We start from the raw sequence: 144179 nt of genomic DNA, 5'->3' as shown, positions 1-144179 counted from the left end.
CCGATCCTCCATTTTGAGCTAATTTATCGCCATGCCACATAAATGTGTTTTTGGTGGGTGCAGCAACATGACAGAAGGTGGATTTATGTTGCATTTATGGCCCACGAATGTTCAAACTGAAAAGATTTAGACACGTTTTGTGAGAAATTCACAGGCACTTTGGGCGCCTAATGAAGTGGTCTCTCCTCTGCTCTGCACATTTTACTGAAACCTCTGATCTGTTGAGGAGCGTTGGTTATAAGCCCATATTGAAAGAGGGTGCAATATCAACAATTAAAGGAAAATAAAACTATAAGAAAAGGGAAAGTAAGTTCAGTTGCACCAATTCTTCTGGAGTGAGAGTTGAGGGTTGTTGCTAAAACCCGGGATGGAATGGGACATATTATCGCTCGGGCAGTTACCTACTTGCAGTTCTTGCTAAAACCTGTGATGTCCCGTCCAAGGTTTTAGTAATTGCCTGAGCTGAGCAGTAATGGCGGAGTACTCCATATGGAGAAAATGGAGAATGAGTAGACCAGCCATCTGATTTCTCCACTGGATGTGCTTGCCTCAGCAGCAACATCTCGCTCTTACATGGAAGAAGTGAATGAACGGAGAACTGAACGAACAACTGAAAGTCAGATTGTTTCAAAACAATCGGCCATGAGATTGGCCTTCAAGAAACGAGAACACAGACTGTTAAGCTGTGACTCTCATTTGGATACAAAAACAACAACACTCATTGTTTACATGCATTTAGATTAATATATGTAACTTGTATTGTGTATTTAAGTTACTGGTATAAGATTATTTAATTTGCTTCAGAATATGATTGTCTCAGTTCATCTGATTATTTAATTAGCCTTTTACATTTTATCAGTGAAAATGCATGCATGTACATGTATGTTGCATAAGTTATAAAACATATCCTGTTTTAATGAGAGTCAACCTTGGTTCCAAAGGTTGTTATTGCTGGGGTGGTTGTGAGGTTTTGACATCCCTCTCAGCCTACAAAATGCCCCAGTGGCATAGCACAATATATAGCCTCTGACAACCTAATGTCCAGATCCTGGCCTAAACGTGGCGGAACTGTTTAATACTAACAAGAGAAGGGGTGAAAGGCGGGTTACTGGCACCTTAAAACCAGTCTCTGCGATTTGTCAAGCTTGCTTCCTGCGCTGTACTTAAATCCCTTTTGTCATCACTTTGACCTTTTTTTTTTAGCTGGCCTTCATCTAATACCCCCTAGTTGATGGCAGACTTTGGAACACAGTCCCCTGGATACTGCTTTGGAACACAGTCCCCTGGTTGGCATTAGGAAGGGCACCCAGCTGTAAAAATGTACCTCGATTTTATTATGGCAGTCTGTTGTGATGAGAGTGTAAACGGGACCCCCTACGGGGGTGTCGTTAATGGTAAGGTGGGTGTCAGGCATGGGCACCGTCAGTCTGTGACCACGCCAGTGTTTACGCATTGCGACAGTGAATATAGGAACAATGAGAGGCAGAGCAGGTGAAGCTGTAGAGACAATCTCACACAGAAGGATTGACCTCTGTTGCTTACAGGAAACAAGGTGGAGAGGTGCGACTGCACCAAGGGCGCAGATAGCACAGGGGACGGGGGGGACATGTCCCCCCAGATTTATAGTGACCCCCATCTGTCCCCCCCACCCACCGTCCCTACGTAAGGCGCCACACATAGGTAGAAAAAGTGAGGATTAATGTTCCATTAGTTAGACTAACTTACACTGCAGCACAAAGTTGAAATGGCAGCAGCAGCAGCCTCGTCAGTGATCAATCCACATTTTCCCCTTCTTGAATCGGTGTAGGCTGGAGCAGATCCTTGCAAAAAACGCCCGCCCACGGACTCCGAGCCTCACATGGGAGGGACATGGCAGTTTCCGCGAGGAGACTGGTGATTGGTGAAAGCGGCCGGATATTTTCTTTGATTGACAGCTCGTTTCAACTATAGACAGGCAGCGGTACAGTGTTGCCAGATTGGGGGGTTTCCCGCTCAATTGAGCGGTTTTAAGTGCATATTGGCGGGTTTTGAACATATTTTGGGCTGGATAACGTCAGCAGTATCTGGCAACATCAGTTCAGTCCCATGCGGATTCGCAAGTGCTGTGGTGTATTGTAAAGGCCAATTTATGCTGACAACCCAGTCCTCGCAGACGGTGTCGCAGACAGTGTCTGCGTAGCCCCCCCACCTTCGCAGACGCTCTGCGTGCACCTCCCAAAAATTGTGACCACCGCAGAAGCCTCGCAGACAGCGCCGCACACAAGAGGGCTCTGATTGGTCCACTCTACCCGCTGTACACGCACTTCCGCTTCCCTACTTTCCCGGTTTTTGTTTTCACGACTGGCATTTTTAAAAACACGAGCGAAGATGGAGCAGCATGAAGAGCGGTTGATTGAGGAAGTACGTACATCTATACGACTCCAGTTCTAGTCATTATAAAAAAAAAAGTTCTAGTCATTATAAGTAACCGGAGGATAAACACTCCACTAACCACACCCACCAACTACTCCTAGCGACTTTGCCCCCCCCTTGCGTTGTGCCAGTGAATAACATCGCGCACGCCTATTCCCCCGCTCAACAATAAATTACAACTGTCTGCGAAAAGCTATCTGCGAAAGCCTTGTCGCAAGAGCATGCAGAGGCCTTAAGAGATCAGCTTACATTTTGATTTTATTTATTACATACGGTTTCTACCAGCTTTTTTAGCTTGTATATATTTTCATTGTAAATAAAGTGTAAATATAGTGTTGTCAAGTTTGCTATCTTAGTTCCAGAAATGTCGTTTATTTGAGTGACTGAACTTGAACTTGAGGGGGCTAGTCAGCTAGCAAGAAAGCTGTGCACGGATGCCAAGCATTGCTGATTTAATTTTGGCGAAGCCATTTGCCAGTCTTCCTTTCGAGGAAAAAATTAAAATTAAAGAGCAGGGTAGACCAACGCCTCAAATTGACTTGGTGAAAAAGGTAGGGAATAATACTCGTTCCTTTCAGCTCTCCTGGTACGAGAAAGTGAATTGGCTAACAGCAAGTGACCCACATCAACAACAGTAAATAGGCTACTTTAGTAATATGTCATGGATGGACCAAAAATATAGAATCTATTTAAAATGTTTATGCTGAGTATATTATATTGGAATATATATTTTTCTGGATATGAATTAAACACAGCTACAATTTGGAAAACATTTTTAAACAAAAACACAGCCGAGAACATTTCACACTACAGACCTGGATTAAAAGTGAAGGGTTATCAAAATTGTCAATAAAAAATTTCTCAGTCAAAATAAGTAAAATATAGGGAAAGTGTCATTGAATGAAATGTGTGGCACCCAGCCCTATTGCTGAGGTTCCTGACAAAGAGCTGCTTTCAATAATAATCAATTTTTAAACAACATGCCACAATTTTAAAATATAAAATGTTAAAATATACCCCCCCCCCCCAACACCACCATCATGTATATTGGACAGTAGGCTAATGGGCCAAAAGAACCTGTTATTTCACAGTTTGTGATGCTGCCAACAATCAGCCAGATCAGAAGCAAGAGTATGGGCAAAATTGATGTTTTTTCTTTTAAAATCTGGAAATATCATAACCAACCAGCCTCCCCTGTTTGAAAGACTACCAGCCGCCACTGACTGTATGGTGATCAGAGCAACACTGCTGTGTCCAAAAAGTTTTTTTCAGCATTCGCTGAGGATTGACCGTCTCTGTCCAAAAACTCTTGAATGAGTACACTTCCACAATAATTGCAGCAATACTCACAACAATTTTCAAATCTAAAACCCAAAACATATAAAAACAATGCATAAACCAAAATTGCTGCCGACGCTCCACACGCACCTGGTGCCATCTTGTCGTCAACAAAGGATTTCAAGGTTAGGATGTTGGGATTTTCACACACAAAAAAAGCCATGAGATAATCCTGTCGAAACTATGACCTAAAAGCAAACGGCCATTCTTTGAAGAGGAAGGCTCTCTGGTTGGTCACATCTTGGTCACAGCTGGGAGCAATTGGCCAAATCTTGGTACTAGACTGCAACATGAGTGTCTGCCCTAACCAAGATGTCAGGGAGCATTGCTCGACAACCAGTACCATAATTCTCCACTTTAAATGTAACAATGTAATATGTTGTATGCTCTGTAATTTGTATGTTCCTGTATTTTATGTATTACATAAAATGCAATATTTGTAACAATAATTGTAATACTTTGTCACAGTAGGCGGCATGGTGGTGTAGTGGTTAGTGCTGTTGCCTCACAGCAAGGAGGTCCAGGTTCGAGCCCCGTGGCCAGCGAAGGCCTTTCTGTGCGGCGTTTGCATGTTCTCCCCGTGTCCACGTGGGTTTCCTCCGGGTGCTCCGGTTTCCCCCACAGTCCAAAGACATGCAGGTTAGGTTAACTGGTGACTCTAAATTGACCGTAGGTGTGAATGTGAGTGTGAATGGTTGTCTGTGTCTATGTGTCAGCCCTGTGATGACCTGGCGACTTGTCCAGGGTGTACCCCGCCTTTCACCCGTAGTCAGCTGGGATAGGCTCCAGCTTGCCTGCGACCCTGTAGAACAGGATAAAGCAGCTAGAGATAATGAGATGAGATGATAACAAATCTCATGCATTTCAACAGAACAGCCCTGCACACCAGGGACTGACTGACAGATTTCGTGCCAGCCATAACAAACCGCACTAAACAAGCAAACACACCAGGGCCTGTTTTAACCAAACCAAACAGGGTAATCCATATTAAAGCATCCTAATCATCACTGAACAAGTTGTCAAACACAAGGCAAAAGCGATGTCCGATGCTGTAGTATGCTTTGGCCCCATCCCAATGTGGTGCGGCGATGTAGCTTACAGCAGGTTATGGTTGCTGAACTGCTGGTTGTCCAAGTGGTGCTCTGAAAACAATGTGGACTTTATAGATAATTTTGAGGGCATTTTTGGCCTGTTAGGGTGGGACGGTATCTATCCCACTTGGGAAGGTGCTGTTCTCATTTCTTGCAGTATAGCTCATCATCTCACAACAGGCCTAGTTAACTTCTGACAATCCAGAGCCAAGGCCAGGGAGCAGACAAACAGGTTAAACCAACTGTCTGCTAGCTGAACAGAGTCGTCACTCAGGGTCCACTACAATGAGACTGTGTCTGTTCCCTGAACTATTAAAAAAAAATAGAAACACTCAGAGTTTGTTCTAGTAACCTAATCAATATAAAATTAGATCGTACTGACTGTACAGCCACTGCCAGCACCTTTGATTTCAAGGTAGGGATATTAAATATTAGCTCTCTTACATCTAAAGCACTAATGGTTAATGAACTTACCGTATTACTGATCAGGAGTTTAATGTACTGTGTTTAACAGAAACATGGATTAAGCCAAATGAATATATAGCATTAAATGAAGTTAGTCCTCCTGGATACAGTTATATACACCAGCCTCCTCAAACTGGCAGAGGAGGAGGAGGCGTCATGGTTATAATGATTATCTAGGCATAACACAAAAATCTGGCAATAAATTTAATACATTTGAAGTTCTTCCTATGAATATAATGTATGTAGTCTCAAAAAATAAGTCCACCCTGTCAATTCTGTTATTTATTATTTACAGGCCCCTGGGGCCATATTCTGAGTTTCTTTCTAAATTTGTGGATTTTATCTCAAACCTGGTCATTTCCTTAGACAAATGTTTTGTTGTTGGAGATTTTAATATTCACTTTGATAACCCAGAAGACCCTTTGAAAACAGCATTCGTGTCCATTTAAGATTCAGTAGGGGTTAATCAGAATGTCATAGGACCTACCCACAATGGTGGTCACACTCCTGATCTAATACTAACATTCGGGTTAAATATAGAAAATATAGTCATACTTCCACAGTCTGAAGTTATATTAGATCATTATCTCATCTTATTCAAAATATGTCTGAACAATAATATATGCACCTCACCATGCTACTGTATTAAACATAAATAATCTCCCAGAGTTACCAACTTTGACTGGATCACTGTCAGCCCCCACAAAACTTGATCAGGCAACTGAATGCTTAGAGTAATGTTCTGCTATACTTTAGATAATGTAGCTCCACTTAAAAGGAAAATTATTAGAAAAAATTAGTGCCCTGGTGCTAATTACACTTGCACTTTAAAACAGACCACTTGAAAATTGGAACGTAAATGACATCAAACAAAATTAGTACCATTCAAATTAGCTTAGAAGGAGTAGCATTCAAATTTCTCCTGAAGTATAGAAAAGCTCTTAGTGCTGCTAGACTAACATATTTCTCCACCCTAATAGAGAATAACAAAAATAATCCTAGATTCCCATTTAATACTGTAGCAAAATTAACCAGGAAAAAGACCACTATAGACACATGCACACCTGCAATATGTAGTAGCAATAACTTCATGAAATTTTTCAAATGACAACATTGAAAATGTCTGACAAAAAATTCAAACTACTAATTCAAGGCCAGACAATTTAAGTGACAATTTAAGGAATCCTGTAGTTAACAATATAACTGTATCAGATCAGCAATTAGAATGTTTTACTCTCCTTAGAGAAATTGAACTAATTCCATTAATCTCCACATCAAAATCCTCAACTTGTATACTAGATCCCTTACCTACACGACTTCAAACAGATAATACCAGAAGTAATTGAACTGCTTCTAAAAACAATAAATTATTCCCTTAGAATTGTCTATGTACCCAAATCCTTTAAACTAGCAGTTATCAAACTGACTGATTAAAAAACCTGACCTCGACCCCTGTCAGCTGTCCAATTATCAGCAAATATCAAACCTCCCCTTTATCTCCAAGATCCTCAAAAAAAGCTGTGGCACAGCAGTTATGCTCATATGTATATGTGAATAACATCCATGAAATGTATCAGTCAGGATTTAGACCTCATCATAGCACAGAGACAGCACTGGTTAAAGTAGTAAATGACCTACTGTTGGCATCTGATCAGGGCTGTCTCACTGCTTGTATAGCTTGATCTTAGTGCAGCCTTTGACACCACTGATCATTCCATTCTCCTGGATAGACTAGAAAATGTTCTGGGAGTTAAGGGAACGGCCCTCTCCTGGCTCAGGTCTTATTTAACTGATCACTTTCAGGTTGTTGATGTAAATGGTGATATTTCCAGACATACAGAGGTAAAGTTTGGTGTTCCACAAGGTTCTGTCTTAGGCCCACTGCAGTTTTCTTTATATATGTTACCTCTGGGTGATACTATCCATAAGCAAGGTGTGAGTTTCCACTATTCTGCTGATGACACACAGTTGTATGTTTCTGCAAAACCAGATGAGACATACCAGCTTAATCGAACTGAGGAATGTGTAAAGGACATTCAACACTGGATGTTTATTAACTTCCTTCTGCTTAATTCTGACGAGACAGAAGTTCTTGTACTAGGACCACATGCAGCTAGAAGTAGGTTTTCTGATCATCACAGTAACTCTGGATGGCCTTTCTGTTTCTTCATGTGCAACAGTAAAAGACCTATGTGATCACTGACTCCAGTCTATCATTTGAAACTCATATCGATAACATTACCCAGATAGCTTTCCTTCATCTCAGAAATATTGCTAAGATAAGAAATATAATGTCACTACATGATGCAGAAAAACTAGTTCATGTTTTTGTTGGATTATTGTACTGTAATGCCTTACTGTCTGGACGCTCCAATAAATGCATAAACAAGCTCCAGTTTGTTCAAAATGCAGCAGCAAGAGTCCTTACTAGAACTAGAAAATATGACCACATCACCCCTGTCTTATCCACACTGCATTGGTTGCCAATCAAATTCCGTATTGTTTATAAAATACTACTATTGACCTTTAAAGAACTGAATGGTCTTGCACCACAGTACCTGAGAGAACTTCTGGTCCTTTATAACCCACTATGCCTACTGAGATCAAAAGGTGCAGGCTATCTGCTGATACCTCATGTAGTGAAGGCTACATCAGGGAGCAGAGCCTTTTCTTCCAAAGCCCCACAGTTATGGAACAGCCTTCCAAGTAGGTGTTCGGGACTCAGACCCAGTCCCAGTGTTTAAGTCTAGGCTGAAAACATATCTGTTTAGTCAAGACTAAATCATCAGTCTATCTAAATCATTTTATTAGGTAAAGGAGTACATCTGGAGGGTCCTCAGACATAGAGTGTTTTGGTAAACTGGGATGTATGGATGCTGTCAGTCCCCCACTCACTCACTCACTCAAAGTTTGTTGACAGTGTAATGGCTGCTGCTTTATGTCCCGGGGCGCCCTCATACCTGTGTTACCTTCTGGCTCTCCCCTTTTAGTTATGCTGTCATAGTTTTGCCAGAGTCCCTGCTTGCATTCAGCACAAAATATATACTGTTCTTACACATCAGGTGACATTGGGCATACCTAACAACCTGTTTTGCACTCAAGTTTCTATCAATGAACAGTTTATAACTTCAACAAAACAGACTTCATATTAAAACTATAATGATTTTCCTGGTTTCACAGTTACACTTTGTGACTATATAGGGCACTGTTATAGAAGCAAATTATTTATACTATCTGTTATCACCCAAATGAGGATGGGTTTGCTTTTGAGTCTGGTTCCTCTCGAGGTTTCTTCCTCATGTCGCCTGAGGGAATTTTTCCTTCCCACCATTGCCACAGGCTTGCTCATTCGGGATAGACTAGGGATAAAATTAGCTCATGTTCAAAGTCATTAAATTTCTGTAAAGCTGCTTTGTGACAATGTCTATTGGGTCATTCCATGCCAAATCAACAAATATCTGACAAATTTATGCTCAACCATCTCAGATTTCAATGAAATTTGGAGGGCTCCGAGATACTGTTAAAAGAAGTTAATCCCCAAAATTTGAGCTTCCTAACTCCAAAGGTTTCAGAGATACAGGCATTTGAATTTTTCGATTTTTTTGCATTTTGCTCAAAACATACATATTTCAAAGTGTAATATAATCTTTATTATGCAAGATAGAAACCTAAAATTTTGCACAGAGAGACTCAATGTCTTGTACTACAAGGTTCAACTTAGAATTTCAATGGTCATTGTATATTAGATGGTGATTTTAATAAGGAAATTAAAAAGACAAATTTGCATTTTTTGCATTTTTAATTCATTCTGGAAGCTTGCCTGTGGCAGTAATGCTTAAACTAAGAATGCTATTCAAATCTACACAGAAATATCTATCAATTTTAGTTTTACCAACTCCCCACTATTCCTAGTTTGTCTGTAATAGGGTTTTGAAATTCGCCGATTTCTAAAACATGCCATTTTCAGTAGCATGGATTCCAATGTAGGATGGCAGTTAGGAACTTGTACATTTTTTTCAGTAATCTCCTAGACCCATATTTTATATTTCCAAGTTTTTGTTCTGTGTCTCTCAAGTATTTCTGAGCTACAGGTGTTTAAAAAATCCATTTTTTTCCAAATTGAATTTTTGATATTATTTCCATTTTATTGATGATTAAGGACTGATAAATACAACTAAATGATTTGTAAAGATAAGGAAACATTTTACTTGTGTTCATGTCACAGAAATATGGTTTTAAAAATATTATCATTTTGAAATAAGCTAAATAATATATGAACATTTCACATTTTTCAGTAAATATATATAGAAAAACTAAAGAAGTCAGTCATTTTTCATATAAATCACTTAACTTACAATTTCTGTTGTATGTTAGTTTATGGCAGTCAGAATCTTTCTTTAGTCCAATTCCTATAGAACAGGGAGGAAGTTCAGTCATTTCTAGATGTCTAAGAGCAAACTCATTTATACTGATCTCAAATTGAAAGCAACTACAATTAAATTCCCTAGTCAACTATTCAAAATATCCTATCCTTGCAAAGAAACACATTCAGTTAATAACATTGGTAAATTTTCTCAGTGTTCTGTATTACAATGTATTTAATATAATCCAAGCAATATAATGTTATCTGAACAAGTATGCAGTTTACAGACTCTAAAACTATAAGATATGAGCCACCTGTTCTGGTATCAAAGGTCACCTATTGTGCTGTGTTGATATTGATAAGGCTGGCTGTTGACTGGTACACAATAGCTGGTCATTGATTACTAATGTTACACAGTCTTAGATTAAAATCAATTTACAAATAATTAATACTGAGCATTAATTGAAATTTTATTTAAAATTGAGGAAGAAACATGTCTCCTAACCTACTTGAGCCTTACTGAAGCATTTATTAACCCTCAAATATCAGTTATATGAAAATATATCAAAAATTCGAATTTGGTGAAAATGGATTTTTTAAACCCCTGTAGTTTAAAAATACTTGAGAGACACAGAACAAAAAATTGGAAATATAAAATATGGGTCTTGGGGATTACTGAAAAAAAATTACAAGTTCCTAACTGCTATCCCACATTGGATTTCTTGCTACTGAAAATGGCATGTTTTAGAAATCGGCGAATTTCAAAACCCTGTTACAGACAAACTAGGAATAGTGGAGACTTGGTAAAACTGAAATTGGTAGATATTTCTGTGTAGATTTGAATAGCATTCTTAGTTTAAGCACTACTGTCACAGGCAAGCTTCCAGAATGAGTTAAATATGCAAAAAAATGCAAATTTGTGTTTTTAATTTCCTTGTTAAAATCACCATCTAATATACAATGACCATTGAAATTCTAAGTTGAAGCTTGTAGTACAAGACATTGAGTCTCTCTGTGCAAAATTTTAGGTTTCTTTCTTGCATAATAAAGATTATATTGCACTTTGAAATATGTATGTTTTGAGCAAAAAACAAAAAAATTGAAAAATTAAAATGCCTGTATCTCTGAAACTATTGGTGATAGGAAGCTCAAGTTTTGGGGATTAACTTCTTTTAATAGTATCTCTGAGCCCTCCAAATTTCATTGAAATCTGAGATGGTCGAGTATAACCTCTTGTTGATTTGGCATGGAATGACCCTATTGTGAAAAGTGCTATAAAAATAAACTTGACTTTAGATGTGTTTTTGTTTACTATTTAATCATGGTCATATTGGAAACTAATGCATATGTTTTTGCTTTATTTATCAGGAAGTTCCAGCAATCTTTACAAGGACGATGATGTAGATTGGGCTCCTTCACTGAACTAGATCAATAAGATAATCAAAACAATCCACATATGCACAAAAGCAGAGCTCACAAGTTAACAGCACAAAACTGCTGACCCGGCAATGCAGTTACAATGAGCCATGATAACTTCTCCATCCTGTTTCATCAATACCCAGATCTTTAAAAGTGTTTCTGTGGATCTCTGTAATGTTTCTGTAGATCTTTGACTTACCTGGAAGGGGAGAGTAGGGAGGATCGAGAATCAAGTGGCTGCGGTTTGTTTACACCCAATACTAAAACTTGTAGTCATCTAGCAATCATCACAAAGATGCCTACAAAAAGCCCCAAAATTCCTACTTTCCTGGACATAAATGATCCAGAATTTATCTTGTAGTGTCTTGATCTCCAGATCTTTAACTCAGCCACATATAAAGAGTTGTACACCTCCATGCTCTTCCAGGTTTTCATCTGTTTGTCCATGTAGAATGATGTCTGCAGCACCAGGTAGTTGAGATGTCGGGGAATTCAATGGATGGATAATTTTCCAACTCAGGAAAAAATCCTTCTTTACTAATGTGAAAGGATCTATCCCATCACAAAGAGCAACTTTCTTCAGTATATTGAATGTGCATTGGCCTCTAAACTGTGAAAATAGTCTGAGATGGTTTCACTAGCTCTTTACATAACGGCAGCCAAATTGGTTTGCCAGACCATCACTTCATTCACCATAAGTAAGCAAGGCAAAAGTCACGTGACTGAATGACACAACATCTTTTGACTGAGTATTTTCAACACTAGGGGGCATTTTACTCAAGCTGTTGCAATAATTCTCGGAGTCTATGGACTTTGACACTGCATTTACACTGGGGAATTTACTGTGTGTATACTAAAATATATTGTATATACTCATTGAATTTACCCTGAAGTTACCCCAGGGTAACTTCTAAGCAACTGAAGACCTCTCTCACATTAGCCAATGTTCATGAGTCCACCATCAGGAGAACACTGAACAACAATGGTGTGCATGGCAGGGTTGCAAGGAGAAAGCCACTGCTCTCCAAAAAGAACATTGCTGATCATCTGCAGTTTGCTAAAGATCACGTGGACAAGCCAGAAGGCTATTGAAAAAATGTTTTGTGGATGGATGAGACTAAAATAGAACTTTTTGGTTTAAATTAGAAGTGTTTTGTTTGGAGAAAGGAAAACACTGCATTCCAGCATAAGAACCTTATCCCATCTGTGAAACATGGTGGTGGTAGTATCATGGTTTGGGCCTGTTTTGCTGCATCTGGGCCAGGATGGCTTGCCATCATTTGATGGAACAATGAATTCTGAATTATACCAGCGAACTCTAAAGGAAAATGTCAAGACATCTGTCCATGAACTGAATCTTAAGAGATGGTGGGTCATGCAGCAAGACAATGACCCTAAGCACACAAGTCATTCTGCCAAAGAATGGTGAAAGAAGAATAAAGTTAATGTTTTGGAATTGCCAAGTCAAAGTCCTGACTTTAATCCAATCGAAATGTTGTGGAAGGACCTGAAGTGAGCAGTTCATGTGAGGAAACCCACCAACATCCCAGATTTGAAGCTGTTTTTACAGAGGAATGGGCTAAAATTCCTCCAAGCCGGTGTGCAGGACTGATCAACAGTTACCGGAAGTGTTTAGTTGCAGTTATTGCTGCACAAGGGGGTCACAACCAGATACTGAAAGCAAAGGTTCACATACTTTTGCCACTCACAGATATGTAATACTGGATCATTTTCCTCAATAAATAACCAAGTATAATATTTTTCTCTCATTTCTTTAACTGGGTTCTCTTTATCTACTTTTAGGACTTGTGTGAGAATCTGATGATGTTTTAGGTCATATTTATGCAGAAATATAGAAAATTCTAAAGGGTTCACAAACTTTCAAGCACCACTAAGTATCTTGGGGTCTTGTTCATGAGTGAGGGTGGGGGGGTAGCGGGAGTTGGACAGACAGATCGGGGCAGCATCAGCAGTGATGCGGACACTAAACTGGTCTGTTGTGGTAAAGAAAGAGCTGAGCCAAAAGGCAAAGCTCTCAATTTACTGGTCCATCTATATTCCCACCCTCACCTCACCTCACCTCACCATGGTCATGAGCTATGGGTAGTGACCGAAAGAACGAGATCGCGGATACAAGCAGTCGAAATGAGTTTTCTCTGCAGGGTGTCTGGGCTCTCCCTTAGAGATAGGGTGAGAAGCTCAGTCATTCAAGAGAGACTCAAAGTAGAACTGCTGCTCCTCCACATTGAAAGGAGTCAGTTGAGGTGGTTCGGGCACCTTATTAGGATGCCCCCTGGACACCTCCCATGGGAGGCTCTCTGGGAATGCCCCACCAGGAGGAGACCCCAGGGCAGACCCATGACACACTGGAGAGATTACATCTCTTGGCTGGCCTGGGAACGCCTTAGTATTCCCCTGGAAGAGCTGGTGGAGGTGACTGGGGAGAGGGAAGTCTGGGCAGCTCTGCTTAGGCTGCTACCCCCATGACCCAGACCCAGATAAGTGGCAGAAGATGGATGGATGGATGATTACCCTCCCCCTCCCTAATCCTAACTCATCCAATCCCTCAACCTAATCTACACACCCAACTTCCAACCCTATCCCTGACTCCTCCACAACCTGACTCCTCCTTCCCTAATTCCTTATCGTAACCATTCCAATCACCTAATCCTAAACCCAAACCTCTTCCACTTCTAATCCATAATCCTAACCTCTCCCATTCCCAATCCCTAACCCTCCACAACCTTCCCAATCCCTTACCCTAACCTTTCCAAATGGTTTATGCCTAACCCTACCTTCTCCCACTTCCAATCCTTAACCTCTCCTACTCCCAGACCCTAACCCCAACCATCCACCATCCCCACCCCTTACCCTAACCTTTCCAAACCCCTAATCCTAACATCTCCCACTCCCAATCCCACATACCCTCTACCACTTAACCCATCCCCACCCCAAACCAGGGCTTGCATTATCCCCCACCCATAACCCTAACCCAATCCCCTCTCTTTTATCACTTAGGAAGCATGTATCTCATGAGAGAATCTTTAGCTTAACAGGTTAAAAGGTAGCCCATCCACTAGAAGGTTGTGGGTTTGATGTCAGGCCTTCACCTCACCAGGACCTCTCTTTCCACCCCCAAACTCCAATAGGCCTGTGCATAGGAGAGTAGTTCCACTATCCCTACCCTATATTAACTCTATATCTAACCCCAAAATTAATCCTCACCCTGAACCCTAACCCATAAAACCTTAACCCATCACCTCAGCACCTAACCTTCATCATTTCTCCCTTCCCTACCTACAATCTTAAAACAAGCCTTACCCTTACCCCTAATTTTAAACCCCAAGAAAAGCCCAAATGCAACATGGGGATGACTGCCTGGCATTGGTGGAATGTCAAGGAGAGGTCCTAGGAAGGACAGTGCACAACATAACCTCCATGAAACTTTACCTTAAGCCCTTAACCCTAAACAAAAACACTGAGACTATGTTGGAGTCATGGACACTACTTGGAAGGCTGATTCATAAATGTGGGGTTTTGTAAGTGAAAGCTCTGCCCCTGATGTAGCCTTTACTATTTGAGATGTCAAAAAAATAGTCTATGTCTATTGATTTTAATAGGCATGGCAGGTATTCACTCCGGTACTGTGGCTCGAGACCATTCAGTGCTTTAAAGATAAGTAGTAGTATTTTATAAATCAATACAAAATTTGATTGGGAGTCAATGCAGTGTGGACAAGTCAGGAGTGATGTGGTCATATCTTCTAGTTCTTGTAAGGACTCTTGCTGCTACATTTTGAACTAACTGGAGCATGTTTATGCACCTACTGGAACATCCAGACAGTAAGGTATTACAATAATCCAACCTAGAGGTAATAAAAGCATGAATTAGTTTTTCTGCATCATGTAGTTACAATATCTCGTATGTTTGCAATATTTCTGAGCTGAAAGAAGGCTATCCAAGTAATATCTACATGAGCTTCAAATGAAAGACTGGAGCCAATAATCACATCAAAGTCTTTTACTGCTACCCATGAAGAAACAGAAAGGCCATCTCCCCATTACTATTTAATCAGAAGACTTAATTCTAGCTGCATAGTACAAGTACTAATACTAGCAATGTCTTATCAGAATTAAGTAGAAGGAAGTTAATACATTTTTACTTTTGAATTATTAGTTAATTAGGTAACAATTAACTAATTAAACAATTAGTTTAAATTGCCCCTAGGGGACAAATAAAGTGTTTTGAATTTGAATAAGTATCCAGTGTTTAATGTCCTTTACACATTGCTCAATTTTATTAAGCTGGTGTCTTTCATCTGGCTTTGCTGAAACATACAGCTGTGTCCCCCAGCATAACAGTGGAAAGTAATACGATGCTTACAAATAATATTACCCAGAGGTAGCATTTTTTTTGGGGGGGGGGGGAAGAGAAGAGAAAAAACAGTGGGCCAAAGACAGCACCTTGTGGAACACCAAACTTTACTTTACAATAATCCAACCTAGAGGTAACAAAAGTATGAACTAATTTTTCTGCATGATGTAGGTACAGTATTTCTTATGTTTGCAATATTTCTGAGCTGAAAGCTATCCAAGTAATATCTACAAATGAACGACTTGAGCCAATAATCATATCAAAAGTATTTTACTGCTGCCCATGAAGAAACAGAAAACTTTATTTTATACAGAAGTCACCATTTACATATACAAACCGACAATGATCAGTTAAATAAGACCTGAACCAGCAGAGGATAAATAATAGCCTATACCTATTGATAGCATATACCTATTGGTATAGGCATGGCAGGTACTCAGGTACTGTGGCTCAAGAACATCCAGTGCTTTAAAGGTCAATAGTATTTTATAATCAATGTATAAAATTTGATTGGGTGTCAATGCAATGTGGATAAGACAGGAGTGATGTGGTCATATCTTCTAGTTCTAGTAAGGAATCTTGCTGCTGCATTTTGAACTAACTAGAGCATGTTTATGCATCTACTGGAACATCCAGACAGTAAGGCATTACAATAATCCAACCTAGATGTAAAAAAAGTATGAACTAATTTTTCTGCATCATGTAGGTACAGTATTTATGTTTGCAATATTTCTGAGCTGAAAGCTATCCAAGTAATATCTACAAATGAAAGACTTGAGCCAATAATCATATCAAAGTCTTTTACTGCTGCCCATGAAGAAACAGAAAAGCTACCTAGAGTTATTATTTACAACCCCGATTCCAAAAAAGTTGGGACAAAGTACAAATTGTAAATAAAAACGGAATGCAATGATGTGGAAGTTTCAAAATTCCATATTTTATTCAGAATAGAACATAGATGACATATCAAATGTTTAAACTGAGAAAATGTATCATTTAAAGAGAAAAATTAGGTGATTTTAAATTTCATGACAACACATCTCAAAAAAGTTGGGATAAGGCCATGTTTACCACTGTGAGACATCCCCTTTTCTCTTTACAACAGTCTGTAAACGTCTGGGGACTGAGGAGACGAGTTGCTCAAGTTTAGGGATAGGAATGTTAACCCATTCTTGTCTAATGTAGGATTCTAGTTGCTCAACTCTCTTAGGTCTTTTTTGTCGTATCTTCCATTTTATGATGCGCCAAATGTTTTCTATGGGTGAAAGATCTGTACTGCAGGCTGGCCAGTTTAGTACCCGGACCCTTCTTCTACGCAGCCATGATGCTGTAATTGATGCAGTATGTGGTTTGGCATTGTCATGTTGGAAAATTCAAGGTCTTCCCTGAAAGAGACGTCGTCTGGATGGGAGCATACAGTATGTTGCTCTAGAACCTGGATATACCTTTCAGCATTGATGGTGTCTTTCTAGATGTGTAAGCTGCCCATGCCACACGCACTAATGCAACCCCATACCATCACAGATGCAGGCTTCTGAACTGAGTGCTGATAACAACTTGGGTCGTCCTTCTCCTCTTTAGTCCGAATGACACGGCATCCCTGATTTCCATAAAGAACTTCAAATTTTGATTTGTCTGACCGCAGAACAGTTTTCCACTTTGCCACAGTCCATTTTAAATAAGCCTTAGCCCAGAGAAAATGTCTGCACTTCTGGATCATGTTTAGATACGGCTTCTTCTTTGAACTATAGAGTTTTAGCTGGCAACGGCGGATGGCACGGTGAATTGTGTTCACAGATAATGTTCTCTGGAAATATTCCTGAGTCCATTTTGTGATTTCCAATACAGAAGCATGCCTGTATGTGATGCAGTGCCGTCTAAGGGCCCAAAGATCACGGGCACTTAGTATGGTTTTCCAGCCTTGACCCTTACGCACAGAGATTCTTCCAGATTCTCTGAATCTTTTGATGATATTATGCACTGTAGATGATGATATGTTCAAACTCTTTGCAATTTTACACTGTCGAACTCCTTTCTGATATTGCTCCACTATTTGTCGGTGCAGAATTAGGGGGATTGGTGATCCTCTTCCCATCTTTACTTCTGAGAACCGCTGCCACTCCAAGATGCTCTTTTTATACCCAGTCATGTTAATGACCTATTGCCAGTTGACCTAATGAGTTGCAATTTGGTCCTCCAGTTGTTCCTTTTTTGTACCTTTAACTTTTCCAGCCTTTTATTGCCCCTGTCCCAACTTTTTTGAGATGTGTTGCTGTCATGAAATTTCAAATGAGCCAATATTTGGCATGAAATTTCAAAATGTCTCACTTTTGACATTTGATATGTTGTCTATGTTCTATTGTGAATACAATATCTGTTTTTGAGATTTGTAAGTTATTGCATTCCGTTTTTATTTACAATTTGTACTTTGTCCCAACTTTTTTGGAATCGGGGTTGTAAATCAGAAGACTTACTTCTCGCTGCATGTGGTCCTAGTAATGTCTTATCAGAATTAAGTAGGGTGAAGTTAATAAGCATCCAGTGTCTAATGTCCTTTACACATTCTTCAATTTTATTAAGTTGGTGTCTTTCATCTGGCTTTGCTGAAACATACAACTGTGTCCCCAGCATAACAGTGGAAAGTAATACAATGCTTACAAATAATATTAACCAGAGGTAGCATATTTTAAGAAAAAAAGGAGTGGGCCAAAGACAGAACCTTGTGGAACACCAAACTTTACTTTAGCATGCATACAGAAGTCACCATTTACACATACAAACTGTTAATGGTCAGTTAAATAAGACCTGAGACAGCAGAGGACTATTCCTTAATGTCTTAATGGACATTTTCTAGTCCATTAAGGAGAATAGTATGATCAGTGGTGTCAAAAGCTGCACTAAGGTCAAGCAGCATGAGCAAGGAGACACAACCCTGATCAGGAGCTAGTATTTGGTCATTTATTATTTTAACCAGTGCTGTTGCTGTGCTGTGATGAGGTCTAAATCCTGATTGATACATTTTATGGATGTTACTCCCATGTCAAAATGAGCATAATCTGTTATGCCACAGTATTTTTCTAGGATCTTGGAGGTAAAAGAAAGGTTTGATATTGGCCTGTAATGAGCCAGCTGAAAAGGGTTGAGGTTAGGTTCTTTAATCAAGGGTCTGACAACTGCTAGGTTAAAGGATTTAGGTACATAGTCACTGCTAAAAGAATAATTGTTTTTAAGAGGGGTTTGATTGCTTCTGGTGTTATCTCATCTCATTCTCTCTAGCCGCTTTATCCTTCTACAGGGTCGCAGGCAAGCTGGAGCCTATCTCAGCTGACTACGGGCAAAAGGCGGGGTACACCCTGGACAAGTCGCCAGGTCATCACAGGGCTGCTTCTGGTGTTATTGTGAAGGAAATTTAGTGAATGAACATTTCTATTCTCTGTGTTTCTGTGTGTTGAGCTCAAGTGGCATAGTGTACTGAGAAAAGTTGTTTTCCCACAAGCTGTAATCGCCTTTCTGGGTCCTTCGCTGGTGATAAGCAGGCTGCCATGCTTATGTTTCATGTTATGGTATGCCTAACCATGCATCTGCTGCGCATCTCAGAGCACACCAGGTGCATGCCCTAACAAAGAACCAATGTTTAGCCTCATTAGCAAGCCTCGAGCCAATCACATGCAGACGCGAGCAATAAGCGAATGCCTTTAGAGTATAATAGATAACAGCCAACTAGACACAACTCAGAGTGCGCACTCTCAGCATCACCTGAGGTGGTGTCATCGTCATCTTTCCTTTTCCTGTTTTATATCTCCATTTTATAAGCTCTACTATAATAAATAACTGAAAAGACAACTGCTAAGCGTTCTGAAGTGTTTATTAGAAGTTTCTATTACAATTTGGCGTCCCTGGGTGGGCCTTACGTGTCTGATCCTCGGACGATGGGACACTCACAAGGCCATGGTGTGGAGCTGAGAACTTGGACGAGAGACCAGACCGTCAGGGCTCACCGAATCAGTAAGTGATAACTTTGCATTCTTGTGTAAAGAAATTAGTGGAAACAGTATTTAATCCTGATATAAGAGACAGACAGGAATTTGGAAGACTGCTAAGTTGTGGTACCATCAATATGTTTGCAGAAACGGATAAAACACAATTTTGAGACAATAAACTGCGAGAAGTTTGTTAGGTTGTGTAAGAGAATTATCCGCCTAAGTGACGACTGAGTAACGGCTCACCTACTTGAGAGTGTGAAGTAAGGGGGCATGTTTTGACGGATTCACGCTCAGTGATTCATAACTGGGAAAGAATTGAATCTTGCTCCCTTGGTTCTGTGTGAACAACTGGCCTGTCGTAGGAACGGGATAGAGAGGTTCGATCACGATGTTGCCAAGACACACCGGTGTGCACACAAAATATTGATGAATTAACAGAGTACTGTCCTCCTCCAAATTCTGAAACAGAGAAATACAGTAGATCTTGTACACATGTGTGAGTTGTCTTTGAGGTTGTTGTGCTAAATGATACCTACTTTTTGCTGAAGGTAAATGTCAGATAAATTGTTTATGAATAAGAACATACCTAAAGGATTATTGTGTCACATTTTTGGATATAGTCCAACCTATTCTTCTTGTGACCCTAGTATAAAACTCAGCCATTGTTGTCATAACCTATAACAGGGTACAATGGGGAACAGAAAAGGCAAGTTAGGGAAAGAAAAGAAAAAGCAAGTAAGCCTGAGGCTACATGTGCTATAATAAGAATTGGTTGTTCCTATGACAGCCCAAACATCCAGTTTATGAAAACCTCGTATGACGAGGATTGTTTGGCACAGTTTGACATATGGGTAAAGGACTTAGGATTCCCTGAGAAGGGCAGTTTTAGTCCCAGGCAGATAGAACAGTTAGAAGAAAAGTTGAAATGGAAGGGAAAAGAAGAGTCTGCAGACAATGTTAAGTTCTTAGGGGATTGGAGGGCGCTTTCTGCATGGAAAGAAGAAACACTTAAGAGAGAGTACAAAAGAGAGAAATGACAGGCAGGGCTCTCACCCTCTTCTCAGTGTTTGAAATTTCAGATGGACCCTGACCTGGAGTCTGCCCCACTAGCCCGACACACACTGCCTCCTCAGCAAGGTGGAGCATCACTCCCACAAGCGCCTCACCCACAGAAAGGGGGAGAAGTTGAGACAAAGCAAAAAACTGAGCCTCTGGAATCTCTCCCAGCCTACCAGCTGCCTCCAGCATCGGCACCTCCCCTCGCTTCTCCGTTACACATGAGATCCGGTCTTGCATATGGTGACAGAAAAGACACCCTCCTGGATCTGACCACATGCTCACGCCAGTAGGTCCACAAGGCCATAACCTAAGGTCTGAAGTCCTTCATCTTCCATTGGTGCAAGTGGCTGGACCTGACAGCATGCTTCTAGTCCACAGACCCTGGACGACAGCTGATATCAAGGAAATCATGGCTTCTCTTCCCAATGTGAGAGAGATAGGAGGGAAGAGGTTTGGTAATGAGCTGTTGATATTTTGCAGAGAATTCTGGCCAACCACCCATGAACTCTGCCGCCTACTCATGACCAAGATGGGTATAGATTGGAGCAAGGTTTCCAGAGAGTGGCCAGAAGCCGACCAGCAGATGGCCATAGTGAGTATAGAAATACCCTCAGTGCTCTCTGTGCTCGTCTGGTTGAAGCTTTTCCCTTGAACATAGACATGACTAAGATCAGTATGTGTAAGCAAGAAGATGGTGAAGTGGTGTCAGTGTTTCTCGCTCGTCTCACTGCCGCGCACAAGAAACACAGTGGCCTGACCAGGCCCGTGACCCTGGCTGCAGTGGAGGGCACTCCTGAGCCTCACCAAGATCGAGCAGTATGCTGTGGATGCAGAAAGGCTGCTGAAAGAAAAGGAGAAGACAAAATCAACAAAAAGAGACCAAGACCTACACGCCACCACTCTCACTCTTCTCCAGACTGCTCAGCCTGGACCTAGAGGAAGAGGTCAAGGTAGGGGCCGAGGCAGGATGACCTGGGGTGACCTGTCGTGGATAAAAGGCGTAACCTGCTACCACTGCAATCAGGAGGGACACATTGCTCGAGATTGTCTCCACAGTAGCAGCCAGAGACCCCATGAGGAGTGCAGCAAAGCAGACTGACAGGTGGACTCTGGGAACAGGCCCTGCACAGAGAACAGGGGAGGTAACACACACACACACACCTGATGATACACATAGACAGGAGCATTCACATAACGTTAAACACATTAGTTGCAGCACCTGCATGCAACAGCAAGACTACACAGAAACGCCCGATACACTAGTCCAGATAGATACACCTGAAGTTGCATTAAGTTTGTTAAAATACACAACTACTCCCTTCTCTAAACCTCCTTGTATGCCCCTCACTGTATGTGGGCATGTGTTGACTTTTTTGGTAGATTCTGGAGCGGAACACTCAGTCATACAACATGGGGTACTTCCAGTAGACCCACTGCTCAGCTCAAATTCTATTCAGACGATGGGCATCTCAGGACGACCTGTAATCGAAACTTTCTCAGTCAACCTCCCGTGTAAAAGTGAGGGAGGAATAGTTATGTCCCACTCATTCCTCATCTCACATAAATGTCCAGTAAATTTGTTAGCATGCGATTTAATGTGCAAATTAGGAGTAAATTTCACGTCCACTCCAGATGGACTAACTATTGAAGTAAGTGAAATGTGCGGTGTGCAGTATGGTCTTAGAAGCCCCCTGTATGTGTATGTCTGGCAGCTCTGCTCAGATCAACTCACACAAACTCCCAAACACCTTGTACAACTCGCACACTTGAACACCTCATCAGTTGACAAAGATTATATGAAAGAGGAAGATTTGCATTGCACAGCACATGTTTACCAAGGGCAAGATGTAGAGTTTGAAAAGACTTGGTTTGCAGACCCCCACGCACGTGAAAGATTGACCCTCAAAATTACATATTGGTCTAAACATTATTGCGCTACGCAGGTTCATCTTACTCGTCTGAACAGCTGCATCAGTGTTCACTGCAGTGTTCTCAAACATGTTATGCGCAGCCTCGCGTCAGAGGACTTTGAGGTCGGCTGCTACCAGCATGATTTCTTTGACATTGTTAATTCCATACTCTATGTCTCATTAGCAAAGCCACGAGCCGCCCATTGGAAAGATGTGGGGAAATGGGTCAAGAAGTGCACAGCTAATGGCAATGAATGGTCCCAAACAGAGGACCCTAGTGTGTTGTTTTGCCAAAAGCTTGGGGTCTATAAACAAAGTCATGCTATGTGTGTGCATGTTGAGCGCAGCATAATATTAGTCACTGATGAGCAGGGTCCTAGGGACCCCGGCCATAGTGGCCTGTTTGTCTCTATTTCCACAGCCATAACTCCAGCAGAGGTGCATCCCAAATTGGTGGGAGTTCCAAATTCCGTCTGGGAGAAGGGTAAACATGATGTAGGCCATCATGCTGAACTAGTGGTGATCACCCCCAAATCAGATTTCAGGCCTAGACAGACCCAGTACACACTCAAACCAGAAGCAATCACAGGTATAAGACCGGTCTTTGATTCATTGCTGAAGGCAGGTGTAATTGTCCCTTGCCAGGACTCTCCAGTGTACACTCCTATTTTCCCAGTTAAGAAGGCAAGAAAACCGTCCCAGCCTGATGAGTGGAGGTTTGTCGAAGATCTGCAAGTAGTCAATGCTGCGGTTGTTCCGCATGCACCTGACGTCCCTAAAGAGCGCTCTGCAGACCACACCCACTCTGGAATTGCCTGACCCCAATAAACCATTTGTTCAAACTGTAGATGAAAAAAAGGTTTCATGACCTCTGTTTTTTGCAGAAACACGGGGATAGATTAAGACCTGTAGCCTATTTCTCCAGCAAATTGGACCCAGTGGCCGCTGGACTTCCTGTTTTCCTGCGTGCAGTTGCTGCAGCTGAAAAGGCAGTAACTGCTTCCAGAACTATTGATTAGATTAGATTAGATAAAACTTTATTGATCCCTTTGGGTGGGTTCCCTCAGGGAAATTAAGATTCCAGCAGCATCATTACAGATAAACAGAGAAAAGAAATAGAGAAAACTTCTAGATAAATTACAATAAATTAAGTCTTTACATATACAAATATATAAAAAGAATAAGATATGGGGAAGAGAGGAGGGGGGAGGGGGAAAGAGGGAGAAGAAAAAAAAGGTGGGGAGAAGGGGGTCGGCGGTAGGAGAGATATTGCACTTTATATTGCACATTGTCCGGTATTGCTTATTGTTAGGCTAGGCTACTGCTCCTTCCCATCCTCTGTCCTCCTGTTGCCCCTCCTCCCCCCCAGAGAGGAGTTGTACAGTCTGGTGGTGTGAGGGACAAAGGAGTTTTTGAGTCTGTTCAAAAACTCCTTTGTCCCTCACGCCATATTGTGGGGTATTCTAACCTCACCCTTTTGGTCCCACATGCTGTCTCCCTGCTTCTGTTGGAGAAAAGACGTCACATTTGTCAACACAGAGATGGTTAAAGTATAACACTGTCATACTTGATATGCCTAACATCATTGTGAAACGTTGTACTGTTCTGAATCCTGCCTCTCTTCTCCCTACAGAGGATGATGGAGAACCACATGACTGTGTCGCTCTCACTAATGATTTTTGTTCCCCCAGGGCAGACTTAAAGAGTGACCCTTTTTATTAAATCCAGACATGGTCCTCTATGTGGATGGTTCAGCCTCCAGAGACCCAGAGACAGGAAAGAACAAAGAAGGTTTTGCCGTAGTCTCAGATCACGAGGTCCTCAAGGCATCGTGTCTGCCCTCAAACCAGTCAGCACAGGCCACAGAGCTCTGTGCCCTTATTGAGGCATGCAAATTGGCTGCAGGGCAATCTGTCAATATTTTTATGGACAGCAGATACACATATGGCGTTGTGCATGATTTTGGCACCATTTGGAAACAGAAATTTTCTCGCTAGCACAGGATCTCCCATTGCACATCATAAACTGGTCTCTGAGTTGTTGGATGCTATTCTACTCCCTAGAGCCATTGCTGTGTGTAAGCGTGCTGCCCATACTAACAATACTGATCTTGTGTCTCAAGGAAATACCAGGGCGGACGCAGCAGCTAAGTGTGCAGCCTCAGCTTCCAGTTCACCCTCTAACCTTGCATTTCCTCAGGTTTCCACCCCCTGTTTACAATGAGCAGACCTTCAGAGCACTGCCACCCAGGATGAGAGATGAGTATGGAAACTGGCCAGCTGTATCTTTGCAAACTCGGTCTGGGTTTGTCCCTCAGGCTGTCCCTGTCTACCAAAACACATGTTTCCTTTCTATGCAAAATTGGCACATGGGCTCACCCATGTGTCAAAAGGGGGGATGGTAGCAGAAGTAACAAAGAGATGGTTCACAAAGGGGTTTTCAAATTATGCTGCGAAATTTTGCAAGCAATGCTTGATATGTGCACAATATAATGCAGGTCAAGATATCAAACTAACTCAAGCAGCACACCCAATACAAGACAAACCATTTGATCATCTCCAAATGGACTTCATTGAACTGACACCAAGTGAGGGAAAAAGGTACTGCCTGGTAATGGTTGACATGTTTTCAAAATGGGTTGAAGTATTCCCCACAGCTAAACAAGACTCAGAGGCAGTAGTCAAAGCACTCCTGAGAGACATAATTTCTAGGTGGGGTATACCTAGCAAAATCTCAATTGACAGTGGAACGCCCTTTGTTAATGCAGCCCTAAAGAAAATAGGAGCATTCCTAGGGATAGACCTGAAACAACATTGTGCCTACCATCCTGCCAGTGCGGGAGCAGTGGATAGAGAAAATGGGACCCTTAAAAATAAACTAAGCAAAGCTTGTGCAGAAACAGGGCTAGAATAGACAAAGGTCCTCCTTGTAGTATTCACACAAATGAGGATGCAAACTAGGCCTAAACATGGATTAAGCCCATTTGAAATTCTGTTTGGACGAGTACCCAACACAGAGACAGGGCCAGCCCAAGGAACACTGCTGGACACCACACTGTGTGATGATGCAATGTTGAATTACTGTGCAACACTGTTCTCTGCTTTGAAATCTATCCACAAACAGGTGAAAGGAGCACTTCCCAAGCCTGCTGAGGGACCTCTGCATGATCTACAACCAGGGGATTGGATAGTGGTGAAGGAATTCCGACGAACCAAGTGGAACAAGCCACGGTGGAATGGCCCATTCCAGGTCCTGCTCACGACCCCAACGGCAGTGAAGGTCACAGGCAGAGTGACGTGGATCCACGCCTAGCCACTGCAGGAGGGTTCCGGAACTGACTGAGGATCCGGGCGCTGACTAAAGCGCGCGAGGAAGAAAGGCATCATTGCATGGAACAGTGCGAGTATCACATCAATCACGCACGCACCCTCAATAGGGAAGAGTATTTCAGTGTCTAGCCGATAGATAAGTCTTAGGGTTTCGAGTTTCCTCCAAGTCCCGGTGAGGTGGGACAAGGGATGATAGGGCGTGCCCGCCCTCTGAGCACCAATACACGTCAAGAAGGGCGAGGGTTAACTCGCAGACATAGTTAACATAAGATGAAGGGGGTAAATCATTATAAGCTAGGTCCCAGTCGCGGGCCTCAGCATCCTGATCCTGCTGGGACTCACAGGAGGATTCGTGTGCTGGTCGATACAGGGAACCCAGGCTGACACAGAGTCAAAGACACTTGGTGGCATTGGTTCAGTGGATGGAAGACTCTGATTCCATCCACCATACCGGTCCTGGGCTTAGTGATTGTGATGCTATGTTTGCTCCCTGATTTTTGTCCATGTTGTATGTCTGTTTCAGAGGCAGCTGACAAATATTGGTTACCAGATGGTGAAAATAGACCCAGACGACTTGCCTGACTGGCCTCCAAACCCACACGAAGACTATAACCCACTGTTTGATGATGTCAGCACAGCTGATATGAAATTAGCCCTAGCTTAAAACACTCTTATTTGTGGTTGTTTTCTGTTCTATTGTTTCCTGATCTATGTATATACAGTGGTGCTTGAAAGTTTGTGAACCCTTTAGAATTTTCTATATTTCTGCATAAATATGACCTAAAACATCATCGGATTTTCACACAAGTCCTAAAAGTAGAGAAAGAGAACCCAGTTAAACAAATGAGACAGAAATATTATACTTGCTCATTTATTTATTGAAGAAAATGATCCAATATTACATATCTGTGAGTGGCAAAAGTATGTGAACCTTTGCTTTCAGTATCTTGTGTGACCCCCTTGTGCAGCGATAACTGCAACTAAACGTTTCTGGTAACTGTTGATCAGTCCTGCACACCGGCTTGGAGGAATTTTAGCCCATTCCTCCATACAGAACAGCTTCAACTCTGGGATGTTGGTGGGTTTCCTCACATGAACTGCTCACTTCAGGTCCTTCCACAACATTTTGATTGGATTAAAGTCAGGACTTTGACTTGGCCATTCCAAAACATTAACTTTATTCTTCTTTAACCATTCTTTGGTAGAATGACTTGTGTGCTTAGGGCCGTTGTCTTGCTACATGGCCCACCTTCTCTTGAGATTCAGTTCATGGACAGATGTCCTGACATTTTCCTTTAGAATTCACTGGTATAATTCAGAATTCATTGTTCCATCAATGATGGCAAGCCGTCCTGGCCCAGATGCAGCAAAACAGGCCCAAACCATGATACTACCACCACCATGTTTCACAGATGGGATAAGGTTCTTATGCTGGAATGCAGTGTTTTCCTTTCTCCAAACATAACGCTTCTCATTTAAATCAAAAATTCTATTTTGGTCTCATCCGTCCAAGAAACATTTGTCCAATAGCCTTCTGGCTTGACCACATGATCTTTAGCAGACTGTAGACAAGCAGAAATGTTCTTTTTGGAGAGCAGTGGCTTTCTCCTTGCAGCCCTGCCATGCACACCATTGTTGTTCAGTGTTTTCCTGATGGTGGACTCATAAACATTAACATTAGCTAATGTGAGAGAGGCCTTCAGTTGCTTAGAAGTTACCCTGGGGTCCTTTGTGACCTCGCCGACTATTACACGCCTTGCTCTTGGAGTGATCTTTGTTGGTCGCCCACTCCTGGGGAGGGTAACAATGGTCTTGAGTTTCCTCCATTTGTACACAGTCTGTCTGTCTGTGGATTGGTGGAGTCCAAACTCTTTAGAGATGGTTTTGTAATGTTTTCCAGCCTGATGAGCATCAGCAACACTTTGTCTGAGGTCCTCAGAAATCTCTTTTGTTCGTGCCATGATACACTTCCACAAACATGTGTTGTGAAGATCAGACTTTGATAGATCCTTGTTCTTTAAATAAAACAGGGTGCCCACTCACACCTGATTGTCATCCCATTGATTGAAAACACCTGACTCTAATTTCACCTTCAAATTAACTGCTAATCCTAGAGGTTCACATACTTTTGCCACTCACAGATATGTAATATTGGATCATTTTCCTCAATAAATAAATGACCAAGTATAATATTTTTGTCTCATTTGTTTAACTGGGTTCTCTTTATCTACCTTTAGGACTTGTGTGAAAATCCGATGATGTTTTAGGTAATATTTATGCAGAAATATAGAAAATTCTAAAGGGTTCACAAACTTTCAAGCACCACTGTAGCTTGCTAGCATTAACTTAAGACGTCTATGTCTTACAAAACAACCTTAGCATTATCCCTGTACACAGGGCCGCTGACAGCTTTGGCTGGGCCCGGGACAAAATACTCTGAATGGGCCCCCCACCCCCCCGGGCCAACCCACACACACACCCACCTCTATTATCCCAGTCTCTACTCACGCCAACCCTTAAAGGAACAGTCCACCGTACTTCCATAATGAAATATGCTCTTATCTGAATTGAGACGAGCTGCTCCGTACCTCTCCGAGCTTTGCGCGACCTCCCAGTCAGTCAGATGCGCTGTTACTCCTGTTAGCAATGTAGCTAGGCTCAGCATGGCCAATGGTATTTTTTGGGGCTGTAGTTAGATGCGACCAAACTCTTCCGCGTTTTTCCTGTTTACATAGGTTTATATGACCAGTGACATGAAACAAGTTCAGTTACACAAATTGAAACGTAGCGATTTTCTATGCTATGGAAAGTCCGCACTATAATGATAGGCGTACTAACACCTTCTGCGCGCTTCGACAGCGCATTGATACGGAGCTCAGTATCAATGCGCTGTCGAAGCACGCAGAAGGTGTTAGTACGCCTATCATTATAGTGCGGACTTTCCATAGCATAGAAAATCGCTACGTTTCAATTTGTGTAACTGAACTTGTTTCATGTCACTGGTCATATAAACCTATGTAAACAGGAAAAACGCGGAAGAGTTTGGTCGCATCTAATTACAGCCCCCAAAAATACCATTGGCCATGCTGAGCCTAGCTACATTGCTAACAGGAGTGACAGCGCGTCTGACTGACTGGGAGGTCACGCAAAGCTCGGAGAGGTACGGAGCAGCTCGTCTCATTTCAGATAAGAGCATATTTCATTATGGAAGTACGGTGGACTGTTCCTTTAAATGACAGGTATTCAAAAACCATTCAACCGGTCAACAACCATTTCATTTTAGCATTTCAACATTTTTACAGTTTTAACATTTCCTTAGTCTGCAACTATTCAGGTGCGAAATGCAATGTGCCGGACTTTTGTTGTGCGTGCGTGCGTACTGTCCAGTGTGAAAAGCAGAGAGGAACACACCGCTCGAGAAACGGCGGGATATGATTGCGGGCTAATGTGAATATTCTTAGCTTCAATCAGATATATGAAACACAATGTTATTAAGCCGTTGTTTTTATGAAATGATTCAATGCCCTGTGCGTTTGATATGGTGTTGAGTGTGAGTTGCTCTCCCCTCGTTTGTAACATGAATTGCGTGCCGCGCGTGCCTTGGTTGGGGTTACTTTACGGGGCTGGAAAAAGTTGGCTGTGTCTTACCCAGTGATGGGAATAACGGCGTTACTTTTTTTAGTAACGAGTAATCTAACTAATTACTTTTCACATCGTTATAACGCCATTCCTGTTACTTACAATAAAATACTATGCATTACTTTATTAAAGCTGTTCTCATCTGGCATGCTGCTCGTTCAGCCTTTCTTTACTCTGCTTTCGTGTGGGGCGGGGAGACACGAGACAACGGCACAGTAAGTCAGAGTAGATTTGGACAACATACGTAGGTAGGCTCCGCCTACTGCACTACTGTGCACACTTTCAATCGGAAGAGACAGCGATGGCGAGCGGTCAGCCCAGCACAGCGTTTTCACATTGGAAATACAGCCATTACTTTTCATTACTTGAAATAAAAGGCAAGAGTGTTTACGTGCAATGCACATTATGTCGAGGAACAAAGCGTTTGTCCTCGTCAGTGGCCAGTAATTAGTAACATAATTTTAATAACTGGGTGATTCTCTTTTTGCGGCAACATTTCAGGTTTGTAAAGTTGGGGAAAAAAATACTAGTGGAATATATTTTTTCATATTGTTTTTCAATATTGACATGTTTAACTATAAGAAATGCATAAAGGTCAAGCTCAGGGATGAATATAGTAATAATTACAGGTAGTTTTATTAAATGTTGTTGCTGAAAGTGTTCCACCCTGTTAGGGACATTAACCTATAAATTGCATATAGTTCAATATAGTAATATTGATGAATAAGAACATTTTCATAGTAATAATTTGTCCTTTTTGATCCCATAATAGGATTTAGTTTTAATCTATAAAAAGTTATTTGATAATAAAACAGTATATGGGTGTATCCTATATGAAATGACTTTTTTGAACATCCCTTTTACTGATATCACTGAACAAATTGTCATCTCTTCAAACCTACATATATAGGTGCATTTAATATTCCTAACCTTCCAATGTAGCACAAACATATTAACAAGATTTAGTGATTATGTCAAAATATTTAAAAAAAAACATTTAACTTAACAGGGTGGAATGGAACATAACGGTGGAATAGACCATAACAGGGTGGAAGCAGTGTTTCAGTATTTAAAATCATACAACAACACCTATTTCACACAATACTTATTTTTTATTTAGTTATGTAATCCTTAAAAGATGTGAATAAAAGTTTGAGGAACAAACATTTAAAAGTTATCAATGAAAAACACAAATCATCACATATTTCATTTCATCTGCGGTATGGCATGCGGTATGCCATCTCTTTCGGTATTTCTCCTTTTTTGACTTTTCTTTGACTTTAAGCTTTTCAATTTCTCTTTCCAGCCTTTTTTTATTGCAACTTCTCTGCCGGTTCCCCAACTTTCTTTGCCTAAAACAGAAAAATAAAAGACACAATTAATATGCAATTGTATGTCAAGAAAGAGGAGAAGTTCCCTTGACTTTTAGCAAAGAAATATACTATACTAAACTATTCCTTGGAAGGCTGTAATAACCGTAATACTTAAGTATTAAATTAGTATACTCTCTAGTACAGTGCATGGTCTGAAGTATACTTGATATAGGCTACTTAAGTGTACTTAATACTTAGGCCTAAGTATACTACTATTTGCTAAGGGGAACAATATCCTTATACAAAAATTCAAACCTGGAATGTTCAGGTGAAGCATGAGTATTAGTTGGGGGTGAGGTGTCTGTTGCAGTATCAGGAGTAGGATCACCGGTGGTATCGGGTGGTATTGCTGCTCTGGCTTTCTCCCTGGCTTTTGCCTCTCTCTTTCTCTCCCTCCACTTTTTTCTCTGAGCCCGCTTCTCTCTCTCTGTCATATCTGATATTCCTTTCTTTCTTCCTGATGCCTTGTCTTGCTTCCACTTCTCTCTTTCTTTCTGCAGGTACATTGCTCTTCTCTCTGGGTCAGCATCTCGCTTGGCCCTGTATCACCGTTGCATCTCAGCTGCACTCAGTGGTGGTGCCATTTCCTAACCAATACATGAATTTCAATTTTCTATTGTATTAGTCTGTATGAAACCATATTAAATATAAACACTATTTTAGCACAGGAACAGGCCTGCACGCATACACACAGGGGTATACTATGGCACAAAAATAATGTTGGTCATCTTGAAAGCATTGGCTTCCAAAATGCAATCAGTTTATGCCTAAATAAGAGTGTTCGCAAACAAAACCTTAAAGGTGCACTGTGTAATATTTTTAGTAGATTATTTCTGAAATTCATGCTGCCCCATTAACAAATGTTACATTTTTCATGAATAGTTACAACCACCATCAAATTGTAAATTCATTATGACTGGGTACTCTGGCCACAATGTTACACAGTGCATCTTTAATTTAAAATAATACTATAATAATAACATTATTTAATATATGTAATATGCATATAATATACTTATACTTTAATATAATATATTACATTTTACAACAGATGTAATTATAAAAAAATAGCAATAAAAGTTATAAATATATAAAAACAAAACAATAAAAACAATATAATACTAATATAATAATACTAATAATAATAATAAGTATTATTATTATTATTAACAACAACAACAACAATAGAATCAATGTCGATAACAATAACAATAGTAATAATGACAATAATAATATAATTTAAATATTTCCACCCTGGAAGATTCCCATTCCCCCCTGTTAGGCTCATAGTTCTAACAGGGGGGAACCCGACAGGGTGGAAAATTTTTTGCTAATCTCATGCTAGCTCCTTAATAGATTAAAAATTAGCTATCTGACCTTCAGTAGATTAACACTACTTTAATAACTAAATTGAATATTAAAAAAAAAAATGAATTAACATTCCACTTAAGTTGGCTTAACAGGGGGGAACTTTAAGCTTGACCCATAAGGGAGTAACATGTTTAAGATAAAAAATAGTGAGGAGAGAGTCTTAGTAGAAGCTTACCTCAGTTTCCACAGTCTGAAAATGCCTCCAAAATGATGTCACTTCCTGTAAATGGCTTGTATGGAATTGTAGTTTTGTATTACATCGCAATGACACTCATTCTAACAGGGGGGAAAATTACTACTGAGACATGTAAAGTAGGATTAAAATAGTATATAAGAAATAGAACTTTACCATATTAAATTACATGATTTAATAAAACTTAGTTTGGTCTATTCAACTGTGAAAGAGTTTTTTATATAAATATATTTTTTTATGTCATTCTACTAGATGATGTTGATTACCTGGCACTGTGGGACACAGTAAAATTAAGTGCGTGTGATACCAAAAAGGTGTGTAAAATATGAAATATTTTAAATGCATTTGAATTGCATATAATGTTTGGCAAACACTTGACACATCATTGATTTACCTTATTTTTTAATATTTGGCACAGTTTGGGCAAAAATCAGGGCAAGTAAAACATGCGGACATGAAATGTTGCCCCAAAAAGAGAATCACCCAACTACAAAAATATATTACATTTGATAGATGTCTTATCTCACACTGTCCTACAAAAATATTAATATAGTGTAGATAACATTACTAATTGGTTCTGTTAAGTGTCCATTTCAGTCATTAAACACATTTAACATTCACTTTTATTATGATTACACTAATTGAATTAGATTTTTTTTGAGGGGGAACAAAATGTAACAAAATAATTACTTTCCCTGGTAATTAGTTACTTTTATGACAAAGTAACTCCGTTACTAACTCAGTTACTTTTTGGGAAAAGTAACTAGTAACTATAACTAATTACTTTTTGAAAGTAACGTGCCCAACACTGGTCTTACCTGGCTCAACTGCCCCACTGCCTTTGCTAGTACCTGCTGCATCATCCCAATCTTTTTTAAAATATTTATGCAGTGAGACCCTAAGTCTCTTGGTTTCTTCCTCTCTTTTTCTCTTTTCTTTTCTGTGCTCCTGACTTGTGCATGTTGGCAAATGGCACGCACGCTGATTGTCGAAGCGCTATGATCGAACGATGTCGTTTTTTTTCCCCTTAATCAAAGAGTCAGACCAAACCATTTTTGCATTAGGGGTGGTAGGGGGTTCTTGACGCCTTTTTCAAAGACAATAAAGGCAAAAGATCTAGAAATCATTTATTGAATGCAAATATAGCACATTTCTCCCCCAAATCAACACATTTTGAAATGAAATAAAATAATCGCAACTTCTTGAGAGCCCAGTTCTCTCCCCCCCCCCCATTCCTGGGCCCGGGACAACATACCCGTTTGTCCCCCCCTGTCGGCGGGCCTGCCTGTACACTCAATGACGTGTTAAGTTGAATCTCTCCAGGAACTCTTACCACTGAAATTGTGTACATTTCTTTCCTTTCGCAATTATTATTCTGTAGGATAAAAAGGGGGAAATGAAATGTGAAGGAAATTTAGTGAATGAACATTCCTATTCTCTGTGTTTGTGTGTTGAGCTCAAGTGGCATAGTATACTGAGAAAAGTTGTTTTCCCACAAGCTGTAATCGCCTTTCTGTGTCCTTGGCTGGTGATAAGCAGGCTGCCTTGCTTATGTTTCATGTTACATTATGCCTAACCACGCATCCGCTGCGCATCTCAGAGCACACCAGGTGCATGCCCTAACAAAGAACCAATGTTTAGCTTCATTAGCAAGCCTCGAGCCAATCACGTGCAGACGCGAGCAGTGAGCGAATGCCTTTAGAGTATAATAGATAACAACCACTAAGACGAGTGTGCACTCTCGGCATCACCTGAGGTGGTGTCATTGTCTTCTTTCCTTTTCCTGTTTTATAAGATCTACTATAATAAATAACTGAAAAGACAACTGCTAAGCATTAGGGTGCATCAGTTGCCCCCTAAAAATGAAAAGTTCCTCCGATCATGATGCATTTTTGCTTTTATGTTCCTTTTGGTAAGAAAACACACTGGGTGAAATATTTTGACAAAATTCAAAAATTTAATGGTGGCACCAGGAGCTCAAAGTTATGGAAAAAGCTGCTATTTTATGGTTTTTATGACAAAATTTTGATCACTTTTCATGAAACATTATGGCACCTTAGAGAATATACCAAATATCTTAGATACACATTTTTAGTACATATTCTAAATATATTATCAAGCACAGTTTGAGTTTTAGCTGTTCATTGATCTCTGGGTCACAAGAAATCAATAAATGGAGTCCAACATTGTGATTTAAACCTTACACAAAAACATAAAATAAGCATTTTTTGGCAAAAAAAAAAAAAAAAGAACCTCATGGTGCCACCATTAGACTTTTGAATATGGTCAAAAAATTTTACAGGATGTCTTTATTGGTGAAAAGGAACACCCAAACAAAAATGCATCAGATTTTATGAAAGTGAGGGCAACTGATGCACCCTACTAAGCATTCTGAAGTGTTGATTAGAAGTTTCTGTTCCAATTATGTGATTGAAGAATCATACAGACAAGTATACAAGTTGAAGATTTTGATGAGGAAATAAGTGAAATTAGTTCGGTCACTCTAAAGGGTGTAAAACAAAAATCATTGCTCTGATGTAGTTCTATTGTTCTCTACAGGGATACTTATCAAATTGCCTAGTTTCAAATTAATAGTTTGATATTTTTGCCTGATGTTTTCAATTTTTCCACTGAAAAAAATTAAGTCGCTATTACGTACATATTGAAGGCATGCATGTTTTGTTGTGGCAACTCTCTAACTCTCCAAGCAAAAAATAATTAAAAGTCCAAGAGGTTGCAGAAAGGTTTAGACTTTTATTATATCAAATAATAAAAGCTGTCTTTGGTCTGCAGAGTGAACAGAGTCAAAATTACAAAGCTCTCATTTTTTACTGTCTCAAAGAAAAAACACAGGTGTATACAAATAATTTCATTGGTTAACATGTCCCGTTATACCACTTCAAGATTTTCTATTTGGCAATACACCTCACACCTCTCATATTTTGCATCAACTGAGCCAAATTTTCCAGTATAAATGGTCCATTCAGAAAGAATCAAACCACACGATAAGAGGTGGTATACAGCATTCAGCATGTACAATACATGATTCAAAATGGCTGGGGTCAAATCAAGTTAAAGACTAATACAGGCCACAGGTGGAAACTAGCGCAACACTCATGTCCTTGGCCAGTCTCCCACACTATAAGATTACACTTTTTGAATAGGCCTGTGATTTAACAGAAAACAACCTTCAGTATAAACTCTCTCAATGTCTTTGCTGTATTTTAGCGGAGCTCCCGCACGGGCCTTAATGGTAAACCCATCGAGTCGATTTTTTGTGGTTTGTCCATGTACGTGTACCACCACTCATACACACCGCCTAGTGGCTATTGTTAGTAATTACAAGTCATACACACCGCCTAGTGGTCAGTGTTAGTACAACCCCAATTCCAAAAAAGTTGGGACAAAGTACAAATTGTAAATAAAAACAGAATGCAATAATTTACAAATCTCAAAAACTGATATTGTATTCACAATAGAACATAGACAACATATCAAATGTTGGAAGTGAGACATTTTGAAATTTCATGCCAAATATTGGCTCATTTGAAATTTCATGACAGCAACAAATCTCAAAAAAGTTGGGACAGGGGCAATAAGAGGCTGGAAAAGTTAAAAGTACAAAAAAGGAACAGCTGGAGGACCAAATTGCAACTCATTAGGTCAATTGACAATAAGTCATTTACATGACTGGGTATAAAAAGAGCATCTTGGAGTGGCAGCGGCTCTCAGAAGTAAAGATGGGAAGAGGATCACCAATCCCCCTAATTCTGTGCTGAAAATAGTGGAGCAATATCAGAAAGGAGTTCGACAGTGTAAAATTGCAAAGAGTTAGAACATATCATCATCTACAGTGCATAATATCATCAAAAGATTCAGAGAATCTGGAAGAATCTCTGTGCGTAAGGGTCAAGGCCGGAAAACCATACTGGGTGCCCATGATCTTCGGGCCCTTAGACGGCACTGCATCACATACAGGCATGCTTCTGTATTGGAAATCACAAAATGGGCTCAGGAATATTTCCAGAGAATATTATCTGTGAACACAATTCACCGTGCCATCCGCCCTTGCCAGCTAAAACTCTATAATTCAAAGAAGAAGCCGTATCTAAACATGATCCAGAAGTGCAGACGTCTTCTCTGGGCCAAGGCTCATTTAAAATGGACTGTGGCAAAGTGGAAAACTCTTCTGTGGTCAGACGAATCAAAATTTGAAGTTCTTTATGGAAACCAGGGATGCCGTGTCATTCGGACTAAAGAGGAGAAGGACAACCCAAGTTGTTATCAGCGCTCAGTTCAGAAGCCTGCGTCTCTGATGGTATGGGGTTGCATTAGTGCATGTGGCATGGGCAGCTTACACACATGGAAAGACACCATCAATGCTGAAAGGTATATCCAGGTTCTAGAGCAACATATGCTCCCATCCAGACGACGTCTCTTTCAGGGAAGACCTTGCATTTTCCAACATAATGCCAAACCACATACTGCATCAATTACAGCATTATGGCTGCGTAGAAGAAGGGTCCAGGTACTGAACTGGCCAGCCTGCAGTCCAGATCTTTCACCCATAGAAAACATTTGGCGCATCATAAAATGGAAGATATGACAAAAAAGACCTAAGACAGTTGAGCAACTAGAATCCTACATTAGACAAGAATGGGTTAACATTCCTATCCCTAAACTTGAGCAACTTGTCTCCTCAGTCCCCAGACGTTTACAGACTGCTGTAAAGAGAAAAGGGGATGTCTCACAGTGGTAAACACAGCCTTGTCCCAACTTTTTTGAGATGTGTTGTTGTCATGAAATTTAAAAATCACCTAATTTTTCTTTTTAAATGATACATTTTCTCAGTTTAAACATTTGATATGTCATCTATGTTCTGAATAAAATATGGAATTTTGAAACTTCCACATCATTGCATTCCGTTTTTATTTACAATTTGTACTTTGTCCCAACTTTTTTGGAATCGGGGTTGTAATTACCAGTCATACACCCCCCCCAGTGGCCAGTGCTAGTCAGTAAAGAAATAAAACAAAAGAGACTGGCTATGATATAAGAAAATACTACAACCCAGAAACCGATGGGAGTTCCGCTTTTAGGCAGTGCCTAAATCTATATATTACTGTAATTATGATAATTCATAAACCAATTTATTACTTTTAAGAGAATTAACTTCATTTATTCTTTACTGAAAATTAACACACACAGCTTTGAATTAATATTTAATCAGCATAAAAAGAAATCTGTACGTGTGGTTATATGAATCAGAGTACATTTGTGATTACTTAAGGTGTGTGTATGGTCGTGATTACATATGTGCATATAAAATCAATTTCTGTGGTGGTCTTATTTCTAGTTCATTTTGCTTTAGCAAAATCTTAAATTTTTATGTAATACTTTAGTATTACATAAAAATTTAAGATTATTTTTGTTATCTTCTATTAGGGTGGAGAGAGTTGTTGATCTAGCAGCATTAAAAGCTTGTCTTTGTAGTTCCAGAGGCTCTCCTTCCATGCTAAATGGAATACTATCAATTTTGTGTTTTAAGGTGCATGTGTGATTGTTATACCAGGGTGCTAGGTTTTATTTTATTTTCTCCTGAATTATTTTCTTTTAAATGGAGCTACATTATCTAAAGTAAAGCAGAACGTTGACTGTAAGCATTCAGTTGGCTGATCAAGTTCTGTGGGGTCTAACGGGGACCCAATCAAATTGATAACTCTGGGAGACTACTGGGTCATTCCATGCCAAATCAACAAATATCTGACAAATTTATGCTCGACAATCTCAGATTTCAATTAAATTTGGAGGGCTCAGAGATACTATTAAAAGAAGTTAATCCCCAAAATTTGAGCTTTCTATCTCCAATGGTTTCAGAGATACAAGTAGGGATGTCCCGATCAGGTTTTTTTGCCCTCCGATCCGATACCGATCATTTGATTTTGAGTATCTGCCGATACCGAGTCCCGATCCGATACTTCTTATAATCCATAAAAAATAATAAAGACGAGGAAAGAAACGGATCCAGGATGTTCCTCATTTTTTTTAATTTAACACCTTATTTTAACATCCAACAACTCCGTTAGCAAACAGAGCACTTACGTGAGGTAGTTTGAACAATAAATAACAAATTAAAAACATAACCTTAAAATACCTGGCAGGAATGTAAACAAATAAAAATAATAATAATAAAACTGCCACAGTGCCAGTAATTTGCTTTTAAGAATGCATCTCACAGTGGTATACAGTAATTTCAATTAAGGAAATTAACGTTTTTCTTGATGAAAACAAGCATTTCTACCCTTTCAGGTTTGAGCCTGTTTTTGTCATCCAACACGTTTGCAACAGCACTAAAAACTCGCTGTATTGTGTCGGGTGTTTGTTTTTCAGGTGCCGTATCAGGTTTGTTGTATTAAATGCGGCCCTTTCCTGTCCACCCCTTGATATTCCAACTTTACATATTTCACAGTTTGCTATGGCAATGTTGTCATCAACTTTGAAATACTGCCACACCGCAGACATGCTTTGCTTTCCGCTTCGAACTGCTTCCGTGTTCAACTTCGCCGGCAACAGGCAGCCAATAACCAATAGCGTCTCCGCTACAAAGTGATGTCATGCCGCACGCGTTGATGTTGCTGTGTTGAGACAAGAGGTCTGGTCTCACTCTGTGCCAACGCATAGCTATTGATGTGTTAAAAATGAGATTATATAGATATATATCCGATCCCTGATCGGGAGGTAATGCCCGATTCCGATCGAGTCTGAAACCACGTGATCGGGCCCGATTTCCGATCACGTGATCGGATCGGGACATCCCTACTCTCTCAGTAACTTACAATTTCTGTTGTATGTTAGTTTATGGCAGTCAGAATCTTTCTTTAGTCCAATTCCTATAGAACAGGGAGGAAGTTCAGCCATTTATAGATGTCTAAGAACAAACTCATTTATACTGATCTCAAATTGAAAGCAACTACAATTAAATTCCCTAGTCAACTATTCAAAATATCCTATCCTTGCAAAGAAACACATTCAGTTAATAACATTGGTAAATTTTCTCAGTGTTCTGTATTACAATGTATTTAATATAATCCAAGCAATATAATGTTATCTGAACAAGTATGCAGTTTACAGACTCTAAAACTATAAGATATGAGCCACCTGTTCTGGTATCAAAGGTCACCTATTGTGCTGTGTTGATATTGATAAGGTTGGCTGTTGACTGGTACACAATAGCTGGTCATTGATTGCCATGTTACACAGTCTATATCAGTTATATGAAAATATATCAAAAATTCAAATTTGGTGAAAATGGATTTTTTAAACCCCTGTAGTTTAGAAATACTTGAGAGAGACAGAACAAAAATTTGGAAATATAAAATATGGGTCTTGGGGATTACTGAAAAAAAAATGTACAAGTTCCTAACTGCTATCCCACATTGGATTTCTTGCTACTGAAAATGGCATGTTTTAGAAATCGGTGAATTTCAAAACCCTATTACAGACAAACTAGGAATAGTGGAGACTTGGTAAAACTGAAATTGGTAGATATTTCTGTGTGGATTTGAAAAACATTCTTAGTTTAAGCATTACTGCCACAGGCAAGCTTCCAGAATGAGTTAAAAATGCAAATTTGTCTTTTTAATTTCCTTGTTAAAATCACCATCTAATATACAATGACCATTGAAATTCTAAGTTGAATCTTGTAGTACAAGACATTGAGTCTCTCTGTGCAAAATTTTAGGTTTCTATCTTGCATAATAAAGATTATTTTGCACTTTGAAATATGTATGTTTTGAGCAAAAAACAAAAAAAATCGAAAAATTCAAATGCCCGTATCTCTGAAACTATTGGTGATAGGAAGCTCAAGTTTTGGGGATTAACGTCTTTTAATAGCATCTCTGAGCCCTCCAAATTTCATTGAAATCTGAGATGGTCGAGCATAACCTCTTGTAGATTTGGCATCACCCTACTGATAAAACTTTATGCAGTAGTTGACGTGAATGCACTTTTGATGCGATGGCATGCAAGGTGCATATATTAAGACATTTCAAAAGAGATGAGGTAATGGTCTGAGGGAGCTTCAGACTGTACAAGTGTGACTATATTTTCTATATTTAATACAAATGCAAGTATTAGATCAAGAATGTGACGATTAGGAATCATACAAAAACCTCAAAAAAAAAAAATAGGGTTAGATTCTGTGACCCTCTCATTAACCCATACTGAATCTAGAATGGACAGGAATGCTGTTCTCAGTCTCTTCCAGGTGATCAAAACAAATAACGTCTCTAACAATGTTGTCTCAATAAACAACCAGGTTTGAGATGAAATTCGCAAATTCAGAAAGAACTTCAGAATATAGACCACGGGTCAGGAAATAATAATTAGCTGAATTGACCAGGTAGAATTATTTTTTTTGGCTTCATATATTAGGATAAAGAACTTCAAACATACTGAATTTTTGTTCAGGTTTTTGTACGATTCCTAGATTATCATTATAAATAACTGATGGCTTCTCCTCTACCAGTGAGACAAGGTGGATGCATATAGCTGGAAGAGCTTCATTTCAAATGGTCCATACTCATTTGGTTTGATCCACAGTTCTGTTATAGTACATTAAACTCCTGATCAGTACAAATTCCATTAACAATTAGTCTCATGCTGCAGTATTACATTGATAATAGTGGTGCAGTTTGTCACTTGTATGGTGGTAATTAATGACTACTTAAGATCAAAAGAAATAGTCTTGTTTTAAAATATCACTATAAGGTTACACATTTTAAAACAGTCATATAACATGAACAATAAAGTTCAAAGTACAGGTCATTTTCAGCCAAAACTGTAATAATAACCATATTTAATTTGACAAATTTAAAATCATGCAATGTCTACAAGTTGGTGCACTTGTAGGTTTTAAATGTAACTGAATAAGTAAACATCTTTCCAGACTGATCAGTGATGCAGCTTCTCTCCTGAGTGAAGGCGCTGGTGTTGTTGGAAAGAACACCGATGAGTAAAACTCTTCCCACACTGTGAGCAGTGATACGGCTTCTCTCCTGTGTGAATGCGCTGGTGTTGTTGGAGATCACTCTGCTGAGTAAAACTCTTCCCACACTGTGAGCAGTGATATGGCTTCTCTCCTGTGTGAATGCGCTGGTGTAGTCGGAGAGCACTCTGCTGCGTAAAACTCTTCCCACACTGTGAGCAGTGATACGGCTTCTCTCCTGTGTGAATGCGCTGGTGTTGTTGGAGATCACTCTGCTGAGTAAAACTCTTCCCACACTGTGAGCAGTGATACGGCTTCTCTCCTGTGTGAATGCGCAGGTGTAGCCGGAGAGCACTCTGCTGAGTAAAACTCTTCCCACACTGTGAACAGTGATACGGCTTCTCTCCTGTGTGAATGCGCTGGTGTTGTTGGAGATCACTCTGACGAGTAAAACTCTTCCCACACTGTGAGCAGTGATACGGCTTCTCTCCTGTGTGAATGCGCTGGTGTAGTCGGAGAGCACTCTGCTGAGTAAAACTCTTCCCACACTGTGAGCAGTGATATGGCTTCTCTCCTGTGTGAATGTGCTGGTGGTGCTGGAGATGACTCTGCTGAGTAAAACTCTTCCCACACTGTGAGCAGTGATACGGCTTCTCTCCTGTGTGAATGCGCTGGTGTAGTCGGAGATTACTCTGATGAGTAAAACTCTTTCCACACTGTGCGCAGTGATACGGCTTCTCTCCTGTGTGAATGCGCTGGTGTCGTTGGAGATAACTCTGCCGAGTAAAACTCTTCCCACACTGTGAGCAGTGATACGGCTTCACTCCTGTGTGAATGCGTTGGTGTCGTTGGAGATCACTCTGCTGAGTAAAACTCTTTCCACACTGTGAGCAGTGATACGGCTTCACTCCTGTGTGAATGCGTTGGTGTCGTTGGAGATCACTCTGCTGAGTAAAACTCTTTCCACACTGTGAGCAGTGATACGGCTTCTCTCCTGTGTGAATGCGCTGGTGGATTTGGAGACGACTCTGATGAGTAAAACTCTTCCCACACTGTGAGCAGTGATGTAGCTTCTCTCCTGTGTGACTGCACTGGTGTGTCTTGAGTGCATTCTGATGACCAAAACTCTTTCCACAGTCTGAGCAGTGGTGAATTTCCTTCTGTATATCATTATGAGAAGTGTCAAAACTGAGAGCATCAGATGATGTTGGCTGACTACTGGAGCATTTGGAGGGGATCTGAAGCTCATATTTAATCTCTCCTGATTCCTGCAGTCTCACATACTCTTCATAGTGGCATCTCTGGATGTGTTTGTCAAGGTAAATTTGAGATGCATAGTAACGAGGACATGTAGAGCAGGAAAAGATCTGCAGCAAAGTCTTCTTTACTTCTGGAGAAGTGAAAGGACAAAAATCAGAAATTGAACATGAAATGCAACAAGATTATAAAATCTAACACTAACCCAATGTAAGGGAGCATTTTTACTGAACCTCAAACATTCAAGATTCTACATGAATCAAGACTGAAACAAAAAAGTTTGAGGACTAACATATAGCAGTCTCTAACTAGGAGTACTGGTACTGTAGATTCAATAAAGGTACTAGAACAGCAGCTATGCACAGCATTGGCCATAGCCCCGTGGGTCTGAGCGACCAAGGGGGAGTTGTTGGTTTCTGTTTGATCTAATGTCAAGTCTAGTTAATGGCAAGCCTTGCCTTATTTACAGCTCGTCCAGGATTGTGAAGGAAACTCAGCCCTTGCATTCAAAGATCCAAAAATGGGCCTTATTTATCATGCTGGATATGAATAGATTTATTTGCAAATGGTTTCTAGTAGCATTTACACAAGAAAGTCTGTATTTTTCATATGGATTAGGTTGTCAAGTTTAAAACACATTAATTTCAATAACACACAAATTTAATGAAATTAGAAATTGTGGGATTTTGTGAAATCCAGTTGATTCATATTAATGTAACTGATGAAAGAAAGAAAGCCAACATCCAGAAATTAAGACATTAGTCATTTAATTAAATAAAAATGTAGGCGTATAAAAAAGGGACAGACTACAACGATTCAGATGGCATTCAAGTAGTTCTGCAGTAGTATAGGAATTTCCTTACTGCAGTATTTGAAGAATGCCACGGTGTGGTTTGTAGTAATAAAGCAACCAAACTTCCACCTGTTTAATTATTCATTCATCTGATGCTATTTGTCCCTTAACATGTTGAAGTTCTTCAGCTACAAGAGTTTGAGGAGCTAAAAATAAACATAATTAAAACATTATTTCTCCATGGCATGACTCTTGTGGAATCACTGAATTCCATAAAAATACTAAAAATGTTATTGCTTGTTAAACTGCTTGATAATATAAGCATCACATATACTCCTGAAATAAAGCAAATGTGTTCCAATTGATTTGTATAATGGTTGATGGGTTTGACCGACATGTGCATTAGCCAATTAACAACTTCGCTTGGTTCAGGCATGCTGCATGTGTGTTCAACTAACTTCTCTTCAGCCAGCTGGTTGGATTGCACTGAATATATTTGTGGCAGCAGGGGCATGGCCAGGGAAGGTGAGTGGCAAAGTCAATGCACCTGTTGTCAATTAAATGTTGTGTGCGTATTTGTTGCAGTGACGGTGGAGGTCAGAAAAGGATCCCTCCTTTTCTTACATCAGCATGATGGAAGAGCGCGAAGAGAAGGGAGCTCTCCCGACCAGAACAAGTGTGTGTTCGTGTATGAGCAATGAGCAAGTGAGCGAATTAAGCTGAAAAGCAAGGTAAATAGTAAAAATAAAGTAGTGCGTGTGAACATCAGCTCCCGCCTGCCATGCTTCTGTACTCCACCCACATCAGGGACATACTATAGTGGTGCCGAAAGCCAGGAGTATGGAAGGGAATCACCACATGCAGTCCTCCCCATTTAAGGATCTCATCCATGCCCTTGTTACCACCCAGCAGAACCAGCATCAAGTGCTGACCGCCTTCCGGAAGGAACAAGAGCAATGCTTTGAATCCTTGATGCTGGCCCAGCAGGAAGATCGCCAGGCGTTCTGCTCGTCTTGGCGGGGGCCTGGATTGCCACCGTGGCAGACCCTCCCCACCTCACGAAGATGGGCTCACATGATGATCCACAGGCCTTCATCGCTCTCTTCGAGCAAGCTGCCGAAGCATGGAGGTGGCCAATCAAGCGGCATGCCTACTTCCACTACTGACCGGCAAGGTGCAGCTCGCCGTGCAGCAGCTCCCCGCCAACAGTTGGCTCATATATGTGGACCTGAAGTGAGCCATCCTGCAGTGTGTCAGCCACGCCCCGGAACATCGTCAGTGCTTCTGGACGCTGACATTGGAGAAGGTCGGCCAGCCATTTGCATTTGGCCAACAGCTCCAGGACGCCTCCTGGCAGTGGCAGAGGGCAAACAACTGTGACGCTGAGGGGATCATCGACCTGGTGACACTGGAGCACTTCACTGCGGGTCTTCTGGAAGGAACGGCGGAGTGGGTCCACTGTCATCGCCCAGTGTTACTGGGTCAAGCCATTGAGTTGGCAGAGGACCATCTGGCAGCGGTTCCAGCAGCAGGCCTTTTCTCTTTTTCTCTCTCCTTCCCCCCTCCCTCCTCTTCCCATCCCCACCCCATTACCCCACTGCGGAGATGGGGGGCGACTCCCCTCCAGCCGGCCCACCGCACCCATGGTGTCTCCCGTGTTCTTCTTCCAAGTCTGTCTCTTCTCCACCCCAGGTGAGTGATGCCCATAACACCGGTACAGAGGGAAAGTCTGGGCTGGTATGCTGGCGCTGCGGGGAGCTGGGACATCTCCAGAGTCAGTGCTCCACAATGGAGGTGGGAGTTGTGATCTGGATCCCCTACGCGCCAGAGACCGCCCCCTATCGGGCCGGAGCGTATCGTATACCGGGAAGTGTCCAAGGGGATACCATCAGACCTCAATCCACCAAAGCCTGGTGCAAGGTGAGGCATTGGGGACAGCACAAGCAGTGAAGGTTGTGTATGCACATGGGGATGTTCATAATTATCCTCTAGTGCCGATCCATATTCTATTTCAGGGACAAAAGCATAAAGATGGCAGTTAATCCTCGTCTCATCCACCCTCTGATTTTGGGGACTGATTGGCCGGGATTCAGAAATTTAATAGAACACATAATAAGGGTGGGTCCTGCGTCCTACGTCATGGGGGGATCCCGGTGTGGCATTGACTGGGGAAGCTGCCACAGAGCTGTCTACATCAGTGTGATGCAAAGAGTAAGGAGCAGCTAGGCCCTCCTCCCTCTCTTGGGGATTCCCTTGAGGATTTCCTATTAGAGCAGTCGCGAGACAAGAATTTGCGTCATGCGTTTGACCAAGTGAAAGTAATGGATGGTCAAACTCTCTAGCCAAATATGACACCCTCCTTCCTGTATTTCACTATTAAAGGTGGGGTACGAGATTTTGGAATAACGGTTCCCGCAAGCCATATTTTGAAAAGAAACAAGCCCGCCCTCGCCATGCTCCCACCCCCCGCCTCTCGTTAAGTTAGAGTGTAGAGAGCTTGGAAAAATAGCTCAAACTTTCTCATTTAAACTGTGTTTTCAGCCCCAATTTTCACTCCACACACAATTTTCTCAAAAGTAGTAGCCACACTTGTCCTGATTTACACAATGTGTCTACCTACACGATAGGACTTGCAGTTTTTGAATGAGAAGCCTGAAAGTGAGGAGAGAACAGGCGCTCAGCCCCATAGACTGCCATTATAAACTTGGCAGAAAAGTCACTCGTTTTTAACTCGCTCTAGTGACCTCATTTTTTATACTACAGACAAAAAAATTACATCAGTATGTTCAGGGGAGCCTTGTGGCACTCACTGTGAAAGAATTTTGTGAATATCTCCTTCTGTTTTCGTGTAAATCCCCGTTGTTTGGAGGGACCTTTTTCTATGCATTTCTGTCTCTCCCTGCTCAGCGCGCGGGTTGGGGGAGGGGCTGCTTGCTCTCTCTCACACACACACATGGGACGGGCTGCTCACGGGCTTCAGTCTGATTGACGTGTCAGTATCCAATCATTTTGAGGTGGTACCTTGATAGGATTGGATGGCGTTTTTCCTTTATTTTACACTGTAGACTGGATTAAAATATTTCATTTTTGGGTCAAACCTTCTATTGTACTGCTTGCAACATGGGTGTGAGGAGCTTTTCAAGCAATATGGTAAAAAATACTCCTGAAAAAAATCTCATACCCCACCTTTAAAGGGATAGTTCGGGATTTTTGACATGAATCTGTATGGCATCCCCATCGATAGTGTCGTGCAAACACACTGACCTTACCCCTGACAGCATCCTGAGAGTCCAGTTCTTGTCCAGTTTTGGTCCAGACGAAAGTAGTCCGGCAAGTTTGTTGGGGTCACGAAAGTAAAACGTTTTTCGTCTCAAAACAGTATGTGTTCAAAAGAGTGATATATTTGCATCACAAAACCGTTGTCAAATAAAAAGTCAGACCTCGAAATCGCTTGGTGCTATTTTCTCTCCCTTCTCATCACTGCGCGCTGCCGGCTTCATCCAGCTGCGGCTCCAGCTTCAAGGATAAGCTGGAGCCGCATAAGTAGGAGTCCCGGCGGGTGGTTTGTATTCGATTCGTTTATATCCCGACCTTGTCAGCTGTCAGATTTATGTTCATGGACCCGGTAAGCTGGTAAATAATATTTTTTTCTTTACCAAATTCTAACAGAAAACGAGAGCGCCCGAAAGGGAAAACTGAGCCGAGCCGCCTCACGGCTGTAATGCAAATTGCTTTCCTCCTCAGTATACAAGTGCGCTTCCATGGCAGGGAAAAAGAAACTACCACTGCTGCCTATGTAGTGCCCTATTTATACAAATAGGAGTCATTCAGGATTCAGCCATGACACGGAGCAAAAACATGGCTGAATCCTGAATCTCATTTTCTGTTAGAATTTGGTAAAGAAAAAAATAAATAAATATTATTTACCAGCTTACCGGGTCCATGAACATAAATCTGACAGCTGACAAGGTCAGGATATAAACGAATCGAATACAAACCACCCGCCGGGACTCCTACTTATGCGGCTCCAGCTTATCCTTGAAGCTGGAGCCGCAGCTGGATGAAGCCGGCAGCGCGCAGTGATAAGAAGGGAGAGAAAATAGCACCAAGCGATATCGAGGTCTGACTTTTTATTTGACAATGGTTTTGTGATGCAAATATATCACTCTTTTGAACACATACTGTTTTGAGACGAAAACCGTTTTACTTTCATGACCCCAACAAACTTGCCGGACTATTTTCGTCTGGACCAAAACTGGACAAGAACTGGACTCACAGGATGATGTCAGGGGTAAGGTCAGTGTGTTTGCACGACACTATCGATGGGGATGCCATACAGATTCATGTCAAAAATCCCGAACTATCCCTTTAAGAACAGGCTGTATCAAGTGACGCAGGACACTCAAACTGGTGAACAGATAACACCAGTTGTTAATCCCTAAGAGCCATAGGGAACTTGTGTTCCCTGTGGCTCACTTTAATCCCATGGCTGGACACCAAGGACAGGATATAAAACTACCCCAGATAATAGGGTGCATCAGTTGCCCCCTAAAAATGAAAAGTTCCTCCGATCATGATGCATTTTTGTTTTGTTCCTTTTGGTAAGAAAACACACTGGGTGAAATATTTTGACAAAATTCAAAAGTTTAATGGTGGCACCAGGAGCTCAAAGTTATGAAAAAGCTGCTATTTTATGACTTTTATGACAAAATTTCGATCACTTTTCATGGAACATTATGGCACCTTATAGAGTATACCAAATATCTTAGATACACATTTTTAGTACATATTCTAAATATATTATCAAGCACAGTTTGAGTTTTAGCTGTTCACTGAATCATTGTTCAACTACTTTTAAACAATACAAATGTATTATGTATCACATTAATGCTTCTCAATCCCTTGCAAAGGTTCTTAACATGATCTCTGGGTCACAAGAAATCAATAAATGGAGTCCAACATTGTGATTCAAACCTTACGCGAAAACATAAAATAATCGTTTTTTGGCAAAAAATGAACCTCATGGTGCCACCATTAAACTTTTGAATATGGTCAAAAAATTTTACAGGATGTCTTTATTGGTGAAAAGGAACACCCAAACAAAAATGCATCAGATTTTATGAAAGTGAGGGCAACTGATGCACCCTACCGAATAATGGTGCATTCTATTGGCCAGAAGTTTGCGGGGACGTTCGTTGGTGGTGTGCGGCATGCCACGAATGCCAATTAGTAAATCTCACGGCCACTCCAAAAGTGCCTTTGTGCCTGCTCCCTCTAATCAAGACCCCATTTGAGAGAATTGGTATGGATCTCGTCAGGCCATTAGATCAGTCAGTACAAGTATATTGCTTTATTTTAGTTCTGGTGGACTATGCAACACGATATCCAGAAGCAGGCCATGCTCCGCACTGTGTGCAGAGGCATGCAGTGTTGTGGAAGCACTCTTCCGTGTTCTCTCCCAGGTCAGGATTCCCAAAGAAATCCTGACAGACCAAGGCACTATGTTTATGTCACACACACTTCGTGAGCTGTAGGGAATTAAATCTATCCACACCAGTGTCCATCACCCACAAACAGATGATTTAGTAGGGTTTGGAAGTTTGTAAGCAAAGATGCATGTAATTGGGATAAATGGCTCCAGCCCCTGTTATTTGCAGTAACGAGAAGTCTCACAAGCCTCCATGGGGTTTTCACCATTTGAATTATTATATGGGTGAAAGCCATGCAGCATTTTGGACGTGCTGCAGGAAAATTGGGAGGAGGGACCTTCAACCAGCAAGAATGAAATTCAGTACGTTCTCGACCTGCATGCAAAGCTCCACACCCTCACATATTTAACCCAGGAACCTTAAGGAGTTCACTCCGGGAAACAAAGTACTCGTGTTATTGCCCACTTCAAGCTCCAAATTAGTTGGCAAATGGCAAGGGCCCTTCGAGATCACACGGCAAATCGGGGACATTGACTATGAGGTGAAGCGAATGGATCGGGGCAGGGCTCTTCAAATATACCATTTCAACCACTTAAAACATTGGAATGAGGGGGTCCCTGTGGCGTTGGTACTTCCAGAGAAGCTGGGATCGGAGGTAAAAACAACCAAACCAACAACCCAAACCACTCTGGTCCCTTGTGGAGACCACCTCTCACCGGCCCAACTCGCAGAGGTTGCCAAGTTGCAAAGAGTTATCCGACGTGTTCTTGCCCCTTCCCGGCCGCACCCACCTCATAGAACACCACATTGAGATGTCCCCAGGAGTGGTGGTGCATAGCCACCCTTACCCGAACACAGAAAAAGGTGGTTTGGGATGAACTCAAGGCCATGCTCAACATAGGCATAATCAAGGAGTCACACAATGACTGGAGCAGCCCGGTGGGCCTGGTACCCAAGACCGATAGGTTGGTCCGGTTCTGTGTAGACTACAGAAAAGTCAACACGGTGTCTAAATTCGACACATACCCAATGCCTCGCATTGATAAGTTGCTCAATCGGTTAGGTGCTGCTCGCTTTTATTCGACACTGGATTTAACAAAAAGGATACTGGCAGATCCCCTTGACTCTTCGATACAGAGAGAAAACAGCTTTTTCCACACTATTTGGATTACACCAGTTTGTCATGCTTTCTTTTGGGTTATTTGGGGCTCCTGCTACGTTCCAGTGGCTCATGGACAAGATCCTCCATCCCCATGCCACGTATGCAGCAATGTACCTTGATGACATCATGATACGTATACAGCAATGATTGGCAGCAGCACCTTGAACACTTTAGGGCCGTCCTAGACTTGCTGAGACGTGCGGGGCTCAGAGCTAACCTGAAAACGTGTGCAATTGGGCGAGTGGAAGTATGGTATCTGGGTTTCCACTTGAGGTCATGGGCAGGTGCATCCCCAAATTGACAAAACTGCAGCGATTGCAGCCTGCCCAAGACTGAAAAGGGAGTGAGGCCGTTTCTGGGGCTGGCTGGCTATCATCATAGGTTCATACCTAATTATTCGGACATCACCAGCCTGCTGACTGATCTCACTAAAAAGGGAGCACCAGATCTGGTCCAGTGGACGGAACAGTGCCGACAGGCTTTCAACCAAGGTAAAAGCTGCACTGTGTGGGGGGCCACTTTTACACTCCCTTGACTTCTCGCTCCCTTTTATTTTGCAGACAGACGCATTGGACAGAGGGCTGGGGGCTGTTTTGTCCCAGGAGGTGGAGGGTGAGGAACATCCCGTGCTGTACATCATGAACCACACCAATGCGCGGATCACCTGTTGGTATCTCGCCCTCTAGCCTTTTAAATTCGAGGTAGTCCACAGGCGCAGATGGTGGTGGCGGAATTCATCACATAACCTGTCGGGGGTTATGTGACAGTGGGGGCGTGGCCTAGTGTCAGTTTGCGAATGGAGGGTGGGGCCAGGGAAGGTGAGTGGCAAAGTCAATGCACCTGTTGTCAATTAATGTTGTGTGTGTTTGTTACAGTGACAGTGGAGGTTAGAAAAGGAGGGAGAGTGAAGAGAAGGGCGCTTTCCCAACCAGAACACGTGTGTCTGTGTGTGAGCAGCGAGTGAGTGAATGAAGCTGAAAAGCAACAAAAATACTAAAAATAAAGTGTGTGAGAACATCAGCTCCTCCCTGCCATGCTTCTGGTACTCCACCCACATCAGGGACATATTACAGTATTATAATGTGTCTCCCCCCCCCCCCCCTTTCTGTAATATGGGGAGGTCTGACAGCATTATCCGATATTGTGTGTTTCCTGTGACAGGGCCTTTTTCCCCCCTTGATTTCTCCCCAGTCTTCTCCCTAATTTAGCCATGGTCAATTCCCACCCATCAGACTGCTCTCCAGTATCACATAACAGCTACCAACCAGGGAGGGCCATCACGTGCTTCCTCTGAGATAAGTAATACCAGTTGACCAGCTGACCGCATATTTTACTCATACAATGTCAGGGGGGAGAAAGCACACTTGGAGGAAAACCTAATCCACTCAATTTCTATTAATATGTGCTCTCACACACACACCCACCCCCATGACTGGCTAGTATAACTGACAGGGCAGGGAAGAGACAGCATACCATCTCTACCTCCCTGAGAGCCCAGACAATTTTGCTCTCTTGAGCTCCCAACCACAGATGACTGTGGCATCATCAGGATTTGAAAGTGGCAATATCTGGATTATGGGGAGGATGATGGGGGCAACAGTTTTCTGCTGTACCACTTGGGATCCACAGGCCACGCATTTTACGCTACTTCTGGTTAAATTGTGCCTGATGAATAAAACTGCAGCAGTATTTTGTGGTTTACTATATAGTCAGTTTCGCAATAGCAGGATATTGCAGTGGGGTGACTTTACCCTCTCTGGTTGGTTACTGTCATATGATAGAGAAAACCTACCTGGTTGGTGGAACATGCCAAAATGAGTCCTCTGGGGGAGTGCTCTGGTTACTGCAGATTGCATTGTACAACAGCTTTCATTCCAGAAACACTGTTAGGTTCAGAAATGTCACAAAATAATGCAGAAAATAACCTCTATAACCTCTTAGACAAAAGTAACACCTTGCTGTCTGGTTGTTCCTGTAGGCGCAGGACTGAGTTCTTTGGTGTACTCCTCTTCATACCACACCAAGAGCTCCTGTCCTGGGTTAATGGGTCGACAGCAACGATACAGAATTCCCCCTCGATACCGAAATGCCACAAGATTCTGTTCTTCTTCAATACGGGCACAATTCACATACCTAAAAGAGTGAGGCAACATTCCAGAAAAGGTAAAAATCAGATCAGAGACTTGGAGAAAGCATGACAGAGATATCAGTTACAGCAAGAAGATAAAGTTCTTCCAACAAATGAGGAACTGTAAAATCAAAATCACTAAAATGGCCCAAGAGCTGGTTTATTTCTCACCTCATCCAATTCACATGCATCTCTCTTTTGGCATCAATGTATTCTTCATACTGCGTGCTCCTGCATACCTGGAGAAAAATACCACATTTATATTTTCTTTACTAAAATCAATCTATGCCTTTAAATGAGGTATACAGAAACAAGAAAGATGGCTCATGCCAATATTATTAAGCCTCATGAAGGCTGAATTAAAAGGTTCTTGACTGTATCTTAAAGGGATAGTTCGGGATTTTTGACATGAATCCATATGGTATCCCCGTCAGCAGTGTCGTGCATCCACACTGACTTACCCCCGACAGTGTTCTGTGAGCCTAGATATTGTACAGTGTTGGTCAGTGCACAAGTAGTTCCGGCAGGTTTCCTGGGGTCTGCAAAGTAACACGTTTTTCTTCTCAAAACAGCTCGTGTTCGAATGAGTGATTTATTAGCATAACAAAACCCTTGTAGTCCAAAAAGTCACACCTTGTAATTGCTTGGGGCTACTTTCTCTCAATAGCGATCAGTGCGCGCTGTCACTGTTAACAGTTGTGTGCGAGCTAGCCAACAACTTTCATTAGTTGTTCGACAGTGTTTAGCAGCGAGCTCAGACCAGACGCAAACGAGCTAGTTAGAGAGCTAGAAGGAGAAGTTCATCAGCTTCTACAGAAATATTCTTTATTTGAAAAAAGAAAGAAAGAAATGGTGCGCACTTGTGATTATCCTGGCTGTACCAACAAAGATGAGAGTGGGTCTCCTCACACATTCCATCGATTCCCTGTGACGGACGTAGCACTGAGGCAACTTTGGCTACTTTCTCTGGGCTTCCATGTGGACACCAACCTAACCAAGATGAAAAAACTTCGTGTTTGCAGTGTGCACTTCACCGAGGACGACTACCTTTCTCCAGGACAGAGAATGAGAAGGGTTTTGAAGAGCTCTGCTGTCCCTGCACCCCAGGTAAACAAAATTGTACCAAATATTTTCTATAGCATGCGTGCATAGCCTTCTGGTGATGCACCGTGGGCTACGCAAGTGCAACATACAGTAGATTCATCTATCGGTGTCTCATCACCAGTGAAGTTTATAATACATAATATGTACACTGTTTATTACAATCGTCAGAAGCTATGTGGACTGTGGATGGTTTCTAGGTTTCTATGAGAAGTCCATGACTCTAGTCACGGCGTTGGCTAGCATAATGAAGACAAACTAAGCTAGCAGCTACCCTTCTCAGATTCTAGACCGAGGGATGACGGCAGCACCCAGCATATGTTTTATTTTGCGTCTTCCCGAAATAATAATATAATCCTTTGGAAGATTACTCATAGTGCTCCGGTTATCGGTGGGTCAGTTTCTCTTGACTCTGCTGCCGTCCTCGGCTGTAAGGAGATATCCTCCATAGGCTAGAATATGTAAGCTGTATACAAGTTTCTAAGTTATGATGGTCAGTGACCGTGTAATTTTGAAATCAGTCAAAAAATGAAATGAAAAGTCGAAGCTTACGCTTCATGAAATATTCTGACTTTAGCCTAGGTATTGCCTGCTAACAGAGAATGTTTCTTAGTGGACTAGTTGTAAACATATCTGTCAGTCATTAGTGATTATTATTATTGTGGAAACTAAATAATTGCTGATGTTACTGTTATTATGTGTTTATAACATGAATGACATTCTTGTAATCCACAATGCACAAATTGATATTGTTTTTTTGAAAGGTTTGCACTCCTGCTGCAATGGCTGAATCAGCACAGTCTGCAGAAGTCGTCGAAGTCCCAGAAGAAGAGGAGCAATACAGTCTAAGGGAGCAAGCATTCGCTGGACTCCCTCAGTCAACCCCTGTAAAGTCCAGATTTGGCCATGATCAATTGAAGATGGTTCTCACCAGTCCAGCAGAAACAAATGTAAGAACAAAGCCATCTACCTCTGGCACATACCTAGCTTTACCTCCCACCTGGAGAACATCACAGGTAAGCATTTTTTTTTAAATATACATGTCTGATTAAAAAGCTAACATATTCACATAGTCAAAGTATTGTGTGACCATGAGGCTCAATGCACACCATACATGAGATCCACAAAAATGCAGTCAGTCACCCAATGTAGGCCCATACTGCACTTTGTACTTTGACATCACTGTATTCTTTTTTGTTATTCATAGACAGCAGACACGAGCTCAGCGGTTGCATCTGAGCCACTTGATGCAAGCATGGCTTCCACAGATGGACCTTGTGACAATGACGACAGCACATTTCTGCCATTGAGTAGTGAATGTACATCCACAAGAACATCTTTCTCAGTCTTGGACAGTGGAGGAGCAGAAAGGAGAGGTGACTGGTCGGAGAGGAAGTGGATAATCAACGAGTCAGCCCTGATGGAACTGTTTGTAACTTGTCACACATGTGGTGTATTCATTATTGAAAAGAAAATCACCACCCGTGGATCCAAGATCAAAATAGAATGGACATGTCTCAATAACCATACAGGAGTGTGGCAGTCCTGTCCTGATGTCCGTGGAATACCCGAGAACAACCTGGTGTCCTCAGCAGCCATTATATTAACTGGAACAACACAGAATGAAATTGCAGAATGGGCTGATGTTCTAAATTTACAGCTGCCAAAAAAGACGTCTTACTATTCACTGCAATCAACCTACATGATACCTGTTATTCACAAAGCCTACACAGACATGCAGGACAAAATTTTAGCTGAACTGAAGGACGCAGCAGGTGCTGGTGGACACACTGATATCTGTGGTGATGCAAGGTTGATATTACCATTATGGATCATACAGTATATGTGCTCAAATGTCCTCTTACATTACATTACAATTCAAATGAAATCATGTTGTCGACACCCCACAAGTAACTTCCTGTTTGTCATCTACAGATCTGACTCCCCCAGTTACAGTGCCAAGTATACATGCTACAGTTTTATGGATGATGCAACAAAGAAAGTGGTAATGTCAGATCTAATTCAGGTAAAATATAAATAGTATTGCCAATAAGTTGAGTCCCATTTTATTTACATATTCTTTATGTAGGTCTCCCTGTATGTCTTTTCTGTCTTTCCTGTTACTGTAAACAATGTAGGTTTCGGAGGCTACCAGTTCACCGGCAATGGAGCCTGTTGGTTTCCGGAGGGGTCTAGATCGTCTGCTGGACTCTGGTGTCAGTGTTGATGTTGTTACAACTGACCGGGCTCCATCGATACGGAAGATCATGAGGGAATCCTATCCTGAGCTCAGACATCAATTTGACCCATGGCATGTTGCAAAAGGTGGGATTATTTACGCATTAGGTCTTATAGACAGATGTGTCAAAAGTAAATGTAAAAGTAAAAAAAAAGGAACACAGTTTCCTTCCAGCGCAGGTAACTTATCTGAGTAAAAAGTAGACCAGTGTACTTGTCCTACAGTCAGCTGATTCTGCACTGGTTGCATTGAATTGGTATTGGGCCCTTGTTAGGTTTTTAGTGTTTTTCAGTAAGAACAGTCTGTAAGTACAGCTAAGTAATATCATGTGCTACTATTGTAATTACACCATAAAAGTTCTTTTACTTTTGACACCTCTGCTTATATAGAACTGAAATACGTGAAGATGTTGCAGAAGAGTGTATTGTAATGGTGTGACACTTTGCAAAATTATTCATCAGGGCTTGCTTTTTCATTTTCATCTTTTATGCATTATTTAGGTGTGAAGAAGAAGGCAACTGCATTGGCGAGGAAGAAAGAAAACCGGGACCTGCAGCCATGGATCAAGTCTGTGGGCAATCACTTCTGGTGGTCATGCAGCACTTGTGGAGGCGATGAGAAGGTGATAGACATGTAAACTTTTGGCTATGCATAACACATCGAAAGCACACTCTTATATCTTGTCACTCTTAGGAGTACCCAGCAAACATTTTAGATGTATTCAGAATCAGTGTTGATTTCTAACTGGACATGCTGGTATCACAGAAGCATAATTGACTTGGAGTTGCATTGTGTTGATTTCGTGAACGCTTCATTTTTTGGAAGAGTGAATATTCAGAATGTGTTTCCATGGTTGCTATTATTTCTTGAAACTGGGTTGGTTTTTCATTTTCATTACACAAACGCATGTCCAAATGTGTATACTTTGTGGTATACATTTTCTTTGACACATTTGCTAAGCAATGTCTACTTCTCCTCAAATAGGAGCTGAGACACCGGTGGATGTCTATCCTGCATCATGTATGTGGGATTCATCGCTGGGAAGAAGATGGGCAGGAGTACACATGTCGCCACGAAAATATCAGCCAGGAGCAACAACGACGAAAGAAATGGCTTACGAAGGGATATGCTGCCTGGAACGCTTTGAGAACTGTTGTACTAGACAAGAACCTCTTGAGGGACCTTAGTCAAATGACTTTGTTCAAACATACAGGTCAGTTTGGATAGACTTATGGGCAGAAGGTTGATCACTTGTTTGCCTACATTTTTCCCTACACAACTCTAAGGGAATCATGAGTAATTTAGTGCTACATCTTTACTGGGACAAAGCAGCAGTTTTGTGAATCTAACTAAGTACTTTTTCCTGCAAATGATAGAAAATATTGATCATAATAAAAGTGATAATATGAGGCTCTTCTGTAGATGAATAAAGCTGAAAATGTGGTTTTTTGTGTCTTTTAGGGGACCTCGAAGTGTTACATAGCTCAATGCTGAAGTACGCAGAGAAGAGGCGCCACTTCACATATGTTTCCATGCAGGCAAGGCTCCAACTCCGCATCATTGACCACAACGTTGGACGTCAGCATGACCGTACTCAATCTGGTAAGTGTGCAAACAGATGCACACACACACACAGCTCCTAAAAGTGATAAAAACATCATTTTGAAAACAGTATATATATATATATATATATATATATATATATATATATATATATATATATATATATATAAATAATTGTTTTTCTTCTGAAATGTTACATTTTCAGATAAATGAATTTCATCTTTGTTTGCCTTTATATTTTAGAGTTAGCTATTTGTAATCTCATCATTGCTCTGTCACAGCCTCACAGGCCACACAAATCACCATATTCAGTTTCATATGTAATGGTCATACACCATCCTATCTTGTGTTCCTTCCTCATTCCCAGGACAAGAGAGATACAATGCCATTCACTCAAGGCAGTCAAATCGGTGGGTTGCAAGAAAGCTGTATGAGCCAACAACACAGGAGTTCTGGAAAGACTTGGTGGAGCAGGTCATCCAACGACGGCTTGACACGAATGTGAAGCTCGGAGACCCAGCTTTCCACATCCATCCTCCAGTCACCATACCAGCCAACATTGCCCCAACACCAAAGCCAAACAAGGCTGACTTGGTTTCAGAACATACATCACGTTTTCCCAAGAAACCTGCTGCTGAGAAACATGATTGAGACTGGATATATAGTGTCATAGAAATTTTTTTTATTGACTAATTATATGGATTGTTTTGTAAGACACTTTCAAAAAGTAGAAATTTGAAAAAAAAGTGAAAAAGTAGAAATTTACAGTAAAGGTTTTGTACTTTTAAAATCTAAAACAATTGCATGGCATCATTTGACTCTTTGAACCCTACATATTGTCCATTTGGTGATGGATATGTTTTTCTTATTAGCGCCACCACACAAGAGGGAAGAGCTCTCCTGTTGCCTGGACCAAGCTTCTCTCCTTTCAGGGCCCATTCCATTATAATGCGATAGGCGACCAGCCTGTACTGTCTGAAATAGAAACACAAAATAAGTTTGTGTACATTTGATATATCAAGTATCTCTATTTGAAAGTACCTTGAGTAAACTGCATAGCTGTGATTATATTGGTATATAAATACATTTTGATTCATTGACAGCACAACAGTTTGTCAGGAAATTCTATATTTATGCACCAGCATTTCAGGCTATTGTAGAATTTGAATGCTAATAGATTTTTATTCATCTCTGTTTATTCAGAGAAAATGTCACTTGTAAGTACACTTTGGGCCATAGGGACATAACCCTCAGGCCTCCCTTGAAATAATATGCATTAGGTAGGCCTAAGCGCTTTAGGATTGAAGGACATTCATGAGCAGAGTGGTATAGAGACAAGGTGATGCTCAGGATAAAAGCTTTGCTTCAAACATGAAATTGCAACATAAATGACTTGGGGATACACAATAATAATAAAGATATGCGTCACCAATAAAATGTTATGGTATGTATATGATTATCATTAGATTCATTCAATGATTCGTGTTTTGACTGTAGGTTGCAGTAACCTACTGCAGGGCTCAGACTAATAAAATATTACGCCATACAATATAATTGAGCACTTGTACAGTAGGGTAATAACACTCACTCTGCAGACAACTGGCCATCGGGTCCAGCTGGTCTGGGGCGCTTCTTCCAGTTGATTTTCGGGATGTGGAAAAATGTCTCCAGGACACCCGCAGTCAGGAGCGCAGGTAAATCCTTATTGTTGGGGATGCAGACAGATGCTGACGCGTCGGCCTCCTCGTCAATCGAAATGTCTTGCATCCGTGGCATAACGAGGTCCCATTCATGGCAACAGTAGCATTCAACCTCAGTCTGCATTACTTCGCACTTGAAACAAGTACACCACCAATTGTCCGTCACTCGAGGTCTCGCGGCTGCGGCTTCACCTTCCACCTCTCTGCTCACCATCTCTCTCTCTCTCTCTCTCTCTCTGCCCGTTCTACTTCCATCTGTTGAATTTCAGCATCCGTATATTCGGGTTCATAAAGATACCCCCTTGGCTGTGTGCTGAAATCAATGTCTTCGTCGTCGCTGCTGTAGTCAGACATGATGCAGTCAACTTCCCAAGCACGAAACTAAGTGAATGAAACAGATAGCCTAACTACCTGTCAACTAGCGACTGTAGCGCGCACTGATCGCTATTGAGAGAAAGTAGCCCCAAGCAATTACAAGGTGTGACTTTTTGGACTACAAGGGTTTTGTTATGCTAATAAATCACTCATTCGAACACGAGCTGTTTTGAGAAGAAAAACGTGTTACTTTGCAGACCCCAGGAAACCTGCCGGAACTACTTGTGCACTGACCAACACTGTACAATATCTAGGCTCACAGAACACTGTCGGGGGTAAGTCAGTGTGGATGCACGACACTGCTGACGGGGATACCATATAGATTCATGTCAAAAATCCCGAACTATCCCTTTAAGATTCACAAAACAGCCGACAAGCTCCGAGATGAATTTAGTAACTATAGGAAAATGCAGGCAAGGCTTTATCATAATTTAGGCAAAGGAAAGGTTTCTTATAAAAGGCTTTAAGTCTGACATGGCAAAGCTGTGCTGTGAATCAGACCTCTCTGATACACATCTGTCCCTTGTGTTTTGGTCTCTAAACAGAAAGCTACAAAAATGCACAACTTTAAAGTCAGTTCTGTCACTAAATGGGTTTTATATAAAATATTTTGGATTTGTACAAGTAATATTTATTTACCATAAGTGTTTGGGAGCTAATGTTGTTTTAGTTCAGTGTAGTAGTGTTCATTTTTAATTTAAAGAATTTTAAAATTTACTTTTAGTCTTAGTCATGTCCTGAAAATTGTAGTTACATTTTTTGGGGGGTGTCAAGATTTAATCTTGACAACCTTGGAACGCTTTATTGGTCAGGGCATAATGAACAGAGATTTTGTTTTGCTGTCTTTTTACCAGCCCTCTCTGTGGGCCTGTCATTTCAGGATCATGTGGCAGCATACGTGTGTTCTCACTGGTCAAATCACAACCATGTTAGTTAATGTGCATTAACATTCTACTCTAATGCAAAAACTGCGTAGCAATGAAACAAAATCCATGAACAAAAAAAAAGGTCAAAAATTAAAGGAGGGGCCAAAAATTTGAGGGGAAAAAAAGCAGGCATTAGAGACATAGGCTTACAAATGTAAATTAAAAAAAAAAAAAATCAACATACTGTTTGGCCATCAGCATCCTGAATTGGCCCACAATGCTATTTTCGAGGAGCAGAATGAAAAGCTTAAGATGGACATTAAAACATAGCTATAGGCTAGGCTGCATCTTCATTTAAAACTGCTGGAACTTGCCCAACCATAACTGACTGTCATATGTACCAGAGGTTTTCAAGCTTGCTGGGGCTGAAGCACATCAAAGGTCAAACCAGAACATCAAGGCACACCAAATTAAAGTCGGTTATCGATTATGAAGAATGTTACACATATGATGGGCTAGAAGGTCATTTGCAAGGTTTGACCCAGATTGCATGACAGCAGACTGTCAATTATTAAACAGATAGGTAATCAGACAGGTAATTTTATAATGTATTAAAAACGTGAGGCAACGCTCATTACAGTGTTTTCCATGAGTTACCTAGACCATGGTGGCGGAAGCATTTTCAGAACACACCACCATTTGATTTGAGACTGATAACATTAACTTTACAGTATCTACTACAGTCATCCACAAGTCCAAACACAATACCATGGTTATCAATTTAAGACAGCAAACAGATAACATCAATGCAGAAGTTTGCATTGATAATTAGTATTCAAACTTTAGCTTAGTTAGGGAACATTAACAGCAGAGTGTCAGACTCTCATCTCCTTGCTTTAAAACAACGAGCTGTTGAATTTGTAGAGGTTTAGCTTATTTGAGTAAGAAAAGCTGCTAACACATCTGGTAGCATGTATTTGTCATTCAAAATACAAGCACATGCTCTAACCAAAGTTCAAAATAGGTTTATTTTTGCCTAAATTGAAATTAGTCTGCATGCGCTCTCTTCAATATTTTCTAAAAAAAAAATAAATAAAATAATGAAAAACCAATTAAACACAGGTAACCAATTCTGCTTCCTTCCTTTGAGGGCTGAAATGTATGCTCTAGTCATTTTTTTTAACCGTTTATGAACTGTTAAACTCCTTAACCATGATTTGCAGGTGTGGCCTTTTTGCTGTGGCATTACAACCAGTGTGTTTATGCTTAAATTACTAAAGCACAAAATTGTTTTGAGCAAGTTCTTCATAGAGCTAAACTCTTAATTTTGCTCTCAAAGTGCACCAGTTTGATACATTTAACTTTAAAATAAACAAAATTATCTTACAAGGGAGCATGCCCCCAAGTGAGGTCCACTGACCATAGTTTCACAAAATCCTGAGGGAAACGTACAGTGGTAAACCCTTTAGAATTTTCTATATTTCTACATAAATATTACCTAAAACATCATCAGAATTTCACACAAGTCCTAAAAGTAGATAAGAAGAACCCAGTTAAACAAATGAAACAAAAATATTATACTTGGTCATTTATTTATTTATTGAGGAAAATGATCCAATATTACAGATCTGTGAGTGGGGAAAAGTATGTAAACCTCTAGGATTAGCAGTTAATTTGAAGGTGAAATTAGAGTCAGGTGTTTTCAATCAATGGGATGACAATCAGGTGTGAGTGGGCACCCTGTTTTATTTAAAGAACAGGGATCTATCAAAGTCTGATCTTCACAACACATGTTTGTGGAAGTGTATCATGGCTCGAACAAAGGAGATTTCTGAGGACCTCAGAAAAAGCACTGTTGATGCTCATCAGGCTGGAAAAGATTACAAAACCATTTCTAAAGAGTTTGGACTCCACCAATCCACAGTCAGACAGATTATGTACAAATTGAGGAATTTCAAGACCATTGTTACCCTCTCCAGGAGTGGTCAACCAACAAAGATCACTCCAAGAGCAAGGCATGTAATAGTCGGCGAGGTCACAAAGGACCCCTGGGTAACTTCTAAGCAACTGAAGGCCTCTCTCACATTGGCTAATGTTAATGAGTCCACCATCAGGAGAACACTGAACAACAATGGTGTGCATGGCAGGGTTGCAAGGAGAAAGCCACTGCTCGTCAAAAAGAACACTGCTGCTCGTTTGCAGTTTGCTAAAGATCACGTGGACAAGCCAGAAGGCTATTGGAAAATGTTTTGTGGTCGGATGAGACCAAAATAGAATTTTTTGGTTTAAATGAGAAGCGTTATGTTTGGAGAAAGGAAAACACTGCATTCCAGCATAAGAACCTTATCCCATCTGTGAAACATGGTGGTCGTAGAATCATGGTTCGGGCCTGTTTTGCTGCATCTGGGCCAGGATGGCTTGCCATCATTGATGGAACAATGAATTCTGAATTATACCAGCAAATTCTAAAGGAAAATGTCAGGACATCTGTCCATGAATTGAATCTCAAGAGAAGGTGGGTCATGCAGCAAGACAACGATCCTAAGCACACAAGTCGTTCTACCAAAGTAAAGAGAATAAAGTGAAATGTTTTGGAATGGCCAGGTCAATGTCCTGACCTTTATCCAACCGAAAAGTTGTGGAAGGACCTGAAGTGAGCAGCTCATGTAAGGAAACCCACCAACATCCCAGAGTTAAAGCTGTTGTGTACGGAGGAATGGGCTAAAATTCCTCCAAGCCGGTGTGCAGGACCGATCAACAGTTACCGGAAACGTTTAGTTGCAGTTATTCCTGCACAAGGGAGTCACACCAGATACTGAAAGCAAAGGTTCATATACTTTTACCACTCACAGATATGTAATACTGGATCATTTTTCTCAACAAATAAATGACCAAGTATAATATTTTTCTCTCATTTGTTTAACTGGGTTCTCTTTATCTACTTTTAAGACTTGTGTGAAAATCTGATCATGCTTAAGGGCATATTTATGCAGAAATATAGAAAATTCTAAAGGGTTCACAAACTTTCAAGCACATCTGTCTTTTTTTTTAAATAAATACTGTCAGTGGAACACCTATCTGTTCTCTTGCAAGTTAAGGTATCTGTGAAAGAAATCCCTCTCAACTCAAAATGTAAAAGAAGATGACCGTGATTGTGCGACATATCCTCGGAGCATGTTGATGGGGAGTGAACTAATGTGGCAAGTGTGTGTGGAAGGAGGAATCATGAGACCGAAATCTCCACTTTTGAATATATCTGTCATTGCACATTGTACACTGAAATTGGATGTCATCCTACCAGTGCAACATCTGCTTATTAAAAAATAATAAATAAATAAATAAATAAATAAATATCAATAAATCTCATCTCATTATCTCTAGACGCTTTACCCTTCTACAGGGTCGCAGACAAGCTGGAGCCTATCCCAGCTGACTACGGGCGAAAGGCGGGGTACACCCTGGACAAGTCGCCAGGTCATCACAGGGCTGACACAGACAACCATTCACACTCACATTCACACCTACGGTCAATTTAGAGTCACCAGTTAACCTAACCTGCATGTCTTTGGACTGTGGGGGAAACCGGAGCACCCGGAGGAAACCCACGCGGACACGGGGAGAACATACAAACTCTGCACAGAAAGGCCCTCGCCGGCCACAGGGCTCAAACCCGGACCTTCTTGCTGTGAGGCGACAGCGCTAACCACTACACCACCGTGCCGCCCCTAATTTACCATATTCACTCAAATTGTATAATAGGACAAATGTATGTGCAAAATTTCATGAGTTCTTACCCATCGTAAGCCCCTCAAAACAGCGTGGGAAAATTTCAAAATCCCACATTCCATCCAACATGGCTGACTTCATGTTGGGCGGAGTCATTTACAACTAATTGAACTTTGTCCTGTATCACAATGAGTACGGATCACACCAAATCTCATGCCGATCCGAGCAACTTCATTTATGGTTCTATGAACCATAGCTTGTTCTCGGGGGCGCTATAGAGCTTTTGGACCATGCCTAGTCCCTTGATCAGTGTAACTATGTGATTTTACGCACGAGTTTTCGAGCATCGCAAGTGCCTCAAAAACGAGTTCTTCCGCAGAGGAAAAAAAAATGAATAAATAAAGAAAGAAGAGGAGAAGAAAATATAGCTGCAAGTGGCAATGAGGGGCCCTCGCACCTCCGGTTCTGCGACCAGTTACATTTGCTCATCAAACAATGCACTGAGATGTGAAACAAAAGCCTGGGTATCTGATGTATGCACCATCGGTGATTAATTTTTCGGCAGTGGAGTCATTACTGTCCATGTGCAAATGGTGCGCTATACCAGAGGGTCAGTTTGGGCATGTGCCCATCATAAGAACCATTATATCCTATAACCTGTGAAGTTTGAGCTATATCAGACAATGCATGGTGAATTTATGACACTTTCTGTTTACATGACGGAACACAAATTTATTGTTTAGCCATTTCAACATCTTAAAGAAGAAGAAACCTTTATTTGTCACATGCACACTTCAAGCACAGTGAAATTCATCCTCTGCATTTAACCCATCTGAAGCAGTGAACACACACACACACACACACAGTAGTGGGCAGCCACACCAGAGCGCCTGGGGAGCAGTCAGGGGTCAGGTACCTTGCTTAAGGGCACCTCACATCAACCTAACTGCATGTCTTTGGATTGTGGGGGAAACCGGAGCACCCGGAGGAAACCCACGCAGACACGGGGAAAAAATCTAAACTCCACACAGAAAGGCCCTTGCTGGCCGCTGGGTTCGAACCCGGAACCTTCTTGCTGTGAGGCGACTATGCTAACCACTACCCCATCTTGCAAGATATCACAAATCCCTTTGCAATTTAACATCAGCAACATCTTGACATCCTGTACACCAAATATGGCATGAACACAGCAAACTGCCTTGGATGAGCATGTCAAAATTCTAACATGTCAAAATGCACAAAACCAAAAATAAATCACTTCCTGTTGAGTATGGCTGATGCATTGTATATTGCAATTTTGTTCATCTAGGGGCACTCCACACACCTATCAAATCTCATGAGTCTCAATGACGGATGGGGCACTATGGAGTCCCCTGGACACAACTGGTGCCATGCTTCCATCCCTGAATAGTGATGGCCAGGATTGAGGTGTGTACCAAATTTCATGAGTTTTAATTTTTTGCCAGTGGAGTAATTACTGTCCAGGTCCAAATGGTGCCACTATACCAGAGGGTCACTTTGAGCATGTGGATGTCATCAGAACCAGTACGGCTTACAAAGTGAAATTTTAGCCATATCAGGCAATGCATGGTGAATTTATGACTCACTTCTTGTTTGCATGGTAAAACATATTGGCTCGCCATTTCAACATCATGCAACATATCGCAAATCCTGTCACAAGTCCATTGTTTTAGCAAATTTATATTTCAGGTTTGTTTATCTTGGGGCACCAGACACACCTACCAATTCTGACGTGGATAGGTGAAACTATACTGGGCAAAAGTCTCAATGACATGTGGGGGTGCTATGGAGTCCCCTGGACACACCTGGGTTCAAGCCTCTATCCATGAGTAATTGTTGCCAGGATTGGTGTGTGTACCAAATTTCATGACTGAGTTTTTTGGCAATGGAGTCATTACTGTCCATGTCCAAACAGTGGTGCTATACCACAGGATGACTTTGGGCATGTGGAGATCTTCAGAAACATGATATCCTATAATCTGTGAAGTTTAAGCTGTATCAGGCAATGCATGGTGACTTTATGACACTTTCTGTTTGCATAGTGCATCATATAAATTTATTGGTTCGCCATTTCAACACCTTGCGAGATATAGCAAATCCCTTTGCAACTTAACATCAGCGATATCTTGACATGTCTACCAAATATGGCATGGATCCAACAAACCCCCTAGGAGGAGTACATTAAAATGTAACCCGTCAAAATGCACAAAACTAAAAATCTCACTTCCTGCTGAGTATGACTGATGCAATGAATATTGCAATTTTGTTCGTCTAGGGGCAGTCCACACACCTACCAAATTTACCATAGACAGGTGGAACTATATACCAGGCAGGAGTCTCAATGACACATGGGGGCGCTATGGAGTCCCCCGGAGATACCTGGGGGTCAAGCCCCTATTGCCGAGTAGCGGTGTGCATGACTGATGTGTGAACCAAATTTCATGAGTTTTCGCCCATGGAAATCACCTCTAAAATGGCAAAGTTTTGAAGAAAAATAATAAATATAGCCACTAATGGCGATAAAAAGCCCTTGCACACGAGAACATGCCAAAAACAATACGACGTTGCACCTGGGGCCAAGCCTCTATCCCTGAGTAACAGTTGCCAGCACTGATGTGTGTACCAAGTTTCAGGAGTCAGAGTTTTTCAACAATGGAATCATTACTGTCCAAGTCCAAATGGTGGTGCTACACAAGAGGCTCACTTTGGGCATGGGGATATTGTCAGAACCCTAATGTCTTATAACCTTTGAGGCTTTAGCTCTATCAGGCAATGCATGGCGAATTTATGACATACTTCCTGTTTACATGTCAAAACATACAAATTTACTGGTTCACCATTTCAACATCCTGCAAGATATCACAAATCCTGTCACAAGTCAATTGACAAACAATGTGCATTTCAGTTTTGTTCATCTTGGGGCACCCCACACACCTACCATTTTTGACACTGATGGGTGAATCTATATACCGGGCAGAAGTCTAAATGACATGTGGGGGCACTATGGAGTCCAACGGAAACACCCGGGGTCAAACCTCTATCCCTGAGTAGCGATGGCCAGGACTGATGTGAGCACCATATTTCATGAGTCAAAGTTTTTTAGGCAATGGAATCATTATTGTCCATGCCCAAATGGTGCCGCTATACCACAGGGTCAAACTGGGCACGTGGAGATCAGAACCATCGTATCCTGTAACCTGTGAATTTTTAGCCACATCAGGCAATGCATGGTGAATTTTTGACATGCTTCCTGTTTGTGTGGCATAAATTTATTGGCTCGCCATTTCAACATCTTGCCAGGTATTGCAAATCCCTTCGCAACTTAATCAGCAACATCTTGACATGACGTATACCAAAAACATGGCATGAATCCAACAAACTGCCTAGGAAGAGTACATCAAAATGTAACAGGTGTTTTGGCAATGGAGTCATTGTTGTCCATGTCCAAATGGTGGCGCAATACCAGAGGATGTCTTTGGGCATGTGGATATCTCCAGAACAATGATAGCCTATAACCTCTGAAGCTTGAGCTGCATCAGGCAATGCATGGTGAATTTATGACTCACTTCCTGCTTGCATGGCGTAACGTATACATTTATTGGTTCGCCATTTCAACATTTTGCGACATATCACAAATCCCTTCACAATTTAACATCAACATCTTGAAATGACGTATGCCAAATATGGCATGGATCCACCAAACCACCAAGGAGGAGCTTGTTAAAGCGTATCACGCGTCAAAACGCACAAAACCAAAAATCTCCCTTACTGTTGAATATGACTGATGCAATGTACAGGCAATTTTGTTCATCTATTTATTTCATCTATCTACCAAATTTGACATGGATAGGTGAAACTGTATACCAGGCAGGAGTCTCAATGACATATGTGGGCGCTATGGAGTCGCCCAGACACACATGGGGTCAAGCCCCTACGGCGGAGTAGGGGTGCCCATGACAGATGTGTGTCCCAGATTTCATGAGTTTTTGAATATGTACAAGGTGTCAATTAGGGCTGCAGCTATCGAATATTTTTGGAATCGAGTATTCTGTCGATTTTTTCATCAATTAATCGAGTAATCGGATAAATTACACTTATGTTTTTAAACAACTATATCAATAGTGTGTTATGCAACATGACAGGCCTCTTAAAATGAGCAAGCAACTGGCTGTTATTCATCCCCCAAAAAAAAGTTTTATTCAAACTCAACACTTTTATTAGATCAAAGCTTAAAACCTTTGGCTTATTGGCTCCAGAACTAAGCCCATTTAATCAACCTTTCTGTGAAACATTTATGATATACATGGAAAAAACCTATGAAATACAACCTATTTGTCCTTAGTTTTATCTTAATAAAAATGGAAAAAGGGGTGTACCCCCTGCAATAGCCCATCTGAGAATAAAGAATAAATAAGTATAAAAGGTACAAAATAGCAAAAAAAAAAAATTCAAGTATTACTAATAATCCAACTTAAACAATACAGTTCATTTTCCAATTGTATCCACATGAGGTAGGTAGGTAGAGTAGAATGTTTGTCTTTGTGCAAGATAGTGAGTGCTTGTCTTAGAGCAATGCATATGAGAGAGAGAGAGAAATTTGTCTTAGTGCATGTGTGTGCAATGCATGTGCAAGCCTTTAAAAGAGCAAATGGTGGTTACAATGCAAAAAGGTCAGTATACTGACATGGCCAGAAGTAAGGCTTGCCCTACGCTCTGAGGCAATGTTCCCAGCAGCAGAGAACAAACGCTCTGAGGGCATTGAGATGGCTGGAATACTCAGAAAAGACTTTGCAAGCTTAGCCAGGGTTGGATATCTTGCTGCATTTGCTCTCCACCATGGCAGTGGATCCTCTTTTTTGGAGAGAGGATGTTCACCAAAATATTGTAAGACCTCCCTCTGCACCTCTTGATTTTGCTTCTCATCATCCTCTTCATCACTGCTATTGGAGTCTGATGATGATCCGAGAAGATTGAGAGATGATCCCTGGGCTTGAGTAGCTGGGTGGTCGTCTTCTATGTTGATGGTGGATTCATTTCCCCGCTCATTAGACTGTCTTTCTTGCCTTTGACAGTTAGTGCCATTGTTTGAATTGTGCTTTGGACCTTAAATGATTCTTCAGAAGGCAAGAACTTAAGTTTTCTGAACCGGGGGTCCAAGGCAGCAGCAAGGAGGGCAGTGTTAGGGTCCTCAGGTTTAAATACAAACAGGTCTTCCCACCTGTCAGTGATCTGTTCAGCTGCAAGACCCTGAAATTATTAGTTAGCTCTCTGACGGAGAAGATTCCAGTGCTAGAAGCACGTGTCCAGGCTTTAGAGAAGGTTAGTGCGCGTGAGAACAGTGTAGTTTCTGTAGGGGAAAGTCTGGATGCCCTAGGTGGAGTTAGTAATCCCCCAACTCCGGCATTAGAGCCCTTACAGTGGGGCGAATGGGTGACGACTCGGTGGCATAAGTGTAGAGCCAAGGCTACCGCTGAGGCTCGCCCACGGGAGCACCACTCCTCTCTGCGTCACGTGTCGAACAGGTTTGCTCTCCTTAGTGATGCACCTGCTGAGAAACCTGAAATAGCTCTGGTTATAGGGGACTCTATCATACGGCACGTGAAATTAGCTCAGCCTTTAGGGGCACCAGCAGCTTTAGTCAGGTGTATACCGGGAGCCAGGGTGCCGGACACAGCAGGTAATCTTAGGGTCCTAGGCAAGCACAGGTTCTCAAAGATAGTTATCCATGCAGGAGCTAATGATATACGCCTTCGTCAGTCTGAGGTTACTAAGAGTAACTTTGTAGAGGTGTTTAAATTAGCGAAGGCGATGTCTGATGCTGTAGTATGCTCTGGCCCCATCCCAATGCGGCGTGGCGATGTAGCTTACAGCAGGTTATGGTCGCTGAACTGCTGGCTGTCCAGGTGGTGCTCTGAAAACAGTGTGGGCTTTAATAGATAATTGGGCTAATTTTGAGGGCACTGCTGGCCTGTTAGGGCGAGATGGTATCCATCCCACTCGGGAAGGTGCTGCTCTCATTTCCTGCAGCATAGGTCATAGTCTCAGAACAGGCCTAGTTAATTTCTGACAATCCAGAGCCAAGGCCAGGGAGCAGACAAACAGGCTAAACCGACTGTCTGCTAGCTGCACAGAGTCATCACTCAGGGTCCACTACATCAAGACTGTGTCTGTTCCCCAAGCTCAACAAAAAGGTAGAAATTTTCAGAGTGTTTGCTCCAGTAACCTAATCAATATAAAATTAGATCATACTGACTGTACAGCTGCTGCTAGCACCTTTGATCTAAAGGTGGGGCTATTAAATATTAGATCTCTTACATTTAAAGCGCGAATGGTTAATGAACTCATTACTGATCAGGAGTTTAATGTACTTTGTTTAACTGAAACATGGATTAAGCCAAATGAATATATAGCATTAAATGAAGTGAGCCTCGTCTAACTGGCAGAGGAGGAGGCGTTGCAGTTATTTATAATGATTATCTAGGTGTAACACAAAAACCTGGTTATAAATTGAATACATTTGAAGTTCTTCATACTCATATAAATGTATGTAGCCTTGAAAAATAAGTCTACCCAGTTAATTCCATTACTTATTATTTACAGGCCCCCAGGGCCATATTCTGAGTTTCTTTCTGAATTTGCAGATTTTCTCTCAGATCTGGTTATTTCCTTAGACAAAGCTTTAGTTGTCGGAGATTTTAATATTCACTTTGATAACCCAGAAGACCTCTGAAAACAGCGTTTGTGTCCATTTTAGATTCAGTAGGGATTAATCAGAATGTCATAGGACCGACCCATAATGGTGGTCACACCCTTGATCTAATACTAACATTCAGGTTAAACGTAGACAATATAGTCACACTTCCACAGTCTGAAGGTCTCAGATCATTATCTCATCTCATTCAAATTATGTCGGAGTAATAATATATGCACTTCACCACGCTACTGTATTAAACGTACATTCATGTCAACTACTGCACAGAGCTTTATAAATGATCTTCCAGAGTTATCAACTTTGATTGGGTCACTGTCAGCCCCTGCAGAACTTGATCAGTCAACTGAATGCTTCGAGTCAACATTCCGCCATACCTTATGGCCCTTTTCCACTACCCTTTTTCAGCTCACTTCAGCTCGCTTCAGCTCACTTCAGCCCAACACGGCTCGCGTTTCGACTACCTCAGAACAGCACGACTCAGCTCGCTTCAGCCCTGCTTAGCACCCAAAACTCGCACGGTTTTGGAGTAGGGCTGAAGCGACCCAAACCGAGCTGAGTGAGGCTGGGGGCGTGAGCAGACACTCCCCTGTGCACTGATTGGTGAGGAGTGTCCTCACATGCCCACACACGCCCCACGAGCACGCTGGGATCTGTAAACATCGCAAACCCGGAAGAAGAAGAATTACGAATTACGAGAATTTCTGAAGCCTTATGCACCTCACCTCATCTATACGCTCTTGCCAGTATCTGTTGGCGTTGTCAGTGACAACAAGCCACAGCACCAAGACCAGCAACACTAACGACTCCATGTCCTCCATGTTTATTGTTTACTATCCGGGTCGTGAGACTACCGCTTAAAAGATCACTGATGTCACTGTTTGTGCCGCTTAATGACATCACGTGACGTCCACCCACTTTCGCTAACTCCACCCAATGTGTCCACCCACTTCCAGCCAGCACGGTTCAGCGCAGTTGTAGTCGAAATGCAACTTCAATAGCCCCGCTCAGCTCGACTCAGCCCAACTCAGCACGGCACGGCTCAGCCCGACTCAGCCGCGTTTGTAGTGAAAAAGCGGCATTAGATAATGTAGCTCCTCTAAAAAGGAAAATGGTCAGAGACAAAAAATTAGCACCCTGGTATAATGATGACACTCACACTTTAAAACAGACCACTCGAAAATTGGAACGTAAATGGCGTAAAACAAAATTGGTAGTGTTCAAATTAGCGTGGAAGGAGAGCTTCCTGAAGTATAGAAAAGCTCTTAGTGCTGCGAGATCAACATACTGCATCTCTCCTCCCTAATAGAAGATAGCAAAAATAATCCTAGATTCCTATTTAATACTGTAGCAAAATTAACCAGGAATAAGTCCACTATAGACACATGCACACCTACAGTATATAATAGTCACGATTTCATGAATTTTTTTAATGACAAAATTGAGAATATCCAACAAAAAATTCAAACTACTAATTTAAGGTCAGACAATGAACGTGACCTTGTAGTTAACTATATAACTATCAGATCGTCAGTTAGAATGTTTTACTCCCCTTAAAGAAACTGAATTACTTTCATTAATCTTGGCATCAAAAGTCTTAACTTGCGTACTAGATCCCTTACCTACACGTCTATTCAAACAGATAATACCTGAAGTAATTGAACCACTTCTAAAAAATAATAAATTCTTCTCTTACGATTGGCTATGTACCCAAATCCTTTAAACTAGCAGTTATCAAACCCCTGATTAAGCCTAGGTCACAACCGGCCGTACGTGCTTCTACGGCCGGTCTACGTGCAAAAAAGGCAAGAAACGCACGGAGGGCGTGCGTGTGACGTGCTGATTTTCGAGCCATAGACTGGCCACAGACATGCCGTAGAGATTCTTTGTCATGTCAAACAAACTCTACGGGCACTTACGTTTTTTTCAGGTTGCAAGACAAACTTACAGCCAACGTGCATCTTTCTCCACGAACAAACAAAAAAACAAACCCAGCGATTTGGGAAACTCCAAAAATCGCACGGCCAAAAAATCGTACGTCCGGTTGTGACTTAGGCTTTAAAAAAACCTGACCTTGATCCCTGTCAGCTGTCCAATTATAGGCCAATATCAAACCTCCCCTATAAAGGTTGGAGATAACTCCAAGATCCTTGAAAAAGCTGTGGCACAGCAGTTATGCTCATATTTACATAGGAATAACATCCATGAAATGTATCAGTCAGGATTTAGGCCTAATCACAGCACAGAAATAGCTTTGGTTAAAGTAGTAAACGACCTACTGTTGGCGTCTGATCAGGGCTGTGTCTCGCTACTTTTGTTGCTTGACGTTAGTGCAGCATTTGATACCATTTATCAGTCCCCCCAGGATTTCGCGGGCCTTTTTTGTGATTGTTGCGGGCTAAAATGTCTGATGTTGTGGGGGGTTTCCAAAAAATTTCGATGAAAGTTGCAGTGTTTAGGTTTTTGTTGCGATTACATTGCGGGAGGAAGTGAAAGTTGCAAGGAATTGTTGCGATTTTCTCTTTTTGTGATTAAAATTGAGTGATATGTTAAATTTTAAAGTTATTACTGAAAAACTATTGATTAATAAAACAAAGACACTGAGAAATGGTCCTATAAACAACTTTACCAATATAAAAGATTACCAGGACTACAAAAATGCAGAAAAATAGGCTTTACTTATCCAAATGCTCCTGTTGGTTCAAAAGTTAAAGTGCATAGAACCTCACAGCACAACATGAAGTTACCTTAAAATATAATATAAATGCCTCAGCTTTCATGTAAGAAAAAAAAACTATTAATACTAGTACTGTGTGCAGGCAGCCTCTCCTGAAGACTAAATTAAACAATAACAATAAACTAATAAAATAAATGGCTCAGGCTTCATAGAAGAAAAAAAAAAACAATTTGAACAGAATCTCACAGTATGATGCTGAAGCTGCCTAAAAAATGGAAAATAAAATACCATTTTGTCATCCATTAATTTCTTGTATTAAGTAAAAAAAAAAAAAATGTAAAGTGCACACAGTCCTTCACTGTAAACATAACACACTTTCAGTAACAGAATTTAAGCCTAGATAAACACTGACTCGCACATGCTGCTTCTCTTGAACGGAAACACGGAAGTAAGCAGTGTTGCCAGATACTGCTGACGTTTTCCAGCCCAAAATATGTTCAAAACCCGCCAAAATGCACTTGAAACCGCCCAACTGGATGGGAAACCGCCCAATCTGGCAACACTGGAAGTAAGGCAGAAGGTAGTTTGTCGACGTCACCTCAAGACGACGCCAAAGATTGGTCAAATTTGCGGGAAAGTTGCGGTGATTGGATACAATTGCAACACCGCCCTGAATTCGCGGGGATTGGTTGAATTTGCGTTGAAGTTGCAAATCGCAACATCGCGAAATCCTGGAGGGTCTGATTGATCATTCCATTCTTCTGGATAGACTAGGAAATGTTGTGGGAGTTAAGGGAACAGCCCTCTCCTGGCTCAGCTCTTATTTAACTAATCGTTATCAGTATGTTGATATAAATGGTGATATTTCTAGACGTACTGAGGTAAAGTTTGGTGTTCCACAAGGTTCTGTCTTGGGTCCACTGCTTTTTTCTCTATATGTGTTACCTCTGGGTGATATTATTCGTAAACATTGTATTAGTTTCCACTGTTATGCTAATGACACACAGTTGTATGTTTCTGCAAAACCTGATGAGACACACCAGCTTTATAGAACTGAGGAATGTGTTAAGGACATTAGACACTTCCTTCTGCTTAACTCTGACAAGACTGAAGTACTTGTACTAGGACCACATACAGCTAGAAGTAAGTTTTCTGATTACACAGTGACTCTGGATGGCCTTTCTGTTTCTTCACGTGCAGCAGTAAAAGACCTCGGAGTGATTATTGACCCCAGTCTTTCATTCGAAACTCACATTAGGGGTGTTCACACGGCACATATTTGCATCGATGCTGCACCGATGTATTTTGTTGTGATATATCTTACACCAGTGTAAATTTTGTGGAGCGTTTACACGTCACAACCCTGCTTACTAGAGAGAAGCGTGTTAGCACCGGTGCAGCCCCACTTGCGGTCACACGGCAGTTTTTGTGACCGTGCAAAATAATATATTATAGTAATAATATATTATAGTAATAATGCGGAAATGAAATATGGGCATGCGTGAAAATGTACTTCCTTTTCCCGGTTGTCATGGCATCACCAAGCGCCGGGAAAACAACGTGGATGAAGACACCAGTGTTGCCAGATACTGCTGACGTTTTCCAGCCCAAAATATGCTCAAATCTGCCAAAATGCACTTAAAACTGCCCAATCTGGCAACACTGGAAGACACGCAGTTCTGTTGTTGTTGATATTCGCCATTTTGGAAGCGCAAAATACCAGGATGCAAATTATGCAATGCCCGTATGTAATCAACTCTCCTCACGCGTAGCGAGTCTACCCTTGTAGCATTCAGACGTCCCATTTTATATCGGTGCTGCCCCGCAAACGAGCATTTACTCCGGAGTAAATTTCTTAAACCACCTCCCGAGCAGGGTTAGATTTGCACCGGTTTAAGCAGCTTTCAGGGGCTACACCGGTATAACTTTGTACCGTGTGAACGCTCTACCGGGGCAGCCCCGGTGCTACACCAGAGTAGAAGTTGCCGTGTGAACACCCCTATAGATAACGTTACCCGGATAGCTTTCTTTCATCTCAGAAATATTGCTAAGATAAGAAATTTAATGTCATTACATGACGCAGAAAAACTAGTTAATGCTTTCGTTCCCTCCAGGTTGGATTATTGTAATGACTTACTGTCTGGATGTTCCAATAAGTGCATAAACAAGCTCCAGTTAGTTCAAAATGCAGCAGCAAGAGTCCTTACTAGAACTAGAAAATATGACCACATCACCCCTGTCTTATCCACACTGCATTGGCTCCCAATCAAATTTCGTATTGATTATAAAATACTACTATTGACCTTTAAAGCACTAAATGGTCTCACACCACAGTACCTGAGTGAACTTCTGCTCCTCTATGACCCGCCACGCCTACTTAGATCAAAAGGTGCAGGCTATCTGCTGGTACCTCGTATAGTGAAGGCTACATCAGGGGGCAGAGCCTTTTCTTACAAAGCTCCACAGTTATGGAACAGCCTCCCAAGTAATGTTCGGGAATCAGACACAGTCTCAGCATTTAAGTCTCCGCTGAAAACATCTGTTTAGTCAAGCCTTTTGTTAATGGTGTTTATGAGGTAAAGGTGTAGATCTAGAGGGTCCTCAGACATGGTGTGTTTTGGTAAACTGGGATGTATGGATGCTGTCAGTCCCCACTCGCTTGCTCACTCGAGTTTGTTGACGGTGTAGTGGCTGGCTGCTTTATGTCCCGGGGCTCCTCATGCCTGTGTTACCTTCTGGCTCTCCCCTTTTAGTTATGCTGTCATAGTTAGTTGCCGGAGTCCCTGCTTGTACTCAGTGCAAGATGTATACTGTTCCTACTTATTCAGGTGACGTTGGGCATACCTAACAACCCGTGTTTTCTTTCCCTCCCAAATCAGTCCCTCTGAGTTACATGGAGTCAACAGGAAATCTTTTGGTGGAGACCTCAACTGGCTATCGTAGCCTGCAGGGAATCGGCCGTCAGACATTCTGTCGCATGTCCCAGACCCAGTGAAATATAACTGAATTGTCTTGGCCAGCCCTAAGGGTCCCATCTGCATCCCATCACTGCTGAGGAGTGTGCTCCCATCACCCAATCAAGCATCCAGCCAGAGCAGGTCATGATATTTTTTAACCATATTAACATGCCATTGTTGTGTATTATGCCTGATGTCAAGACTCATCTCTGTGAGCCTACCACACAGACTTAATACTTGTGTCATTTTTAGGGCATACCTAACAACCTGTGTTTTCTCTCCCCCCCCCCCCATCTGTCCCTCTGAGTTACATGTTGGTCCTGGGATTGAGATGCTGACCTCTTCTGCCCCCCGGACCTGCTTGATCCATCCTGGTGTCCTGTGTCTGGTTGGAGTTTTATCGCATCGCTCCTGTGGCGGATGGCCCCATGAGGACAGTTGAAAGTTCCACCTGGAGGACGCTCTGGACTCTTACAGTAATGCTTTTATGGCTGAGGACTACAGTTGACTTGGTAACTTTAGGACTGCAGTTGTCATGAACAGTTTTGCACTCAAGTTTCCATCAATGAAGAGTTACATCAACGAAACTGTCTTCATGTTAAAACTGTTAATGTTATAGTCATGCTGTCTGTTGTTGCCCAAATGAGGATGGGTTCCTTTTTGAGTCTGGTTCCTCTCGAGGTTTCTTCCTCATGTCGTTTGAGGGAGTTTTTCCTTGCCACCGTCACCACAGGCTTGCTCATTGAGGATAGATTAGGGACAAAATTAGCTCATGTTTTAAGTCGTTCAAATTCTGCAAAGCTGCTTTGCGACAATGCTTATTGTTAAAAGCGCTATACAAATAAACTTGACTTGACTTGAAATGCCCTCACTGGTGCAGTTTCAAAAGCTGAACTCAGGGTGGATTTCTTGAGGGTCTGTACCAGCTAAGGAAGCGCAGACAGGGTCACATATTGTTCCCCACTCAGGAACACTGTAGCCCCCTCGAAAGGTTCAAGAATCTGAGTCAGTTCTTCAGTCAAGATCCACTGCTCCGGCTTCAGATCCAAATAGTGATGCTTTCCCCGTGGGTTGACTGCAGGATCGGAAAGAGCTGCAGCCACTGGCCATCTCTGTTCAAGGAGCCTGGAGAGCATATGAAGTGTACTGTTCCACCGAGTACTGACATCCTGTACCAACATGTGCTGTTGCACTCCCATTTGCTGCTGCTTTTCTTTAAGTTTTGTGCAGGCCAGTTCACTCTTTTTAAAGTGCTCCACCAGGCATGTCGCAGAGGCCACACAACTTGAGATGGTTTTGTTATTTTTCAGTGTATTCTGCACAACCAAATTCAATGTATGCCCTGCACATCTAACAGAGGCCCATCCGTGTCTCTCTTTCAGAATTCTAGCAGCTGCCACTACATTGGCCCCACTGTCATGGACAACTGCCTTCACCTTTTCAAAAGGAATGTGAAATTTGGTAGCAGCCTCCTCCAGCCAATCTGCAATGTTTGTGGCTGTATGCCTCTCCTCTAGAGGCATTGTAGTAAGGGAGAGGGACTTCATTTCCCAATCATCTCCCAAAAAATGACATGTGGCCCCCAGATAAGCCTCTGTGGCCACACTCGTCCAAATGTCTGTTGTCAGTGTCTGTCTCCTGAAGAACACTCTTTAATGTATGTTATTTCTGAGTACTTTTGCTCCATCATATTTGTGAAATATGTGCTTGAGGGAATGGTGTATTTGGGATTGAAAGCTTTGATCATATTCTTAAATCCTGTGTCCTCCACCATGGACAGTGGGCACATGTCTGTGATGAGCATATTTAAAATGCTGTTGGTAAAAACTGCAGCTTCTTCCACAGTGCATGAGGGGCCTGAACGAACGAAGCTGTCCATGCGCTGTTGTGATGTACTGTGGGGAAAAAAACATTGATTTATAGCAACAAATGCTATAAACTCGCCCAAAAGTAAATATATGCGCTAATGAATGTAGATTTGTCCATCTGTAGCATTTATTATTACTACTTTATGTATGGGGAAGGCGTGATTTGAGATGTAACCTCTGTGCGTGTGCACGCGTGTGTGTACACGCACAGGAGGGAGAGATGAAGAGGGATGAATTACGAGTGAGATTTTGGGGCATTTGCTCTCTTGTTACTTATCATGCCTCATCACTATCGACTCATAACACAGGCTACAAATAATTACAAATACTGTACTAATGTTCTAACAAGCGAGTGTTCATATCAGTTAGCAATCGTAAAAATATGTTACCTTGTAGAGGCTCCCAGTCCGCTTGGAGAAGTGCAGTTCATGCGAGGATGCTTTCGGTTCAGGTGCTGCAGCAGTGATGAAGTACTATTATGGTAGGCCAGGACCGTTTTACAGTGTATACACTGCACTACATTGTACACCTTGCGAAGCGTAAAATGGTCCCACACTTTAGAAATTTTCTGCCTTTTACGCACACCGGTATCTTCGTTTCCCGCTACTGCCAGAGAGCAAATTAAATCGTGCTGCCTTAAATCTTTGAAATGCGCGTCAATTATTACAGTCTGTGTGAAACAATGATACCGGAGCTGCACAGTCGTCTACAAAGCGGGAGTAATACGATAGCAGAGACATTTAAAATAGATGGACTTTGGCGACATAAATTAAACGAAGCCTCGAGGCAAAGAATTTGCCTCTAACATTTTTTGTAATCGAATTATTTGAGTTACTCGAATAATCGTTTCAGCCCTAGTGTCAATTCTATCTTTTTTAACTAAGTGGCACTATGGAGTTAATGAAACCCACCTACACGAATTTTCAATATCACCTCAAATTGTCTCACAGGACAAACGTGCAAAATTCCATGAGTTTTTGGCCATTGTAAGCCCCTCAGAACAGCACCGGAACATTTCAAAATCCCTCATTCCATCCAGCATGGCTGACTTCCTGTTGGGCGGAGTCATATACAACCAAGTGAAATTTGTCCTTTACCACAAGAGTATCGATCACACCAAATCTCCTGCCGATCTGAGCAACTTCATCTCAACCATAGCTTGTTCTTGGGGGCACTATAGAGCTTTGGGACCACACCCAGTCCCTTGCTCAGTGTAACTTTGTGATCTTATGCACATTTGATCAGTGTGCCAAAATTCATGAGTTTAAGCATCGCAAGTGCCTCAAAAACAAGTTTTCCTGCAGAGAAAAAATTAGAAGAAAAAAACAACATGCCAAAAACAATAGGGCTTTGCACCTACAGTGCACCTCAGTGCTCAGGCCCTAAAAACAGCACAAAAATTAACCATTTTGAAGACAGGTTAAGCCTTACTTACACAAAAGACGGTGCCTGGCTGACCCCCAGGTGAAATTATCATGGGATGCATGATGTCATGCGCAATTTGTCCATCTCTTAATTGACCTGAACTGTCTGCCCAAGGGCATCAGTTCAAAGAGAGAATATCTGGGGTGGGACAGATCTTTTAATATACCCTGGGTTCTTTTGAGGCAGCAGGAACTGTAAAGCTCTTCCAGGCAGGGGACAGGGCATCCGATGATTATCTGGGTGGTGGTGACAACCTTCTGGAGCACTTTCCTCTCTGCTGCTTTGCAGCTAGCAAACCACACACTGATGCAGTATGTAAGTATGCTCTCTGTGGAGCAATGGTAGGAGGACACAAGCAGTTTTTGAGTGAGGTGGTTCTTCCTGAGGATCCTCAGGAAGTCTCCGCTGTGCCTTATTTATCACTTGTGTGGTGTTGGTGCTCCAGGTCAGGTCCTCCTCCATGTGCACCCCCAGGAACCGGAAGTCCAAGATCCTCTCTACACATTCCCCACTGATGAGAATAGGCTGAATGTCCGTTTTCTTTTTCCTGAAGTCTATGAGCAGCTCCTTGGCTTTGGTAATGTTGAGGACCAGGTTGTTGTCGCTGCACCACCCAGACAGCTGGTCCACCTCATCCTGATAAGCAGACTCCTTCCCCCCAGAGATGAGCCCCACTATGGTAGTATCATCCACAAATTTGACAATGTCATTACTGGAGTGAGCAGGATGCAGTCATAAGTGAACACGGGTGATGTAGTGGTTAGCGCTGTTGCCTCACAGCAAGAAGGTTCGGGTTCGAGCCCCGTGGCTAGCGAGGGCCTTTCTGTGTGTAGTTTGCATGTTCTCCACGTGTCTGTGTGGGTTTTCTCTGGGTGCTCCGGTTTCCCTCACAGTCCAAAGACATGCAGGTTAGATTAACTGGTGACTCTAAATTGACCGTAGGTGTGAGTGTGAATGGTTGTCTGTGTCTGCCGTGATGACCTGGTGACTTGTCTAGGGTGTACCCCGCCTTTCGCCCGTATTCAGCTGGGATAGGCTCCAGCTTGCCTGCGACCCTGTAGAACAGGATAAAGCGGCTAGAGATAATGAGATGAAGTGATTACAACCCTTTTTAATTAAAAAGCAGAGTCATTGTTGTATTTAAAAATATATATTATTTCATGAGCCTGTCTAAAAACGCATGGGGTTGCTCAAAATTCCACATCACACTTTGTCTCATAGCACACCAGGTATATACCATACAGTGGTGCTTGAATGTTTGTGAACCCTTTAGAATTTTCTATATTTCTGCATAAATATGACCTAAAACATCATCAGATTTTCACACAAGTCCTAAAAGTAGATAAAGAAAACCCAGTTAAACAAATGAGAGAAAAATATTATACTTGGTAATTTATTTATTGAGGAAAATGATCCAATATTACAAATCTGTGAGTGGCAAAAGTATGTGAACCTTTGCTTTCAGTATCTGGTGTGACCCCCCTGTGCAGCAATAACTGCAACTAAATGTTTGCGGTAACTGTTGATCAGTCCTGCACACCGGCTTGGAGGAATTTTAGCCCATTCCTCCGTACAGAACAGCTTCAACTCTGGGATGTTGGGAGGTTTCCCCACATGAACTGCTCACTTCAGGTTCTTCCCACAACATTTCGATTGGATTAAAGTCAGGACATTGACTTGGCCATTCCAAAACATGAACTTTATTCTTCTTTAACCATTCTTTGGTAGAACGACTTGTGTGCTTAGGGTCATCGTTTTGCTGCATGACCCACCTTCTCTTGAGATTCAGTTCATGGACAGATGTCTTGACATTTTCCTTTAGAATTCGCAGGTATAATCCAGAATTCATTGTTCCATCAATGATGGCAAGCCGTCCTGGCCCAGATGCAGCAAAACAGGCCCAAACCATGATACTACCACCACCATGTTTCACAGATGGGATAAGGTTCTTATGCTGGAATGCAGTGTTTTCCTTTCTCCAAACATAACGCTTCTCATTTAAACCAAAAAGTTCTATTTTGGTCTTATCCATCCACAAAACATTTTGCTAATAGCCTTCTGGCTTGTCCATGTGATCTTTAGCAAGCTGCAGACGAGCAGCAATGTTCTTTTTGGACAGCAGTGGCTTTCTCCTTGCAACCCTGCCATACACACCATTGTTGTTCAAGTGTTCTCCTGATGGTAGACTACTGAACATTAACATTGGCTAATGCAGCAGTTCCCAAAGTGGGGGTCGCGACCCCTTTGGGGGTCGCGGAGGGACTCCAGGGGGGTCGCGTAGAGATGGGACTGTTTGCATAACACAGAAAAAAAAACGGGCATTGGAATGTTTTGAATGGCGTCGGAATGTTGGTAATGCGTCAGCCGGCAGAGAGTCATTAAATCAGTCTATAGAACCCAATCACCCCCTTTCATTCCATAATCGCTCCCCGCCCTCCAATATGAATTTTCATTCAGTGTATAGCTGCCACGGTCATTAGAATTCAATTGCTCCCTTTCACTCAGTAATCGCGCTCCGCCCTTGAATATTAATTCAATATTGTTATTAGCAAACCCTCCTCCTGTGAATACAAACTGTATAAAACAGGTCCCTATTTTGAGATTCAGAAAAAACATCGGACGGCGACTTTATGACAACATGGACAAGTTTCTACGCGTGCTTCCTACAAAACGCAAGGCTGCTGCACAGGACGAGTTCCCATGCACTTCGGCAGCGAAAAAGATAAGGCGGTATGATGATGCATACATCGAAATGGGCTTTACGAGCACATTGGTGGGTGGTGAGGAACGACCGCAGTGTGTTCTCTGTCTGAAGGTGCTGGCGACAGAAAGTTTAAAGCCAAACAAGCTGAAGCGTCACCTGGACACGGCACACCCCGAGCACAAGCCGGTTGAATTCTTTCGGCGGAAACTTTTGAACTTTCAGGCACAACGGGTGAACTTCACTAAAGTTGCGTCTGTCAATGTCAATGCCCAGCTCGCCTCCTACAAAGTGGCCTACCTCCTTGCGCAGAGCAAGAAGCCACACACAGAAGCGGAGGAGGTGATCCTGCCCTGTGCCATTGAAATGGTGAGGACCATGGTCGACGAGGCAACAGCAAACAAGTTACGGGCGATCCCCCTCTCAAATAATACGATTGGAAGACGCATACATGACATCGCTGGCGACATTGAGGAGCAGCTCACCGACCGAGTACGTGCAAGCACCCGGTTTGCTCTGCAGGTCGACGAAGCCACTGACAGCAACCGAGACTGTTTATTAATCACGTACATCCATTTCGTTGATACAGAGGACATGAGAGAGGATCTGCTATTCTGCAAGGAGGTGAAAACACGAGCCACTGCTGATGAACTGTTCCGAGTGATTGACACTTATTTGCAAGAGGCAAAATTGAAGTGGGAGTGCTGTGTTGGAGTGTGTACGGACGGGGCTCAGGCTATGGCTGGGAAGCGCAGTGGGCTACAAGCGCTCATAAAGCGTGTGTCCCCCAATGTGCAGTGGACCCACTGTATGATTCACCGAGAAGCGTTGGCATCGAAGCAGCTGAGTCCCAAACTGAACAAGGTGATGACGGACGTAATCGCCACGGTCAATTATATCAAAACGCGCCCTGTTAAAGCTCGACTCTTTGCTGCTCTCTGTGAAGAAATGGGCTCCAAACACACGGCAGTTCTGTTTCACAGAGAAGCGCGATGGCTGTCACGTGGGAAGGTATTGAACAGGGTGTTTGAGCTGCGAGAGGAGATACGGATTTTTCTCGAGGAGGAGAATCATGCACTGGCACTCTGTTACAACGACGAACGGTTCCTGATGACAGTTGCCTACCTCAGTGACATTTTCCAAAAACTGAACGAACTGAATCTGCAAATGCAAGGACCCAACACCCATCTCCCTCAGCTTGTCCCTAAAATGCAGTCATTTACAAGGAAATTGGAACTGTGGGGAAAGATGATTGAGGAGGGAACAACAGATTGCTTTCAGAACTTCAGAATTTCTCCATAACACCAACAGTCACAACACAATCATGCCATGCATTCGTTCACACATTTTTGCCCTCCAACAACATTTTCAGAGGTACTTTCCTGTTATGGATTTGGCACACTATGAATGGATCACAGACCCCTTCAATACAAGGCCACCTGCTCATCTCAGTGTTACTGAACAGGAACAGTTCATTGATGTGACCTCAGACATAGGATACAAACAGCAGTTTAGGGCCAAGTCACTGTCTGCCTTTTGGATTGGGGTGGAAAAAGACTACCCACTGTTGGGTGGAAAGGCTGTGGCCATACTCCTCCCTTTTGCCACATCCTACCTCTGTGAGGTGGGCTTTTCTGCAGTGGCCTCCATCAAGACCAAATACAGGGCAAAGTTGAACATTGAAAACGAACTAAGGGTGGCGATCTCACAGTTATCACCAAGATTTGAAAAACTCTGTACTGAAAAGCAAGCACACACAAGTCACTGAAAAAATATTCTGATGTTCTGTGTAATGTTCTGTTTTATTATGATGTGCAATGCTCTTTTGTGGATAATGCTCTTCTGTGAATAAAAAATAGCAACTTTAATATCCGTCTGATTATTATTATTATTACTACACTACACACTGCATAATGGGTGGTGGTGGGGGGGGGGGGGGGTGTCGATGTCAGGGGGTCCCAAAAATATTCTGAAGTCCAAAAGGGGGTCCCCAGCCAAAAAGTTTGGGAACTACTGGGCTAATGTGAGAGAGGCCTTCGGTTGCTTAGAAGTTACCCTGGGGTCTTTTGTGACCTCGCCGACTATTACACGCCTTGCTCTTGGAGTGATCTTTGTTGGTTGACCACTCCTGGGGAGGGTAACAATGGTCTTGAATTTCCTCAATTTGTACATAATCTGTCTGACTGTGGATTGGTGGAGTCCAAACTCTTTAGGAGATGGTTTTGTAAACTTTTCCAGCCTGATGAGCATCAACAGCGCTTTTTCTGAGGTCCTCAGAAATCTCCTTTGTTCATGCCATGATACACTTGCACAAACGTGTTGTAAAGATCAGATTTTGATAGATCCCTGTTCTTTAAATAAAACAGGGTGCCCACTCACACCTGATTGTCTTCCCATTGATTGTAAACACCTGACTCGAATTTCACCTTCAAATGAACTGCTCATCCGAGAAGTTCACACACTTTTCCTACTCACAGATATGTCTCATCTCATTATCTCTAGCTGCTTTATCCTGTTCTACAGGGTCGCAGGCAAGCTGGAGCCTATCCCAGCTGACTATGGGCAAAAGGCAGGGTACACCCTGGACAAGTCGCCAGATCATCACAGGGCTGACATATGCCCCTTTTCCACCAAAGCAGTTCCAGGGCTGGTTCGGGGCCAGTGCTTAGTTTGGAACCGGGTTTTCTGTTTCCACTGACAAAGAAACAGGGCCAGAAAAACCGGTTCCAGGCTTGCACCAACTCTCTGTTGGGCCAGAGGAAAGAACCGCTTACGTCAGCGGGGGGGGTTGTTAAGACCAACAATAATAACAAGACCACGAAAGATCGCCATTTTTAAGCGACGAGAAGCAGCAGCTGTACAAAGGCGAAGTCATCCATTATTATTATTGTTGTTGCTGCTGCTTCTTCTTCTGTGTTGTTTTTGCTTACTTCGATATTCGCGCCAAGGTTTATGCCAACGTAGCGACGTAACTGACGTATACAACGACGTAACTGTCGTATACAGCGACGTAATGACGTGGCTTCCCTTAGCACCGTGAGCTATGGAAAAGCAAACTGGTTCTCAGCTGGCTCGCAAGTTGAACGAGTTGTGAACCAGCACCAGCACTGGCCACGAACCAGCCCTGGAACTGATTTGGTGGAAAAGGGGTAATAAACACAGAACCATTCACACTCACATTCACACCTACGGTCAATTTAGAGTCACCAGTTAACCTAACCTGCATGTCTTTGGACTGTGGGGGAAAACGGAGCACCCGGAGGAAACCCACGCTCACAGATATGTAATATTGGATCATTTTCCTCAATAAATAAATGACCAAGTATAATATTTTTGTCTCATTTGTTTAAGTGGGTTCTCTTTATCTACTTTTAGGATTTGTGTGAAAATCTGTTGTTTTAGGTCATAATTATGCAGAAATATAGAAAATTCTAAAGGGTTCACAAACTTAAGTACCACTGTACATATCCAAATCAACCCTCACCAAACCAATGTTGAAATTATACGAGGGCAAGTCAAAAATTCTAAGACAAATGAAAAAAATCTTTATTTATGAAAATAACAAAGCTATTTCTCTACATATCCTCCATTTAAGTCTAAACACTTCTGCAAGCGATGTTTTCATCGGAGAATTCCTTCTTTGAATTCCTTTTGAAATTATATCATCGGTCTTAGAACTTTTTGACTTTTGTTTGCACTTGTGAATTCATGGAAATGAAACCGATTGCATAAAAAGTCATACCAATTGCATACCCCAGCATCAAACCAACTCTCATAGTGGCAAATTGTGTGGCATCGAAAATCATCAGATCATTGGTGTGGTAAGAAGTTTTATATTAACTTTAGCATTAATTATAGCTAACAATACATGTTCAAATCCTGTAGTGTCATGCTTCTCTGTTTAGCCTTGACATTTAGAAAAGAAACAAGCTGCAAGTGTAAATTAATAAGTTCTTTGTTTTTGTGCGCGTGTGAGAAGCTGCTCCCGGGTTGTCGTGGATGCGGCAGAGTCAAGGAAAACTTGGGACAGTTTTTCTCAGCTGCAGTTGGGAAAACAGACTATTACAAAATGTTGATGGAAGCTATGATTATGACTAATATCTTGTGTAAGACAGGAAGCTGAACATGCCTAGAAGTAGATATGGGAGGACCTATGTTAGTGACTACCTGGGCTTGTGATTTTATGGGACTTTCATCAAATTATACAATAAATAAATACATTTGCTTGAGCATTATTCAGGTGTTACTCATATTTCTATTATTAACAGGTGAATTTCCACCACACTGGCTAAAAGAATCGATGTAGGATCGCATTGTGATCAAACTTGTGATTTACACCACTCATCCACATATCAGTGACAAGAAGAAATTGATGTTAACTGGAGCTACTTTCATCTAGTCATCATATTTTGTTTCTTAAAAATATACAATCTTCATAATAAATTTGATGACAAACTCACAACCGAGGAGTCTCCACTGTTCCTGGCTTCCTCTCTGTTCACCAGCTCTCCCTGGCAGGGGCCGAAGTGTGCACCTACTGGAACAGTCTCCCCCTTATTAAACACTCCCAGGCCTGCATCAGGAATACTGGACTTCTGGATTTCTAGCCCAGGAGGAAGTGTTTGTCTGGCTCGGTCAGGGACTCCCATGGGAACAGGAGTATCTGGGATGAAGAGGGGTGGTCCATGAACCTCACATTTGTTGAGGAAGAAGGATTTGCAAAATTCGCAGTCTGGGAGTAGAGAAAACACAACAGGAAGAAATGAGGCCCAAATGTGTGTATGTATCTAAGACCACACACACAGTACATTAGTCCTGTATAAAAATGATCCGAAGAAAGCTTGCCAGTAAGGTTCACTGAGCATCTGGTTGAGACTAGAGCTGTCTATCAGGACTGAGATCTCACAGGAGTACACACAAGGTACACAAGTACGAATTGTTTTTACTTCCTTGTGGGCATAAACAAGTGGTCAGAAGCTTGCAGGGCAAAATAAAACAATCTTCATTAGCATGACTGTGGCACTATGATGTATTTACAGCATTCTTACGACCTGCCTGGTCAGGGTCATGGCTGTTTTCAAAGAACTTGGTTATCTTTTGGGAAACAGAATATCCCAAATTTGTTATGAAATCACATGCAAGTACAAACAAAAATAACTGTCCACACAGTAAGTAAGTAAATAAATAAAATAGTCCAACGCACATCTCTGAGCTTGCTGACAATTCTGGTATTTCTAGGCCTAGGCATTTTTCCAATGCCATACATCTAGAATTCATATTTAATTAAAAAAAATGAAAAAAAATTTCACACCTCGTGGCAATTTAAGCATAACCAATTTGCTGAAGGAGAAACCAGTGGGGACAGCACGGTGGTGTAGTGGTTAGCGCTGTCGCCTCACAGCAAGAAGGTTCTGGGTTCGAGCCCCGTGGCCGGCAAGGGCCTTTCTGTGCGGAGTTTGCATGTTCTCCCCATGTCCACGTGGGTTTCCTCCGGGTGCTCCAGTTTCCCCCACAGTCCAAAGACATGCAGGTTAGGTTAATTGGTGACTCTAAATTGACCGTAGGTGTGAATGTGAGTGTGAATGGTTGCCTGTGTCTGTGTGTCAGCCCTGTGATGACCTGGCGACTTGTCCAGGGTGTACCCCGCCTTTCGCCCGTAGTCAGCTGGGATAGGCTCCAGCTTGCTTGCGACCCTGTAGAACAGGATAAAGTGGCTAGAGATGATGAGATGAGAAACCAGTGGACCCAGAGGAAAGAAGTGTAGGGTTTCTACACTGATGGGGGAGAACTTGCAAAACTTCAGACAGACAGCAACCCAAGCTTAGAATCGAATCCAGGACCCTGGAGGTGCACCACTGTGATGTTCCTAAACCTGTATACAGATATTTGGACTCCTGTCCATCACACCCATCTGTGCTGATTGAGCATCCCATTCCAGGGGCATACTCTCTGTCCCTTATTAATCACAGCCAACTGGGGTCTTCTGTGAGCTCATGCATGTGGGAAAGAGAGCACATGGCACTATCCTCCGGGTGTGTTTTGCTATCCTGTGACGCAGCATGAGCTGCATTTGGAAAAGAGGAGGTTGATGGCTTTACATGTCTTGGAGGAAGCATGTGTTAGCCTTCACTCACATGGTTAGAGAGACCTGGCTGGTGGATGGATACTAGCAGGTGACCACAATGGGGAGAAAATGGGTGGGGGGAGGAAAAAAAAAAACAAACAAACTTAGTCTTCTAATGTGGTGAAGACATTAAGACACATTTATTTAGCATTTATGGAAGGGGACCCAGGTATCAGTCAGTAAGTTTCGCAAGATGGAGGCGTCTTCAGGACAGAGGAGTTTGTGCTTTCTGGTTTCTCAGTCACACAACATCCCACGTTTTTTTTGTCTCAGAATATTCTCAGCTGGAGAGAATGACATTCTATGTAAACAAACAAATAAAACATGCAATGTATCATTCATTCATAAATTAAAAATTGTAATTGTAAGCAAACCACTGTGGTATGAGGGGAATAATACACTTTGGGCCTTGCTGTCATATGAAAATAAACAAGACGAGAGTCATCTATATCCCCCACCCTACAGTGGTGCTTGAAAGTTTGTGAACCTTTTAGAATTTTCTCCATTTCTGCATAAATATGACCTAAAACATCATCAGATTTTCACACAAGTCCTAAAAGTGGATAAAGAGAACCCAGGTAAACAAATGAGACAAAAATATTATACTTGGTCATTTATTTATTGAGGAAAATGATCCAATATTACATATCTGTGAGTGGCAAAAGTATGTGAACCTTTGCTTTCAGTATCTGGTGTAACCCCCTTGTGCAGCAATAACTGCACCTAACGTTTGCGGTAACTGTTGATCAGTCCTGCACACCGGCTTGGAGGAATTTTAGCCAGTTCCTCCGTACAGAACAGCTTCAACTCTGGGATGTTGGTGGGTTTCCTCACATAAACTGCTCGCTTCAGGTCCTTCCACAACATTTTGGTTGGATTAAGGTCAGGACATTGACATGGATATTCCAAAACATTAAATTTATTCTTATTTAAGAACAATTCCAGCGTTATGGATGTGACACTTGAACTCAAAATGGCAACAAATGACCCAGTGCATGTTTTATTGTCTCCCAGTATTTAAACAGGTGTTGCATATTTTAAGGCTGTACCATACTGGAGAAGTGATAGAACAAGAACAATTCCCATAGTACATCTAGGGCATGCCAGAAAATGCCAATAAAAGATGCGTTATGGATGTGACAGAAAAAGTATCACTTTTCTTGGGTGACTGTACATTTTTATCAAACTCTGTGAAATTGTAAACCTAATGTCGAAATGGAGATATCCATTTGATAGAGGGGTCCAAGGTGAATATTAAAAAAATCTTTGTTTAAAATATTTTGTATTTCATGCAGAGTTTCGAAAGGAAAAGTCAGCGTTATGGATGTGACGAAATTCCGTTATGGATGTGACGCGTCTGAAATAGACATGGCATATGTTTAGAAAATCAGCAATTTAACCACCATAACCCTTTGAAAAACTCTCTAAATATCAGCTAAAACTATCAAAGTTCTTAAATAATATTTAGGATGGCTATTGTTTTGCTGTTTTGTGGATTTTAGCATACATTTCTGTGGCTTGTGGCAATAATATAGAATTGTACATGATCAAAGTTGATTTTAGCTTGGGTTTTACATTATAAGAAAGAAAGACTGACTGTGACATATTAGTTTGGTTACAAATTGGTTCAACTTATTCACATCTGTAAAATACAGGCCTAGGTGATATCTCTGGGAGTGGTTTTGATGTATTACATGTTGCTTTATTTTTGCATGGTGAGGTTGACATTTACATGGAATTGCCCTTAACCATTCTTTGGTAGAACGACTTGTGTGCTTAGGGTCGTTGTTTTGCTGCATGCCCCACCTTCTCTGGAGATTCAATTCATGGACAGATGTCCTGACATTTTCCTTTAGAATTCACTGGTATAATTCAGAATTCATTGTTCCATCAAATGATGGCAAGCCATTCTGGCCCAGACGCAGCAAAACAGGCCCAAACCATGATACTACTACCACCATGTTTCACAGATGGGATAAGGTTCTTATGCTGGAATGCAGTGTTTTCCTTTCTTCAAACATAACGCTTCTGATTTAAACCAAAAAGTTCTATTTTAGTCTCATCCTTCCACAAAACATTTTTCCAATAGATAGTTTTCACTGACGTCACGGCATTCCAGGGAACGCCCCCCAGCTGCCATCTTGGAGGGCAAACAAAACAGACCATCGCCACTACCGGCTACGTTATCTCGGACGAATTTATGAAGTTATATAGTCAGTTTTCTAAAATAAAGATCAATGTTGGCAAAATCAAGCAAACAGAAGTATATAGATACATTAGACGACATCTCACGACAACGGTATGCAGCTAAACTGGCCTTGATTGGGGGAATTGACCCCTACGAAGTGGACAAAGATGCATTTTCAAGTGACTATGCAGGGCTGCCAAAGCCTGAGGCTGCCAAAGCCTGAAACTGCCAAAGCCTGCTCCAAAGCCTGAAACTGACTTCATCAAACTTTAAAGGCTGTCTGATATATACAACTTTATATATTCACAGCACGCATTTTGGCGGATGCCGCCTGAATCGTGCAGATCCGGGTTTTTTTTTTTTTTAGGGGGGGTGTTGGGAGTGTCTGATTGTAATTTCAAAGTAAATTCTGCATTAAAATTACTAAATAAGCAAATCCGTTACAGTCCATGAAACAGGAAGTATAAGGATGAGAAAAAAACAGTTTAAATCGGGAAGCTGCGCACATTTGCGCAGTCCTGCACACCGCTCAGGCTGCATAAATGTGCGCAGCTTCCCGATTTAAACTGTTTTTTTTCTTATCCTTATACTTCCTGTTTCATGGACTGTAACGGATTTGCTTATTTAGTAATTTTAATACAGAATTTACTTTGAAATTATAAATCAGACACTCCAACGCCCCCCCCCCCCCCCCAAAAAAAAAAAAGAATCTGCGCGATTCAGGCGGCATCCGCCAAAAGGCGCGCTGTTTGCGTCCCAAACACAAATGAAAATCATACAGAATAGACCTAAAATGTTTTTCAAAAATGACCCTTGCGTGAGTGAAGTGACAAGTTTCAAATAGAAACGTGACAAATGAGCGATATTAAGTGTACATTACAATGTAAATGTACACTCAGCGGTTCCAGTTAGGCATTCTCCAGAGATTGTTCACATGATGTTTTGGTTTCCAAAAACAAACTTAAACACAATTGATTGTTTATTTAAACAACTTACCACTTATAAAATGATCGGAGCAGACTTTGCTGTGTTTGGAAGGCTGATAATCCTTGCGGTTGATTTTCGCAAGCCATAGATTTCTCCTTTGTATGCTGAGTTTGTTTGCTTGCCTTTGTGCTCCCGTACAGTGGGAATTCCATAAAAGCTCTGCTTGACTTCATCATCTGACCTATTACGACAGCCGTGAATACAACAGGTGTGCACCATTGCTAGCTTTAAATAGTAGTAATGTAACTATAAATGTAAATAATATATAAATGAATGTAACTCGCGCGCTACAATGTGTGCTCAGTGACCCGTACGGTAAGCTAGCCCTCCAAGATGGACGCCACCAGGGAATCCCCGACTCTGTGACGTCATGTGAAAACTATCTATAGACCCTTTGTCACGTGACCTTCGTAAACGCGACCGCCATTTTGGACATGTAGTGGACTTCGGCTCGAATCAGTTTGAATGCGAGGAAGGCGACAAACGAAAAACATAAAAGAAAAAGGAGCGAGATGCAGAAAACACCTTCACTATCCAGCGACGTAGGGCATTTACAGGGCGAGCAGAGGGAGATATTTGCAAAAATTGAGGTTAGCAGGCTTAGAGAACGACGTTTACCTGCTTCCACCAGGATTGTTCACTGACGTACGGAAGTACACGAAGCCCTCGTCTTTACCTGACTTCGGCCCACATGATCTGTATACCTATGTCGTTAAAAACCCATCGCCATACACGCCAACGTCCGAGGTTCCGGAGCACGCTCCGGCTTGCTCCAGGAGTGCTCCGGCCGAGGTTACGGAGCGCGCTCTGGCTTGCTCCGGAGCAAGCCGGAGCGCGCTGCTTAATTTGAGGGCAACCTCGGCCGGAGTGTGCTCCGGAACCTCGGCCGGAGCACTCCTGGAGCAAGCCGGAGCGCGCTGCTTAATTTGAGGGGAACCTCGGCCGGAGCACTCCGGGAGCAAGCCGGCGCGCACTGCTTAATTTGAGGGAGAGCAAGCCAGCGTGCACTGCTTAATTTGAGGGGAACCTCGGCCGGAGCACTCCGGGAGCAAGCCGGCACGCGCTACTTAATTTGAGGGAGAGCAAGCCGGCGCGCGCTGCTTAATTTGAAGGGAACCTCGGCCGGAGCACTCCTGGAGCAAGCCGGCACGCGCTGCTTAATTTGAGGGACAGCAAGCCGGAGCGCGCTCCGGAACCTCGGACGTTGGCTCCGACAGCTATTTATACTGGATCCAGTGTAAATAGCTGCCGGATCATAATTACAGTAAACTAGTAAATACAGTAAAGGAAAAACTTGAGACTGAAAGGTTTTAACAGTCATCCAAATGACTGAACGTAAACATTGCTACAGTAACATACCAGCTACTTGTTGACATTAGCTAGTCAACAATAGCTACTACAGAAGAACAAAGAGGTTACAATGGGTTATTTTAGCCTATTTGGTTACACACTCGCCGCCACAGAATGTTAACAGCAATGTAATGCCTTTTCTGGCTAATTTTATTCGTCTTACCTCCAACAAAGTGGTCACTACACAAGCGTTGGTATGCCGAGGGCTGCCAATCTGTTAATGGCCGCTATCCATCTTCTCCGTCGGGATCCGATAAAATGATAAACCTTGCCTTGTTTGTTGATGGTTACTACATCCAGGTGCACAACAATATAGTGGCATAATGGAAGTCTTGCTGAAAGTAAAAACTTTCTTTGCTGCCGTTCCTCAATGTTGGCTGTGGTAAACTACTGGTAGTACACGTCCAAAATGGCGGCCGCGTTTGTCGTGACGTCACGTGAAAAGGGTCCATAGCCTTCTGGCTTGTCCATGTGATCTTTAGCAAACTACAGATGAGCAGCAATGTTCTTTTTGGAGAGCAGTGGCTTTCTCCTTGCAACCCTGCCATGCACACCATTGTTGTTCAAGTGTTCTCCTGATGGTGGATTCATGAACATTAACATTAGCCAATGGCCTTCAGTTGCTTAGAAGTTACCCTGGGGTCCTTTGTGACCTCGCCAACTATTACATGCCTTGCTCTTGGAGTGATCTTTGTTGGTCGACCACTCTTGGGGAGGGTAACAATGGTCTTGAATATCCTCCATTTGTACATAATCTGTATGACTGAGGATTGGAGGAGTCCAAACTCTTTAGAGATGGTTTTGTAACTTTTTCCAGCCTGATGAGCATCAACAACACTTTTTCTGAGGACCTCAGAAATCTCCTTTGTTCGTGCCATGATACACTTCCATGTGTTGTGAAAATCAGACTTTGATAGATCCTTGTTCTTTAAATAAAACAGGGTGTCCACTCACACCTGATTGTCATCCAATTGATTGAAAACACCTGACTAATTTCACCTTCAAATTAACTGCTAATCCTAGAGGTTCACATACTTTTGCCACTCACAGATATGTAATATTGGATCATTTTCCTCAATAAATAAATGGCCAAGTATAATATTTTTGTCTCATTTGTTTAACTGGATTCTCTTTATCTATTTTTTGGACTTGTGTGAAAATCTGATGTTGTTTTAGGTCATATTTATGCAGAAATGGAGAAAATTCTAAAGGGTTCACAAACTTTCAAGCACCACTGTATATACCAACTACATACCAAGTTTCAAGATATTATGCATCACATTTTTCAAGTTCTGCTGCAGGAAACAAACCCTGCCTCTTTACACTGACCTCAGCAGCCCATGGCATAAGCCTACCGGACCTTTGATCCGGGTGAGCTAAAAATTAAAATTTCTCACATTTTCTTAGTATCAAAAGGCACTACCTAATACTTAATAAAACATTACTTAAATCAACACATATACCAACTTTTAAGATCATACCACTCGTAGTTTTCAAGTTCTGCTCCGGAAACAAAACCTTCCCCTAAGACTAACTTGAGAGACCAAGTCTAAAAAATTTTTCCATGGTAACATGAAAAATTAAAATTTCTTAAGCTGAAAAGGCACATCGACATCATCTTGTTAACATGTATACCAAGTTTCAAATCTGCATCATGAATAGTTTTGGATACATGCTCCAGAAACAAACATTGCTCTTCGAAACTAAGTCAAAATCTATTTTTTTTATGTAAAAATCTGAAAAATACTTTTTTCAAAAATCCAAAATAGCAAAAGGGACCACCTCACATGTGGCTTGATATGTATACAAAGTTTCATGAAGATTTTCAGTAGTTTTAAAAAGATATAGCCTGGAAACGAAAACGTGACTGGACGGACAGAACCCATTTCTATATCCCCCGGCATAGATTTATATCTAACAGCATGACCCATCATGTGTTACTCCACACTTTTTTATTCAGGTTAACATCAATTTGTAAATGACTAATGTATTTTAAATAAGTAAATAAACAAAATCCTTGCTACCATATTAAAATGTGAATTGTTTATAGTGTATCAATAAAAATATCAATTTGTCACGTGTTGATTAAATAGTCCGAGACTGAGGCTACATCCCAAATGTACTGTATTGCACTTTTAGTACACCAGATAGCATGTAGGGTAAAGAATAAACAAACAGTGAGTGTTACTGAGCACCAGAGTGGCCTGATGTCTTACAGAGGTAGTCTTTATTGTCAAGATCTTCCACTTTAACAGAGAGACCTTCAGGTGGGTTGTTGAGATCGTCTCTATGGTTGTAGATTTTCAGCTCCAGTGTCTCCTCTTTCTTCACAGGGACCTCTGACGTCCCTCCAGCCGTGGATGTCTTGGTTTTCATGTCCTCACACAGCTAAAGATCAAACAACAAATCTGTTAGGGCGGGACGGTATGGTATCCATCCCACTCGGGAAGGTGCTGCTCTCATTTCTCGCAGCATCGCTCATAGAAAAGGCCTAGTTAATCTGTGACAATCCAGAGCCAAGGCCAGGGAGCAGACGAACAGGCTAAACCGACTATCTGCTACCTGCACAGAGTCGTTACTCAGGGTCCACTACATCAAGACTGTATCTGTTCCCCAAGCTATACAAAAAAGTTTAAATACTCAGTTTGTTCTAGTAATCTAATCAATATAAAATTAAATCATACTGACTGTACAGCCGCTGCCAGCACCTTTGATCTAAAGAAGAACTATTAGAATTATTAAATATTAGCTCTCATGTCTGAAGCATTAACTGTTAATGAACTTATTACAGATGAGAAGTTTAATGTACTGTGTTTAACAGAAACATGGATTAAACCAAATGAGTCTGTAGCATTAAAGGAACCTAGTCCTCCTGTTATATACACCAGCTTCACCTAACTGGCAGAGGAGGCGGCAGCGTTATTTATAATGATTATCTAGGCATAACACAAAAACCTGGACAATTAATATGAAAAACTTCAAACTTATTGAATTCATGTTATGCATTACAGTTAAATTATGTTAAAGATTGCATTTGGTACACATCTGCACCATCCTGAAAGTCCTGAACCGAAACAGGCCAGTACGAATACATGCATCATTACACCCCTACAAGAGGGTAAACAGCAGGAGACAGACATAAGGAACTGTTGCCTCCAATCAGCCACACCTGGTCCTTTCCTGGCCAGGTATTTATCATCCCCCTGAACACAATACCCTCCAGGCCTGTAGAGGGTGCACACACACAAATGGTTAATACTGGCTCCAACACGCATCACTACCCACAGTGTGGACAGAGTTCCTCTCACAGTAATCTCCAAAAACACCAGCACATTCTCACAGGAGAGAAGCCAATTCACTGCTCACAGTGTGGAAAGACATTTACTTATTCAGTAACATTTCAGACCCACAAGTGCACCAACTCCGAGAGATTGCATGAGGCCATTATTTTAAAAAATGTTCTGTTTCCGGTCCACCGGCCGGGTGAGTGCCGTTTGTGCGGTCGAAATTTTTTTTTTAATGCCGGTTTTTCGACATTTTTTTTCGGGTTCGTAAATCTAAAATCGAACTTGACATTTACGCATTCCCAGGGCTTTCCACTAAGGCTCATACTAGCCAGCCATGACAAATAAGTAGCCAGCCGGGGGGGGTGGAGTAAACACAAAATAAACTCCTGTGCATGCAGCTCCCAGGATTAAATGTATTTTCCACAGACCATTTATGTATTCACTTTACTCAAATACAAAGTAAAATGGCAGCAAATCTTCTTTCTTTTCTTGCGTATTGCATCATGAGGCATTCCTGGCTTGTAAATCTCTTATTTTCGGTGCATGACACATTCACGCAGCTGAGCATGCTATGAATTAACAACGACAACAGTCTGCAGTGGTGGCTACACAATTAAACACTCAGCGAACATTTCTCCATTTGTGTATGAAAATACACTCCAACGACTCCGTTTGGTTTCATTTACAACCAACGGTGTCTTTTGATGCCAGCACATAATTGAACAAGAGAAGGCTGGTTTACCGGAGACAAAATAAGTGTTCTTTCTGCTTCTGTTCCCTCCGATGGCCCCGACACACTACTGGCTCCGCCAAGTGTGCGCACACTCTGAACTGAATCAGCTCTGCGCATGCGCCGTGCGGCACAAAAAAATGGCAGCCACCATGAAGGAAGGAGAGCCGGAGTTTTCAATTTTGCTTAAGTGTGAAATCGCAAAATGGTATTCTAGCAAACAACAAAATAGTAAAGATTCAGAAAAACAAATCATTCCGTGATAATTTTAATAGTGTAATTTCATCCGAACTAGGCCTAACGGTCGATTTAGAACTACAAAAAGTCCGTGTGTCGGACATTTTAAGTACCTTTGTAAAAGTTTTGCAAATGTTGCAGTCAGCATTTAAAATGCTAACTTAAAGTTGTTGTACAAGTTTCAGTTGATTAAACTGTCATTTTATTAAATGTGTCTGCTTTTGTAATAAAAAAGTACTGAAAGAAAAAGCAAACAGAATTGCAATTTCTTATCCATCCATATATAAAAATAAATAAATAAATAAAATAAGTCCCTCCCTCCCGACTGAAAATTTTTTTGCTCACCCGGTGGACAGGAAACGGATTTTTTTTTTTAAGGATGGCCTGATTTAAAGTTGTCATATTAAATATAGGGTGGCACGGTGGTGTAGTGGTTAGCGCTGTCGCATCACAGAAAGAAGGTCCGGGTTCGAGCCTCGTGGCCGGCGACGGCCTTTCTGTGCGGAGTTTGCATGTTCTCCGCGTGGGTTTCCTCCGGGTGCTCCAGTTTCCCCCACAGTCCAAAGACATGCAGGTTAGGTTGAATGAATTTATTTATTTTCGAACATGTATAAAAAATGTAACTATTTGTACATGCAAAAGAAAGAAAACGAGAAATTAAAAAAATAAAATAAAGAGCTAAGACATTACAAAACACCGCACATTGTTCGAAAAAGGAGTGGGAAGAAGTACAATACTTTTTTTTAATTTCCCACCCCTTCTTAACTACCCCGAAATCCTAACTACATTAATACACCTATAAAATATATACACTTCATGAATATCTATATAAATATATAACTACAAAAAAAAAAATTATATATATATATATATATATATATATATATATATATATATATATATATATATATACACATACATATACACACACACACCATACCATATATACACTTCATAAATATCTATATAAATATATAATTACAAAAATATATATTATATACCATATATACTCTACATAAATATCTATATAAATATATAATTACAAAAATAAATATATACTACATACCTATCCCTGTAAATATAAATATATAAACTATCCCCGTAAATAAATATATACCACATATACCATATACTAAGTTAGTTCTAATATAACAAATCAACCCTATTCTATTTATAGATTTATCCCTCATCATCCCCCGTTAACATACTTCCTCTTCCATGTACTTGTTTAAAAACAGATTTATATTTGCACTTTGCTTTATTTCTGTCTCCAGTCTGTTCCATAAAGTCACCCCACAGCTCGATACGCACATGCTTTTTATATTTGTTCGAACCTTCGGTTTTTTAAAATTTAGGTTTTTTTAGATTATATCCCCCCTCTCTTTCACTAAACATTCCTTGTATATTTTTTGGCAATAGATTATTTCTCACTTTGTACATTATTTGTGCTGTTCTGAATTTGACCAGATCCATAAATTTCAACGTGTGATTTTATGAATAGTGTGTGTGTGTTCTCTGTATCCCGTTTTGTTTATTGTCCTTATTGCTCTTTTCTGTATTGTACATATTGGCTGCAGAGTGGTTTTGTAGGTGATTCCCCAGACTTCGACACAATAAGTCAGATATGGCAAAAATAACGAGTAATATAGAGTACGCAAAGATTTGCAATCAAGAATATGTTTTGTTTTCCACAGAATTGCCGAGCACTTTGCCAGTTTTGCTCATATGTATCCTACATGAGGTTTCCAGCCAGGGCTCTACACTAACTTTTTTTTTTTTCAGGAGCACACGTGCTCCTAAGTTAAAAATTTTAGGAGCACAGGGAAAAAAAAATGGGGGCACAAGCAGGTTTTCATTTTAAAGGTTTATTGCAGCGCAAACCTTAGACACACCAACACATAAAACGCAAAATTCAATTGAGAATGAATGAATGAATGAACGAATGAATGAACAAACAAATAAACAACTGAATGAATGAACAAACAGTAGCTAAACAGAGAGCAGAGCTCAGCAGAGCTAACATCATCATCAAGGACAGCTCCCACCCTGGCTCTGAGTTCTTTGACTTGCTGCCCTCAGGCAGGCGTTACAGGTGTATCAAAGCAAGGACCAACGGACTCAAAAACAGTTTTTTCCCCACAGGCCATAACCACCTTGAACAATTAGCCTTTTTCACATTACGTCACTTGCAGGGGAACTCATATCCGTTTTCAGCCTTTTGAATGGAAGAAGAGGTATACGGCAGCAACATATGTTAACAAAACTGTCATTCACAGATAAGACTGATAATAATATTGCGCATTGTTGTTTATCATTACATATTGTTAGCGACCATTCCAGTCACCTATCTGCCATATTTTGGAAAGGAAGTTTACTGACTTTCTATGGTTGCTACTTGTTAGCCAGCAGATTAGCATGCCGCTTCTTCTTCCATTCAAAAGGCTGAAAACGGATGTGAGGTTCTTCTGCAAGTGACGTAATGTGAAAAAGGCTAATTACATGCACTGACTGATGCCACTTCTGGCAGGTGCAACAATGCACCAACAAGGACCTAAAAGGACAATATTCTCACGCTTACCTGATACAGTGCAATACTTATTACAGTGCAACCTCACAGAGCAACTTTTTAGTTTTTATAGCTTTTGTACATTTTATTTATATTTCTACAGTTTTACATCCATACCCAATACAATACCAAATACAGTGCAATATCCTGAGTTTTGTAGCTGAACTGATGGCCCTTTTCCACTACCCTTTTTCAGCTCACTTCAGCTCGCTTCAGCTCACTTCAGCCCGACACGGCTCGCGTTTCGACTATCAAAAACCAGCACGACTCAGCTCGCTTCAGCCCTGCTTAGCCCCCAAAACTCGCACCGTTTTGGAGTAGGGCTGAAGCGAGCCAAAGCGAGCCGAGTGAGGTTGGGGGCGTGAGCAGACACTCCCCTGTGCACTGATTGGTGAGGAGGAGTGTCCTCACATGCCCACACACGCCCCGCGAGCACGCTGGGATCTGTAAACACCGTAAACCCGGAAGAAGGAGAAGAATTACGAATTACGAGAATTTCTGAAGCCTTATGCACCTCGCCTCATCTATACGCTCTTGCCAGTATCTGTCCGCGGTGTCGGTGACAACAAGCCACAGCACCAAGACCAGCAACACTAACGACTCCATGTCCTCCATGTTTATTGTTTACTATTCGGGTCGTGAGACTACCGCTTAAAAGATCACTGATGTCACTGTTTGCGCTGCTTAACGACATCACCTGATGTCCACCCACTTTCGCTAACTCCACCCAATGTGTCCACCCACTTCCAGCCAGCACGGTTCAGCGCGGTTGTAGTCGAAATGCAACTCCAACAGCCCAGCTCAGCACGGCACGGCTCAGCCCGACTCAGCCGCGTTTGTAGTGGAAAAGCGGCATGAGTTTCTATAACTAATGTGCAATTAACATCTGCAACTCAACATGCCCAGTTGTATATATATTCTTTGTTTTTCTGCTGTGTTGTGACATGCACCATTTGTATATACTGTATATTATTTGTTTTTCTGCTGTGTTGTATGTTCCCATCTAAATGTTTGCACTGGGGTGTGTGCTTTCCATCTCATTATATAATTTTCCCCGCACCTTCTCCCGTCATTCTAGCTTTCTTCACTACACTTTCTTCCTCGTCCGTTCTTTTATTCTTGTTTCCACCATCACTGCTTTTAAAAAACGCCGTTATTCTCTACATAGCGAATATATTTCTCAGCTCGGTCCGAACCAGCTCTCAGTTATCTCTCAGTTGAATGATCTGATGAATCCCTAAAAAGCACTTTTCCCACCTAATGCCACACCCACAACATACAACCGTGGGAAAGAGGGGCAATCACAGAAAGATGAGTAGAAAACGGGAAATGTTACGGGGGATATTTATTGTGATAGTAGGCTATTGTAGTGTCAGCACAAAAGCACCAGACTCAACTTTAACTGAAAGTGTTATTCAGTAGCCTAAACTTATTCAAGCTACAGACCGAGAAGAATAATGGCCCTTTTCCACTACCCTTTTTCAGCTCACTTCAGCCCGACACGGCTCGCGTTTCGACTACCAAAAAACAGCACGACTCAGCTCGCTTCAGCCCTGCTTAGCCCCTAAAACTCGCACCGTTTTGGAGTGAGGCTGAAGCGAGCCAAAGCGAGCTGAGTGAGGCTGGGGGCGTGAGCAGACACTCCCCTGTGCACTGATTGGTGAGGAGGAGTGTCCTCACATGCCCACACACGCCCCGCGAGCACGCTGGGATCTGTAAACACCGTAAACCCGGAAGAAGGAGAAGAATTACGAATTACGAGAATTTCTGAAGCCTTATGCACCTCGCCTCATCTATACGCTCTTGCCAGTATCTGTCCGCGGTGTCGGTGACAACAAGCCACAGCACCAAGACCAGCAACACTAACGACTCCATGTCCTCCATGTTTATTGTTTACTATTCGGGTCGTGAGACTACCGCTTAAAAGATCACTGATGTCACTGTTTGCGCTGCTTAACGACATCACCTGATGTCCACCCACTTTCTTCTAACTCCACCCAATGTGTCCACCCACTTCCAGCCAGCACGGTTCAGCGCGGTTGTAGTCGAAATGCAACTCCAACAGCCCAGCTCAGCACGGCACGGCTCAGCCCGACTCAGCCGCGTTTGTAGTGGAAAAGCGGCATGAGTTTCTATAACTAATGTGCAATTAACATCTGCAACTCAACATGCCCAGTTGTATATATATTCTTTGTTTTTCTGCTGTGTTGTGACATGCACCATTTGTATATACTGTATATTATTTGTTTTTCTGCTGTGTTGTATGTTCCCATCTAAATGTTTGCACTGGGGTGTGTGCTTTCCATCTCATTATATAATTTTCCCTGCACCTTCTCCCGTCATTCTAGCTTTCTTCACTACACTTTCTTCCTCGTCCGTTCTTTTATTCTTGTTTCCACCATCACTGCTTTTAAAAAACGCCGTTATTCTCTACATAGCGAATATATTTCTCAGCTCGGTCCGAACCAGCTCTCAGTTATCTCTCAGTTGAATGATCTGATGAATCCCTAAAAAGCACTTTTCCCACCTAATGCCACACCCACAACATACAACCGTGGGAAAGAGGGGCAATCACAGAAAGATGAGTAGAAAACGGGAAATGTTACGGGGGATATTTATTGTGATAGTAGGCTATTGTAGTGTCAGCACAAAAGCACCAGACTCAACTTTAACTGAAAGTGTTATTCAGTAGCCTAAACTTATTCAAGCTACAGACCGAGAAGAATAATGGCCCTTTTCCACTACCCTTTTTCAGCTCACTTCAGCCCGACACGGCTCGCGTTTCGACTACCAAAAAACAGCACGACTCAGCTCGCTTCAGCCCTGCTTAGCCCCTAAAACTCGCACCGTTTTGGAGTGAGGCTGAAGCGAGCCAAAGCGAGCTGAGTGAGGCTGGGGGCGTGAGCAGACACTCCCCTGTGCACTGATTGGTGAGGAGGAGTGTCCTCACATGCCCACACACGCCCCGCGAGCACGCTGGGATCTGTAAACACCGCAAACCCGGAAGGAGAAGAATTACGAATTACGAGAATTTCTGAAGCCTTATGCGCCTCGCCTCATCTATACGCTCTTGCCAGTATCTGTTCGCGTTGTCGGTGACAACAAGCCACAGCACCAAGACCAGCAACACTAACGACTCCATGTCCTCCATGTTTATTGTTTACTATTCGGGTCGTGAGACTACCACTTAAAAGATCACTGATGTCACTGTTTGCGCTGCTTAACGACATCACCTGACGTCCACCCACTTTCGCTAACTCCACCCAATGTGTCCACACACTTCCAGCCAGCACGGTTCAGCGCGGTTGTAGTCGAAATGCAACTCCAACAGCCCCGCTCAGCTCGACTCAGCCCAACTCAGCACGGCACGGCTCAGCCGCGTTTGTAGTGGAAAAGCGGCATAAAAATGCTGAAATCTCATGTCCCGGTAAAACGCACTAGCATGGCAGAACGGCAAAAAAAATTTAACTTTTTCACTCCCCCCCCGGCTACCGTGGGAACCACCACAGTGCAAGACAGAGGCAATGCACGCAACTACAGACAGGGAGCAAGGCGCAGGCAGAACACACACACACCAATACAGGCCGTTACTCGTTACCCTTCCATGAAGCTACAAGGCTGTCTCTCTCCGAGAGGGAGCAGCCCCTCCCTCCTGTGTGTGTGTGTGTGTGTGTGTGTGTGAGAGTGAGTGAGTGAGAGAGAGAGAGGGAGGGAGCAGCCCCTCCCCCACCCACGCGCTGAGCACAGACACAGTGTCACACAGAAAGTGAAGGATTTTCTCAGAGTGCTCCCTCCAAACAACAGGGATTTACACGAAAACGGAAGGAGATATTCACAAAATTCTTTCACACTGAGCACTACAAGGCTCTGATGAACACACTGATGTAATTTTCTTGTCTCGAGTGTATAAATTGATATTAGGTAGGCTATCCAGCGCTGGATTTACATACTTTGCAGTTTAACGTTTGATACATTTTAGAATGTTAAACTCGTCGCGTCTGTGCTCAGTGCTTTCCTAAATTGTCGGCCGCAAGAAGCCCTCGCACGAACGCGCGTGTTTTTTTTCGTCTTTCACATGCCGAAAAATTCGCTCGCAAATGCGAGTGAAATGTGTGCACTGTAGAGCCCTGCCGGGGACATAAAGCAGCCAACCACTACACCGTCAACAAACTCGAGTGAGCAAGTGAGTGGGGTACTGACAACATCCAAGCATCCCAGTTTATCAAAACACCATGTCTGAGGACCCTCCAGATCTACTCCTTTACCTCAAACACCATTAACAAAAGGGTTGACTAAACAGATATGTTTTCAGCTGAGACTTAAACACTGAGACTGAGTCTGATTCCTGAACACTACTTGGAAGGCTGTTCCATAACTGTAGAGCTTTGTAAGAAAAGGCTCTGCCCCCTGATGTAGCTCTGCCCTCTGATGTAGCAGAGCCTTTTCTTACAAAGCCCCACAGTTATGGAACAGCCTTCCAAGTGTGAAATGTGAAGTTCACTATAATGAGGTACCAGCAGATAGTCTGCACCTTTTGATCCAAGTAGATGTGGCGGGTCATAAAGGACCAGAAGTTCGCTCAGGTACTGTGGTGCGAGACTATTCAGTGCTTTAAAGGTCAATAGTAGCATTTTATAATCGGGTCATTCCATGCCAAATCAACAAATATCTGACAAGTTTATGCTCGACCATCTCAGATTTCAATGAAAGTTGGAGGGATCAGAGATACTATTAAAAGAAGTTAATCCCCAAAATTTGAGATTCCTATCTCCAACGGTTTCAGAGATACAGGCATTTGAATTTTTCGATTTTTTTGCATTTTGCTCAAAACATACATATTTCAAAGTGTAATATAATCTTTATTATGCAAGATAGAAACCTAAAATTTTGCACAGAGAGACTCAATGTCTTGCACTACAAGCTTCAACTTAGAATTTCAATGGTCATTGTATATTAGATGGTGATTTTAACAAGGAAATTAAAAACACAAATTTGCATTTTTTGCATTTTTAATTCATTCTGGAAGCTTGCCTGTGGCAGTAATGCTTAAACTAAGAATGTTATTCAAATCTACACAGAAATATCTACCAATTTCAGTTTTACCAAGTCTCCACTATTCCTAGCTTGTCTGTAATAGGGTTTTGAAATTCACCGATTTCTAAAACATGCCATTTTCAGTTGCAAGAAATCCAATGTGGGATAGCAGTTAGGAACTTGTAAATTTTTTTCAGTAATCCCCAAGACCCATATTTTATATTTCCAAATTTTTGTTCTGTGTGTCTCAAGTATTTTTAAACTACAGGGGTTTAAAAAATCCATTTTCACCAAATTTGAATTTTTGATATATTTTCATATAACTGATATTTGAGGGTTAATAAATGCTTCAATAAGGCTCAAGTAGGTTAGGAGACATGTTTCTTCCTCAATTTTCAATACATTTCAATTAATGCTCAGTATTAATTATTTGTAAATTGATTTTAATCTAAGACTGTGTAACATTAGCAATCAATGACCAGCTATTGTGTACCAGTCAACAGCCAGCCTCATCAATATCAACACAGCACAATAGGTGACCTTTGATACCAGAACAGGTGGCTCATATCTTAGAGTCTGTAAACTGCATACTTGTTTAGATAACATTATATTGCTTGGATTATATTAAATACATTGTAATACAGAGCACTGAGAAAATTTACCAATATGTTATTAACTGAATGTGTTTCTTTGCAAGGATTGGATATTTTGAATAGTTGACTAGGGAATTTAATTGTAGTTGCTTTCAATTTGAGATCAGTATAAAGGAGTTTGTTCTTAGACATCTAGAAATGGCTGAACTTCCTCCCTGTTCTATAGGAATTGGACTAAAGAAAGATTCTGACTGCCATAAACTAACATACAATTTCTGTTGCAAGTTAAATACACTCAGTATAGTTTGGAGCAAATTTCATTAATTAATAAAATTTCATTTTAGAACGTAAAGTTTCTTCTACTCATTGCAGCTTTGCTTTGCCATATGCAGCTTTCTGTTTGCGGCTATACTTGGCAATTTTCAGTGGAGAGTAACCAATTGACACAAGGCTTTTGTCAAGTGATTCAGCTACCTCACCAGTGTATTTTGGATCCACATCTACACACATGCTCTTTTGTTCTGATTCTGTAGAGCCTGCTGAATCTGCTTGGCTTAAATGTTTTCACTCTCTGAACATTTAGAACACAATTTTTGTCCAGGTTTAAGATTTTTATTTATCAGTTTTGAAAGTGAATCTGCTGTTTCAGGAAGAATTGAACGTAATTCTGTTTTAACTTTTTTCTTGTGCCTTTCATATGGATCACAACAACTTTTCTGTAGCTCTTCATATTTCATCAGAAACAGTTTCTCATGATGCAGACATACTGTGTCTGTGCTTGAAATGTTCTCAAGTTCAGTTCTCTGTTTAATTAATGAAATTTGCTCCAAACTATACTGAGAGAGTGTATTTACCGTATTTTTCGGACTATAAGTCGCACTTTTTTTCATGGTTCGGCTGGCAATGCGACTTATACTCCGGTGCGACGTATATATGGTTTTTTTTTTCACCGCGGAATAACTGGAGCTGATGCCGAGTCTGACGACAGCCACGCAGAAGAAGAGGAAACGGCGCTTCATCTGCCGCTGGAGGCAGAGTTGTTCAGAAGCAACACCGAGGATGAGGAATTCAATGGATTTGCTGATTTGGAGTGAAATCATCAGCTTGATAAACTTGATTGACCTGTGTTTTATTATTAATGATAGGCCTATAGTTATTTAAATAAGTTATGTAGTGATTTTAGGCAGTGCTTAATTTGTGAAGTGGGAGGTCCCGGAACGCAGGAGGTGGGTGGGTCCGGCGACTCAAAAAAAAAAAAAAAAAAAAAAGGCGGGGGATGGTTTACTATAACTTTACGCACATGCGCTTATTGTGTGTGTAAAATAATAATAATAATAATAATAATAATAATAATAATAATATCAGACATTATGATCTTAGAAAACGCTTTAGTGACAGTTACAGACAGTAATATGTCGTGATATTATATTATAAAATATTAATTTTTATTAGTCTATATATTAAATTATATATTACATTTATCTTCTAAAATAACAGACTGTACTCATCACAACCGGTTTATTTCACCATTGGAGATCAGCTCACACAAGACATGAGTTAAATGACTCATTTTAAGGATTTAAGTAGGGGATTTAAAAGCGGTTGTTGTTTTTTTTTTCACTAGATGGTTGTTTTTACTACCGTACCTGTCTTTGGAGATGATATACCTATAGCCTACTTGACCTCTGATTTGATGAAATAAAATTCGACAAAAATGAAGAATGACACTCCTCGATGATGACTACAGCTTTAATAACAAAGATGAAAGAGCCATGGGGCGATAATAAGCCCTACCGGTAAAAATATTCTAAAAGCAAACTGATTAATGCATCAGTAATAGGCTACTAATATTAGTTATAATAATAATATAGGCTATTAGTAATAACGATAGTGATAGTATTAAAGATAGTAGTAGATATTTAAAATAATCAGACTAGGCTACTTACAGGGCAAAGGGCGCGTTATCACTGCTCAGCTGTTCGTTTATTAAATAAACAATGCAGTCGCGCAGTAACCACGCGCCGCTTATCAGATAGAATCACAGATTCTATGGATAGAATAACCCTTCAAAAAAGTGCGACTTATAGTCCGGTGCGACGTATATATGTTTTTTTCGTCTTCATAATGCATTTTTTGGCTGATGCGACTTAAACTCCGGAGCGACGTATAGTCCGGAAAATACGGTAACTTACAATTTCTGTTGTATGTTAGTTTATGGCAGTCAGAATCTTTCTTTAGTCCAATTCCTATAGAACAGGGAGGAAGTTCAGCCATTTCTAGATGTCTAAGAACAAACTCATTTATACTGATCTCAAATTGAAAGCAACTACAATTAAATTCCCTAGTCAACTATTCAAAATATCCAATCCTTGCAAAGAAACACATTCAGTTAATAACATTGATAAATTTTCTCAGTGCTCTTTATTACAATGTATTTAATATAATCCAAGCAATATAATGTTATCTAAACAAGTATACAGTTTACAGACTAAGATATGAGCCACCTGTTCTGGTATCAAAGGTCACCTATTGTGCTGTGTTGATATTGATGAGGCTGGCTGTTGACTGGTACACAATAGCTGGTCATTGATTGCTAATGTTACACAGTCTTAGATTAAAATCAATTTACAAATAATTAATACTGAGCATTAATTGAAATTTTATTGAAAATTGAGGAAGAAACATGTCTCCTAACCTACTTGAGCCTTATTGAAGCATTTATTAACCCTCAAATATCAGTTATATGAAAATATATCAAAAATTCAAATTTGGTGAAAATGGATTTTTTAAACCCCTGTAGTTTAAAAATACTTGAGAGACACAGAACAAAAATTTGGAAATATAAAATATGGGTCTTGGGGATTACTGAAAAAAATTTACAAGTTCCTAACTGCTATCCCACATTGGATTTCTTGCAACTGAAAATGGCATGTTTTAGAAATCGGCGAATTTCAAAACCCTATTACAGACAAGCTAGGAATAGTGGAGACTTGGTAAAACTGAAATTGGTAGATATTTCTGTGTAGATTTGAATAACATTCTTAATGCAAGCATTACTGCCACAGGCAAGCTTCCAGAATTAGTTAAAAATGCAAATTTGTGTTTTTAATTTCCTTGTTAAAATCACCATCTAATATACAATGACCATTGAAATTCTAAGTTGAAGCCTGTAGTGCAAGACATTGAGTCTCTCTGTGCAAAATTTTAGGTTTCTATCTTGCATAATAAAGATTATATTGCACTTTGAAATATGTATGTTTTGAGCAAAAAACAAAAAAAATCGAAAAATTAAAATGCCTGTATCTCTGAAACTATTGGTGATAGGAAGCTCAAGTTTTGGGGATTAACTTCTTTTAATAGTATCTCTGAGCCCTCCAAATTTCATTGAGCATAACCTCTTGTTGATTTGGCATGGAATGACCCAATCAATACAAAATTTGATTGGGAGCCAATGCAGTGTGGATAAGAAAGGGGTGATGTGGTCGTATCTTCTAGTTCTAGTAAGGGCTCTTGCTGCTGCATTTTGAACTAACTGGAGGTTTTTTATGCACTTATTGGAACATCCAGACAGGAAGGCAGTACAATAATTCAACCTGGAGGTAACAAAAGCATGAACTAGTTTTACTGCATTGTGTAGTGACATTAAAATTTCTTATCTTAGCAATATTTCTGAGATGAAAGAAAGCTATCCGGGTAATCATCAATATGAATTTCAAATTAAAGACTGGGGTCAATAATCACCTCAAGGTCTTTTACTGCTGCACGTGAAGAAACAAAAAGGCAATACAGAGTTACTGTGTAATCAGAAAACCAAATTCTAGCCGCATGTGGTCCTAGTACAAGTACTAGGATCTTGTCAGAGTTAAAGGGGAACTGAAGTCATTTTTAAACTTGCTTTATTTCTTAATTAACATGTTATTCAATTACGTTTTCGGTTTTATTAACCTTATATCGTGACTGGTATTGGCAGATTATATTACACTTATCAGCCTTTTCGGTTTTTAGAAGAAGAAACCTTTGTCACATGCACACTTCAAGCACAGTGAAATTCATCCTCTGCATTTAACCCATCTGAAGCAGTGAACACACGCATACACACACTCAGAGCAGTGGTCAGCCATACTACAGCGCCCGGGGAGTAGTTAGGGGTCAGGTACCATGCTCAAGGGCACCTCAGCCAAAGGCCGCCCCACGTCAACCTAACTGCATGTCTTTGGATTGTGGGGGAAACCAGAGCACCCGGAGGAAACCCACACAGACACGGGGAGAACATGCAAACTCCACAGAGAAAGGCTCTCGCCAGCCGCTGGGTTCGAACCCGGAACCTTCTTGCTGTGAGGCTACCGTGCTAACCACTACACCACCGTGCCGCCTTAGCCATGTTGAATGTAGTTTGTATGGTCCACGGCAGGCGTCACAGTATCTGCGCAATCCTCACGAGACTTGTGCGAGACTTCAAACATGAAGTGTCAGCACCGCCATTTTGAAAACTGTTTACACAGTGGGCAGATCGCCATATTCCAATTTAGATTAATTTCGAGATTTGCCAGCTTCATCAGTGATGGAGTGTCAGTCCTGCACGCTGTGGCGCATGCACCTGAAGGCACGCCTCAGGCTGTGCGCACCGAGTGGACTCCAGCACGCCAAGAATAAGGTGCACCTGAGCTCAGTTAAGGAACTGTGTGTTTGCCTATTTAAGGACTGTGCTGATGCATTTGCATCGCAAAGTATTATGATATGCATTACCAAGCCTTTCTACCTATTGTCTTGATTTCCTGTTTCACGATCCTTGTGCCAGTTTCTCGTTCTTGTCCTGGCTTAGCCTTTGATGTACTATTTGCACCTCAACCGACCTTTTTGTCTGTATTCTCGTTTTTGATCTAGCCTGTCATTTTGGATTGTTTTTTTTTCCTGCACTTTATTAAACTGTATACTTCTGCACATATATCCGCCTCCCTCGCATACATGACACAGAGATTATTCCATATGACTTCGAACCAACTTAGAAGAGTTGGAAAGACAACAGGATAAGGACTAGTGCGTTGCACTGGGACCTCATTACTGTCGCACAATTAAAACGTGCCAGATCAGGTGGCTGGTGGGTTTTCAAAATAATAAATACATGCATGTTTTTTGTGATAAATACATTTTATATCGAGCGCATTTCCCACATAATCGTCACTAACATTTCAGAAAGCACTACAAAATGGCGTCCCCACTATATAGTGTCCTATAAAGTGAGTAGGGAGCGATTTCTGACACAGGGAAAACTTCTGGCTTGATTACGTCAGCATTCAAAGGAGGGAGCATGTCTTTTGACAACACTGGCAGATGTTGGTCACTTTGATTTCCGCTGGACGTTTTACTTCCATCCCACAAAGTTTCGCACAGGTTTCAGTGAATCTCGTTTACAGCCATTGCTTTGACATATGGACTGATATTAGGCCTGGCACGGTATATGTATTCGTACCGAACCATCACGGTACGGGGGTCACGGTTCGGTGCACACATTTTCACAGAGAATACACACGGTACAGAAGTTTAATACTGATCTGAACGCGGATCTGTTATTTTGCAAGAGTTTCCTTCAGGACACATTTAACCACTACCACCTGCAAGCTCTGATTGGTCCATATACATATCCATAGACAAACTCCACCTTCAAATACAAACTCTGGTCTGTGGGAAGGTACCGCTGTTAGGATGTTGTTGTTGCGAGAGAGGGCTAACAATGGCGAGTGGCGAAGAGCTAGAAGACCCACCATCATCATTTAAGTCAGTGGTGTGGGATAACTTCAGGTTCCCCGTGAGTTATAACAGCGATGGAGAGTGAGTGGTTGACAAAACAAAGACGGTCTGCCGTCGTTGTTCAACATCTGTTCATTACGTGAGTGGGAACACTTCAAACATGTTAACACACATCTGGCGACACCACCCAGACATCCCCATCACTGGGACGAGACGGAAGAAAAGTGTCCAATTACGTCTCCCAAATCTCTTACAACAGCCCCTTGACACAAATACATGCAGAGCAAAAAAAAAAAAAAATTTACCGAAGCAATTGGAATTTACATCGCATCCGCTATGCGCCCATATTCCTCTGTAGAAGAGACGGGATTCAAATATTTATTACATGTGCTCGAACCTTGCTACACTCCTCCATCCCGCAGCCATGTAAGAGAATCAGTAGTGCCAGCCTTATACAACAGAACGAGACAAATTGTGGAACAGGGGTTAAAAGCTGCCCATTCTATTGCGCTCACCACAGATTCATGGACTTCTCGGGCGCGAGGGATTAAAGAGGACGATAGTGTGCCGCGCTCATACTTATACTTATGTTCACTGAGCTATGTGAATGTAAAAAAGTGTTTAGGCACTCGTGCGTATTGTATGTTAAAGTACCCCAAAAGGTCATGTGTTGCACTGATGCACCTATCAATATACGACTATTCATGTATATCAGTATATGACAATTCAATGTGGTGCTATCTCAGCTGGGGATTTAAACAATAAAAAGCTGTTTTTGAGGATAGCCTTTTGGTTATGTTTTTTTTTTTCCTGCACTGTACCGAAAATGTACCGAACCGTAGGGTCAGAACCGAGGTACGTACCGAACCGTGAGTTTTGTGTACCGTGCCACCCCTAACTGATATATTACATGGCATATTTCAAACACTCATAACTTGCTATAGCAGTGACAAAATAGCTGTCAGAAATGCATTCCTACATTTTATAAAATGAGAAATAGAATTTTGATAATTAAAAAAAAAATTGCCTTCAGTTCCCCTTTAAGCAGAAGGAAATTAATAAGCATCCAGTGCAGGGTTCTCCACTTTTCAAAAATGAAAGGTGGAGGTGGGGGTTTGCCCCCCTGAAGCTGATGGACTTTGGGCTTTTTGACAGTGAAACTGGCCAATAAATGGATAGGAAATGCTAAATCATTGGTAAAATAATTTTACAAAAAATTAACACTTACTGTACATATCTTTATTGTCAATGTGAGACTCATTACAGTGACATTTCAGTTGAGACTGATGCACCTGTAAAATTTATATCGTATTAACTGTAGAATGCCCTCGTACATCTGTGTCACATAGGTTCTTAAATGTGACAATGATGGACAACAGCCAAAGACAGAACTTTTAATACAAGATGTTTTATTGGGTCCGGGTTCCCAAAGTAGCAGCAGAAATTTAACACAAAATAAGTTATAATAATAAAAGTTCAAGTAATTATTAAAAAAAAAAAAAAAAACTGTGTCTACAAAACAGAATACTGTATTGCACTATGTTTGCACCGCCTGATGACAGACACATTACAGGACTACTACATACAGTGGGGCAAAAAAGTATTTAGTCAGCCACCAATTGTGCAAGTTCTACCACTTAAAAAGATGAGAGAGGCCTGTAATTTTCATCATAGGTACACTTCAACTATAAGAGACAGAATGGGGGGAAAGAATCCAGGAAAATCACATTGTAGGATTTTTAATGAATTAATTGGCAAATACCTCGGTAAAATAAGTATTTGGTCACCTACAAACAAGCAAGATTTCTGCCTCTCACAGACCTGTAACAACTTCTTTAAGAGGCTCCTCTGTCCTCCACTCGTTACCTGTATTAATGGTACCTGTTTGAACTCGTTATCAGTATAAAAGACACCTGTCCACAACCTCAAACAGTCACACTCCAAACTCCACTATGGCCAAGACCAAAGAGCTGTCAAAGGACACCAGAAACAAAATTGTAGACCTGCACCAGGCTGGGAAGACTGAATCTGCAATAGGTAAGCAGCTTGGTGTGAAGAAATCAACTGTGGAAGCAATTATTAGAAAATGGAAGACATACAAGACCACTGATAATCTCCCTCGATCTGGGGCTCCACGCAAGATCTCACCCCGTGGGGTCAAAATGATCACAAGAACGGTGAGCAAAAATCCCAGAACCACACGGAGGGACCTAGTGAATGACCTGCAGAGAGCTGGGACCAAAGTAACAAAGGCTACCATCAGTAACACACTACGCCGCCAGGGACTCAAATCCTGCAGTGCCAGACGTGTCCCCCTGCTTAAGCCAGTACATGTCCAGGCCCATCTGAAGTTTGCTAGAGAGCATTTGGATGATCCAGGAGAGGATTGGGAGAATGTCATATGGTCAGATGAAACCCGTGGGGTCAAAATGATCACAAGAACGGTGAGCAAAAATCCCAGAACCACACGGAGGGACCTAGTGAATGACCTGCACAGAGCTGGGACCAAAGTAACAAAGGCTACCATCAGTAACACACTACGCCGCCAGGGACTCAAATCCTGCAGTGCCAGATGTGTCCCCCTGCTTAAGCCAGTACATGTCCAGGCCCATCTGAAGTTTGCTAGAGAGCATTTGGATGATCCAGGAGAGGATTGGGAGAATGTCATATGGTCAGATGAAACCAAAATAGAACTTTTTGGTAAAAACTCAACTTGTCGTGTTTGGAGGAGAAAGAATGCTGAGTTGCATCCAAAGAACACCATACCTACTGTGAAGCATGGGGGTGGAAACATCATGCTTTGGGGCTGTTTTTCTGCAAAGGGACCAGGACGACTGATCCGTGTAAAGGAAAGAATGAATGGGGCCATGTATCGTGAGATTTTGATTGAAAACCTCCTTCCATCAGCAAGGGCATTGAAGATGAAATGTGGCTGGGTCTTTCAGCATGACAATGATCCCAAACACACCGCCCGGGCAATGAAGGAGTGGCTTCGTAAGAAGCATTTCAAGGTCCTGGAGTGGCCTAGCCAGTCTCCAGATCTCAACCCCATAGAAAATCTTTGGAGGGGGTTGAAAGTCTGTGTTGCCCAGCGACAGCCCCAAAACATCACTGCTCTAGAGGAGATCTGCATGGAGGAATAGGCCAAAATACCAGCAACAGTGTGTGAAAACCTTGTGAAGACTTACAGAAAACGTTTTACCTCTCTCATTGCCAACAAAGGGTATATAACAAAGTATTGAGATGAACCTTTGTTATTGACCAAATACTTATTTTCCACCATAATTTGCAAATAAATTCTTTAAAAATCAGACAATGTGATTTTCTGGATTTTTTTTTCTCATTTTGTCTCTCATAGTTGAGGTATAGACCCTTCCCACTGACGTCACCGGAAACTGGAAGTAAACAGACCCTGCGCCATATTGGAAGACCAACAAACTCGTGATCAGGGGGAAATAATGGCAGCGCGCGGAATTTAAACCCACAAGGCACTTGATTCATCATAAACCTACAATGGTAAACTTTTGTGCTGTGTTAGGGTGTTCCAACAAAGCTGATGGGAAAGGTGAAAAGAAGTCGTTCTTCAGAATACCAGCTGTGATTGAGACACAAGGGGAGCAAACTAAAGAGCTTTCTGCCAGGAGACAGAGAATAAGTGCATTACTGAGTGTCTGTGAGCAAAGGAGAGCCTGAACGTTGCAACCTCCCTATTGGCTGTTTGTAAAAATGTATCAATTGTTGCCCTTCATCACGGACTCGAGAGACGAGACCTGACGAGTTAGTTCGTTGGTAGCAGAACAAAATGTCTGGACACAAATCGGGTTTTCAGAAAAGGAAAGAAAATAAACGCAGGGTCGAAAATACAAAAAAGGAGGCAGAAAATGCAAAACGAGTTATAAGGTAGGACAAATGGTTACTTTTCTGAGGCAGCCCGCCGTGGCTGCAGGCTTTCAGTTGTGTCATTGAATGGTTACTTTTCTGAGGCAGCCCGCCGTGGCTGCCTGCAGGCTTATTTATTATAGCCCATTTAGTTAAAATAGTTGATCTAAAATGTTTATAGTTATAGTTATGTGATGGTTGTCCTCAGTGTTCAAACTACGCCAATATTTTCGGGGGGTCCCTTTTTTCCCCTGGGGGGTGCTTGCGCTTGTCTCGGAGCGCGGATCTCCAAACACATGAGAAGCCTCTCTTACGCACATATCACGCGGACTCCACACCTCCACACACGCATCTGAAGTCATAACTCATCAGGGGAAATCGTGTCCGCATTGGCATGTTCAAAAAACAACCTCGCGTCAACAATGATACCACACGCAAGAAAAAAAAAAAAAAAGGTCAGGCTACTCAACAACCAACCTGGCAGCAGCAGTCGTTGTCATATCGGTTTATTTTATCTTTGATGTAAACACAACACTTCGGATATGCAAATGCTTCCCGTTACACACGATTGCTATGTCAATAAACATCATTTTGCCAATATTTTAGAGACTCCCCAACATTTCCCAAATCATGTTTTCAAGGGATCTCATGTCTGTTTCAGGGGATTTCGGATCCCCCGAGTACCCCCGTAGTTCGAACACTGGTTGTCCTGATTTAGACTGGTGTGTTTTTTTTTTTTTTTTTGGGGGGGGGGGTTGCGCGATGTTGCACCCGGGTCCAGATTAGGGCAGAACCGGCCCTGGCTACATTTCAGGTGTAGTTTGTTTTATGCATGTATGTACTTGCATAGATGTGTACTTGGTCTTCCAATATGGCGACTACCGAAATCTCGCGGCGCGGTGACGTCATGCGGGATCCCTCTATACCTATGATGAAAATTACAGGCCTCTCTCATCTTTTTAAGTGGGAGAACTTGCACAATTGGTGACTGACTAAATACTTTTTTGCCCCACTGTAACAGACAATGCCCATGACCCAACTAGTCCACCTCCTTTCAGAGGGCTAGATATAGTGGCCTGTCCCCACCCACTGGAAGATATCAATTACTTTATATTACCAACATCGCATAAACCATACATTCATAAACAAAACACCCAATTACAATAAATGCATACATTTTTTACAATACACATAATTAAATGTTAATTGGGTGGAACTACTACAATCCATGCAAGAGCTGGTACGCGTGCCCAAGACTGGCACTACAAAGCCACCCCGGCCTCCGTAGTTCGGGTCCTTTGACCCAGGAACATGGAAGTCCTGCAGTAAACAAACACAGTGAAGCAGCGGGAAAATGCAGCTTTCGCCTACACAAATCACAGATACATAAAATAAAAGACCTGAACTTAACCAGTGTGTGTGCGCACTGTTATATGATTACTGTAACTGTGTATGGTCAGAAAAGACGAAAACACTACAAACAACCTGCGTGTACACCAGCAAAGTTATTTAGCTGCTGGCTAGCTGCAGCTTGTAGCTTCCAACGTTACTATTGCCGCTTTTCCACTACAAACGCGGCTGAGTCGGGCTGAGCCGTGCCGTGCTGAGTCGGGCTGAGCGGGGCTGTTGGAGTTGCATTTCGACTACAACCGCGCTGAACCGTGCTGGCTGGAAGTGGGTGGACACATTGGGTGGAGTTAGCGAAAGTGGGTGGATGTCAGGTGATGTCGTTAAGCAGCGCAAACAGTGACATCAGTGAGCTTTTAAGCGGTAGTCTCACGACCCGAATAGTAAACAATAAACATGGAGGACATGGAGTCGTTAGTGTTGCTGGTCTTGGTGCTGTGGCTTGTTGTCACCGACAACGCGGACAGATACTGGCAAGAGCGTATAGATGAGGCGAGGCGCATAAGGCTTCAGAAATTCTCGTAATTCGTAATTCTTCTCCTTCCGGGTTTGCGGTGTTTACAGATCCCAGCGCGCTCGCGGGGTGTGTGTGGGCATGTGAGGACACTCCTCCTCACCAATCAGTGCACAGGGGAGTGTCTGCTCACGCCCCCAACCTCACTCGGCACGGCTTGGCTCGCTTCTGCCCCACTCCAAAACGGTGCGAGTTTTAGGGGCTAAGCAGGGCTGAAACAAGCTGAGTCGTGCTGGTTTTTGGTAGTCGAAACGCGAGCCGTGTCAGGCTGAAGTGAGCTGAAGCGAGCTGAAGTGAGCTGAAAAAGGGTAGTGGAAAAGGGCCACAAGTGTCAGTATAGTGTAATGTAGTGCGGTGTAGTGTAACGCAAGGATAGATCTAGATAAGTCACTTTTTTTTTTTTTGGCCACAGGAAGGATGGCGGGCCAGAACTATAATGTGGCGGTGCGCCACTTTAAAAGGGCCCGTGGAGAACAATGCAGTGTCTAATGTCCTTTACACATTCCTCAATTCTATTAAGCTGGTGTCTCATCTGGTTTTGCAGAAACATACAACTGTGTGTAATCAGCATAACAGTGGAAACTAATACCATGGTTACGAATAATATCAACCAGAAATAACATGTATAAAGAAAAAAGCAGTGGGCCCAAGACAGCACCTTGTGGAACACCAAACTTTACCTCAGTACGTCTAGAAAAATCACTATTTACATCAACACACCGACAGCGATCAGTTAAATAAGAGCTGAGCCAGGAGAGGGCCACTCCCTTAACTCCCACAACATTTGCTAGTCTATCCAAAAGAAAGGAATGATCAATGGTATCAAATGCTGCACTAAGGTCAAGTAACACAAGCAGCAAGACACAGCCCTGATCAGACGCCAACAGTAGGTCGTTTACTACGATGTTTCTCAATCTATGGGCCGTGGACCGGTACCGGTCCGTGAGAAGATTACCGTTGGTCCGCAAGCCTGCCTCTGCACTAGTAGTCAGTATTATAATTTCAAACTACTGGTCACTGTCAATCAGATTATGTAGAAGAGCAATTGGCTGGCTCTGCTCTCAGTGCTTTTGTCACTGTGTGCCACGTAGCATAAGTCCCGCCCCCCCCATTCTAGAATGTTAAGCGTTCCCGCCCGCGCGAGGTTGCACATTTGCACTTATTCATTCATTCTGTCCCAAGTCCAGTCATTCGCGCGCACGCTTTATGAGAGCAATATCATGGCATGTTCAAAGCAAACTACTCTTGACTCTTTCTTTGGAAAGCGTCCATCTGACAGTGCAGATACACAATATGAGCCAGAGGCAAAAAAATATCGCCCATTCACTCGCAATAATGACCCTTCATACATACAATTCGGCTTTATTTCAAGTGATAGTTGTCCCCCGAAACCAATCTGTTATTATATGCCAAACCATGCTCAGCAACGATGCTATGAAGCCATCCAAATTACGCCGGTATGTGGAAACTAAACATTCGCATCTCAAGGATAAATCAGAGGATTTTTTCAGAAGAAAACATGATGAATTGGCCACCCAAACTAAAGTGTTGAAAAGTAATTTGACCGAGAATGAAAAGCTAACAAAGGCATCATACATGATTTCACACCACATTTCCAAATGTCAGGCACCCTTCACAACCGAGGAGAAGCTAATTATGCCTTCGATTGTTAATTTCAAGTGAACTTTATTATCAATAATGCCATATGTGCAGGACATACAGAGAATTGAATTGTTACTGCTTGTAGTGAGGTGTTGGGTCCGGCTGCTGCAGCCAGAGTAAAAGAGATTCCTCTGTCAAATGAGACAATCTGTCGTTGAATTCACGATATGGCGGCAGACATCGAAATGCAAATTTTAGAAAGGGCGAAGTCATCTGACTGGTTTGCCATTCAATTGGATGAGACCACAGATCTCTCGAACTTGTCTATGCTTCTGGTCTACATCAGATATGCTCATGAGGGCCGGTTTCATGAGGATTTTTTGTTTTGTAAGGTGCTCCCAGGGACCACAACCACTGGAGAAATATTCCGTATGCTTGATGGGTACATCTCTGGGCATGGGTTGATATGGGGGCGTTGCGTCGGTGTCTGCACAGATGGGGCAGCGGCTATAACCGGCAGGCACAACAGAGTTGTTGCTCGGGTAAAAGCCATTTCACCATCAGTGCAGGCAACGCACTGTGTTATTCATCGAGAGGTACTTGCCTCTAAACGCCTGTCCACAGAGCTTCATGAAGTTTTAAATCAAGTGGTCAAAATAGTGAACTTCATTAAGGCCAATTTGACAAATTCCCATCTATTTATAGCTCTGTGTGATGAGATGGGTGCAGATCATGTTCATCTGCTCTTGCACTCTGAGGTTCGTTGGCTGTCACGGGGTAAAGTGGTGAACAGAGTGTACGAGTTGAGGCATGAGGCATTCTTGACAAATAAACGGTCTAATCTTGCCGATCACCTGCGAGATCAGTCTTGGCTTATAAAGGTAGCTTATCTTTCTGACATCCTGGACCATTTCAATATGCTAAACCTGTTGATCCAAGGCCAAGCGTGTGACATTTTTCAAGCCAATGATAAAATCATGGCTTTCAAAAAGAAGCTCTCAGTCTGGACCTACAGAGTTAATAGAGGTGTGTTTGACATGTTCGGCTGTCTGTCGTCTCTGGCTGATGAGAGTGTGGATTTGGGGCAGGTGCTGGCAGTGATCGCGCAACACCTTACCGAAACGCTGCATCATGTTGATTCATACTTCCCCTCAAAATCCCATCTCACGGAAAAGCAATGGGTAAGAGATCTGTTCACCAACCCAGAAACAAGAGCTTTGCCACCTGTGGTGCAGGATAAACTTCTGGAGCTTTCGTGCGATGCTGGTCTGCAGTCGAGATTTGGTCGACTTTCTCTGTCTGGATTCTGGCTGTCATGCTGCGGTGAATATCCCCAGCTGAGTGAGATGGCAGTGAAAACACTGATGCCTTTCCATTCAACATACCTCTGAGACCCCGCATTTTCACATTTGACAGCCACAAAGACAAAATACCGAAACAGGCTCAACTCAGAAAACATGCTCCGAGTGGCCTTGTCACCCTGTCTTCCTCGTTTCGACATGTTGGTGGCGAGAAAGCAGGCACATCCTTCGCATTAGAATGCTGACTTTTCTTTTACCAAATCTCTGTGGGTGACTGGGCTTGTCATTTGAGGTTAAAAGTCAGCACATAGCCTACGTTCAGTTCACCCTTCTTCATACTGGGACTGTGTAATCAGTCAGTATTAGGGCTACAGTGGGTCTTTAGGTTTCTCGGTTTGAGGTCCCATGTTTCTGGTAGACCTTTTTATAAGTGTGTACATGTTATTGAGGCACTGTTTGGCAGTGCTTCAAGTTCAAAGATGTAGTTTAAAAAAAATAAAAATCTAAAACACAAAAGTAAAAAAAAAAAATCTTGGTTTAATGGTTCTTATGCAAATGGTAATAATAGGTTATTAATAATAATAATGTCAAATTATTGGGCCTACATATAATTTGTAATTTGGCAATAATCTCAAAGCCAAAGCACTTCTGTTAGTTTCCCTTGTTTAATCATAGTTTAGGCCTAAGCAATAATAATAATAGGCCTAATAATAATAATAAATTATTATGGCATATTTTTGGACAGTTACTGGTCATTTGGCAGTTTTCTACAATTCTGCCAATGCACTCCTGTTAGGTCTTATTTAGCCAAAATATTGTTATGCTGGTATAAGCCTGCTACTTGTAACAAGTACTACTAACAAAACAAAAAAAAAAATAAATAAATAAAAATAATAATAATAATAATAAACTATGTATGTATGTATGTATGTATGTATGTATGTATGTATCTATCTATCTATGGAGGCACACACGGTGTGTGTGTGTGGGGGGGGATTTCAGGGGGGTGCACAGAGGCATAGGCACCAAGGCCTAACATTACTGGGCCCCAGAGCAAAGAAGTTTGAGAAACCCTGATTTACTACTTTAACCAGAGCTGTCTCAGTGCTATGATGAGGTCTAAATTCTGACCGATACATTTCATGGACGTTATTCCTGTGTAAATATGAGCATAACTGCTGTGCCACAGCTTTTTCTAGGCTGTTGGAGATAAAGGGGAGGTTTGATATTGGCCAGTAATTGGACAGCTGACAGGGATCAGTGCCAGGTTTTTTTTTAATCAGGGGTTTGATAACTGCAAGTTTAAAGGATTTGGGTACATAGCCAACCATGAACCAGAAGAATTTATTATTTTTAGAAGCACTTCAATTACTTCAGTGCTTGTACTCCATGCAATATGTATACTGTTCCTACTTATTCAGGTGACACTGGGCATACCTAACAACCTGTGTTTTCTCTCCCTCTCTCCCCCCAAATCTGTCCCTCTGAGTTAAGGCCTCTGCATGCTCTTGCGACAAGGCTTTCGCAGATAGCTTTTCGCAGACAGTTGTAATTTATTGTTGAGCGGGGATAATAGGCGTGCGCGATGTTATTCACCGGCACAACGCAAGGGGGCGCGAAGTCGCTAGGAGTAGTTGGTGGGTGTGGTTAGTGGAGTGTTTATCCTCTGGTTACTTATAATGACTAGAACTTTTTTTATAATGACTAGAACTGGAGTCGTATAAATGTACGTACTTCCTCAATCAACCGCTCTTTATGCTGCTCCATCTTCGCTCGTGTTTTTAAAAATGCCGGTCGTGAAAACAAACCAAACCGGGAAAGTAGGGAAGCGGAAGTGCGTGTACAGCGGATGTAGAGTGGACCAATCAGAGCCCTCTTGTCTGCGAGGCTTCTGCGGTGGTCACAATTTTTGGGAGGTGCGCGCAGAGCGTCTGCGAAGGTGGGGGGGCTACGCAGACACTGTCTGCGACGCTATCTGCGAGGACTGGGTTGTCAGCATAAATTGGCCTTTACATGGAGTCAACAGGAAATGGGCCATTTTCAAAAAAAATGTACCTATTACGGTAAAGTCGTCGTCTTCACTTATTTTTCAGTTTCTCATCAGAACAGAGGGGTTTAATTGAAAAATGATTCACATAACTGCATAGACAATAAAAACCTCTAAATTTTCATACTGAAGTTTTTATCTTATTTAATAAGAAAAATAAGAGTGATTTATGTTATAATTTTTCTTTACCGTTACCAATGCAAAAACTAATTATTCATAAATATATCTTACATTCTTGAACTTACTCAGGAGTAAATTTTATTTTTCACAAAAATAACTAATTAGGTGTTTAAACAAAAGTATTGAGTACATTATCTGATTTGGGTTTTTTTTATAAATTCAAAAAATATTGTTGTGTTACTTTAGTTTCTTTACCGTTACCCAAAAACATTTTTGAAAATAATTAGTTCCTAGTGCTTGCTAAAGAGGGAGCTGTTCGACATCCTGAAGTGCCAGGATGTTGGGACTCCATTTTGAATTTTTTTGAGGCAGTGGAGGCTGGAAGGTGAGCAAAACATTTCATTAATTACTCATGTCACACAAATATACTTTCTTTACTATGATGCACAGATCATCTTATAGACATCAGTGATCAAATAGATACTATTTGTAGTTGTTGATTAAGTTTGAGTGATAAAATATGAGCAATTATTTGAAAGCATAACAGTCATGCTGTGTTGTAAGAGAATGAGACACCTCTTTACCGTTACCATATACTTTCTTTACCGTTACCATTCCTAGTAACGGTAAAGAAACTTTGGTAACGGTAAAGAGAAAATCATGCATAAATGTCTGTTTTTCTCTAGATTTCCAGGCCAAATAGGCAAATAGAATTGAATTTAAAATATTTTAAGTCATTGTGTACCAGATGAAATAAAAGCTTTTTTTGGTATGGTAACGGTAAAGAAAGCCACAATTTCAGAAAAATTAATTTTTTATAAAAATAATAGGAATCTAGCTTTGCTGATTAGTAGGACTTGATTTTAATCAATCGGCAATCTTTTTGTACATTTATAACATTTATAGAAAGAGTGACAATTTTTTCTTCATTTCTTTACCATAATTGGTACAATTTTTTGAAAATGGCCCAAATCTTTTGGTGGAGAGGGTGGAGACCTCGACTGGCTCTCGTAGCCTGCAGGGAATCAGCCGTCAGACATTCTGTCGCATGTCCCAGACCCGGTGAAATGTAACTGAATTGTCTTGGCCATCCCTAAGGGTCCCATCTGCCTGCACTCACTCTGATCTATAATTCCAACTATCTCATTGCTGAGGAGTGTGCTCCCATCACCCAATCAAGCATCCAGCCACAGCAGGTCATGATATTTTTTAACCATATTAACATGCCATTGCTGTGTATTATGCCTGATGTCAGGACTCTCGTCTCTGTGAGCCTACCACACAGACTTAATACTTGTTATTTTTAGACATTGACACCTGTTGCCTACACTTATTCAGGTGACATTGGGCATACCTAACACCCTGTGTTTTCTCTCCCTCCCCCCAAAATCTGTCCCTCTGAGTTACATGTCGGTCCTGGGATCGAGATGCTGACCTCTTCTGCTCCTCGGACCTGCTTGATCCATCCTGGTGCCCTGTGTCTGGTTGGAGTCTCATTGCATCGCTCCTGTGGAGGACGGCCCCATGAGGACAGTCGAAAGTCACACCTGGAGGACGCTCTGGACTCTTACAGTAATGCTTTTATGGCTGAGGACTACAGTTGACTTGCTAACTTTAGGACTGCAGTTGCCATGAACAGTTTTGCACTCAAGTTTCCATCAGTGAAGAGTTACATCAACAAAACTGTCTTCATGTTAAAACTGTTAATGTTATAGTCATGTCTGTTGTTGCCCAAATGAGGGTGGGTTCCCTTTTGCATCTGGTTCCTCTTGAGGTTTCTTCCTCATGTCGTCTGAGGGAGTTTTTCCTTGCCACCGTTACCACAGGCTTGCTCATTGGGGATAGATTAGGGATAAAATTAGCTCATGTTTTAAGTCGTTCAAATTCTGTAAAGCTGCTTTGCGACAATGCTTATTGTTAAAAGCGCTATACAAATAAACTTGACTTCAGGTATTGTCTGTTTGAATAGACATGTAGGTAAGGAAGCTAGTATACAAGTTGAGGATTTTGATGTGGAGATTAACGAAAATAGTTCAATTTCTCTAATGCCCCTTTTCCACCAAAGCAGTTCCAGGGCTGGTTCGGGGCCAGTGCTTAGTTTGGAACCAGGTTTTCTGTTTCCACTGACAAAGAACTGGCTCTGGGGCCAGAAAAACCGGTTCCAGGGTAGCACCAACTCTTTGCTGGGCCAGAGGAAAGAACCACTTACGTCGGGGGGGGGGGGGGGGGGGGGGGAGTTGTTAAGACCAACAACAATAGCAAGACTGCGAAAGGTTGCCATTTTTAAGCAACGAGAAGCAGCAGCTGTATAAACGCGAAGTCATCCATTATTGTTGTTGCTGCTGCTGCTTCTTCTCCATGTTGTTGTTGCTTAGGCCAAGTTTACATTAGACCGTATCTGTCTCGTTTTCTTCGCGGATGCACTGTCCGTTTACATTGAAACGCCGGGAAACGGGAATCCGCCAGGGTCCACGTATTCAATCCAGATCGTGTCTGGTCCGGTGCTGTGTAAACATTGAGAATACGCGGATACGCTGTGCTGAGCTCTAGCTGGCGTCGTCATTGGACAACGTCACTGTGACATCCACCTTCCTGATTCGCTGGCGTTGGTCATGTGACGCGACTGCTGAAAAACGGCGCGGACTTCCGCCTTGTATCACCTTTCATTAAAGGGTATAAAAGTATGAAAATACTGCAAATACTGCCCATTGTGTAGTTATGATTGTCTTTAGGCTTGCCATCCTTCCACTTGCAAGTGGTAAGTGACGCGCATGCCCGATATGCACCGAGATCGCACCCACAGCGGCTCAGTCCCGAATCACTGCTCGTGCACACCCTCCAGAGGGCACTCGCTGTTCAGGGCGGAGTGATTTGGAGCGCAGGATGCCTGCGGAGCCGAGCGTATCCGTGTATTGGTGTTGCTGTGTGCACGCTAATCATGTATTGGCGTTGCTGTGTGCATGCTAATCGTTTTAAAAACGTTAATCTGATGATCCGCTGATACGGTCTAATGTAAACACCACCTTAGATATTCGTGCCAAGGATTATGCAAACGCAGCGACGTAACTGACGTATACAGCGATGTAACTGACGTGGCTCCCCTTAGCACCCCGAGCTATGAAAAAGCAAACTGGTTCTCAGCTGGCTCGCAAGTTGAACGAGTTGTGAACCAGCACCAGCCCTGGAACTGATTTGGTGGAAAAGGGGTATAAGGCAGGGCTCTACATTAACTTTTGAAACCACTTGTCCTGTCGGGCAAGTTGAAAGGAAATTTACTTGTGCGAATGTGAAGTTGACTTGTCCGAAGAAAAATTTGAGAAAAAAAAAAAAAAACACAAACTATTTGTAATAAACTAATTTCACCAGAATTACTTTAACACAATCTATTCACTGCAGAAAAAAATTGGACTCCATCAATCATTAATTTATGAGAAATTGAAAACCAGAAAATTAAAATTATACAGTATATTTTCATTTTTAAATTATTAACTTTGAATATATATCCTCCACTGATTAATTGTTGTTGTCTAATTATTCATTGTGGATCCTGTATGGTATTTAATGGTTGCAATGAAAGTTGCGGTGTTTTTTAGGTTTTTGTTGCGATTACATTGCGGGAGGAAGTGAAAGTTGCAAGGGATTGTTGCGATTTTCTCTTTTTGTGATTAAAATTGAGTGATATGTTAAATATTAAGTTATTAGTGAAAAACTATTGATTAAAAAAACAAAGACTGAGAAATGGTCCTATAAACAACTTTACCAATATAAAAGATTACCAGGACTACAAAAATGCAGAAAAATAGGCTTTACTTATCCAAATGCACCTGTTGGTTCAAAAGTTAAAGTGCATAGAACCTCACAGCACAACATTAAGTTACCTTAAAATATAATATAAATGCCTCAGCTTTCATGTAAGAAAAAAAAACTATTAATACTAGTACTGTGTGGAGGCAGTCTCTCCTGAAGACTAAATTAAACTAATTATAAACTAATAAAATAAATGTCTCAGGCTTCATAGAAGAAAAAAAACAATTTGAACAGAATCTCACAGTATGATGCTGAAGCTGCCTAAACAATGGAAAATAAAATACCATTTTGGCAAAAATGTTGGCATCCATTAATTTCTTGTATTAAGTAAAAAAATAAAGTGCACACAGTCCTTCACTGTAAACATAACACACTTTCAGTAACAGAATTTAAGCCTATATAAACACTGACTCGCACATGCTGCTTCTCTTGAATGGAAACACGGAAGTAAGGCGGAAGGTAGTTTGTCGACGTCACCTCAAGACGACGCCAACGATTGGTCAAATTTGTGGGAAAGTTGCAGATATAATTGCAACACCGCCCTGAATTCACGGGGATTGGTTGAATTTGCGTTGAAGTTGCAAATCGCAACATCACGAAATCCTGGAGGGTCTGGTAAACGACCGTTTACTTTTCAGCTCAAATACACGAAGCGGTATTGGCCGGTTTCGCAAGCGGAATATTGCGCATGCGCACATCGCTCTTTCCAAAGAGAAACATCCGGCGATTCATCAAAACAATATGTCGAGTGAGATGCTTCAGAAATCGTGTGAATAAACTGATAAATTTTATATGTAACCCGAATATCGGCGTATTTTGGCACTTGTCCGATCGGACAAGTAACTGAGACGATGAACTTGTCCGACATAAAGGATCACTTGTCCCGGACAAGCAGACAACTGTTAATGTTGAGCCCCGTATAAGGGGAGTAAAACATTCTAATTGCTGATATAATAGTTATATTGTTAACTACAGGGCTACTTAAATTGCCTGACCTTAAATTAGTAGTTAGAATTTTTTTTGTTGGATATTTTCAATTTTGTCGTTGAAAAAAATTCATGAAGTCGTTGCTACTACATACTGCAGGTGTGCATGCGTCTATAGTGGTCTTTTTCCTGGTTAATTTTGCTAGAGTATTAAATAGGAATCTAGGATTATTTTTGTTATCTTCTATTAGTGAGGACAGATATGTTGATCTCGCAGCACTAAGAGCTTTTCTATACTTCAGGACGCTCTCCTTCCACGCTAATTTGAACGCTACCAATTTTGTTTGACGCCATTTACGTTCAAATTTTTGAGTGGTCTGTTTTAAAGTGCGAGTGTCATCGTTATACCAGGGTGCTAATTAAGTCATATATTTAAAATCTGTATTTTTCTGTCAAGCTGGTTTGTGATAATGCCTATTGTTAAAAGGATTATACAAATAAAGTCAATGTATTGGACAATAAACTGCACTGAATGCACAACCTCCTCGGCAGAGGTAATAATGTTGGCCAAACTCTCCACATGAACTCAGCGAAATCATGATCAGTTATGACGCGATTAGGATTACCCTCAGCCAACAATCTACACTTCTTACAGATGCAACTTTTTCTTTTTTTTTGGTTTTGTGAACAGAAGACAGCATGGCGGATGAAGAATCGCAGCGAGCAGACCAACCTCCTGAAAGAAGCATCAGAGCAGTGGAGACACAAATCACTCCTGGGCACTTTAACTTTAAGAATAAAACCAGCGCGGAAACAGAACACAGAGCTTTGCGAGTTGGGCCTTTAGCCTTGAGTTAAAGAAGTTTCGTTGCTGCCAGAGCTCATCGTTAGACAGAGTTCTCTCTCTCTCCAGGGATCAGAGGCTTACAAGGCCACCATACGATTCTTCCAGTAACAAGATTTCTCGGTTGGGGAAACCATGCCTAAAACAGTCCCCTATGATTTCATCCATCTTCATTTTCAATGTGTAAAGCTTTCTGCTTAATACACTGCAGAGGGGGTGAGGCTGCCTGACTGGCTTTAAAATATTAAAAATAAAATAAAATTTAAAAAAAAAAAGAGGGAAAAAAAGCCTGAGAGGAATCAAGTCGGAATTTTGAGAAATAAAAGTTGGAATGGCGAGGAAGTTGCAATTTAGAAAAAAAAATAACGTGATGGAAATAGCTTTAAGTGAAGATTATTTAAATACTTTAAACATACTAAACAGGTTAGCCAAACTCCAGCTCTCTCCTGAGTGGATAAGTAGTGCACTACCGAGAGTGCACACGGCATTATTTCAGACTGAACGGAGTTCACCAAAACAGGGAAGTGGAGCTGGATTAGGGATTCGACCACACACCTTCAGTTTAACTTACCTCAGGGTTTTAAATCCTCAGAGCCAGACACAATAACGTGCTTTTATTTTTATAAACCGAGAGGCTGATGCGGTTCATGGAAGCAGCGGGTTTTTTCGCCCCCCCTTTTTCTTCTCCAGTGTTTTCTGTCGGTTGGAGAAGCAGCTACTGGACGCGTTAGCGCCACCACCTGGACTGGAGTTTCAGGATGGAGGATGCCTTTCCCAACCAAACCCTCACACATTTCTACAAATAACAATTATAATCTCATCTCATTATCTCTAGCTGCTTTATCCTTCTACAGGGTCGCAGGCAAGCTGGAGCCTATCCCAGCTGACTACGGGCGAAAGGCGGGGTACACCCTGGACAAGTCGCCAGGTCATCACAGGGCTGACACATAGACACAGACAACCATTCACACTCACATTCACACCTACGGTCAATTTAGAGTCACCAGTTAACCTAACCTGCATGTCTTTGGACTGTGGGGGAAACCGGAGCACCCGGAGGAAACCCACGCGGACACGGGGAGAACATGCAAACTCCACACAGAAGGGCCTTCGCCGGCCCCGGGGCTCGAACCCAGGACCTTCTTGCTGTGAGGCGACAGTGCTAACCACTACACCACCGTGCCGCCCCACAATTATAATGTCATTTTAAAAAAGTGTAATGTTTCATGCCTGGACCCATTTGGTTGTACTGAACATGTCTGTGCTGGGGGTTTTTTTCTGCTAGGAGCTAAAATTCTCTGGGGCTGGTTTGCTTCCAGTGGAACTGATGCATAGCCAGTGATGGGAATAACGGCGTTAGAAATAAACGGCGTTACTAACGGCGTTACTTTTTTTAGTAACGAGTAATCTAACTAATTACTTTTTACATCGTTAATAACGCCGTTCCCATTACTTACAATAAAATACTATGCGTTACTTTATTAAAGCTGTTCTCATCTGGCACGCTGCTCGTTCAGCCTTTCTTTCCTCTGCTTTAGTGTGGGGCGGGGAGATGCGAGACAACGGCATAGTAAGCCAATCAGAGTAGATTTGGACAACATACGTAGGTAGGCTCCGCCTACTGCACTACTGTGCACACTTTCAATTGGAAGACACAGCGATAGCGAGCGGTCAGCCCAGCACTGCATTTTCGCATTGGAAATACAGCCATTACTTTTCATTACTTGAAATAAAAGGCAAAAATGTCTACGTGCAATGCACATTATGTCGAGGAACAAAGCATTTGTCCTCGTCAGTGGCCAGTAATTAGTAACATAACAATTTTAATAATCACAAAAATAATATTAAATTTGATAGATGTCTTATCTCACATTGTCCCACAAAAATATTAATATAGTGTAGATAATGTTACTAATTGGTTCTGTTAAGTGTCCATTTCAGTCATTAAACACATTTAACATTCACTTTTATTATGATTACACGAATTGAATTTGATTTTTTTTTGGGGGGGGGTAACACAAAATGTAACAGTATTGTAATAATTACTTTCCCTGGTAATTAGTTACTTTTATGACAAAGTAACTCCGTTACTAACTCAGTTACTTTTTGGGAAAAGTAACTAGTAACTATAATTACTTTTTGAAAGTAGCGTGCCCAACACTGTGCATAGCACAACATGGACGGAATAATAAAGAAGACTCCTCTGAGGCACATAAAGCCAGCAGACTGCATCTATTTGAACTGCTGCTCATGCAGCATAACACACCTACTGTCTACCCACCGGTGTAGAGAGGTGTGGAGTGGAATGAAGACCATCGCTGGTTACAAGCCAACCAGCAATGAAGGAGAGGATGGCAATGTGAAAACGGCAAATGAGCTGAATCTTTATTTCAACAGATTTGATGGCGTGACCCCAACCCACCACCACCACTCTTCTGCAGGATGGCTACAACCACACACTTCACATTCTCACCCCTCCCCCGCCTCTTCTTGCCCAACCTCATCTCCATTTCAGGATCTCGGTCGCACCTCCTCAACAGACCCCTGGCTGAGTACCCTGCCCCCAGAAACATCTTCATCCCTCCCCCACCTCCACACCGATTGTCAGCGAGGAGCAAGTGAGAAGACAGCTGAAGAGACTCCATGCAGGAAAATCAGCAGGCCCAGATGGTGTTAGCCCCTGTATAACTGTACAAGCCTGATGTTGTTTTAGGTCATATTTATGCAGAAATATAGAAATTTCTAAAGGGTTCACAAACTTTCAAGCACCACTGTATCTCTCTGTGGCAGCGGGGGCGTGGTCAAGCGCCGGTCTGTGACAGGAGGGCGGAGTCAGGGAAGGTAAGTGGCAGAATCATTACACCTGAGAGCAATTAACCTGTGTTTGTGTGTCTTCCCAGTGACCGCGCCCTATATGAGGAGGGAGAGCGAGAGCGGAGAGAGCTCATCCCTGAACCAGACGCCGGTTGTATGTGTGTCTGTGCTAGTTTTGGTTATTGTCAAAACTGAAAAGTGTGACAATAAAGCCAAGTGACAAACCTGATCTCTGTCCTGCCGTCCTCTGTGCTCCACCCACACATAGGGAGTCCTACACTCTCCTTTTATGAAAAATGTCTTGGCCTATTTCTTTGAACAATAACAAAGCATCAGTGGTCTTCATGGTTTGTTTTGTTTTATTAAACTTTCAAAAAGTAAAATAAGAAACAAAATTATGGTGGGGGTCACACAACAGACCTGGGCCCCAATTAAAGAGTGCCCGATAAAGAAACATAAAATAAAATTAATATAACTTAATATACTATATATATGAGGGTAAGTGAAGAAGTTCTAAGACAGATGCTATAATTTCAAAAGAATTCAAAAAAGGAATACAAAGAAGGAATTCTCCGATGGAAACATCGCTTGCAGAAGAAGACTTAAATGGAGGATATGTAGAGAAATAGCTTTATTTTCAGAAATAAAGATTTTTTTTCATTTGTCTTAGAACTTTTTGACTTACCCTCGTGTGTGTGTGTACACATATAAATAAAACTCATACAGTGGATATAAAAAGTGTACACACCCCATTAAATGGTAGGTTTTTCTGATGTAATAAAAATGAAACCATGATAAATAATTTCAAAATGTTTCCCACCTATAACCTCACCCATGTGACCTATAACCTGTACCTAACCTGTATTGAAAAACAAACAAATCGGTTACTGAGAAAAGCATAAAAAATAAAAAACACACAATAAGCTGGTTGCATAAGTGTAGTAGTAGGCAGCCGTCGATCCCAGAGGACCATGAGAGTGTGCCCTAGGAACACTTTCAGTTGTCCAGTGCGGGAACGGCAGTCTCTTCCACACTTTGCACAGCAGAACTGTGTAGCAGCACTGACAGCTGTAGGACAAGATTTGTGGGCAGCTCTTTTCTCATCAGCTCTCTGCATGAGACTCTCCTCAAAAACTGACAGACTTTTTGTCATTGCCAGTTTCCAGGCACACCTGTCTGCTGCAAGCATCTGCCAGGAGTTCATGTCAATGGTGAGAGCTTTGAGGTCATGGTTTCAAGTGTCCTTGTAGCAAAGCTGAGGACAGCTGACTGGTCTGTGACCAGATGCCAGCTCTCTGTAGAGGAGGTCCTTAGGGATATGTCCATCTGGCATGCTGGAGATGTGTCCTAGCCAGCACATGTGTCTCTGCTTCAGCAAGGCAGACATGGAGGTGATGTTGGCCCTCTGGAGAATTATGTTGTTGGGGACTTTGTCTCTCCAAGTGATTCCCAGGATATGCCTCAGGTAGTGCATGTGGAACAAATTGAGTCTTTGCTCCTGCCTTGGTTTCAGGGTCCAAGATTTGCTGCCATAGAGCAGTATGTTCAGTACACAGGCCCTGTACACTTGGATCTTGATGTGCTCCATGAGCTTGTTGTTGGTCCAGACTCTCTTGGACAGTCTGGCAAAGGTTGATGCAGCTTTTCCAATGCATCTGTTGATCTGTCTGTCCAAGGACAGATTGTTAGAGATTAAAGAGCCCAGGTAAACAAACTCATTGACTGTTTCCAGCTCCTGGTCAGCAATTGTGATGGAGGGAAGCTGATCAACACCTTGTCCCATCACTTGAGTCTTATTTAAGCTAATGGTGAGGCCAAATTCATTGCAGGCAACAGCATAGAATGACATGGCAGACTGGAGCTCCTCTTGTGAGTGGGTTGCAACTGCTGCATCATCAGCAAAGAGAAAGTCTCTGATGCATTTCTACTGCACCTTTGTCTTTGCTCTCAGTCTAGTCTGAAAAGGTTCCTGTCTGATCTTCTCCACAAATAGATCCCTTCTGTCATTGTTCTGAAGGTGTATTACAGCATGACTGCAAAGAAGATTCTAAACAGCATGGGAGCTAGAACGCATCCCTGCTTCACTCCACTGAGTATGTTGAAGGATTCAGAGATGGAGCCATCATACACAATGGCTCCTTTCATATCATCATGAAATGATTTGATGATGGTGAGCAATGTTGCAGGACATCTAATCTTTCTCAGGATTTCAAAGAGTCCTCTTCTGCTCACAAGGTCGAATGCCTTGGTAAGACCAATGAAGGCAATGTATAATGGTTTCCCCTGCTCTCTGCATTTCTCTTGCAGTTGCCTGACAGAAAAGATCATGTCAGTAATAAACCTCTCAGCATGAAAGCCACACTGGGACTTTGGGTCAACTCTGTCAGCAATGACCTGAAGTCTCTTCAGGATGACACATGCAAACAGCTTCCCAACAATGCTGAGCAGTGAGATGCCACAGTAGTTATTGCAGTCACGCCTTTGTTTTTGTAAAGGGTGATGATATTGGCATCTCACGTCCTGTGGGACTGCTCCTTCCCTCCAGTACTGACAGAAAAGCTCATGCAGTTCATGGATGAAAGGACCTTTGGCACATTTGAGGATATCTGGTGGTATGCCGTCCTTTCCTAGAGCTTTGCCAGCAGCAAATGCATCTAGTGCTTCTTCAAGTTCTTTCAGAATTGGCTCAGCATCAAGTCCATCCAAAGTGGGCAGAGGTTCATTGGCGTTGACTTCGGGGGGGGGGGGGGGGGGGCAGTCTTGTTCTGCAGTGGACTAAGGGCTTGCTTGATTCCATCATACATCCCTCTGTGCTCCATGGTATATCTAATGCCATGGAAATTTTTTTGTACACTTCTCCTGACTGATACCTTTCAACAATGAGATCCCTTTGATGTTTTGTAAGCTCTCTGTGAACCATGGCTTTTGCTGGAGGATGCAATGGTGTAAATATCAGGAAAAATCCTACTATGATAGCTGAACTTTATGTGGGGTTAGTCAGAGTCATTTTAATTGATGGCAGGCGTGTACCCAAAAGACTGAATGCTGTAATTAAATCAAAAGGTGCTTCAACAAAGTATTAGTTTAAGGGTGTGCACACTTATGCAACCAGCTTATTGTACATTTTTAATTTTTTTATAGTTTTTCCCCCCTTAACAGATTTGCTTGTTTTTACCTGAATTGTACAGGTTATAGGTCACATTAAAGGTGGGAAAAGTTTTGAAATTATTTATCATGGTCTCATTTTTTTTTTTTACATCAGACAAACCTATCATTTTAACAGGGTGTGTACACTTTTTATATCAACTATACACTGCTTATGTGGATGCTACTGCCTGATAACACTGGTTATGAGTACATTATACCCTGAATTCTAACTACCAACATTTTCTCCCCATAAATGCATATAACACATAGCAAACATAAAAAAACTACTTGAACTTAACCTTACATCCCAGAAATTATTACATACACATGATTTATTGTGCCACATGTGCAAGCTGAGAATGAGCTCCAACGAGTTATCTTTGCAATGTCTCCAGGATGCTGCTGATGCACCTAACAGTGTACAAAGAAGAAGAAACCTTTATTTGTCACATGTACACTTCAAGCACAGTGAAATTCATCCTCTGCATTTAACCCATCTGAAGCAGTGAACACATGCACACACACCCAGAGCAGTGGGCAGCCAAACTACAGTGCCTGGGGAGCAGTCAGGGGTTAGGTACCTTGCTCAAGGGCACTTCAGCCTGAGGCCACCCCACGTTAACCTAACTGCATGTCTTTGGACTGTGGGGGAAACCAGAGCACCCAGAGGAAACCCACACAGACACGGGGAGAACATGCAAACTCCACACAGAAAAGCCCCCACCAGCAACTGGGCTCGAACCCAGAACCTTCTTGCTGTGAGGTGACAGTGCTAACCACTACACCACCATGCCACCCGTGCCGTGGTAGACAAGGTGATGAAGATTTACCTGTGGCAGAACCAAGATGGCTCAGTCAGTGAACCTACTGATGTAGGAATTGTGACAGAGGGTATCACTGTCCTCAGCAGTCTTGGGGATCTTAGTAGAGCCTGCTGCTGTCTGTTGGGACTAACCTATGCCTTGGATCTGAGATACCCCAAGAATTTCAAATATAGTTTTGAGATATTCCAAAAAGTAATGCTGGAGCTGCATTCTGGAAACCTTTCAACCAAGGTTCAGAGACTGAAAAATTACCTGCTTATGTAGTCCCTAACTACCGATCAGCAAGATGCTCTCATACCGTGTGAACTTTTCATTGGCAAGGTTGCCTGAAAGTTTAGCTCCTGTATAGTCTTAATGCAAGCTGAGATTTACATTGATAACAAAAGTACTTTTTGGACTTATTGTTTGTTGTGTAACTTTATTGAATGTGTTGAACACTGTTCTTGATGCAGACTTGTTGTTCTCATAGCATGGACATTTTGACATGTTCACTGGCAATAATAAAACTGGTTGTTATACTGTATACTTAAAGATACCTAATAATTTTAATATTATATAATCCAAGTTGAGGTTACAATGTTTAATGTCAAACAGCCCCTGTTTACTGGCATTTATTGCTATTGCTAATGTTCTTGGTGCATTTCACCAATGTTTTAAAGATTGCATACTAATATGCAGAATTCAGTTTGGCTCAATGTTTTTATAGCATGGACATTGTCATTTGCAAAGGAAACCAGACTGACTGAATATCTTGTGTTTTACTTGTATAATGATGGAATAAATGTTTAATTCAAATGTTAGTGTTTAATTGCTTTATGTTTACAGGTAAATACAGTTAAATTAAAGATATGTATCATTTATTTTGATAATTGACAATCCAGTATGAATTAAATTCAGTTAAAATATTTTTAGTAAATTCAGCACATTAGTTCTGTTAAAAATTGTCTCAGTTGCAGTTACACAAACCTTTCATTTCAATTATATGTCCTTTTTTTTTAAAGAGGTTTTGACTTGGAGTCGATTTTGCATTGACTTAGAATTTGAATGATATCTATAATTTTTCATGTCATGGTATAATATGCCCTCTTCTTCAAAACAAAATGAGAAAACATGAGGTTATTCAAACAAGACCCATGTTAGAATGTGCTATACTAAAAGCTGTTTAGTTTACATCTCTTCTGTGAACATCAGTGGATTCTTAAAGACCTAAATTTCATCTTCAATATCCGACTCTTCTCCAAAGATAGCTGTATCATATTCTGCCAAAGCTAAATTTCTGCAATCAATGCCTTCCCCAGCTTCTCCATCTCATCTTATACATGCACCACTCCTGTCAAAATCAAGAAAGTCTGCTTGTGTTGTGATCTTAGATTCTGGTTTTTCTTCAAACTCTTTCCACAATGCAGTGCACTCTTTTAACTTTTTGAAACTCTTTTCACTAAAAGGAAGAACTTTACCATGTGAATTCATCGTGTGCATGTAATAAAATGCAGAAAATATTCCTTCAGAGTCATCTGTTTCTGATGACACAGATGACATTGTTGTGTTGTGCTGTGCTGGGAGGGGTGCAAAAAGAAGAAGACATGTGATTGGTTGTAGAAAGCAGCAGAGAATTGTGATAAGATGCGGGTTTTGATTGGACAATATTTCTCACAAAAAAATTTCATCCACTTTTTTTCCCATTTTTTTATTATATGTGCAAATTTCACAATTGATGAGTTTCATATTATCATCAAAATATACTTTTATACAGTCTATGAAAAAATTTTGTAGTTGCCAAACAGTGGTCACAAAAAGCATAATTTTCAGGTTCAGCATGCAGTCTATGAATAGTTTTGATCCTTCAGGCCAGATATCCAGTGCCACTCTCACCATCATAATAATGCTCCTTAGATGGTGAAAGGATAACAAAAACAGATACTTCAATAATGGGCATTTAAAAGTGAAAAACAACATACTCTGGTACGATTCACAATGTTGCAATATTGCATCCAGTGGCGAAACATGACTGGGACTTCATCTCAGCCAAAACATAGCCAGACACACCAAAAAAGCAACAGGGCAAAGGATTTTGCAAGGAATTAGTGGCAGGGTGCCAGATAGCTCCGTTGTGTGTCCATTGTTGATGTTGATTTCAAAAGTAATTAAGTAAATTACATAGGGAAATAAATACTTAAGTCTGAGTGAAAAAATACTGAGGCAAGTGTGTGTAACTGACTATAACCAGTCAGTTACTCTAATAATAACTAAAAGTCTATGTGTGGCTAATAGATGATGCAGAGGAAGTGAAGAGTTGATCTGTCAGCATTTATTCTGGAAAACAATGAATGACAGGGCAATCAACACATGGATACAGGGGAAAGAATTTTGGCATCCTCCTTTCCAGACATCCCAAGCATGATAAAAATAAAAAAAAAGATAATTTATGTACTGTAGACTGCATACAGTGTCTTGCAAAAGTATTCATCCCCCTTGGTGTGTGTCCTGTTTTGTCACATTACAAGATGGAATTAAAATGGATTTTTGGGGGATTAGTACCATTTGATTTACACAACATCCTTACCACTTTAAAGGTGCAAATTGTTGTTTCTTTGTGACACAAATAATAATTAAGGTAAAAAAAAGAAATCTGGAGTGTGCATAGGTATCCCCCCCCCAAAAAAAAAGGTCAATACTTTGTAGAACCATCTTTTGCTGCAATTACAGTTGCAAGTCTCTTGGGGTATGTCTCAACTAGCTTAGCACATCTAGCTACTGGGATTTTTGTCCATTCCTCAAGGCAAAACTGCTCCAACTCTTTCTAGTTAGATGGGTTGTATTGGTGTACAGCAATCTTCAAGTTATGCCACAGAGTCTCAACTGGATTGAGGTCTGAACTTTGATTAGGCCATTCCAAGACATTTAAATGTTTTCCTTGCAGTGGAAAAAGCATAATAATTCAACACTCTGAGACTGTTAGGAAAAAAAGACAGAAATATGAGTTTATTATAATCCTGCAAGAGGGCTTCTCTGCAATGAAAATCACAAAGCATTTCACCCAAAGAAGCACCTTCTGTTAATACACTCTGTTTTATACAGCTTAGCATGACGGACATATCAGATGTTCCCCTTTCACAGACAAGAACACATACTTCACTATCTTTACCATCTCTGCCTGTACACATTATTTTTGATAACCTCAAATAGAACAGTGTGACACAAAAACAACATTCTTCATCATGAGACACAATGACACAATGTCTCAGAGCTTATTTTTCTAAAGAACACTTAAAGTCCTAAATTCTCTAAAAATTATATTTTCCTCTCCCCCTTTTATAAATTATTTGATAACTATGATAAAGCAAAAGACTTTCCCTAATACATATTTTCTGTTTCCTGTCCCTTCTATACAGGTTTTCAACAGGCACTTCATTAAAAGGGAACTGGAAATGATCAAACTGCTGTTTTTGTGAGACATAGGCATCTCTACCCAAATGGAAAATGAACAGATAGGAAAATATGTACATTCACATCATCGAAATCAAACATAACTATCAAGATATTTCTTCAGCCAGCAATAAGCATAAGCAAAAATATCTATAGTTCTATATATAGCAAAAAATTTTTATCTCCAGTTCATAATTATCCACATTTGAGAAAGGGGTTTATAATGCTCATACAGCCTTGGAGGCCAGTCCTCTAGATCCATCTTCACCATCTGGTAACTTCCCATGACAGCATGCACCATCATCATCATCATCATCATCATCATCATCATATCTCTCAAGCATCATAGAATGCATGGTACAACCAGACATATCAGGAATAATACACACATTACCGGCATGAGTATGGTCAATAACCAATGTCCCCATCTGTTACCCCATTGGAGAAAACAGGAGTACCAGGAATCGTTGGCGGGCACTGAGGCCATCACTGCCTCTTGCATATGAGCAATGATTGGAGGAGCTGTTCTGATAGTTGTCTGGTATATAGAAACAACAGGAGGTGTTTACTCCACCTTTCTCTGCCAATAATGTATCAAGTGCAAGTCTGTTCTGAATCACCACCTTCCTGAGGGCATCCAATTCATTATTCATGAGGGCGAGGGCTGACTCTGTACCTCATGAACCTTAGCAACTGCCATGCCAGCCCATTGATCTTGTTTAATGCTGCTATTGTTCCTCCACCCAGGAACAGCGACCACCCCACATTTGCTCCAGGTGATGTCCAGGGATCAGCGAGGACATACCCATTATATCTAATGGGTGTTGATCATCTCATGATGTGGTGAGCGTTCTTCTGAAATGGATTATCTTGAGCAATCATTAGGCCAGGGAACACCATGGACAGGTAACAACACCTATTCCAGTTCCAATCTGTTTGAATTATTGAATATACATGCAAACCACAAATCCACATGATCAGTGAATAGGAAACCATGCTCAGCTTTGCCTTGTTTATACTGATGCTGGAATTAGCAGAACTGATGCGGCACCTTGTTTCATTCTGGGAGTATTGCATATATGCTTTACATTCAGACATACCAAGAGGTGTTGAGCCATCAGAACATACATGTGTCTCCTTGTGCCTGTGGAACTAGATATGAAACCATGTGCTGCAGTGGTTCAGGGGGGTCTAGAACAGTTAGAGATTAGGCTGTCTGTGGCTTGATGTATACCCCAGACGTATCTGTATTGTGAAATAGTTGTCCTATGAAGAGGACTAATTGCATACTCTCACCCACCCAGCACTTGGTTCTGTTCTTGTTGAGCTCTCCAGCCATCTCATTGTCCAGCAGCACGTTGGTCCATTTTGAATGCAATGAGTGGCATATCCAGCATGAGTTACTAATTGAACACTTCCAGATGGTACAGTAGAAAAATTTAAAGACCCAAGTAAGGCAAAGGACTATGTTACTGAGAAAATAATTAACAAGCCAACTGAGTAGACTAGGTGTCCTTATGTCAGACTAAATGGAGAATGTAGCCCTGTCATTGTGATAGCAATAGGTTATTGATTCAAGGTAGCCTATTAATGGAGTCGCTGCGAGGTTACTAAACAGCACAAGTTGTGTGAAATGACAAATGACATTGTGGACTTTCTTATTTGAAGTGTGTCAGTTCTAGCGAGACATGGTAAGCTTTTTATCTTTTTTGGATGTTTCTTGGTGTGATTTGGACTAAAGCTCCATGTAGAGCAACCCTTACAGAGAAACCATTCTGTTTCTCTCTATACTGGTTTTTTTATTACTTTTCATTCTTTTTTGTTTCTTTGATCATCTTCCCAGAAATTATTATTATTATTTTTTTGCAGTGGATCCTTATATCAGACGACTTGCATTTGTGGATATGTTAATGATATGCACTGAATTTATAAACCTACTTTATGGCATCAGTTGGTCCTAGTATAACTGAATCAAGAACAAGGATGGTCACCTGGAATGTTCGTGGTCTTAACCACCCAGTTAAATGTAGCAAAGTATTTGCACACTTAAGGAAAATGTCTATCAACATAGTTTATTTGCAAGAGACCCATTTACACCTTAAAGATCATGGCAGACTGCATAAGAAAGGTTTTTCATGGATGTACCATTCTAAGTTTAATTGCAAATCCTGAGGTGTTGCCATTTTAATCCATGCTGGAGTTCAATTCTCAGAGAGTGAAGTTATCTCAGATAAAAATGGTAGGTTTGTAATAATTAAAGGGAAGTTATTTGGCATACCAATGGTGTTAGCTAATGTCTACACACCTAACTGGGATGATGCAGGTTTTTTTCAACAGTTTTTTCACACCTTCCAGCTTTAGACACACACAAATTGATACTGGGGGCAATCTCAATTGTGTTTTGTGTCCAAATTTAGACCGCTCTAATCCCACCAGCAAAACTATTAGCAAGGCGGCCCAGGCAATAAATTCTTTCATGCAAGCATATGGAGTTATTGACCTATGGAGACACCAAAACCCACGTTCGAAAGCATTTTCCTTTTTTTCCTCCTGTACATCAATCATATTCCAGGATAGATAACTTTCTGATAGATGATTCATTACTGCCTCTGTTTAGATCAATCAGTTATGAAGCAGGGCTCGACATTAGCACTTGCCCGATGGCCCAGCGGTGTTTTTTATGTCTTTCGGGCCAGTTCAGGCCACTAAATTTGGCCAAACAGTGATCCGGGCAGGCCAGTACGTTTTCGATAAAAATTAACAAATTTTATTACTCATATTTTACCCAGAATTGTGAAGAAATTGTTCATAAAATGCACCTTTTCGATACAAGGTCCGTCATCTTTGTTTTCGTCATGCTCCGCTCCACGGCAGGAGTGTGTGTCATCTTCGTGCATCTTCGGAGATGTTCGGTGCTGTTCGGAAGTGTCATTTTGGTGGGAAAATAGCATCTTGTAGACGAAGACAGTTGCGGCAAGGAGACCATTAGAACGGTGAAATTCAAATAGAAATATGTTCAAACTCCACACTCCGCAACCTGGCCAAAGGCCAGGTAAACAGTTTAAATATGATCATGCATAAATTAACTATTGGGTGTTAATGAACGGCTTCATTTTGAACTCGGCAGCCAATCAGAGCGCACGACGTCACGCTTGGTTTACAACTCGCCAAATCGTAAAACAGCATTTCAACACACGCGCTTTAGCTTCAGATGGTGTAAAATTGTTCAGGCTTTGTATATTAATATCAAAATTTCAGGATACACTGCCAAGAAATATGGCTACACATGTATCAACTTTTAGTGATTAAAGAATGAAGTATAAATGTTGGTTGCTATGACTGAAATAGAAGAACAGATAAAATAATGTGGTAAATTAGATCTGATCCCATATATTATATTATTCAAATATCCAAAGATGATGAAATCTATCAAAATAGCCAAACTAGGTCTACATTAGTTCATTACAACAAAAATAACTATTCTGACCCTCTCTAGTACAACCAGACCATGCTAAACCCAGTATAACCCCAGTTGCTAGGGTATCTGCTGTTGCCATGGCAACGGTTTATGCAGATGAGCTGAATTTGCAAAAATGTACAACTAGTTCCCCCAAGGACATATCCTGAAAATTTGGTGTTTATATCTTGTCTTATGAAAAAAATACATTATTTCACCCCTTTTTGGCTCACCTGAGTATACCTGTTAATTAGCTAATTATTAGATTAATTAATAATTAACTATATCAGATATTTTAAGTTCATTTCTTAGACAAGGATTTTTTTTTTTAAGCTTGTTACCTCGTTAACAGTTTCGGCGAGAATCTCCCGCCTTCTTCAGAAACAGTCACCAGATGTCGAGTGGTGACGTGCCTTATCAGCTGATGTTGCGTTATGGAGGTGTGAACGTCCTGCCCAATTTGACAGGTAGTCCACGCCTCCTGCTGTCAGGTCGCTCCTCCAGGACGGCGCTCCAGGTGTGCGACAGCACGTATGCTCCCTCATCCCGGTTCATTGTCCTCTGCACCCGCTTACGTATCTCCACTGCCTCTAAAATCCAATGCTGGAATCTATTTTCTTCAGCGCGAATGCAGGAGGCGTGGACTACCTGTCAAATTGGGCGGGACGTTCACGCCTCTGTAACGCAACATCAGCTGATAAGGCACGTCACCACTCGACATCTGGTGACTGTTTCTGAAGAAGGCGGGAGATTCTCGCCGAAACTGTTAACGAGGTAACAAGCTTAAAAAAAATCCTTGTCTAAGAAACGAACTTAAAATATCTGTAATAGTTAGACATAATGAACATCCACTACATATTAAAAATAAGTTATGGAGAAGATTGTGCCAAAGAGGTACGCTACCTGGAAAAGCTAGGAAAAAAATTGGCCCGACAAAGAAACCATCTCCGCTTCAATCTCCGCTGCCGAGACGAAGGTGTCATTCCAGCAAGCCTCTACATAAAAAATCCAATACCAACAAGAAATGCGGAAAGGACCATTGAAAAAGCGCGAATGACTCTGGTAAGAGAAAGAATCAGATGCACGACTAACAAAATCAACAATTTAAACACAGAAATAGCACAAAGAAAACAAGATTTCAAACGCCGGTTCAAATTCAGCAGTGAAATGGAAAAAAATATGGAAGAACATCTGAATGCAATACAAGAACAAGAGTTTTCAAAAACAAAAACACGCCATATTAAAAAACTGAACAGACTTATCAATAAGAAACAAAATAAATGCAAGGACAAGCAAACAAATGAAAAATGGATTTGCAACCTGTCTAAACACGCACTAACAACAGCAGAACGCACTATACTCTCACGGGGACTAAACTATGCCATCACACCAAATAAAATCCCGCATGAAGAATTCATATTAGCCACGGAACTAGCGTGCAATATGATACAGGACCAAGGACAGAAGGCCGCATTAAGGAACGAAATAGCAGGCATCCTCACCTCAGCTAAACCGCCACCCAGAAACATAACCAAACAGGAAAGGGAAGCCATCAGAACACTTACAAAGAACAAGAAAATAACAATATTACCGGCTGATAAAGGGAGGACCACGGTTATCCTGGACACTAATCAATATGAAAAACAAATGAATGAAATGCTCACGGACCCAAACACATATGAAGTATTAAAAAAAGACCCGATGGAGGAAAAGAAAAAAAGACTAAAGCTATTACTCAAGCCATTACTGGACGACAACAAAATCGATAAACAAACATACAACCACTTCATCCCCACAGCAAACATCACCCCCCGGATATACGGCACACCGAAAATTCATAAACCCGGAGCACCACTAAGACCCATAGTAGACAGTATAGGATCAGTTACCTACAACCTTTCCAAGACACTGGCAGACATAATCAAACCACTCCTCGGACTAAAGGCCCGGTCCCACTGGCCGATGGACACAAAACGTATGCAAAAAGGACACAGCGGACGAGCAAAATTTCGGGGGTGGCTCTATCCGTTTTCATCCGCTCCAGAAATGGACAAAATTGGCGAAAATTTGCGAAAACAGAACAGAAAAGAACGGACGTGGGTAGTATATAGCGGGGATGTTAAACGCATGTTCATAGGAAGCCTAGCGGATGAAAGCGGATGACAGCTCCAAAGGGGTTACCGGTGATAACTGAGAAGCGGACGCATAGCAGAAAGAGCGGATGCATAGCAGATGAAGGGGATGCATCACGTACGCCTAACGGAAACAAAGGGGATGTTGCGCGGATGTATATCGGATGCAGACCGTTCACTGCACATGCAGGGGGTATGAATTGCGTCTGCTCCGCGGATATAAAGGGATGCAGCACGCACGCCGTCAGCATAAAGCGGAAGGACGTGCTGGCAGCTACATCGATACATCTCTACTACTAGATTATTTTCTCCCCCTTTTTATACAAAATATCGATTGTCCGCTAGGTGTCCTTCTACATACTCTAGACATACTCCAGACATCCTAAATATACGAGATACATCCCAGATATAAACGCTTTGTCCATTTTGAATACTTTATATACGAGATGCATACGCTTACATCCTTTCTATTTCCGTGCTACTAATGATGAATAGACGTTTCATGTACCTTATCTTTCCTCCCTCTTTCCGTTTTCAGCTGCAGCGGATGTGAGTTGCGAGGATGCCCAGAGGATGCAGAGAGGATACAGCAGACGTTTAACGGATGATGACGGACATAGAACGTTTGTTGCTCGTATATGTCACGGATTTACATCGTACACGGCGGAAAGTTCATCCGTTCTAAAAGTTTTGTGCAGCTCAAAACTTTTTGCGCAGATGAAATCACAGTGGACGGATGCTCGATGGATAGAGCGTATGAAGCACGTATGCAATGAGTACACAACGGATGCATAGCGTTTTCCAATGGATGGCAAAGATTTTTTTACGTTTTACATCCTCTTTGCATCCGTAAGTGCAGTGGGACCGGGCCTTTACAGAATACCACTGCAAAAACTCAAAACAACTGGCGAAAGAATTAAAGGAAATCAAGATAAAAAAGGATGAAATGTTTGTATTGCATGACGTCATATCCCTCTTTACAAAAACACCGGTCACAAACACTCTCAACATAGTAGAAAACCGGTTAAAAGCAGACAGAACCCTGAAAAAACACACAAAACTTACAGTACAGGACATAACAAAACT

At 41.6% G+C, this 144179-nt stretch overlaps 1 protein-coding gene and 1 long non-coding RNA gene across 5 annotated transcripts; both read right to left on the bottom strand.

The window, feature by feature from the left end:
* Positions 1–38137: 38137 nt before the first annotated feature.
* Positions 38138–127973, bottom strand: LOC132901320 (zinc finger protein OZF-like). 4 transcript variants are annotated; one of them, XM_060943635.1, is made up of 6 exons: positions 127865–127973; positions 94868–95039; positions 86463–86734; positions 52246–52313; positions 51901–52079; positions 38138–42695 (listed from the first exon to the last, which is right to left on the bottom strand). In XM_060943635.1, exons 2-6 carry the CDS (start codon positions 95025–95027, stop codon positions 41272–41274), a joined length of 2103 nt encoding a protein of 700 aa, XP_060799618.1. In that variant the 5' UTR covers positions 95028–95039; positions 127865–127973; the 3' UTR covers positions 38138–41271. The 4 variants fall into 4 exon arrangements, with proteins under 4 accessions (XP_060799618.1, XP_060799619.1, XP_060799620.1 ...); XM_060943636.1 differs by lacking the exon at positions 94868–95039; XM_060943637.1 differs by lacking the exons at positions 86463–86734; positions 94868–95039; positions 127865–127973 and adding an exon at positions 52536–52554.
* LOC132901333 (uncharacterized) lies at positions 57645–61373 on the bottom strand. The gene is made up of 2 exons (XR_009656841.1): positions 58566–61373; positions 57645–57952 (listed from the first exon to the last, which is right to left on the bottom strand). It is a non-coding gene; the product is annotated as an uncharacterized LOC132901333 (long non-coding RNA).
* Positions 127974–144179: the final 16206 nt, after the last annotated feature.

The sequence above is a fragment of the Neoarius graeffei genome, chromosome 17 (genome assembly GCF_027579695.1).
Source record: "Neoarius graeffei isolate fNeoGra1 chromosome 17, fNeoGra1.pri, whole genome shotgun sequence".
NCBI lineage: Eukaryota > Metazoa > Chordata > Actinopteri > Siluriformes > Ariidae > Neoarius > Neoarius graeffei.
This window is presented reverse-complemented; position numbering and strand designations above follow the sequence as displayed.

Bases quoted from the DNA above. Each gene is read 5' to 3' on its own strand.
- LOC132901320 (XM_060943635.1), bottom strand. From the start codon at position 95,027: ATGAAAACCAAGACATCCACGGCTGGAGGGACGTCAGAGGTCCCTGTG. The intron at 52,314-86,462 runs GTGAGTTTGTCA...ATTTTTCTCCAG, and splicing joins ACAGTGGAGACTCCTCGGTT to GTATGCAGGAGCACGCAGTA. The intron at 52,080-52,245 runs GTGAGAAATAAA...TCACTCTTTTAG, and splicing joins ATGCATGTGAATTGGATGAG to GTATGTGAATTGTGCCCGTA.